This window comes from Pteropus medius, unplaced genomic scaffold (assembly GCF_902729225.1).
Source record: "Pteropus medius unplaced genomic scaffold, Ma_sr-lr_union100, whole genome shotgun sequence".
Taxonomy (NCBI): Eukaryota; Metazoa; Chordata; class Mammalia; order Chiroptera; family Pteropodidae; genus Pteropus; species Pteropus medius.
In genome coordinates, this window is record NW_024352785.1 from 15,099,609 (window position 1) to 15,243,787 (window position 144,179).

At 37.2% G+C, this 144,179-nt stretch overlaps 1 pseudogene; it reads left to right on the plus strand.

The window, feature by feature from the left end:
• The first annotated feature begins 91,194 nt into the window (after positions 1-91,194).
• LOC120591074 (uncharacterized) lies at positions 91,195-91,313 on the plus strand (annotated as a pseudogene).
• Positions 91,314-144,179: the final 52,866 nt, after the last annotated feature.

Genomic DNA, 144,179 nt, shown 5'->3' on the forward strand with positions numbered 1-144,179 from the left:
CTAGAATGGGGTCTACAAAGAAGAGATTCAAGGAATGCTCTCTCCCCTAGAGGCCCCAGTTTTATTCTTAGACTGTGTTTTTAAAGTTGAAAGGGCCTGGGCATTATGCGGATTTTATAAGCCAGAGACAGAGTTCTCAATTAAACATAGTAAAGAAAATTTCAAGAGTTCAAAAGAAAGAAATGCTATCTTCACTTAGAAAATTCTGGCAATTCGATTAATGCTAGCATTTTAGATACCACAGTACTAAGCAAAGAAAAGCAAACAATTTTTTTTAAAGTAAAACAGGAAAGCTGAGCAGATTCAGATGAGCCAAACTACAAGAAAATGCATTCTATGTTTAATGCTGTTGCTAGGACACTAAAAATGCAGGTCTTGAAATCATACATGTACAGTCCAAGTTCCTTATGAAATGGATAAGTTATGTTTGCTTGAAATTAATAGAAATGATGTTTTCTATACCACAAACTTAGTTTTGTACAGAATTTTTAAAATAAAGACACAAACTCTTATTTCTTTGTAGAGAGTAAGACATTTACATGTTAAAGAGTTTTTCCTTTGAGTAAGCAGAGCTTTGAGGCCCCTACCCCAACTGCCTCTCATTGGGCTAGTAAAATGAGTAAAGCTCTATCTGAATGCCTAATTACATGTGGCAGAACAGGAAACTCGGCTCCATTGTAAAAAACTATCACAACATCTGTCAGCATCTTTTAAAGACTGGCTTCTTTTATGTCACTAGAAGGACTTGTATTGCCAAAGTTCAACACATCAAATTAAAAATGTGTCTTAGGAAAGATAACAAAATACCAAAACTTCGCCACTTTGAACGGATTGAATTCTCATTATTTATTCTCATAAAACATTAGTATCAAGACTGTAACCCTAATAAGAAAGTTCTAGATGTGCATGATAGAGTTGGGAGTGGGCATGAGACTCTCAAAGGGTATCTTTGAATAAATTTTGAAAATTATTTTTTTTCTCAAAGTGAATATGTATAAGCAACATCCTGGATGGTCCAGAGAAGCAGAAATAACTATAAAGTAAATATTTAAATAATTCTCTGAAAAACTGCCTGATATAAAATAGGTTAAATGTTATTTCTTCAGATGCAACCTACATACTCAACATTGAGTTAAGTTGATATGGCAAAGCAAGAATAAGGAATTTCTTACGACAGGGTTATTTTCCTCCATAAAAATGGAGTTCATCCTGTCTTTTGTCCATAACTTTTATTTATTGATAAGTCTGTCTGTATGTCCTGTATCATATCTGGTATTATTTCCTTTTATTCTTTTACTAGACCATGGTTTTACAATACTTTTCAAGCACTTGATTCCAGTCTCCTAATGAGACTATAAGTTGTTGATCTTTGCGTCACTTCTCGTACAAGGCGGTTAGTAAATATCTACTAATGATTTTTTTTAATATCCTTATATCCATCTTTATTTTCTCATTTCTTCACCATTCTTCTTTTTCCTCCTCCTCCTCCTCCTCCTCCTCTTCTTTTTCCCTCTCCCCTTCCTTCCCTTGCTCTCTCTCCCCTTCCTCTTTGTTGTCATCTCCCCTCTCTTTTTTCCTCTCTTGTGTAAACCTTTAGTTCTCAAGATCTGTAAACCCTTTATATAGGTTCATCCTTGGAAGAAGCTGGCAAAGGAATTGCAGTAAATAGAAATGTGCTGGACCTATGTTTACAATGAAAAGGAAATCACCTCTCCCTGTTTGCCAGAGCATGTAAGTAGAACAAGCATCTTTCTATATGCCAATGTAGTCAACGAACTCTGATTGAGCCCATACCAAGAATGCAGTCCTGTGCTAGGCACTCTCCTTGGATAAAAAAAAAAGCCCCAGGCATGGGTATCAACCATAACGGAGGCGTACAAGGTTAGACAAGTCTACCAAACTCTGCATTAGGAGGGACTCGTGGGGAAAAGTATTCTAATTGATTTATAGCAGTAGTTCCCAAACTTTGCTGCGCATTAGAATCACCTGGGGGAGATTTTAAAAATCTGAAGCCCTAGTTGAGCCCAATAACAAACAAACCCAACTCTCTGGAATGGAACCCAGCATCAGTGTTGATAAAAACACCAGGATTCCAATATATTACCAAGTTTTAAAACTAGCATCTTGCTACTCAAATTGTGTTCGGGCACTGTCATCACTGGCATCAACTGGAAGTATATTATATTAGAACTGCAGAATCTTCTGGCATTCACCTTGGTCTCCATTTTTTAATTTTGGGATGCTGTGAACTGTCTATTGAGACAATATTTGAGAAGATGGTTTGACAAAAAAAGATCTTTACTCAAGAAGGTGGAAGAATGGTGTACCCCTAAACCTGGGGTATAGTATGGAGAAGATATTGAGTGTTTTAGGGAAGTGTCATTGGGAATATGACACTCATGTTTAATGTATGTGTGTCTATAGATTGAAAATCACATTCAATATTATTATTTTATATGTAGAAAATTTAAGAGTCATAATTATAGAAAGACTTCATTACTAGATAAGTAGAATACAGAGCAATAATTTTTTTAAAAAGCACGGGGTCATCACACTTTTATGGTCAGTTATAGTAGTGCTAGCTTTTCAGTTATTTCTCTAAATTTCCTAAAAATCTGTATTTTTAGAAGTCAGAAAGCTACTCATCTGGCAGTGGCATAACCAAGACAAAAGTACACCAAAGCAAACACTAAAACCCGCCCTCCAAATACCACTGCAGGGGCTCCCCATAATATGCCAGCAAGATACACGGCATAGTTTATGACCTCACTACATAGTACAATCCTGTATTATATACCATTATATTCCTTTGTTTACACACACACACACACACGCACAAGACACACACACACACACACACACACACACAGTGAATCCCTACCATGTGTACAGCTCTGTCTCAAGTGGTAAAAATGCAACTGTATATCTAAGGTAATAAATGCATAGTGATTTTGATGAGATGTGGAAAGTCTGAGTTAAACAGGATAAATTTACAAAGTAGTCTGCTGTGTTGTGTTCATATTTATATTTATATTTTATAACTCTATCTTTTCTTTCTATGGAACTGTTATTGCGGTTGTTCAGACAATTAGGAGGAAAGAAGGAAGAATTTAAATTCTGTTATTCATGATAGGCAGTGCTCAGGAGTCAGCTAAGTGTTCTCAGGTAAAGTTACTTTCCCTGATGTCCTTGATTAGAAATGGTCATGTGACTCGACTCTGGCTAATGAAAAGTCAGTAGAAATCAGAGTGGTGCTTTTAGAAAACTTTGTGGAGGAAGAAGCTTACCTAGTACTTATCTTTCACCCCTTGTGCTTTACCCTTCTTCCCCTTGGGGTAGAGCAGCACCTCTTATAGCCATGAGAAAAGTCGATATGCCAAAAAAGGAGGAGAAGGAAGGAGAACCTGTTTCCAGGAGCAGCTGCATAAACCCTGGACTGCCCCACATTTTAGTTAAGTAAGTAAAATGGGCTTTTTCATTGACTAAGTCACTGACATCTGGCTTCCGGCAATAGTAGCCAAATATAAAACTTAATTTATGTTTTCATGGTACAGAGTAGATATCCAGGTTATCGGGATAAAGCAACATTTCACAAATTGTATTCTACCCATTACTAGGTCTAGGAGATTTTTGGCTGTTCTCTGGGATTAAAGTATGTTTTGCTAATTCAGTAAAAAGTGCATACAAAATTCTATAATACATTGTGATGCACCTGCTTCAGAAAAAAAAGAACTCATTTCCTCCAGCTGCTGCCCAGGGCCCTCAGGCTTTAGCCTTCTCCAGGAATTGCCCTTGGCTAAAGAAAGCCACCTTGCCCAAATGCTCATCCCTTCCCAGGGCAGCCTGTATCCAGTGCCTGGTCAATGTGGGGCTATGCAGGCTCAGCTCCTTTCCCAATTTGAGTCAACTCCAACAAACGGTCCCAGCACCAGAGCCCAACTTCCTCTTCTGCCTTATCCTGCTCTTCCCTCCCTTCTCCTTCTGTAGGTGTTGATTCCAAGAGCCTTGTATATATAGTAAGTTTCCTGTGTCCTAATCTCAAGGTCAGAGTCTACTTGCCAGGGAACTCAGTCTGTAACAGCACATGAGCATGTTCAAGTCTTGAATCTGAGAGTACAAAAGAAACTTGTTTAATTGTGTTTGGTGCTTAAACTGATTTGTAAACGGGAGGAAAAATTTTCACATCTCCTAGAGTGGTTTCTCTTAATATGAGTGTGGGACCTGCTGGAATCAATTTTAGATCATTATACATGTATGGAATTTATTGTTATGATGAAGGCCCAGTGTTAGATCAAAATGTATGTGCCAGGGCAAAACTAGCCACATTTCAAGGAAATGCAGCCAAAATTATATTCTGTTTGAATACTTCATTTGTTTGCTAATAATGTCAAATTGGTACTTAATGTAGTAGCCCGTGGTCATAATTATTATAACATACCATTCCCGGGATCCTTCCATAGGCTGTGGGCCCAGATGTAATTCATCAACCTCATTTCACTGCTGATGGTTAAACTACATTCTAAGTCCCCAGAGAAAAGTCATCTCTGAACTATGGCATTTATCAAAAATCAATATAAGAAATAGCCATGTTGAAAAAAATTTCTCTCTATATTTTTTATAAAACTTATTGAAACCATCATATGATTAAGAAGCCAATGGCTCTATAAGGGGCCATAAAATAAATTCTTCTTAGATTTAGTGCTAGGAAAAAAAAATCTGCTTCTATAGAAAAACTGGCATTCTTCTTTTTATTAGATAATAAGAACCTTATATAACTTGTGCTTTCCTTTTTGTCTTGCCTGCCAGGGAAAGGTCAAAAGTAAAGTTTGCATTCACCCTCGGTAGCAATCTTTAGCTTAGTTTTTTTTTTCTTTTAGTATACCACTTTAACTCAATTCCACCCCTTCCTTTGTTCTTACTATTTATCCTTTTTTAATAGTTGTAACACATCTGTGTCTTCTATTATAAGCCACGCCTAGACCTTCTGAAAATAAGAATGCTTAAATACATATAAATGTTTCCATCATTTTTTCCCACCTTACCCTCCTACCTGCCCAGTCCTGCCCATTGTATTTAACTGATGTTGAAACCTACACCAATCCTGTGTGTAAGACGGTGCTGATTTTTTCTTCTATATTCTTTTTTTAATTTATTTTTAAGTATAGTTTATATACAATCATATAGGTTATATTAGTTTCAAGTGTACAATATAGTGATTCGACATTTTTATACCTTACAATGTGATCACCCCACTAATTCTAGTAATCATCCGTCGCCGTGTAAATTTATTACAGTATTAAAAGGCAATGCTGATTTCATGTGTAAGACAACTGTTACCTTCAAGTTGCTTGTTGTCTTTTTAAGATAGGAGAAATCACATACACACATATGTAAAATGCAAGATAAGGAACAATATGTGTGATGGGGGTTCAGGGGCAGTGTTGTCGAGAGGAGGGAGAAATCACTTTTGGTTTGGCTGAGGCCAGGCACGGACCCTTTACGTTTCACGTTCAATAGAGACAGACAGGTATAATGCTCAGATACAGTGATTGGCTACCTATGTCCCCATGTGATGCAGTTAAGTTTCAGAATGAGAATCGCGGATCTGAACACAGCACTACAGATCCACAGCCAAATGGCCTTACAGGTAGCTTGTCAAAGTCAGAGAATCATGGAAAATGCTCAATCAGCCTTAACCTGATAAAGCAGCATTTTCCAAACCACACACAAGTGGACAGAGATTCTAAAGAGAAGTCTCTATTTTATTCGGCTCATCTTCCTGCTCTAACCCAGATCCAGAGCCTTAGTCCTCGACCCTTAGAGCCTTTATTGTGACCACTTCTGTGTCAGCACCACGTATTCCTCCTTGTGGCAGCTGTAAAGTTACCTAGCCGAGCTCTCTTTAAAAACCTGCTGTGAGAAGGTCCTTTAGCTCTGTTGTGGCACTTGCCTCAAAGTCACACTTCCCCCAAGTTTTCTTAGCCAAGAACCGAGCACCACAGAGGTATTAGATCTAGGGTATATCTTCTATCTCGGAAGACTCTTCTAAGGGACAACTGTGGCATGGGACTCCCCTTAACCTAGCCAAAACTTTTTCCAAAGTGTACTGAGGTCTGAGGCTCTTCCTACCCTATTCTTCCTCCCCCCTCTCCTTTCACAGGTGTCAGCCCTGTATCACAGTGTGAAGCCCTGCCTATTCCTGCCCCCTCCCCCTTTATCCTTCATAGGCATGTCCCTCAATAAATCTCTTGTACATCTAACCCCACTTTGGTGGCTGCTGCTTCGGTGGCCTTAACTGACACAGTCCTTGAACTTTGTCCCCGTGCCCTCCTCCTCTTATTCTCCCACCCTCTTCAAGGTTCAGCCACCCCTAGAGTTAAGCATTTATTGTGGGACAGCCTTTTCTCTCTACTTCTTGTTCCCCTTCTAGGTAGGGTGGTCGGGTAGAGTGAGGATGGTGGTTAGGGTCCTGTGGGAGAGGTGGGTAGGGGTATTGGTCTTCTCCCCTCTTAGCAAAGATGAACTGAGTGCTAGTATGTATGTCACCTGTAACTTACACTAAAAGAGTCTTTATTTCCTTTTCCAACTTCAGTTATATCATAAATCTAAGGACCAGATCTTGGCTTAGTGGGTGAAAGGAGCTGGCCAGGCAGGGAGAGATAGTGTGTAACTGAGGAAAACTCACCCTACAATACAAGTAAAACTTGTTCTCTGAGTTCAAAGGAAAGAATGATCAATAAAAGGTGGAAGACAGCTTACATTTTATATTAAGCTTCCGCACTTTTTCTTTGTTTGTTGTCCCTTCCTCAAAAATTTTGCTGTTCACAAGGAACTCATACTTCCCTTTTCTCACTTTAGATTTCTCACATCATCCTTCTCTATATTTATGTTAATTTAGCACGAAGAACATGTCAGCAAATTAAAGTTATCTATCATTGTAGCATTTATTTCCCTTGCATTAATCTATGTTGAAAGAGATATACTTTTAAAAATAAACATATTTAAAATTTTCATAAACTTGCTACAGGCAGTAAATAGCAGGTACTAGGGAATAAATATTGTTAGAATGAAAAGTTACTAGTCATTATGTTATTGACAGTGGTTGCCTTTTTGGCCCACGTGTAGGATTTATTGTCACAGCCCATTTCTAAGACCTGTAAAGACCTCAAGGAGAAAGGAACCATTTTCTTTGTGGTGTGTCTGAAGGAATTCCTGGCATCGTGGCTGCCAGCCTCCAGGTTTATCTGGATCTGTACACACATCTGCTAGAAAAATCCTATGATGCCACATTCCCAGCAATGGCTGGATCATAACGATAAATCTCGAGCAGGAAGCAACTCATTCTTCAGCTTCAGAGTGATCAGAGGAGAATGCAAAGTCCTCCCTTCTGCTTGTAGGTACAAGAACAACATTCCTGTGAATTCCCACCTATTGATGCTTCCGAGACTTAGACTCCGACAACTAAGAAAAATCGCACCTCTGATTCTAGGACTATTTTGCTAGAATTTATCTTGGCCCTGTGGACACGTAAAAATAGTTCCTTTATTTGAATATCCTTCAGCCCCTCCCCCTGACATGTTTAAAAGGCTGAACTTCCCCTCTCATGCCAGTTTTGTTTTTTCCAGACACACCACACACCAGAAGGAGCACACGGCCTGCAATATACAAAATGTTCAGAACAGGGTTTCTTGATTGGCCACCTAATTGAGTAAATCTCTTTGCCTGGAGGAAACTAAGTTAAAATAATATTGAGGTCCATCCCTAAGCCCGCAAAAGAGAAGAAAATTAAAAACCAGGGTGAAAATTTCCTCTGTTGAGCAATGAGTATTGGAGAATGGCTATCCGATGAAGTTTCAAATGCGTATTAACATTTTCCTAAACACAAGTTCAGACCCCACAGTCTCCTAAATATTGCAGGTTTGGCTAACGTTAGTTTCTGAAGCATCACTCTGTTAGAAACCATCAGCAATGAAGTGACTCTAGCAACTCTGCTTGCCATTGTATCTTCTTATTGTAAGATAAGAGAGCCCTTTCTTCTCCTTTTTGATAATAAACACCTGGAAAAAAAGAGCACAGTATACTGGGCAGAGACCTGAGAGATCAGCTATCTCTCGATACTTCTAGAAGTAGTACCTCACTCCCTGCCAGATGGAGGAAAGCAGATACTTTATTTATTCAGCTTCCAGTAAATGAGGTTTCATCATCCCTCTCAGAACTTGTTTTTTAGGTTGGTACAACTGTTAATGCCAGGCGTTTCTTTCTCCAGGCCTGCTGTTTCTGTGGTCTTGCCTTCCCAGATACACTCCTACACAGACCGACCTGGTTGACCATGGCCAGTACTCAATCCGGTACAGATACAGAGAGAGGAGGGAAGAGTCAGCTCTAGAAATAAATAATAGTAAGAGTGAATGGATAGGATGAGTGTAAGAATTGGCACTTCACTTTTTAACCACGAAGGTACGAAAGTATATCCCGTCATAAAAAGTATACCATTTTTATTGGTATATATGTGGTTCAATAAGATGAGAACCACTTTAAAGCTAATAAGTTGCTCATATTCCCTTTGACCCATGGAATATATAATCATGAAGAACAGACATGTTGTTGGTGTATTTGTAATCATTCAATATTCAAGGCATCACACCAACAGCTGGCACTATCAGACCACTGGTGAGCGATATCCTTGAATAAATTTAGTAGAGTACATCTAAAATCTAGTTTAGGTATACTTCTCCTCCCTTCAGCCCCCACAAAAGTCTATTACATTGGAATAACCTGGTTTATTTTCATATTAGTGTGTGATATTTAATATGGCTAGTTAACATGGCTTACAGTATTTTCTGGGCATAAGTGTTTATGGGAAAAACTTTAGATTTATATGAGGTTTTGGACATGTGACTCATATAAACTGGAATAAGAGCATTGTTGCTAAAACCTAGGCTCACTTTGAAGCCTCATCGTACTGTTCTTGGGAAACCATTAAGCAAAATGCCCCGAAGGGTAGGAAAAATTGCACTGAGCAATAAAAAGTCAACAAACTGCAGAATTTGAACATCAAGAACTTTCATCTAAACATGCCCTTCTTTCACTTGGCAGGGGTTTGCTTTTTAAAAAGTAATAAACTCTAGCACTCTAGTTGACCTGGGATGTGTTTAAGAAATCAAACCCTAGAGCCAGAAGCATTATGACCTTCAGTGTGGACTCCCCAACTCAGAAAAACTATAGAATGAGAAATATAAACAGAAAAGGAGAACAGAAATATATGTCTCAATTATCTAGGTCCTGGATTTTTTTAAACAAGGGTACACAACAAAACTCTTGGCCAGAAGGAACCATCTTAAATCTGTTTAAACAGGTGTCCAGTACTCACTGTCTCATGAACAGCAAATGAATATAATCATAGCACAATATGAGAATGATATAAACAAGAAAAACCTATTCATAAGCCTGTATAGCCTTTATAAACCTGGAGCAGACACAGTTTGGTCTCAGAGCAGGTTTGCAATCAAGAAACAGCTTCCCACAGCCAAAAGTAATTTCGGAATAACTCAAAACCTTTACTTATGTTTCTTAAAAACCGTAAAGGAGATCCAAATTCAAAGACCATAACAATATTTATTAAAAACTCCTTGAGTCTTCTCCCCCTCCCCCTCACACTTGCTGCCAGTCCAGAGCATTTCAGTTCACAATTCCCCATAACTTCTTTCAACACATCATTCTCTTTTCTCTGCCTTTCCTCACTCTCTCTTTTCTGTATCACTCGATTATGTAGATTGGCTTTACCTTTCCTTTAGAAGAAAAGAATCCCTATTTATAGGAAGAAAATGAACTGGGAGATTCATCTGGCAATTAGAGGATTCTCTTTGGCTGGGTTGGGTAATAGATAGTGAACATTCCACATTAATAATCTGATCTCAACATAACTGTGTCATGAATTAAAAACTATGGAGAAAGCTATATTTTCAATATACCCTTAAAACTGAGGCCTGACAAATCAAAGAGAAAGTATGTAGATACATAATGTTTGCATAGTTCTAGAGATAATATTTGCCTAGAAAAACTCATGTTTATTAAAGCATAGAGAAAAAGATATCTGTTCCGTATCTCAAAAGAGTGCAGTTTCCTTTTGGAAGTATAAGTCTGATGAGTTATCAAATGAGGGTTTAGAATTCTGTAGAGAAGGAAGCAGAAAAAAGACAATCTAGAATGTCAGTTATGGACACTGGGAAATTTTCATGTCTGTGTGTAGAAACCATTTCAAACCATTGTCACATGGTTCAGACTGGTAAATCAGGGTTTGCCTATACATTGCCACCATTAGGTTTCTAGCCAGTTCTATGCTACCAAATCAGGGACTGTGAACCCAAATACCTGTAAGAGTCAATCTGTATCCTAATCAGGTGACACTGGCTGAGTGAGAACTATGGCAAAATGGAAAGGGCATGCTCTAGCTAAAGTAATTACTCCTTTCCCACTAATTCTTATTTAGAAATGCTGGATTCCCAATTTTCCAAGAGCCTGAAAATTCATAAGCTAGATATAACCCCCCCCCTCCATTTTAGATGTTGGCAGTTTAATATTTTTCATCACTATGAATGCTGGTCAGCTATGCCATGGGCTTGATGTGGCCTCCACAGGACACCTCTAAGCCTCCAAAAAAAAAAAAAAAAAAATTAAAAACGACCAAGAAGCAACAAATATAATATACTAATATTTGGCCTCTTTACCTAATTCAATGTGAATAATCTATAAAATTTTCTGCAAAACCCATCTACTAACAAATAAAAAGGCTTAGAGGAAATTAAATAAGTAGTAATTTTGCCAAATAAATTAACTCAACCAGGTAAAAAGAAATGTAGGCTTAGGCTCAAGAAGTCAATATGAAAACGAGAAACTGCCTTGAAGGAGGATGCCCTTACCTAAAATTTCCACTTATAGAATATCATCCAAAGAAAAAAATCTTGGTTACACAGAGATTACTATATGAAGATATTTATCACAACAATTTACAGCTGTGAAAAACTGGAAACAACCAAGTTATCCAACAATAGAAAACTAGTTTAAATAAATTTTGTGTGAAATATCCATAATATGCAAAACCATGCACTCATTAAAAATGATGCTGCAGAAAATTATTTAATGGAAAGATGTTCTTGATATTGTTGTCGTTAAGGAAAAAAGTAGGTAACATACAAATAAAGTATGATTCTATATGTTTCTTATATGTTTCCAGTTTTCTGTGTCTTTGGGTCAAAGAAAAAATTACAAAGGAAATTAGAAAATAGTTTAAAGTGAAAACACAATATATCAAAATTTGTGGGATGCAGCTAAAGTAGTGCTAAGTGGCAAACTTTTAGATCCTGATGCTTATGTTAGAAAAGAAGAAATATTTAAAATTAGTTATGTAAGTTTCAACATTAAGAAGCTATCTAAAAAATATAAACTGAATTTATGACTAAAAAAAACTCCAATCAAAAAAAACTCAGATCAAAATGGCTTCACTGGTGAACTCTATCAAACATTTAAAAAGGCAAGAGCACCAATCCTATCGAAACTCAGAAAACAGAGAAGGAATACTTCCTAACTCATTTACTACCCTGATATGAAAACCAAATAAACACATTAAAAAAACTTCAGATAAGCATTCTTTGTGAAAATAGAAGCCAAAAATCTTTAACAAAATTTTGGCAAACTGAAGCTGGCAAGACAAAGAAGAATAAATACATCACCACCTAGTAGAGTTTATTCTGGGAATGCAAGGTTGATTTTCACCATTTAAAAAACATTCAATGTAATGTATCACAATAAGATAATAAAAGAGAATAGCGTATGGTTATATTAATAAGTATAGTAAAAGCATTTGGTAAAACAATATCCATTTATGAATAAAAATGTTCAGCCAACAAGGAATAAAAGGAAACAATCTTAACATGATAAAAGGGCAACTTAGAAACGTCTACAGCTGATATTCTGCATAATGATGAAAGAATTACTGCCTCCCTGAGAGTAAGATTAGGAATAAGTCAAGGATGTCCACTTTATCACTGCAATCCAAATTGTAATGGAAGTCCCAGCCAGTATAATAAGGCAAGGAAAAGCTATAAAAGGCCTACAGATTGAGGAAAAAGTAGTAAAATTGACTTACAGGTGATATGACTACGTACATAGAAAATCCTAAGGAATATACAAAATAAGCTACTAAACCTGATAAGTGAATTTTGTAAGGTCTCAGGATACCAGGTTAATAAGCAAAACTAAATTGCATTTCCATATGTTAGCAGTGAATAATCAAAAAGTGAAATTTTAAAATAGTATCGAAAAACAGAGACTACTTAGGAAGAAATGTAACAAAACACATGTAAGGCTTACACTGAAAACTAAAAAATATTGCTGAGAGAAATTGAAAAAGACCTAAAAAACAAATACTTTTTGGATTGCAAAATTCAATATTGTTAAAATGTCAATTGTCCCAAATTCATCTGTAGCTTCGATACAATCCCAATCAAAATCTTTTTTTGATTTATTTTTTCAAGAAATTAGCATGCTGATTTTAAAATGCATATAGAAATTCAAAGGACATAGAAAAGCCAAAATAATTTTGGGAAAGAAGAAAAAATTTGGAAGATTTACGCTCCTTGAGTTCAAGATTTGCTACAAAACTACAGAAATCAAGACAGTTATATTGGTGTAAGGATAAATATATAGATCAATGGAGCAGAATAGAGTCCCAAAATAGACCCACACAGATATGGCCAATTGATTTTTGACAAAGTTCCCAAGGTAATTCAGTGGAGAAAGGATAGTATTTTCAAGAGCAGTCCTAGAACAATTGAGTATCTCTTTGGGTGTGATGGTGAATTTTATGTGTCAACTTGACTGGGCCACAGTGCCCCTGAGATCCAGAATTAAGGACAAAATCTTTTAATGGCAAAGTGAGAATGAGGGTCTATGACCTGGCTCTATGTCAAGGTGATTCTAAGGGATTCTTATTAACTTTTTTTAAATCACAGAGTATATTTTTCTGTAATCTGTGCCACAATACCATAAAAATTGTAGTGGTTATGAAATCCCTTTGTCTGAAAACCATTATTTGCTAGTTTGGTCTGATTAGAAAAATGTCAAAGATTATATCTCCAAACGTATGACTATCAGGATATACATGAGGCTCTTAGTATGTAGAGAGCCGTGCTCGCTCACCTAGGATCTCTGCCACCAAAGCTTCGTGCTTCACTTCCTTTAGTAATTTACAGGGACAGGTGTGTGTGTGTGTGTGTGTGTGTGTGTGTGTGTGGTAGTGCATGTGACTACCATCCTAATTCCATAAATTTCAGGTCCTAGAAGACTAGGTAAGACACTGGATCACTCTTTCAAACTGAAAATTTTCTTTAGGCCTTCTTCACCCTTTAATATAAATGTTTTCAATCAACTGGGCTACCATGAGAACTCAAGGGATTGGAACTCTAGATGAGTGAGAAACAAGACAAATCTCTGTGCAATGCTGTCCAGCCATCAGGGAGGGGAAAGATTTAGAAGGCAAATGGCAGCATGAAGAAATTCAATAGTAAGAGTGCAATAATGGGATGAAAAGTGGGCTCATAAAGAAAGAGGTGGGTTGGAATGTAAAATGCACGCTTGACCTTCTCTGCAACTGCCTGGGGCCCTGGTGACAGCTGTTAACTCTCAAACGTCTCTACACGTTTGCCAAAAAATACACTTTGGAAAGTATAGAGTCCACCTTCCATGATTTAACCCAGTTTCCACTACTGAAACACTAATTCTTTGTCTTTGTCATTCTCTTTAGTGGAAAAGAAAAAAAGGGAGACAAGCTCCTTACTTTCCCTCTGGTCAATATATTGACAGAATTCCCCTAGTCTAGGATCTCATAGGAATTCCAAAGGCATCCTATTTTGCTAACTTGATGACACTTCTAGGATTTTAAAGATTCAAAAAGTTTTAGGACTAGGGAAGATATTAGAAACTGTCTAGTCCCAACTCTTAATTTGAAGCATATAATCATTAGGCAAAAAATACATATTGTAAGGCCCCCACTATGAGCCAGCAATCGGAAAGAGCCAGAGACTTGCTCTAAAATACCACAATCTCTCTTGTTTACCCATGAATTTTTCTCAGTGTAGGACTGTAAGTTCTTTAGGTAACTACCTGCTATATTCCTTGTATTAAGTACTTCTGTTATTCCTAAGTTTACTTCTTTGGAGCTCTAGAGACACGATACTAGAGATAAAGTAGTATGTAAAAAACAACAAAAATCCTGTACCATGTAAGCTTATATTCTAGTGGAGAAAACAATCAGCAAAAATAAATACATATATACTATAACATCAGATAGTGATAATAAAAGAAGAAAAAGTTAAGATGATAATAATTGAGAGGCTGGTGACTTTCTTAAGTAGAATGGTTAGGAAAGGCCTCTTCGAGCTGGTGAAACTTGTGTAGATATCTAAATGAAGTGAGAAATAAACCAGGTAGAAACCTGGAACAGTATCCCAGACTGTTCCACTCTGAGGTGGAAATGAGCTTTGCACATTTGAGTGAAGAACAGCAAGAAAACACCTATAGCTAACATAGAGTGGAGAAGGCAGATGATAGGAGGCAAGGTCAGAGATAAAAAGGGGACAAATCATGCAGAGGTATAGGGTCTTGAAAGGAATATAGGAACAACTTAAGCGACGTTCCAAGGGCAGAGGTGTAATGTTTCCTGTTCTTACGACATCCCACAAAAGGGTTTTAAAGATAAGTAAGAATCACTCTAAGTTTCCGAAATCAAGGTCTATCTTTACTACATCATATAGTCCCAGTTATCATTTATTATAAAGTAGACCACCAGAGTAAGGCCAGATTAGGGGCAGGGTGAGTAATCCCCCAAATGAATAGAATGACTAATAAAATTTGAAAGGAAAGATACACATTGAGAGAGATAATTGGAATTATTTAAGCCCTTATTTGAGATATGATAGGGTCCTAATGAAATTATCTTCCTCATTTTCCTCAATAGGTTTTTTTATTAAAGGTATAGTGAATTTTATTTTCAAGTATCTGTAAAGAAGCCTCTAGAAAGCTAGTCACTCATGGGCAATTCCCAAATATTGAGCCCTCAAGGAACAGCCAGAGAGGAGCCCAGGGCAGCAGGCACTGGGACCCGCAGAGGCATCGCCCGGTCTGTCATCCGGAGCTGGGTCCTGTGGCAGGCCAGCTGAGCAGAACAAACTGGAAGCATACCACCTATTAACTCGAGTTGCTAACCAGATCACAGATGACACTGGTAAAAAAGAAATAGGTCCTGCCTTTCCCAAAGTTGATAACTTCATGGGGAACTATAAAAACCACTCCTCCCAGACACAGGCATGGACAGTGGACTAGTGATTACCAGAGGGAAGGCAGAGCAGGGGGAGGTAGGTAGGGGTAAAAAGGTCAACTATTTGGAGACGGAAAGAAATCTAACTGTGGGTGGTGAACACACAGTGCAATATATATATGACATACTGTTGAATCGTACACTTGAAACTTATTGGATTTTGTTGATCAGTGTCACCCTAATTTTATTATTAATTAATTAATTAATTAGATATATAGATAAATAAATAAAATGTAATGAAAAATATTTAAAAAAACAAAACAAAACAGTCCTCCCACAGGGCTTTCTGCCCAGCACAACTGCACCAATGTGCAGTTTACTGGGAATATGTTATTATTTTATTACCCGTAGTTCAAATAATATGTTTCCCAAGAAATTAGTCCAGAAAGAGGAAATTCCAAGACAATTACAAATAACTAAAAAGAAAAATAATTTTACATACTTTACATATAATCGTCTTAATTTGAGCACTAAACAGGTATACAATTTTATTAATAAAAAAAATCTCCGCTACTAAATAAAAGTTGAACAAATATACAAAGAATGTATCAGTTTGAAGGAATTCCCAAGTATTTACCTTGCACAGGGCCTCATATTGCTGGGTCCAGGCTTGCTGTCATTATCACACTTTTCTCAAATGTGCCAAGACCTAGGAATGTCTTCCTCTTGCTCTAAATGGAAATGAAGACTTGATCCCAGTTGATTCTAAAAACATATTTGGGCAAGAACCAATACTGCCGGCCAATAAGTAAATGAAAGATTTAGAGATGTTTTTCTTCATGTGGGAACTGTAACATTTAGGAATTCAGATGTGACTCTGAGAGTCCAGAAGAGGTAAACTTAGAACAATGTAAGGAATTACACTTACATGGCAGGTAGTGACTTAAAGAACTTACAACCCTACATTGAGAGGAATTCACAGCCACCAGCTTAGATGGGGTAAATAAGGACATGTCTCACTCCTCTGGTTGCCTTTAGGGAGGGCAGATGTGCCCCTTTCCTAGATGTGCCTTCGTCTCTGCATCAGACACAGAATGCCCATTACATAGGCAAATCCTATGTTTATGTTCTAAAAATACATGGTTTAAGACACTAAGAGGCAACCGTTTTTATTGTCCTACATTACCTTGATGTTTCAGGGAGCTCAGAAGAGAATTCTAGCAATTCAAATGAATTCATGTTTAGTAGAATATTGCCTGATGAATGTTTATCTCTTAGAAATATTTGTTCTTAGCTAAATCAAGGCCTCTGTTTCTACTCACTACTTGACATTTCATATGTCTCTCCATGTTTACCTCAACAAATTTTCTTTGAGTAACCCATGCCCTGGAATCTTTCCTAAATTCCTAAAGAATTATCTGTGCCCCTAGTTTGCCATTTAATATAGGCTCCTTCCTTCCTTCCTTCCTTCCTTCCTTCCTTCCTTCCTTCCTTCCTTCCTTCCTCTCTCTCTTTTCTTTCTCCCCTCCACCTTCCTACCTTCTGATTCCCCTTATTCTTCTAAAATTTATTAATCACTTACTCTGAGCACTGTTCTAATCTCTTTTCAGTCAGCTTCCTAATTTAATCTTCATAACAAGTCTATTATCTATTCTTTCCCATTTAGATTCTCTACTTCTTGGTTATAGAGAGTGCCTTATTCCTCTTTGGATCCTAGGTACCTAACACTCATACTCTTCCAAAGGTATACAACTTTGACCAAAATCTGTGTACAACTAAAGTATACACTTATGTTTGACATGTGGGTCACTCCAGTATAATTGAACAATTAATTTCTTAGTTCAATTAGGACTATGTCCTAAGTTTGTAACTATCATCATGCATGACAGGTCCTAGAGCAAACAAAGATTTTTCTAGATAAATAGATGATAGATAGATAGATAGATAGATAGATAGATAGATAGATAAATGAAATGAAAAGGAAAAAGAAAAAAAAGAAAGAGGGAGAGACAGAGAGACAGAAGGAAAAGAGGGAGGAGAGAAGAGAGGACTGACATGTTACCTCATACTTTTGATAAACTAGAAAACGTCTCCTTGTTCTGTGCCTCTCCCCCTCCTCTTCTTATAAATCAGCCAAGAGAAGAATATTAATTTCTTGAATCATGCTTTTCAAAGTAATTTCATAAAAATGTTTATATTCTCAGAATGAGAACGAGAAGAGTGTACGTGTGGGGCAGTGGAGGTAAGGGGAGAATGTTTCTTGAACCCTAATCAGTAACCCTAAAAGGCCATTTTTTCAAAATTATAACTTATTCTTCTTCACGAACCGTTGAAAAACCTTACTACTAGATCGGTTTGGATCTGTCCTAAGCCCTGAATCCCAAAGGCTGGGGATTCAAACCTTGGCTTCAGAAACCATCAGCGCCGTCCGTGCTCATAATGAGAAGTGAAGGAGGCTGTTCAAACCCCGGAGCTGGCAGTAACAAGGCCGATGTCTCTTCACGCTCCTGGGGCTGCTGATCCCATTCTACAGGAATGTTGAAGACAGCAGCTTTCCTGGAGAGAGACCCCAAACTATACTTTTAGGTAATGCAATCCAAGCCACGCTTCCTTACGTGGCCAGGGACAGAGCCAAGGAAATTTCTGTGAGTAACCCAGAGTTCCACAGTTCTTCTTGAATTCTTTAGCCACCAGAAATCAGGAATTACAATGACAAAAAATTATCTAAGAAAATTTACAGAGTACTGAAATGGTAATAATAGTTACCCTTTATCACATGCCACATGCCAGCAGCTAACCAAATTTACACTCTTCCAATTCTTAGAACAACCTTAGAGAACACTATATGGTCATATGAACAAGGATAGCGGGACTCAGAGGGGCTAAATAACTTACTGAGTGGCAGAACCAGGATTAGAGACCAGGCCTATCTTAGTGTTTCTCAACATAATGCAATTTTGCCCCTTCAGGGACATCTGATAATGTCTGGAGACTTTTTTGTTTGTCATAAGTAGAAGGCGTGCTACTGGCATCTAGTGGGTAGAGGTTAGGGATTCTGCTAAATGTCCTGTAGTGTCCAGGACAGCCTCTACCATGCAGAATTATTCAGCCCAAAATGTCAATGGTGCCCAAGATGAGAATAGCATCCACCACCCATCCCTTCTGGTCTATCTGAATCTAAGACTGACTTTGTTGCTTTGCAAAGTATCCAGCACCTAGATAGACAGGGAAACACAGAGAAGACTGTGAGGGAGATGTTGCTAGGAGCAAAAGAGGTTGAAGGCAAGTCGTTGGCTTGAGGTGGAGATTTCCATTCATTTGTAATGAAGAAATGGGGAGTGAGCCGGGAACAGAATTCAAGCCAATAAATTTCCCATCATTTAAATTAACCATCCCCTTTGTAAACTTATGAACACCACCAGTATGATAGAAGATACACAAGAGTCTGCCAGTAGATCTGGACAAAGCCAAGCATTCCAGTCCAGGGAACTTTTCACTCTGGCTGTCTTCTGACCATCGTCTGCCTGTCTTGAGATTGATAGAGGAACCAAGGCAGCCCATTAGGCCCACTTATCTCAGCACCCCTTGGCTGGCTGGGAATGAGTCCCGCCAATGTCTACTTCATCACTGTCCGAGCCTCTGGCTGTCAGCACCTGGAGCTGGGCCAGCAGGGGGCTGGGCGGGGTGGCTGGTACCAGACATCCAGGCCTATTCTTGTCCTCCCCCTACTAATAAATGGCTTTCCTGGCGCTGCCAACGCATGGATCATGGACTCCCTGTCAGCAGGACAGCCATTTTTCTATGCTTGATCAGAGCATGAAAAACAGAAGCTTTCTTGGATTGTAGTTTAGTGTAAATGCTCTCTCACACATTTTCTTCATCATTAACCAGTCGTAAATCAATCTACTAAGCAGCCTCTTTACCCCTTGGTGAAGCTTTCCTCAACCTTTTCCAGAACTGGCCTGTGCTGGAGGAATTGCACAGGGAATTCAATAAGAGCCAACATACCTTTCCCTCTGCCCCTAGTATAAGATATAGCTTTGTCCAGGCCCCCCGGTGCTGTCTTTCCCCAGCAGAGCACTCGCCTCCCTGTATCTAGTTGCTTCACCGAGCCCGCCTCTGCTGGCCTATGAGCTGGCCTGGGGCTCGGTTGCCCACAGTTGCACTTTCAACCCTCAGCAGTGGATCTGGTACTGATAAGTGGATCAGATTACGTTAGTTAGATAAGTGGGAGTGATGTCTGGGCAGATGTCCTTTACAGCAATTATCTTACTGCATTTTCACTTTTAGGAGTCTGGTCCCTCTACAGAACAGAAAGCTCCTTGAAGGCAGGGGCCATGTCTGTGCTCCTTTATATTTCGATGCCAGGTATGTAAATAGGAGCTGAAGTGGTTGAATGAGTGAACAGAATAAATTGAAGCAATTAATGAATCTAGGTTTGAGATTCTTATATTTTACTTCCAACATCAAAACAGTGTACCAGCTATTCCCCAAACTGTATATGTTTGTCAAAACTCATAGAACTCTTCTGTATGCAAAGCCCGGTGAATTTCGATGTAGGTAAATTAATTTTAAAAAATGAAAAAGAATATAAAAAATGAACCAGGAAAAGAAACTCCTTTTCTCTAAGATGTAATTGTGACTATTATAAAATTTATAATCAATTTTTACCCTTAAAAATGTTAGACAAAAAAAGATGCATGTTATTACAGAAGCAGCACTTCACTGTCATACACAAAGGAACATTTCATAACTGTCTGTGAAATCTGATTTCATATACAAGTTCTTGGTAAAAATGAGGCAGTTCAAGTTCCTTAAGGCAACATTCAGCTGCAGCTATGTCTTTGGAGAGTAAATGTTTTTTTAGCAGAATGTTACTCTATTAGATTTTTTAAATGATAAGTGTTAGGATTCCTGATTTTTTAAAATTAGTTTTGCCTGAGGGATTTATTTACCTCTTTCCCAACATATTACATCATAAAATAGCATGCATGAACTGACAGGAACAGACTTCTAGGGACATAGAGACTTAATATGGCACTATATTAACAGAATATTTTCAAAATTAAAACCCATAATTTTCAAAAAATCCCCAATTCTAGAATGACAAAAATGAATAATAAACAGGAGACCAGAGATCATGTCTTTGGTCCAGAGCAGCAAAACTGTCACGGTCCTTTCTCTTGCCATCTTCTATGACTCTTCTAGCTCGTGTCAAAATCACCTGTCTGTAAATTCTACTGGCACTTTCTGTTTATTTATATCTATTGAGACTGGGATCATCAGCCTGGGGCAGATTTTCTCTAGGCCACATGTAGAACAAATATAGAATGAGTTGTTGTGTGCGTGTTATTTTGTTTGACTTGAAGATTTTTAATTTGTTAACATTTCCAAAGTTGGCAAATTTCCAATACAAATCCAGTGTTCCAGCTTCCCTTGAGAAATCAGAAAGGTCTGCCAATGCCCAGACCACATCTGCATATGACTGGAGCCACGTGGTGGCTGCTTTCTGTGGAAGGAGCCTGTGCCCTCAGGTTTGTGTGTCTCCGTAATCATTTGTGGTACCTCACTGGCCTTTGCGGGCTTTAAATATGCAACCCCAGGCCCTAAGAAATGGCCAGGTATATGAAATATTGGTATAGACCCACTTGACATAGATAAACAGGCCAAGGTGATCTCTGAGAACTTACTAACCAATGTGGGACCAAAGAACTTGGTCGTGAGTATGGCTAAAGCTACAAAATAGAGGGAAGGCTCACTAGCTTAGAGAATCATGACATTTCTATGAAGGTTGCAGATGGCTGTAGGATTGTCTGGCTGACAGTGAACAAGGATTCCCCATGAGGAGGAAATGGCAATAGTTGTAATTAACGACATGCTGGTATGATCTGGGACCTACAGGCCATGGCCTCTGACAGCCTAAGCATGGCGATTTCCTTCCACAAAAGGACTAGGACCATATGGAAGTAGGGATCTCATAGGATTCAATGCATCAGGGGCTACAGGGTCTCATCAATGTCACTGCTACCTTCTGAGGCTGAGGTGGAGGCTCTGGCTTCAGAAACCCCCACAGAGACCTCATTTTGACCACCACTCATATCCTATCTTGTATTTGCTTTCAGTGCATATTTTATTTCTTCAATAAGAGAGTTACTGTCTGATAGACAAGTGAAATGCCTTACATTTCACTTCTTACCTTCTATGTCAAAGTACTGTGTGTGAGTCAAAGAGCTCATGCTCCTTCTTTGTTCTAAACTGAATCAGCAGACTGTCTTCAGTGCATAAGTAAGATCATAAAGTCGTAATGGTAAGAACTTCACTGGATCACATAATGGTCATCGTGGCCCCTGCTTTGCTGTCCATGACTGCCAGGCTGGAGAGTCCACAAAAAGAAGAGATCGCTTAAGATGCAAAAAACTGTCAGATAATAATGAGAGTGGTACTAGGTCTCACTTGATTACACTTGTGAATAGGTATTGCGTGGCTGCAATATGCTCCATGGGATTTTGAGGCTAAAAGACTTTCAGAGGGCAAGTCTTCTCTCTGAAAGCTGCGTAGTTTCAAATAACTCCTACTCAACTATCAAAAGAGATTTGTACCGACACTCAGACAAGATTCTGATAGAAATGAGCTCAAAGAACCCTGAAAAGGAAGCTTCTTCTGTTAGTGTAAACACTGGCTTACCAGCCTCGCTACTCATTAGCATACACCCTGCCTTCTAATTATGCCCTAATTTGTACTGTGCAAACATCTAACAATTCCTCCACCAACAGCTTTTCCAATTAGTAAGAAAATCAGTGGCAGATGTGAAATTCGTGGGATGCCGAATGTAAAATGTTAATTAATTTTAAAAACTTTGAAGCCTACTGAAAATCCTTTTCTGAGAAAACATCATATGATGTCCTCATTAACACAGACCCTGAAACAGCCTGTTTTCTGATCATGCTGCACTTTGAATCTGGTTCTCACCTTTTCTGAACTCTTCTCTGGATGGAAGTGATCTGGGGAATTTATTAACTCTTAAATCATTGCTTAATTTGATCTGTATTGGTTACGGTAACACTTTTGACCAAATATCTAACCATCCTGTCTGACTCTGGTCAAGGGCCTTAGGGCAATGGGAGAAAAGTCATAGAGTCTGTGGGTTTGTCACAGCAAATGCCGAGACCCTGGGCCTCGTCTGCAGGGCTTCATCTTATCTCACATTCCCAAAGCTCCCAAGACCTCTGGAGTTGCTCTTGAGGATTTGTGCACACACCCCTTTGTGCACACACCCCTTTGTGCAGCAGAATTGCCTCCAAAGATGGTGCAATGGGAGCAATCACTTTGCCTACAGGTTTAATAAGCCTCGTGTTTAAGGGAACAGCTGGGGACCAGCTGATCATTCCTCAGACCCACTTTTGTGGAAAAAGAAGCTACAAGGCCTAACAATGAAGACAGTCATTTTTACTCACCCCTACTACAAAATTGCTAGAAATAAATTCCTATCTTGGGCAATCGGAGCCTTTTCCTTGTGGCGCATAAAGTTCTGAGAGGCACAAAGGTGGTAGCTCTGCCTGCATTTTTCCCTCAGCAATCCCTGCTGTCACTCTGGGGGACAGCAGCTGGCTTTGGGCTGACATTGGCATTCTTTTCCTAGCTTGATTTCAGCCACTACCTCTTTCCGCCACCCAAGTTTAAAGGAAGGATCCTCACTGCTCGGGTATAAGAATTCTAACCAAACCAAAAGTCACTCTCTCAGTTGTGTTGTATACCCTCTTTCATTGTAGTCACTTTTGTTTTAATAAAATTTTGCTTTTTTAGGACCTAAAATTGTTTTTTCTGAGCTGAATCAGAAATAATGAAAATACTAATGCCGAATATGTTTCTCAGCATGTCCTAAACATTTAAAGCTATTTAAAACACTTGATATTGATTATTTAAGCTTTTCAACAACTCTGTGAAATGAGTGCTATTATTATTGCCATGTCACAGATGGGAAAACTAAAGCATAGAGACGTTAGTTGGCATGCCAGTAAGTGTGCTTGCTGTATTCCCCTCAAACTTCCATTCACCCAAGAGGCTCATCTCTGAGGGCTGGGTGACAGCCACTGCCTAACCCTAAGTTATTCCCAAATGGGCTCTGGGCTCGTACACATAGAACACCAGTGGCTCCCCTCTCAAGTCCCTTGCTATAAATATCAAGGCGTTTTTCTTCCTGGTGACCCCCACCCCACTCTGAGAGTTCCTTCATATCTTTTCACAAAAGACTCTTCCCCTTTACAGCTTCCCTCAGTGTTGGCTGTTGCCTTGGGTTCATGTGTGCAGGTTTCAAATCTCCAAGAGATGGCAGAGGACTTCTACACCCTGCGTAAGTGAAGGAGATTTCAAACAGAATGGGGACAGGTTTACGACCTTGAAGGGTGTCACAATGTACAAAAATACCTGGTGAGACTTAGATGTCCCTTCCTGTTATTATTCTGATTCTTGAAACCCAGTCAAGCTCCTCTGATTTCAAAAATACTGCTCTTAAGTTGCTTTATAGGTTGTACACCTTAGCAGATTTTGCATGAAGATTCAAAAAAAAACATTCTAACATCATGCAGGTGTGTAAAAGGCACTCCTAAGGCAGTGGTTCCCAGCCTTTGCTGCACATTACCATCATCTGGGAGCTTTTATGAAGCCTCAGTGTCAGGACACACCCCAGACCAGTTACATTAGAACCTCAGAGGGTGGAGCCCAGGTTTTGACATTTTTTTAAAGCTCTCCCAGCAATTTCAATATGCAGCTAATTCTGAAAACCACATATTGAAAGGAAAGCAGGTTTCCTTTTTGCTAACCCCATTGCTTCAGAATTTACCATTATCTCCCTTGATACTGATCTCAACCTTCTTCAGAAACTCAAAAGCTCAGCTTGGAGTGGAGGTGATAATATGTAACATAGTCTGAGGGCTTCCTCTGCACAGTGTTTACTAGATGCTTCCTGTGGATGCTCCCATTTACTAGCTGCCCCAAGAACTGAAGGGGATAGGGAGTGATTTACTCCCATTTTACAGAGGGGGAGACTAAGGCTCAGAAAAGCCAATTGTTGACACAAAGTCAAACAGCTAAAAAGTGGTGGAATCAAGATTTGACCCAAAGAGTCAAGCAGAATCTCCCTGAAAGAGACATTTCTAAATTCTTCTGGTGACCAGGATCTGGGGAATTTTTTTTATATTTTGTGTGTGCTTTGTATCTTCTAGGATCTGATTTGAAAATATGAGCTGTGAATTCCTGCAAGGAATTCCTTTCATAGCTAATGACTCCTTTGCAGATGTTGTTGGCGTGTTGGAAAAGCCATGTTTCCTAAGGACAAAAGTGTCTTCACGGATCCCAGAACTACAGCGGCTTGTGCTCTCTGCCAGGCACAGTGCCAGTGCTTATGGGCAGTATCTTGTTCACTCCTCACAACCACGTCTGGTTCATGCAGCTCACATCCTCCTTTTACAGATGAGGAAACGGGCACAGAGAGTTTCAGTAATGCTATGGCAGCTTCAGAGTAGGAAGCAGAGCTGGAATTCAAGCCCAGGCTGTCAGACCTGGGGACACTTGCCATTTACTCTATAATGACACGTTCACACCAACTAGAGATCCCATCGGAGTCTTGGAAGGGAAAGAGTTAGCATGTTTATCAATGGAGGCTTCGACTTGTCAGAAAAACAAGGACGGCCACAGCAGGTGCAGGAGTCCAGAGATAGTAAGAGTGGTCACCAGAGGGAGACAGAGCTTTAGATATCACAGGCTCTTCTCTTCCTGCAAGGAACTCAGCAAAGTGCAGAGCCTGGAGGAAAACAACCTGGGGTAGAACCCTTTGTTCTGGTTTAATTTCTTCTGCTGCTGATGCTTCCCCTTCCTCTACTTTGTCCTCCTCCTCACTCTTCCCCGCATTGTTCCTTGCTTGTTTCTAAATGATAAGAAGCAGCTTTACCAGTATGTACAATCCAAGGAGGTTGTTATGAGGCCAATCTCCTCCCTCTGCCCAGAGCCTCAGCACCTGAAGTCTGAGGAAAAACACTGCTTTCTGAGTTAAAGACACCGATATACAGAGTTTCCACAGCTCCTGTGCCAGATCTTGGGATTCTTGACAGAAACACAAAAGCAACACTAGATAATTTTTTTTTTTTTGAGGAAAGAAACTGAACATAGCCAAGGCAAAGGGGAGAATTAATCCGTAGGATATTTTGCCATAAAACTTCAAGCTGGATTTTAAATATCAAAACATTCTATATAAATAACATATGTGAAACTATACTTGTACCATCAGACATCTTTTTAAAAAATAACTGATTACATAATTTCTGAATTTTAGACTTTCTTAAAGCCTCTCATTAGAATATGTTCTACACAATGGGAGGGAAAAGTATTCTTAAAAATCAATAGAACGAAAATAGAATTTTCTCTTGTTTCACGATCTGATTGAAGAAGATATATAGCCTACGGACACTGAGCTCTTAGAGAGGAGAGACTTGATTTTATTAATCTAGACATCACCAATGCCTCTCACAGTGTGTTACTATGAGAATATTTATCGAATTGATTAATGAATGACAGATTTGTGATTACCTGGTTTCCTCAGCACAGAGCCCACACCCAGGAAGAAAGGCTGATCCCTGCCACGTCATGGGGTAGCCCATCTGAGAAGACAGGTTTGCGAGAGCAGGACTCAAACAAACACTACACTAAAGGACCAAGGCAGTAATTAGTTCATTAGTTCTTCCCCTCACGATGTTCTGCTTACCACTCGTCCTAGTCAGGGGTTATTTGGTTGAATATAGCAAAACCCCGGTCAACCTAGTCTAAGGTGGAAGGGGGAAATTATACTGGAAAAATTCAAAAATCTTTTGCAGAGGGGAGGGAGGTTAGGGAGCTGAAAGAAAGGGGTGAATTTTTAAAGAAGTACAAATGAGTAGTTGATAGATCATCACGGGGATGGGGAGTACGGCACAGGGAATGCAGTCAGCAGTAATGTAATGGCCATGTGTAGAGCCAGTGGGAAGGTAAAGTAATCGGGGGATTGTCTCATAAACCGTGTAAACGTCTAACCAATGTCCTGTATACTTCAAACTAATAATAATATAAAAAGCTAAAAAATAATCTTTTGCAGAATTCAAGGGAAGGAAGCATCAGGCCTTCTGGAAGGCCTGAAAATAAGGACAGCAAATGGTTAGGAACCAAAGCAACCTCAGTCTACCCCCCTGATTTTTACAGTCTTGCTAAATGGACTGTCATTATTCTTTCTGTACATCTGCTTCTCCCTTTTCTCTATATTAGATTTATCTGTTTCACTGTGTATGTGGAAAAATATCTGCCTCAAACAATTCCACATGTCCTCGGAACTCAAGGTCCTGGCTGTCCCTGTGCCTCAATTCCAGTTTCTCCACACACAGCATCTAGCCCATTTTCGGTCAAGCATTAACCTTTGATCTAGAAAGCTCTGGCCAAAGGTGTGAGATCACTTCCCCTACTCTCATTCAGCATGTACCATCCCGCCTTCCCAAGGACAGCCCATTAAGAAATGAGCCTTTCATCGGTAGATGCTGCTGGTCGATGGACCTGAAAGGTACCACAATTCACTCTGGTCTAGTCAACCTCAGTTAAAACGCTGAGGAAAGGGATCTGATCATTGTAAGGGTCTCCAGAGGAAGCTCCCGTATTTAAAATTGCACAGGTGTCTAAAAAATTCTTTCTCATAAACAGATGTTAATTTTGCAATGTGAAACTCCAATTGCACATAAACATGTTTGGCAACGTCTTGAGGCATGTGTCAAATTGCCCGTGGCTATATCTTTTGTGCATGTTTCAGTTTTGCAATATCCAGAATGTGTGATCACAAAATTTCAATTTTGGAATGCGTGCATTTCTTCTGAGAGTGAAAGTCTTGAGTGAGAAAGCAACAGTTGTAAAATACATAAAGTTGAAGGCAAAGGTGTGGTTCAAGCCAAACTCAATGGATCTTTGGCAGTGGTTCAGTGAAGTGGCTTCAGTTCCACCATGATGGTATACTCTCGGTTAATACTGAAGCATTTCTACACTTCACGTGGTTATGCCATAAACATCACAATGAACCCCAAAGAACTAGAGCACGTAGGAATCCTAATGCGTTATCATCACCCAGTTAGATGAACGTAAATACAAACAAATCCAATGACAATGACCTACTGAAAGTCTAACCCAGGTGCACTTTCTAAAGTCTTGCTCTGTTGTCCTATTTGATTCTCGGCATTCCATGAGTTAACGTCGTCTCCTGTTTATAGATAAAGAGTTGGGGGCCCCAGATGTTAAAAGACTTCTTAAGGGTCTGAGAGCTAGTAAGGGATGTAGTTACGACTCCAACCAGGCCTCTGCTCCTTGTTCAGTGTTCTTGCTACTATCCACAAATCTAATATGACCTTCCTGTTGTCCGATTGCTAAAACGTCAAGGCCCTCCTTAGCCCGAAGTAAAATTTAGTGCTAATGTAAAAAAATGCGAATCTTCATGAAAAACACTTATTTGGTGTTCTGGACTAATTCCTGTTGGAGAGAGGGGGCTCTGTCTATCAGCAGTTGAATTCTTTTCTGGCAGAGACAATGCTCCCCGTTAAAACAATACCTCATTTTCTTCGATGGCCAGAGGTGATCCTCTGAGCTCTAATCCCCTTCCTTTTCATCACCACCACCCACCAAGTGGACCACCAAACCCCAAAGCTGGCTCATCCCACCGATGAGATCTATGACTGCCCTAAGCTCCGAGGCACTAAACCAAGAGCTCAGGAAGGTGACAAGATGAAAGTGGTAGGAACTGTTTGGTTTTAGTTTTATTGTTGTTTTTGCTTCTTTGTTTTACTCTTTTCTCCAGTTCGATATCAGAAATTCTGTCCAGCCTCATGGTATGACGTGAAAAGCTTTCCATTTTTCTTTTTGCTCTGCCATAGTTTTTCAAAGGCGTATGTGATAAGATTTCTCATAAAACTATCAGGGCTCTGATGACAATGTTTTTTACTATTCCAAAATGACTTGTTGATTCACATTTACCTCTTAATTTTAATCTTTTATATATTTTAGATATATCCTCTAAGAACCTAGAGCTTTATATAAAAGGCTTCATGGTGAAAATATTTTTGCAGATTCATAGTTCAAAAAATAGAAAAGAGCACATGCCAAGTTGGGCTAGTTGGATTTAAAAGATAACTTTTGCTCCTATTAGGGGGTTTGTAGTTTAGAGAGGAAGAAGGACACTACAGATCAGTCAATGATACGGGAAAGTAATGGAGTTCTCTAAAGGAACAAATCTGTGTGACTACTGACAATGTATGTGTACGTATATCACAGAGTAGGAGCTGAAACTACAGATAAACAAATATTTATTATGAGCTTTGGTTTTCCGTAGTTATTAGATCATTGGATTTCCAAACAATTTTTATGACTCTAAAAGCAAGTTTTAAAGGTGCTCTAGGCAGCACGTCTGATTTAATTCTAGTCTCATTTGCTTCTTAACTCTTTAGATAAGCCTTAGCAATACTGCATTCACATTTAGCTAAGTAAATAAAATTTGCAGAAGTCCAGGTCACTTTATGTGAGAACTACTCACGAATGTCAGTGCTTCCTATTTTTGGTTTATTTATATGTTTATCTGCAGCACTTTTCCCTCCATAAACAGAGCTATTTGCATTGCTGCCATTTCAATATTTCTGGAGATATTTTTTGTTTTACCTCCAGCTGTTTATCAATGGTGCCTGCACTGGAGTAAACCCTTCTCTATAGTCCCATATAACTACTTAGCTCTAAAGTCTTAAACAACATTTATAACTCCTTTTCACCCGGTAGAATTTTTCAGGTAAACGGGAGGGATGATATCTCAATCCTTATTTTGCTTCAGATCCGTATTTTAGACCCAATTCATGGCTCTTCGCCCTGCTCGTCTGACTTTTATAAGAGCAAATGCCAATAGCCAGAATTGATAAAGTTATAATTCAAATTGTAGAAATTTCCTTAGAGAGAATCAGGAATTTCTCCAGGACTATTAAATTTTGATATTAACACTATGGAGACATCTGGTGTGACAACTGTGAACTCAACTGAAGGCTACTAAAGTCAGGGCCATGTGCACCTTCTGTACCTAGTGCCCCAACGGGCATGCAAAATACGTGTCAGTGTGTGCTGAATTTAATGTCCTCTTCAATTGCGTTTTAATTTATTTCAGAGCGGTGAATACTAGTAGAAAGGATTCTAAAGCATTTGTTTTACTATTTCAGCTGAAAATGCTTTGACTATTTCCTTGTTTTTTGGTCTCTATAGTGGTAAAACAACCTAGGCCTTTAGTCTGAGCTTACACTTATGGAGTCATTTCGTAATGCAAGCATTGCTGCTTTTAGTAAGCATTATATTCCCAAAGTATTTCTTTGAACCAAAATTTTATCTATGAGCTATTTATTAGTTCTCTAATACTGAACAACAAATTATTAGAAAGCTTAGTGACTTAAAAGAGCAAATATTATCGCACAGGTTCTATGAGTCAGGAATCCAGGCACAGCTCAGCTGGGTGGCTCGGCTCACTGTCTGCAACAGGCTGAAATTGAGCTGTTTCCTGAGGCTTTAACCATCTTGCAGTGTGACTGGGGGAGAGCCAGCTTCCAGACTCACTCAGGGGCCTCAGGTCCTTGCTGGCTGTTGGTTGAAGACATTAATTCCTTACCAAGCGAGACTCTCCACTGGGCGGCTGGCTTCCCTCAGAGGCAACAAGAGAATAAGAAAGTGCCCAAGACAGAGCTGTAGTCCTTTTGTAAACTAGTCTTAGAAGCGACATCTCCTTGCTTTTCTATTTGTTAGAATCAGTATATATATATACACGCACATATATAAGAGAATTATCTTCTCTTAATCAGAAGTGGAATCTTGTTTTGGAAGGTATTTAAATTTAACCCCATATGTGTGCACATATATATATACACGCATATATCATGTGCGTGTATATATATATGTATGTACACGTATGTGTGTGTACATACATATATATATATATATGCCTACACAACACACATAGGGGTTAAATTTAAATACCTTCCACAACAAGATTCCACTTCTGATTAAGAGAAAATAATTCCTATAGCTTCATCAGTCTGTTTCATTTCATCAAACACATTCTTGATAGACAGGTTTACATTTTCTGGAAGACTTTCTGCTTTGTGATATTTCTCAAGTTTGAAAATAAAATACTTCTGTGTACTGAAGGAAACAGGCAATCAATAACTTAAGTTTTTGTTCCTGGGAAAGCTAAACATGGCCTCCATGGTTGCTGGATAAGCAAACAATCTAGGTTATTTTCTCAAAGGCTAGTCAGTGGGTTTTTCAAATATATAATTATAAAACCTTCCTGGGCAATAACATAAGCTGTTCCAAGGAAGCATTTAATATTAATAACAACAATATTAATAACATTCCTGAATACAGAAGGCAGAATGAATGCTAGGATGGAGTTTATTCAAGGGCCTTCTCTTAAACAGATATCCCAAGTTCCAGTTCTCATGAGTCTTTAAGTCTTCTTCAGTGGAGGAGAGGTCAAATGATGGTCAAGAAATGGGATAATGTTCAAGATTGCTGTTAGATATTGATGCCCACCTATGACTATGCCAGGTGCACAGAAAGGCAGATGAGGAGTCAAGGAAGAAAAACACTACAGTGGTCTGGTGCTGTGGCCTGCACGCCTTTACCACCCCATTGGTTGGTTTTTCCCATGGCCTCCCACCTCTCTGACTCCCTGCCTTGCCCCTAACTCCAGCCACGCTCACCTGCTACTGCCCCAGAGTCCAAATGCATGTCAGCTTTAGAGCTTAGCATTTACTGATCTTTCTGTTTGGAACACTCTTCCCATGGGTATTCCCAGGGATTGTTGCCTAAGCTTCACTAAGGTCTCTTCCCAAATGCCATTTCTCAGAGAAGCCTTCCCTGTCGAAGAAGGAGGAGGAGGAGGAGGAGGAGGAAGGAAGGAAGGAAGAGGAAGGAAGAAGTAGGAGGAAGAAGGAGGAAGAAGGAGGAAGAAGAAGCTTTCCTTCTGTCAAAAATAGTACCCATCACTGTCTAGCTCTTACTCTGCTTTATTTTTCTTCACAGCACATAACTCCAGATATATTATATCCTACAACGTTACCATCTATCTCCTCCAACTAGATTGTGGGCCCTCTGAGAACAGGGAGTTTGCTGTTTCATTCACTGCTGAATCCCAAGAATATGAATCAGTGCCTGGTACATAGTAGCTACTCAATTTTTGTTGACTAAATGAGTGCATTGATTCACTGCTAGACACAGTGACCAACATTTTTCTATACATTATTTTCTATAACCCTCCCAAGAGCTGCCAGGTGAGATTCTGTTATCCTCGTTTTAGATGTAAAGAACTCATAGAAGTTAACACATTATCCAAGACTGCCTCGTGAATGGGTGACTGATGTGAATATAGGCCCAGAACTGCCTTAGTCTGTGCTTTTAACCAGTTGACCTCTTTAAATGAAATGATTGTACAAATACAGTCAGCCTTGAGGTCATAACAGAAACTCGTGTTGAATTGTATACATTACGGGGACTTTGGCTGGTCCCCACAGGTGAACACACCACCTAAATAAGACAGAAAACCACATCTGGGCCGGTATTGGCAGATTCTGTCAGTGCTGTAATTGAGTTCCTTTCGTCCCAGGAGCCCCATCTTCTCTCTTTTTCAGGAAGAGAGCTATCAAGGAAAAGTTTTGGCAAATTTTCTCTAATTTGAAAATAAAGGGCAGAAAAGCAAACTCTCTTGGTAATTGCAGGAGGATTGAAGGGAAGGATATTTAAAATAACAAGTTTGTTTCTGGTGCCAGGAGAAGGCTGATGAGTTCCAGCATTACACAGGGCAGGTGATTGGCTCTGGGAATGGAATGCCTGGCAATCCGATTCTCATTCCAAAAGCCTGACAGTGCCTAATCTCTAGAAGGAATTTAGGAGATTAGAGAGCTTGTGCTGGTCTTGGGAATGTAATGACTTTGTTTTGCTTCTTGTTCTGGCAATTCTTTATTACCTGCTTCCTGAGTGGCAGGCACCATGCAACGGCTCCTGAAAGCCTCAGTGAGAGAGGGAATGTGAATATCAATGTGTTCACCATTTAGAAACGCCAATGGTCACTCAAAATATTAGTAAGGACATATGTATTGCTCTCCAAACACTGTCTATTTGACCGCTGGAGTTAGATGCTGAGAGACCCTATGTCCTTCCCTGTAGAATGTATTCCTCACCATTCGATTACTTGGTGTATGTAGAAGCACAAAAGCCTAGGCTGGAGTGAAATGCGGTGGTGTATGCTCAGCTGGTTCTCCCACATGACGTCAGCAGCATTGGGACGATAGGGACTTCACCATAAACACGTCTCTTTGTATGTTCGCACTTCTTTCACTGTCTAATTCACCAGCACACCCAAAGTTTAAGGCATGGGTTACAGTCCTCACCCAGGTAGTGATTCTCAGTGAGGGGGTGGGGGAATAGTGAGAGCTTGCTAGAATCTTAGAGGAGCACTCTTGGAAAACCAGAGAAGCCCCCTCAAACTGGGTCTACCCTCACCTCTGGGCAGGGTCACAAGGTTTTCACTCTGGGCAGGGTCAACAAGGTTTTCAAGGACCAAGAATAACTTTCTAGTAAATGTAAATAGAAGACACGAGAACACAAGGGTGGCCATTTAAAAAAAAAAAAAGAAAGAAAAGAAAAAAGAAAAGGGAAATGGAGTGGGGCGGTAATCAAGGGCTGCTGAGATAGAAAGTCTGATCTCAAAGAAACCACCAACAATGAGTTAATGGCCAGATGGCCCCTTTCAGTTTTCCTAGGAGCCAGCAGAGAGCGCTGTTGTCATGCACATGTGATCCTTCATGGCCAGCCTAGCAAGGCTTCAAATGAGTCTTCCTGGAAAGGGATTTGATACAGAGAGGACGATTTAGGTTAAGGTAAAAAGCTCTAGATGCAGAACCGGGAGATTTAAGTTTCAACCCCAGCCTGGCCCCTTGGAAAGTCGCTCTTCATGAATCATTTTGGGGTCTATCAAATTAGGGGGTGGGCTGGACTAGTAAAAAATAACATTTTCTGTATCCTGAACACTTCCTGCATGCTAGGCCCTGTGCTGGACCCTTCCATCGGCAGGGATTCAGATCTTGCCTCTGCAGCACATTTAGTATTTGTGTGACTTGGGGCAAGTTATGTACTTAATCTCTTTCAACCTCAGTTTCCTATCTATAAATTAGAGATAACAAATCCTCATAGGATTATTCCGAGAATTAAATTAAGTCAATGTCTATAAAGCATTTAGCACAACACCTGACGTAGCTGTGTCCATAAACGGCAGTTCTCATCATTTACCAATTTCATTTCATCTTCACAGCACTTTTTTCTAGTATATAAGTGAGGAAACGGAGGCTCAGAGACTGTTCCATGTTTTGGATTATAATTTAGCCATGGAAATAACCCAGGTAGAAGTGGAGACAGACTGGCATTCACAAGCCATTTGAAGCTAAGCGAGCCTCTCCTAGGACCAGAACCAACTTACAATGTAAGGATGGTGGAGTTGGCTCTGAGCGCTGCAGTTTGGTATCAGCTGCTGTAAACTAGGCTCTTAGCAGCTTTCTCTTGTTTGGACCCACTTTCTTTCACCCTTCAAAGTATATGTTGAAACTAACTCTCTAAGACTAGCTACCTTTTATCTAAAGATCTCCAAAGGAGTGGTGTTAAATCGAGGGCTGTTGCATAAAGTCTGACAAAGCGCCACTCAGGAAGTTTCTGCTCCACCAGTGGGTTTGCCTAGCTTGGTAGATGGAAATTCGGCTATGGGCAGGGGCCTTCCCACTGCTGGATTGAGTCGTGCCTCACTTCCCCCCTTAGGTAGGAATAAGAAAAGCAATCGTTTCCGTCTGCTTCCATGTTCCAATCTCTGCGCTCAACATCCAGCACCCAATTATTTTCAATTCTCCCAACAACGCTGCGATGCTGTTATTTTTATCCCCATTTGACAGCTGAGGAAACAGATGCCTGAAAGTGTGGTGAGCCACGTAAGTAAAGGACTGAACTGGAGATCTGAACTCAGGATGGATGGACTCTGAAATCCACTGCCCTCCATCCTTCAATTGATCTTCCTGCCTTGACTTTAGAAATAGACTCTATTCTGCACCTCAGACTATCCACTTCTTTGGAAAGTCATTGGGTTGTATTTTGCTTCAGTTTGGTTTGGTTTTTGTCACCAACATTCATTCTCACCCTCCTATTATGCTTTCTTCTAGGAGAAGTCTGCCATACATTTTTTTATAGTCCCTTGCTCCAAAGTTCTAGACAAAATTCGCACTCTGGATGCAGGGGGATGAATTGAATTTGGAAAGTGGAAGTTCTTCTTCTCCCCCCACCCCCACAGTGGCGGCAGAGATGGGGGCTGCACGAGAAGAGTTTTTGCAGCAGCCTCCACGTTCCCCCACCTCAATGTTGAGGTGGGTCACTGAGGTTGGAAACAGATTTCTGCAGATCCCTGTCCTCTGGGTGGTGATGGCAGCTCTCTGATTCTGTACCACAGCTATGGCAGTGAATCTAGGAGCTAGTAGCAGGTGCCTTAGCCTTTCCAATAATTTTGTAAGCACCTAAATCTCTACTTGAAATACTTCGTTATTTCTAGTTTCCTGTCTGATCCCTGACCAGTATTATTCTTAGCTTCTTCTGCATGCTTCTTTTCTTTTAAGAACTTCTTAAATATATGTATAATCTTACATCTCAGACCCACCCTTCTTGTCTGCTTAAGACACTTCCTAGGATGGCCACTATATCTGTAACTTCAGTTATAATGTATCTGCCAATGATACCCAGACCCCTACTATGAGCTCCAGTACACATAGTCAAAAGTTCACTGGCCACGTTTCCTGTTCCAGGTACAATTGCTGTATAGCAAAACGACCATTTTATGATGCTCACAGAGTCTGTGGGTCAGGATTCAAAAAGGTCACAACATGGATAGCTAATCTGTAATGTACTATTAGGGAGTTCACCTGGGAAGATTCAACATTGGGTCAACTTGAAAGTTTGGACCTGGAATCATCCGGATATACCTTCACTCATACTTCTGGTGGTTGATGTTCCTATTGGCTGGGACCTTAGCTGGGCTGTTGGACAAACAACCTGCACAGGGCCTCTCCATGAAGTCTGTCCATATGGTGCCACTTTGGATATCTGCACAATATGGCAGCTGTGTTCCAAGAGTAAGCATCCCAAGAGAGGAAGGTAGAAATGCATGGAATCTTTACAATACAGCCTTAGAGTCATACAGCATAAATTTCATCATATTCTATTGGTCATGGTAGTCACAAAGGTCCACTCAGTTACAGGGGGGAAGGAACCTAATCTCTTAGTGGAGAACATCTCAAAGTCACATTGAAATAAGAGCATGCAGTATGTGACATAAAGTTGAGACTATTTCTGAAAAATATGATCTGAAAGTCAGCATGTTCAAAACCAAAATCATTGTCTTTCTTGCCTTCCAAATAGGCTCTCCCTTTCTTCTTTACCTCAGTGAGTGACATTATCCTTCAGTTGCTTAATCCAGAAACCAGGGAGTCAACCTAGAATTCTACCTTACTCCACCACACAACCCCTCATCTAAGCCCACTTAATTTGTTATCCAGTTCTTCTGATTTTGCCTTGTAAATGGATCGGTAACCTAGCTCCTCCTTTTGTCCCCATAGCCTCAGCTCAGGCCATCAGCCTAAGCCTCTGTTTCTCTCCTTGTTCTAGCTCCGCCCTCTCCAGCAACCCGCAGCCTCAAACTTATTCCCTGAGCTGCTGTCAGTCATTTTCTAAAATTCGAATCTGATCAAGCTACCCTTTTGCTGAAACCCTTCACTGGCTCCCCAGATTGCCTCATTTGCTGTGCTATCTACATCCACTCCTCCTCCACCTCCGCTCCCAAGGTGATCACTCTGGCAGACCCCTCTTTACTATTTCAAGGCTTTTCTGGATCCCCAAGCTCACCGAGGACCCTTCCATGGCTGCAGGGCCCTTCTGCATGGTGCTCCTTCTGCTCTCCTCGGTCCACTTTCTCCTTGTCCTGTAAGACTCAGCTAAGCAATTTCTTCCCCCACGATGTCTTCTCAGTGTCTCTTCCCCCAGACTGAGTAGATGGTTTTCTCTTTGTCCTTCCACTCATTGTTTTCTTTATATTTGGCTAAACCATTACCTTTCTTTGATTTTTGCTACCTTTCTATGCCGATCTCTGTGAGGAAATTATGTTATATGGAACTTTAACACTGGAAAGAACCTCAGCAATTATGTGATCTGACCCTCTTACCCACCTACTCCTCCTCCAATGCAAGCATGTCATAGTTCATACCCTCAACACCACAGAGCCTGATATATAGTACGTGTGCAGAATTGAATAAACATCCAAACTTTTACAGCCAAATTTGGATGTTATGATTGGAAACCATAATGATTGTCAACTTGGTGTGAGTAGAGAATCAGAAGTAGACAGTTTAAGAGCTTTCTCTTTGGACCTCTAGGAGGACATAGCTTTCTCTGCCAGGAATAAAGAAGAGAAGCAGATTTCTTTAGCTTTTAAAAGACCTTTAGTTTTCTTTTACTGATTTCTCCAATGAAAACATCATTCATGAGTGACTCAGGCATTTTCTGAATCCCCTTAACTTTTGTCTTTTCAATTTTGTTGTATTTGTGTCTTCTGCCTGAAATGAGAGAAAAAAAAAATCACAGGATTCATGGTATCGAATAAGTGACTTCAAACATCCGAACCAAATAAGATCTTATTTTCTCTCTTCTCTCCTCAACAGTATTTAATTCCATCTTATAATGTTGCTGACGGCAGTAGTTTATATGGTCTAAGAAAACTACAGCATATCTCCAATGTAAGTGTAAATGTTTTCATATTTTATGAACTAGCCATCCACATCCCTGATAAATAAAACTTTTATAAGCCTTTAAATTACATACCTACCTTTTTAATCTAAAAGATTTCTTGACAAAAATCAAAGTGTCTTATTAGCAAAGTGCTGCTTTTCTCCCCAGAACAAACAAGCGACTAAATGCTAAACTAGGAGGAAGATGGCAGTAATGTTTCCTTTCCTCTCCTATAGGGGACAAAAAAAAGGCAAAGATGGTCTCTGTTGCGACCACCAGCATTTATCAAGTTTGCCCGCTGTCACTACAGTGATGTATAGAGTTCTAAAAAGGAGAATCCCAGGAAATTGTTTAGATCACCTTTTCCAGTAGAAAGAAGTAAGGGGTGACATCGTTTGCTGTGGCGAGTTCCAACTATGTCTTGAATATAACTTATAGAAAAATATTTACTTCTCATGAGAAGGGAAGGAAAGGCCAAGAAGTGTTAACAGTGGCTTCTAAAAAATTATAAATAGTCTTTGTAATATAAAAATAACACAATTGTAGAAAAATCTAAAAAAATAATAACAAACAATAAAAATCTCCCACAATCCTACCATTCAGAGGTAATTATTGTTAATATATTAGTGCCTATCGTATCAGTGTCTCTCTGTGTTCTGCTCTCCAGCCCAATGTGTGTGCGTGTGTGTGTGTGTCCACATATTTGTGTGTCATCGTTAACAAAACATGATTCTACTCTATATACTGTTTTGCAACCTGAGTTCTGGCCTATCTTTTGTCAACAATTTTTTTACACATATTTAATAAAAGCATAGCATGTCATTATAAAAAGGTAGGAAATTTAACCAATTCTCTGTCATTGGATGGCAATGGCTTTTTAATGATAGAATTCTTAGCATCAGTGACTGGCCAAGAAGGAAGCTGCTTTGGGTGGGAGCTGGGAGGAGAGTGAAGAGCTTGGTGGTACAAAAGCCTGACCATTTCTACGCAAGGCGGGTTCCTCCAGTGAGCACTCTTTGTTCAGAGTTCTTGGCTGTGCGGGCAAAGAATTTTCAGATCAGCATCGCCTTCTGATGGCTCTCCTGTTTAATCCAGTGTCCTCCCTTTTCCTTTCACAGGTCTTACTATAAATAAATCTTTTGCTCTCCTAACTGCCTCAGCATCTATTTCTTTGAGAAACTATTGACGCATCCTCTCTTTTGAATCCCACGAGAGCTCTTATTCACAATTGGCCTAAGAATATGCCTGTCAAATAAAATCCAGAACACCCAGTTAAATCTGAATTTCAGATAAACAACAAATGATTTTTTCATATATGTTTTATGTCACATTGGGACATACGAAAGAATGTCATTTATTGTTTATCTGAAATTCAAATTTAACTGAAAATCCAGTATTTTTATTCGCTAAATCTAGGAACCTATTTCTGGAGTTATCTTTGTGCCTAGTTAACTTCTCTCATCAACTGGATCGTTAGGTTCTTGAGAGTACTAGCCCCAGGTCGTAGAAGCCTTTGTTTTCCTAAAGGCTCTTCAGGGAGCAGTACTCATTAACTGCGGGGTCCTTGAACAGTTTCCACAGGCCCAGAAACCTTCCAGAAAATGAAGGCAATGTGATACGTAATACAGAAAATTCACATGCGTACAATTGTTTAAAAATATCCCAGTATTCCTTGGTCCTCACAAAACTCTGTGAAGTAAGTGCCCCCTCGAAAAAAAAAAAAATCATTGCTCTTCCCACTTTACAGGTTAAAATTAGAAGACATGCACAAGGTCCTACATAGATGAACCAAGTATTTAAACCATGTTTTTAGGCATTGCAATCCTTCAGTCCTTTCTACAGAAATATAAAATATAAGTTTATACACAATTCATATAAATATAAAAAATACAATTTTTCTCAATTGAAAGATGCTCCCAAGTTAGCTTTTGTTTAGAAACAACCCCATCGTTAAAAGGAAATAACAGACAATAGGGTTCCTTTGTGTGGGACGCCCCCTGGGCCCTTCTACACTGAATGGAGGAAAATGGTGAGTGTTAGGGACTGAACGTTTGTGTACCCCCCAAATTCATATGGTGAAGCCCTAACCCCCAGTGTGATGATATTAGGGCATGGGGCCTTTCGGAAGCAATTTGGTTTAAATGAGGTCCTGAGGGTAGAGCCCCATGAAGGGTTTAGTTTCCTTATAAGGAGAGGAAGAGACAACAGATCTCTTTTTCTCTACCATGTGAAGATTCAGCAAGAAGATAGCTATCTGCGAGCTAGGAAATGTGCCCTCAGCAAGAACCAAATCTGCCAGCATCTTGATCTGGGACTTCCAGGCTCCAGATCTGTGAGGAAGAAAAAATGTCTATTATTTAAGCCACCCCAGTCTGGGGTCTTTTGTTACAGCAGCCTGAACCAAGACTATGAGTTTCTGATCGTCTCCAAGTCTTGATCATCACAGCATTATAGCAGGAAACCTCTGTAGGAAATAAAACAAAGATTAAACAACTAATTTTAAGTCGAGACGTGCTGATTGGGTTATTTTCCACAAGTCTACTTACAGGCCATCTCTGTCCCAGCATCACTGGGTTTTCTACCATTTATATTGCATTTTCCAGATGATGAAAAGAAGTCAGAAGAAGTAGTTCTGCTACCACCCCTGCTAGAGTTTCCATCATGCACCCTAGGACTTGGCCTGGTATAGTCCAGGTAGATTGTCTAACTCTGTTGTCAGCATTGTTATAGAAAAAAATAATTTCTTCCTTTCTTATAAATACAAATTACCCTATTAAACATAAAGCCAAGAGACAAAGCATACACTCATAAAACAAAGTGGGAAGTGACATTACAAAAGGATTTTTTGTTCAAAGCGCTCTCTTCTGAAAATTCTTCCAAAAATCCTTTGTCCTTGATACAAAACTCCTTAATACGGCATAAGGCCTTTAGAATCAGGGTTCTCTCCAGCCACTCCCATCTTCCAGTGCTCAGTAATCTGTGTTCAAATTGCACTCAATTACTGGCTTTTACTTTAGAAATGCCACAAACATTCATGCCTTTGCTCATGTTGTTTTCTATGTCTAGAATGCCCTTCTCTTCCTTTCCTTTGCTCCAGTGGGAACCATCCTGCTCACCCTTTAAACCCAGCTTGGTGTGCGTGTAGTAAAGAATTTAGCCTTGCCCAAAGAGAAGTTCTGGCCTTTGCTCTGGTTTCTGGGAGGCAGTCTCTGGGCCTTTGTAAGTGTCATACCTGGGGGTCTTAGGTCATGCCAGGTAGTCTAAGATCGTGATTTAGGGTGGGGGATGCCACACCAGATAGTATTTAGAGTGGGAACTGACCAGAAAGACCACCACTAGAAGGCAGAGTGTAGGCTTTGAGTGATACAATATCCCTTGACTTAGAAACTGAGATCAACCACATGAGCATTCGATCAATCATGCCTACATAATGGAGCCCCTGTCAAAACTCTGCCAAGGTTTGGATGAGCCTCCCTACTTGGCAATACTCCATGCCACACATCAATACTGTCACACATCAATGCCAGGAAAGTAAGCTTACCCACGACTCAGCAGGGAGAGAACAATGAGAACTCTGCATTTGGTACAACCCCAGACTCTGCCCTATGGGCTTGCTCTCTTGGCTGACCTTAATCTGTATCCTTTCCCCATAGTAAACTGCAACCATGAGTGTAACAGCTCTCAGTGAGTTCTGTGAGTCCTAGAGAATTATCAAGTCCTAGAGAATTATGAAGGTGATTTGTGGAACTAATGAACTTAGAATTGTTGTCGAAGTGAGGGTGATCTTGTGTGGATGGTGTTCTTTTAACTTGACAGTTGACTAGCTCTCACCTGACTCCTCCAAAATCCTCCTCAGGGGCCCCATTTCTTCACAGCTTATAATAACACTTAATACATTATAACAAGATTCATGCTTGTATTAGTTTCCTATTGCTGCTGTAACAAATTTAGTAGCTTAAAGCAACACACATTTATTATCTTACAGTTCTAGAAGTCAGAACTCCAAAATGGGTTTCACTGGCCTAAAATCAAGGTGTCAGCAGGGCTGTTTTTCTTTCAGAGGCTATAGAGGAAAATCTATTTCTTTGCCTTTTCCAGATTCTTTAGTTCATACCCCTTCTTCAGTCTTCTAAGCCAGCAGCATAGTATCTTTCAGTCTTTCTTCTATTCTGATAGTCCTGCCACCTTCTTATAAGGACTCTTGTGATTTCCGGTTACCCAGTTAATCCAAGACAGTTTTCCTATCTCAAAATCCTTAACTTAATCGCTTCTGCAAAGTCTCTTTTGCCGTGCAAGATTTACAGGTCCTGGGAATTAAGATGTGAATGTCTGGGGGTGAATGGGCATTATTCTACTTACTATAACACTTGATTTGTTTTACCCAAAATCCATCTCAGTTTTTAAAAATATCATATGCCCCTGACTTGAATTAAAGCGACTTAGAAGAATTATAACGATTTACTTAGGAATTATTGACAGGATCCCTTACTCTATTCATAAGGGCAGATATATTTACTGGTGTTAATAATTATAGAGTCACTGCGAAGATCAGTTGAGACAATTCATATGCTCCCTTAGAGTAGTTCCTAGTGCATAAAATCTGCACAAAGAATGTTAGTTTATTGTTGCTATTGTTATTGCTATTCTTCTGTTATTATTATATATATATGATATGTAATGATGGGGCAATGTATGATAAAAGTCAAAATATCTTCCTGAAAGAGAAAATAATCAAATGTTTATAGATTTTAAGAGGATACAAGAAACTCTAAGGGACTGTGAGAAGGGAAAATGACAATAAGTTGGAAGTATTTTATTCAGTTAAAAATCTCACCTTGGAATATTTGTCCACATCCAACGTGTATGGCTTATTCAGAGAGGTTTGAAACCAACACTGAAGGAAACAGAGGGTAGAGGCATGGAGAAGAACTTTCTCTGGTCCTTAATGGGTCTCAGGCTGAAGAAGAGCATCATGCCCCCTGCGCGTTGCCAGCAGATACAATCTCACAGAGCTTCATCAGAAGCTCACCCAGAACCACGAGTTACTGTCTACCTCGCTGGCTGTTCAAAGTCTAGGTGCAAAGTGAATGAGGATAATGATGTGAAAGTAAATACAACATGCTGGTAATTACTTCTAGGTTCTGCCCTTTCATAAAATCTAATAAAATTGGACTTTAAATGTCTATCTTCATAATGCAGCTGTGATATGTTTGTTCTGGTATTACTTTTTTGTCGGTCTTGGATTTAAAAAAGGTACATTTCATTGGAAAACAGTACATTTTTTATTTTAAGTGGAATAGAAAAAAATTGATTTTTTTTTTCTAAGCCCTAATTGCAAACATGTCAAATAACACGTCACATTTAAAGGCTGTCATGGGAGCCAAACAGTGTAATTGTATATGGACAGGGCTATCTAATTTAGCTGGCTGAGTATGATTTACTAGGATGTTTTGCTACTGGTTGCATTATTTAGATCTTTGATAATCTCCTTCTTTTCTCTAGTAATCTAAATCTGAAAATTTTTCACTTCTTTTGCATCAGGAGGTCATTTTTGTTAATCAAATTATCAGGATACAGTAGGGACTGAGACCTTCCCCCACCTCAACCCAACCTCCCCACAAAAAGGTGAAGAAAGGAGAGTCTCAGCAGGATAACAGTTTACAGAGCAGGGACTGGTGTAATGGGCCCAGAATCGATAGGCTAGTCAAGGCTTTCAGAGGTTTGTTTGCATATGTTTTGTGAAACTCTGTAATTGTTAGGAGTCATGACCATTTTTTTCCCCTCACAAAGCCTTTTTATGTCTTAATAATTTTTAATATAATATAAATTCAGGTCAAAGCACTAATTTGCCAAAATTAGATTGGATTGTAGCATTTTCAACACAGTTTGTTTTCAATAAGAATTGAGAATAAGCTATTTCTAAGTTGCTTCTATGTAGTAACTAGATAAGTTTTTAAACTAGATAAGTTTTTAAGCCTTCAAACTTGATTAGCGTGATGGGACACTATGTTTTATGGGTCTACTATCCTGTTAGGAGAACTCTAATCTTATCAAATAAAAATACCCTTTGCCATAGTTGAGGTGCTCATAAAATGTAATAATACTGATGACCGTGGGTTGGGACTTTTCACATGAGGCCATCTCTATCCCCTTCCATCAATTTCAGGCCTCAAGCCACACACAGGATAGGTGTGAACCTTCACATCAACAGACTGGAGAAAAAGTAGCAGCTTAGTCAAAGGCAAGCTGGTGCTTCATGGAAAGCTCTGGAAAAACATAAAGAATTGCATGATGATACATACTATAGCTACTAAAACTCTTTCTTCTTTATTTATGTAGTGAACTTTCTGCATAGAAATTGTCATGATATCATCAAATGTCTTCTCTTGAGTGATTCATAAACTAGAACCTAAGGTAGCTAGGTTTGTCATCATCTGCAACAAACTGAGAAGAGGCTTTCCCTCCCCACCCCATAGAGAGAAGAAAAATGGTTTCTGAAAGGAAATCCTTTAGAAAATTGGGTAATGTGGTTTTGGACGTCATATAGCTATCATACTCCTTGCTGAGACACTTTCTTTGGAAAATAGAGGGAGAGAGTCTAGTTCTACACCACTAGTAAGGCTATCAGTGCATGTGGCATTTGATGATAAGCAGCTCTTGAAAAGGAAGAAAAGTAAAATAGCTGGAACTACAACTAATTGAAAAAGTAGGTTAAAGCACTGAGTCAGAAACACTTAGACATATCTTCCTTAAATATATTTTTAACTTAAGACCTATAAATGTGCATGCATTTGCCCATCTTTTTATGTAACGATGTTCATTTACTCTGAGTGGGAATGTACCACTGCAATTCTTTGTTGACGTCATCTCTCAAATCAGAATACATCATTCGTATTTCTATTTCCAATTTCTTTAAAATACAGTGAAAACTTTCAGAATTGGTAATGTTCTCTTCATCGAGATCCATCTAAATTTGTACGAAATATTGTATTTTATAATTATCTCACCTATAAATTATTTGAAGGCAATTAAAAAAAAAAAACTTGCCAGACTGCAAGACTTGAGTGCTCTTCTATTCACGTCATTACTCAGGGTTGTTTACGCAGCAACTTTGGGAGTTGAGGGAACATCTCTCCTGGAACAAAGAGTAGGCTTGCTTACCCCCTGCTATAAAAGAGGTAGATTCACCAAGTCCAGTGTTCTCAGCTGAAATACAAACTGACTGAATGTGTAGCATCAGTCTGTACCTATCATGTTGAAAATTCCACTTGGAAGAAAGGGGAATTAATGCAAATATGTTGCTTGCTAGGCCATGAGTAATAATGTCCTTTGTCTCTAACCAAGGAGACTTGTGTTTTCTGCCAGCATCCATGAAGTAATAAAATGTTAATTTCTTAGCTTATAAGTAGGGTAAAAATCAAATATCAGACCTAATAACCCTCAGTAAGCATGCAGCTCAACTGATAGTTCTGGAAATGCACAAAAGTATTGGAACATAACCTGTTAACTACATGTTAACAGGTTAACTGGGCAATGGCCTTCAATAGAAATGTTGATTTTTCAGTAGAGAGAAGTACATGGTTATTCTGGTTAAGCTGGTTATGTGCAAGTCAGTTAAGACAGAACATACTATGTGAAAAAAGGCAAAATTTATCTACCTTTAATCAAAGTAAATGAGATAAAGCTGATTACATAATATAAATAATGACCATAATGAAAAGGGGTGATAACCACATAGTTGATACCTAAAATGAAAGTTAGTGTATAGAAAACAGTGGATATGCTCTTCTATTTTAGATTAGACACCTAGTAATAGATTATTCTTTATATTTTCCAGGACAGTTAGGCTGCCAATATGATTTCTAGGATTGTTAAGAATTCAGCCATGCCATGGTCATCTGCTTGGTTAAGTCTCAATTTGATTTCTATTAAATATCACACACAAACTTAGACTTTTAACAATGTGTATGCAGGAGCCAACCAATAACTCTCTTTCCACTTGAAATCACCAGTTTTCCATTGAATACAATTAGATTAAATGTGATGAATGTAAAAGATTTCTTTTCCCTTCTTCTCAACTATTTGTCACATTTTATGAGCATAAAAATATTTTCTCCTATTAAAAGTATCAATCTCTTTTAGATGTCATCAACACACCATTAAACTATTCACATTTAATTTGATTTTTATAATATCAAAATTATGAATTTTTATGTATTAATCACAAATGTCATATGTATGTATTGTAGAAAATGAAGACTATCCAGAACAATTTAAAAAAGGAAATTAGAATTATCAGTGATCTCCACTAAATAAAAGAGTCACTGCAACTTTGTTAGATATTTAGGTTATTTCCAATTTTTTTGCTATTATAAAAATAATGTTGTATATTAAGGTAACACTATAGCAGATAAACCCTTGAAATCTCCACGGATTTTACGCAGTAGAGCTTATTTATTGTTCATGTCCAGTCCAAACCAATATTCCTGATCACCAGGTCACTTTCCTTCAAATAGGAATCTGGAATACAGGATCCTTTCATATTATGGCTCCACCATCTTTAACATGGGCTTCCAAGGTCACTGTGGAAAGAAAAAGAACATAAACAATGACTAGTGAGACTAGAAATAACACATATCACATATCACTTCTGTTCACTTTCCATGGGATGGAACTTAATCAGAAGGCCACCTATAAATACAAGGAAGCACTTGAAACTTACTGGATTTCGTTAACCAACATCACCATAATAATAATAATAAAAAAAAAGAATAAATACAAGGAAAGCTTGGAAACGTGTTATCTGCGTGCTCTGGAAGATGAGGAAATGGGTTTCACGATTAGTTAATAGTGTCCGCTATGTATTACTTATAGATAAACCTTGTATGGTTTATCTAAAGTATAATTTGATGTTAACTGTGCTTAATATGTATTTCCTGGCTTGTTTCCTCTACTGTACCATGGTATCAATTCTCTCTCCATAGAATTTTCCATTTGCCACTTCCTAAAGGTAACCTGCCTTGGGTCCCCCACACTTTCTCAGTTGTTTACCGAATTGTTTATTGCATTTGCTTTTTTTTTTTTTTTTTTTGACTTTTTTTTTCTGGCTTCTCCTTGAATGATTATGTGTTTACTTAAATTATTTACAGAATGAATACTTTCCACCCATTTTACTGCATACTTTTCTTATTTTACTCAGTACTATGGAATTAACTTCCCTTCTGTATTTCTTCTTTAAAGTGATGGTTAACACTTAAAAATAATCCTGTTTTGAAATAGAAAATATGGTTCAGAGACTTAAACCAAATGATATATCAATTCAGGTTGGAGAATATTTTGATGTTTTAGTTTTGTTATAGTTCAGTTGTTTTAGAAAATATGTAGGTTTGGATTTAGCTCAGACTGGTTCACTGAGTTTTTTGTTTTTAATGGATTTGATTTATAGTTCTGTAAAAAGTTTAATATTGAATTTAAGTCAGAGAGGACACGTTCAGCAAAATAGTTGTTTGTTTCCAATTTTGATTCATGGGTCATTATGAGACCTTGGTGTTGTAGCTGTTTCCAGAGCCACAGCATGAAGCTTGTACCTCACCGTGGAATCTTCCTCCAAGGGGATAACAAATGCCGTTCACTCCCAGCAGATTGCAGCCACTCACAGTAGACCTGACACTATTACATACATCCTATGTGAAATACTGTTACATCAAAAAGTTGCATGTCAGGGGATTACTTGAGTTTTAAATTGACAGCATTTTCTTTTTATTTTTCTATACGTGGATAGAAGGTTTCCTACAATTTCAAAACTTAAAGGTTCACAGACTAAATTTAAAATTGATTTCTTCTTTCAGATTTATTTAACCATTTTATTTAGTAGGCTTCGCTTTCAGAATTATTGTCAACTTTCAGGAAACTCACCTGAAGGGCTGGTGCTCTAATCAATTCTATCTTTTCACTCTTATTTTAATGGCAAAATGTGGTGAAGGATTATCAAGTTATTGATTATAGTTGTGGTCATATTTTTCAAGCCTGGGAATGTTTTATACAAAACTACACTTAAAATATTGGTGGGGTTGTCATTGGGTATAACAATACTTAAGGTGAAGAAAGGGGGCAAATCCTCTCACTAGAAAAACTCTTTAAAAGCTGGATAAATAGTAAGGAGTGTGTTTAATACAACTAATTTATAGATAAATGTGGTGCCAAGCTAGAATACATTAACTAAAGCTTCAGGGTCTGTAGGTAAGATAATATATTGCTTTCATTAAAAAGCAATCTGCATGGACGATATCCACCACCACTGGAAACTCTGCAGCTGTCACCTTTATCAGGGGAACAAGAGCAAGCCACTACATTTTAATCACTGGAGTTTGTCAGGAACGAAAAACAGCCAGCTTCCCACAAATCAACAGACATGTATCCTGATAAGGGAAGTGCACTGGGAAAGGACAGCTACATACCACATGACACCACCTATTCTAGGGTGATCAAAGCCCAGTAATTGTTGAAGATAAATCTACTGAATTGGACTTTAGGATGAAACAGTTGTCTTTGAAAGAAGCAGACACATACTTATACGAATTATTCACAACTTAGAATATGGTTAGATCAGAGTGTATTTTGCCACGTGGGAAGGAATGGCAAAGCATGAGACATAGGCATCCTCACACTACACTTGTTCTGATAACTTGTTTCTGGCTATGTTATGCTTTGATTAAATTGAAAAGCTATCAGAAAGAAATTGGAATAAGAATCAGTCGGGACAAATATATCTGAGTAGAAACAAAAAACCTCGACAAATGAGACAGGAACGGGGAATATTTCTGACCTAGTCACACCTCTCATACTTGCACTTAGGGAAATAGAGAGACACTAGTCTGAGCCAACAGCTGTCTTTCTAATCCTGTTCCAGTTCAACTGAACGTAGGGTCTCTATAATAGATCTTCTTACTCAAGATGTCTTGAGAGAATCTCTGTGCTTTCAACATAAGAACTTCAAAAAAAAAAACTTTTCAAAAGATTATGAACAAAAACAATATGGTAGATCTGTATAAGTACTACATTTTTTTTTTAAAGAATTGAGGCATCATAATGAAAAAGCTGACTATGACATAGAAATGTGGAGATAACCAAACAAGGGTTAGAATTTACAAATAAGAGTGCCTCAAAATCAATGACATCGTAAAGACCACTGAAGTGCAGGAAAATCAGACAGAAGAGGATAAAACATGGTGGCGAAAGGAGACCATTTTCTCATAGGGAGGGAAACATGAGAGGAAACTGAACTCCAGCTTTGGAAGACATCGAGGGTCACAACAAAGGGATTGTGATCGATTTTCAACTCAAACAGGATTATAGTTTAAATTAGCCATTGAATGCTGGCTCTGCAAATATTAATAGAACAATCTGTTAATAATACAAAACAGTTTATTTCTTATCAAGGTAAGAGAAAACAGTAACTCCACAGACTTAAAAATTTTTTTAATTGGGGTGAAATTTGCATAACATAAAGTCAACTATTTTAAAGTGTACAATCTAGTAGTATTTAGTAAATTTACAATGTCGTGCAACCATCAACTCTATCTAGTTGCAAAGCATTTTCATCACTCTTTCCAAAGGAAATCCGATAACTATTAAGCAGTCACTCCCCATTCCCCCACCACCGCCCTAAATCATTTTGTATCTGGCTACTTGCACTTATCATCAGGCTTATTCACATTGTAGCATGTATCAGTACCTTGATCGTTATGGCTGCACAGTATTTTATTGTATCGATATACCACATTTTGTGTATCCATTCTTTTGTTGATAGACATTGGGTTTTCATTGTTTTATCCTTTGGCTGTTGTAAATACCACACATTTGAGGGAAGGGCGAGTTCTGATTGGAATTTGAAGTCTGGGTTCAATTATGGTCTTTCAAAGTCAGTACTTCAATAGGACTGGATAAGGATCATTGTATAATAGTTTAGGATTGATAGAAATGGCAAACATTTGAGGCAAAGGCTCAGATAGTCTTGGGATGTGAACTGCCTGCTGATGTTTTCAATTGAAGGATTGATGGATCTTTCAGGAAATTTCTATAATAAACAATCTCATTATTTACTTGGGCAAGAGACTCAAAATAGTAAAGTTATACTTTTGACGACGATAAAACAGTAAAATCAAGTTAATATAGAGGTGGAGATTAATATACAAGAGGTGGAGATTCATAACAAGGATGCATTGTATGGCAATATCGGGGGCAGAATTGCTTCTGAACCATTTCCATCATTAAATTCTATAAAGTAAGTTGACCGAGATCTATCCATATACGCGTCTAATAAATGGTAAAGTCCTTTGAGACAAGAACCATATCTGTCAGCCCTTAGTGTCAAAGCAGCATAGTAAATGATCTAGCATACACTAGCAGCTTCCTAAAATCTCTAAGAGTAATAATAATATGATATTCTCTCAGTGATGATTAAATAAGCATTAATCTCAAGATATGATATATTTCGCCAATAAAAATGAGCACCACTTTAAATATCGTAAATGCATTGCTTCATATCATCTATGCTCATGGGAAACTTTCCTATCATTTAATAAATAATGATCCTTTGCAGTTTGGTCATTACCCAATTTCTAAGAGGATATGAGAGAAATTAAAATGTCCTTTCAAGGTAGGAGCTGTAAAGACTTGGCAGCCAAGATAAGTATCCAATACCTGATGCTGCCTGATAACACGGAGCATATTTATAATGAGAGTTTCCTGTAATTAAAGAAAAACTAACTGTAAAGGAGTAGAAAAAAATATTTTATTCCTGATGCCTTTGGATCAATCAAAAAGAGTATTGCAAAAATAAAAGACTTGGCTATTTATTTTCAAACAGAAATAATCAAAGCAAATATTGAACTGCACAAGGGAAAGGATACTTTGGCTCCACAGAGTGTATATCTCTGAAATCCTTGTTAACTATTCTGAGCCATTAAGAGTACACCTCTCTACCTGCCTCTAAACACTACCCATTGAGGAAAAGAATAGAATTGCCTGGGCCACTTGTCTTTGAAAAACAGTTGCTTATTTTTGAAACAAAAAGAATTACCTTGGCTGAAAACAATGAATATTACTTCAGAGAGATTTTTTTAAGTGGATACTCTCTCTGTCCTCCTCTTACCCCATTTCGTCTCTTATTTGGTTTTCTCAATACTCCTCCATTTCTCCTGCTTTCTTTTGTCAAATATGATAAAAACTTTTCAAATACAGTGGGTACATTTTGTTTTACAGGGGATAAAAGGTATACAGCAATTAGTAAGATTCTTAGTCTGTATAAGGGGAATGACAATAACTAATATTGACTGTTCAAAATACACATATTATTGGGGGAATAACTTTAAGTTTGAACTTGATCTTTCCAGGTGAAAGTAAGTTTGTGTCATCTTAAGAGGGGAGGCAAAAGAATACTCCAGTCTCTAATACAGCTCACAGAGTATTTTAACAAACACAGTACAATGCACTATCTCTTGTTTACCCTGATTTTGATGTTAGAAACAGAGTAATCGGAGAGCATTACTGCATTTTCCTAGGAGTCCGGTCACTAGGATTCCATCTTTACTTTGCCACAAACTTTCTCAGTGGTCTTAGGCAAGCACTTTCGAAGCTTCAATTAATGAATTTGTAAAATGAGGAAAGTAGAGTTTATTACCTCTGAGGTCACTTCCAGTTCGAGATCTTCTTTAATATGTAATAATCCTCAGGGGTTATCTACAGGGATAACATTTTAGAAGTAAAGTGGCAGCAATCTTATAAGTAAAAGCAATGTAGAAAGCAAAACTAGATGACTCCATTCATTTTTTTAAAAAAGTTTTCTATTTTATGTAGCTCTCTGGGGATTGAAAGAGATTACATAAAACACATATCAGAACATAGCCCATGGCTTACTCTGATATGAAACCACAGAACTGTTTCATGACAATATTGACAGTCATGGAAAAATCTGAATTTTATCATTTCTAATCTAGCTCTTTGTCATCCAAAACCCTGTGTGTCTGCAGAGGTTGTGAGGTTTGAGTAATTGCTGGGTTATCTGGAATTCTTGGTTAATGAACCTACCCGGCACCCTGGATAATTATAGGAAAGCTATGGAAATTTAAAGGCAGGGGTGCATTTCATTCCCCAAGTATCCAGGCATTGATTCTTCTTTGACTGTGAATACAAAACTGCTAAATTAACTAGAGCCCCTTGAACAAGAACTATAATATTCTGATATGATTAAAATCTATGGTTGAAATAGTTCGGAAATATCTAAACCACTAATTAAGAGGAGAATTTTTCACTAATTTTCATTCTAATTCTCTAAATCATGAAATCCAGTGTCCTCGTTTGTGTTATTTTCATGATGAACTAAAACATTGCTTGCAAACTAGTATTTTGGAGTGAGCTGAATAACCCCAAACCTACTACCTACTAACTTGGTTAAGTAATAATCAAGTTATTTAACCTTTCTAAACATGGTTCAGTATCTAGCCTAAAAAAGACAATGAATATGTATGGAAGAAACACATGTTTTGTCCTTATGGTCATCACTGATAAATGGTTCTGGGCAGTATTTGGTCTCCACTGGGCCATTTTTGCTTTTTCTAGGCTTCTCTGTTTTCTATGTAGAAGACTCTTCTAAATATCATGAGAGTAGGAACTTTGCGCTTACTAGCACACCACTAGATATACTCACTATCTTAGGTTGCAGACTTATTTTTTAAACTACTCAACCAAATTGTGACCGAAGCTTTTATGGTTAAAGGAAAGAAAAGCTCCATCCAAACCCCATAGTAATCAAGGATTTATTTCCCATAATCATGCCCACTAAAAACATATGTGAGCTCTTGTGTGGTCCTATTTGCTCAATTTCAATCTTTTCATTGGTATTACAAATTAGGGATATTTTCTAGGATATGAAGAAATACTTTACTAAAGTTTAGGAAAGTCAATAAAGAAAAATTGTATACATAAACCTATATTTAAGAGCAGTGGTATATTCTGATATCCTGAATAGAATGAGAATTAAGGGGTTTTCTTTGACTATCATTTTCTCTTGGAATAAATATCTGTGTAATCCATCATCCAGAAAACTACTTAAATAACGTCACCAGTCGTCTGTTGGCCCAGGAAAGAAGCCACATTGTCTTTTCTTTTTTCTTCTACTTTTCAAGAGAGAATCTGAGTATTTCATGTTGATTGCTTGATTGGCTGCAAAGGGACTCTTTAAAAATACTAAAAAAAATCAGGAATCCAGTACAAATCAAACATAAGCTGTGATCCATCATGTGCTCAGGGCATTATGTGAGGTTTTTACTCAGAAAGATGTCATTAAAAGTTGCAGAAATTAATTGGTGCCATTGAATGTAATGGCCTTTCCTGCCATAGTTTCTCAAATGTAAAGAAAAATTATGGATAACGTAAATTCCTCGTGGGATTCTTATAGATGTCTGCTTTGTTCTGTTATTGTTTATTGCAAATGTTATTACTGTGATCTATGGCCCTATCATGCTTTGTCTGTACTGTGCCGCTATTCTGCGGCCCACAACAACGGAGGGCTTTACTCATAAGCTAAGGCTGTGTTTATTTGGAAATTCTTTGCTTTTATATATTCCAAAAGTGTCTCAAGGTGTTCATTTTGTGTGTTTAAATTTTTATACAAAAACAGATTTGTTCTGATTGATTAAATATTGACTTACACCATTTTTAGAACAACTCTGAATCTTATTTAAGTTCAGGGTTTGTGTTCTGCTTTCCCAAAAGGTTTGAATTCAGTGTAATAATGGCTATTACTTTGTGTGAATCAATGGATGGAGATCTGCAATCTTTCTCAATAACAACATTGGCTTAATTAGTAGTGGTTTAAGAAACTTGACTCTTAATTAAGGAGGAATTTTATATCTCTGAAAAAAAGTTTAAGAAAAAGGCAATTCTTTTTTGCATATTAAATGCTGTCTTACACTGCATAACCACTAAAGGTTAACCTTTTTGCTTCCAGATATTTTGAAGGCATTTGTGGATGAATCATTATTCCTTTCAGATTCAATGGTACAAAATTCTAGAAATTCATGAAAAAGGACAGAGTGTTCACTGGAAAATGTAATGAATTAAACTTAAAATTCTAGTTTCCTCATCTTTTTTTGTTGTGTTTTGTGAAATTTTAGAATATTTTTTGTCTAAACTGTTTGAGATATACCTTGAGAATTTTAATTAGTAGAAATCATGTCAAATATTGAAAAACATAAAATAAAAAGTTAAATTCAGAGTCAACATGGCTTCTTAGGTTCACACACTCTCTTAGCCCTGACATATAGAAATAGAAAGGAAAAGAAATAATAGCTTACTATAAAAATTATTCAAAACAAATTTTAGCATATATAAAAATAATAAAACTAAAGCTTTGGGGAAAAAAACCCAATATTTTGTTTGGGGCTGTTTAACGGTGTTTAAAACCCGATAAGTTCCATGGAATATTTGGGAAAAGGCTGGAAATACTGAATTACTTTGCATTTTGTTACTAAGAATATAAATAAATATAGATATAAAATGGTAATGACCAGTAAAAGAATGTGGATGCATTGTATAAATTTTAAACCAGCAAAGGAAAACAGAGAAATTTTGAAAAATTTTAACAATCCAATAAAATTCTGAAAAGCAGGATGGAGCAAATTTTAAAATGTAAACAGAAAACACAGTATTAGGTAGTGTGGATAGGTATAAATATATGACTGGTCACAAAAAGAAATTGGTATTGACTATTAAAAGACAACTTATTAAAGTATATATTTTTTAAATGCAGCTATACCTCAGTTAAGAGAAACAACTTGAAATAAATTTGTTTTTCAAAGTTTTGTGGGCTGACATGCTTACGAAAAGTGAGGCCAAGGTTACGTATTCTGAGAGAAAGTCTGTAGGTGACTCTCTCAGGCAAAGTTCAACCAGAGAAGCAAAACAGGTAGGAGATACATATTAAAAGATTTATGGCAAGGAGTTGGTTTACACAATTGTCAGGGCTTGCTAGGCAAGTCTGGAATCTACAGGGCAGGCCTTCTGGGCCATCAGGAAGACAGCTCGTTGGGCATGGGGAATTTCTTCCACTTCAGGAAAACCTCAGCTCTACTTTTGAGCTCCTTTAATTGGTTGAATCAGATCTACCCAGATTAACTAGGATAATCTTCCTTACAGTAAACTTATTGTGAACTTTAATCACATCTACACAATACCTTCAGAGTAATGCCTAGATTAGTGTGTCATTGAATAACTGAGATCAGTAGCCTACCCAACCTGATAAACCAAAAAGACTATCAGAGTGACTAAAATCTGACACTATTGGAGGTTAAAGCAGGTGTATCCTTGTCTATAAGTGGAAACCATTTCTCTCACTTTAGCCCCTGAATTGGATCTTATCCTTGTGCCCAGATATCAGTACCATAATCAGACTCTACTAAAACCTCCTTAGATGATAAGTCAACTGCAAACCCTCAGAGCACAAAGATTTGGTTTACCGGCATCTCCCTATCCTTGTGCATTATTGCTGTTAGTGGATGGTGACTAGGCAACTAACTCTAAGCCACATTCCTTGTGAACATTCTGTGTGTGCCACATCTCTTGAGATTACTGTGCCAGGGCAAGGTGACCATTTTTTCTGCAGGCTGTGATGAGGGGAGGAGATTTAATATCCCTATGGGAATAAAAAATGGACAAAAATATTTGAACAGCCAGTTTACCATAAAAGATGTACAGGTAGTAAATAAGGTCATGAAAAGTTGCTCACCATGATTAACCATCAGGAAAATGCAAGCTGGAACCACAAAAAGATATCACTACATTGTTAGAATGGTAAATGTTTAAAAAAATATTAAAAAGTCTTAGCTTATGCCACGTACTCTCCTAAGTATTTTGCAGGTATTATCTTATTTAATCCTCAAAAAAAGAAAATCCTATGAGATGGATACCATAATTTTTCCCATTTTACAGAGAGGATAATAAGTGCTGGAGCTGGGACTGAAATCGGGCAGCCTGATTTCTGATTGCCATACCTTTAACTATTCTGCCATCCTGCTTAAGACTCTCCCTTTTAAACTTTCCCCTCATACTTCTTTCCAGACTATTATGCATATACCCATACAAAAAGCATGACAGTATGCATTGGTGATATTGTGGTGAGCATAGCAGCCTTTCAAAAGGCATAAAACTCAGACTAGCTTTCCAATTTTTGTAGAAAGCTTAAGAATGATAATTATAGGCAAATTTTTAATGGTTTTCTTTATCTTCCTACAGATAGATTATTTTTCCTTTAAACTTTCTTAGAATAAATCTCTATATCATGAATGACAGTCTTTGCATTTCAGAGTTTAAAGAAATGTTCTGTGTTCATTTGGGAATATACTACATTCATGGGTCTAAAAATCTTATCTTTTCTAGAGAATGGTTTTCTTAAATGGCAGCACAGGGTGAAGAAACTCTCTCGGTTTTAGCCCGATAAGAAATAAACATTCTCAACTATTTCCCTGTTAAATGAGCAGAAAATAAATGATCTTTCTTTTTCTACTAACTTGAGACTACTAAGAAGGTACAAATTTTAGGAAAGTAGCTATTGGGGATAAAATAAGATATAAACGTTACTGACTATTAGAAAGATTTTGTCTGACTATCACATCTTGATAGGGCGGAAAAAAACATATGAAAACTTGAAACCAAGATTGGAGTTTGAAGTGATAACATCTAAATGATGTAGAGAATAAACTAATATGGTGGTCTATATTCCAGGTTAGTTTTACTCATAAAGCAGCTAAAATTGATGATGCTAAGCTTTTAAATAGCTTTTCAAATAAACACATGTTATTTCATAGTAGTCCATGTAATCCTAAAGAGTATCCTTCTCTTAGGTGCTGCCTTCCCAGTGGACACCTGTGAGTGTCCTTATGAATAGAAATCCACACACACAAAATAATGCCATTTTCCCCTCCATAAAGAAAAGGCTCTTAGAACACATTAAACACATTTTGACTCTTCTGGCTGAAACTAAAGTGAAGGGATTACAAGTTAGCCAACTGCGAAATCAGCCCTTTTTGTAAGTATTGAATTTCTGCAAGAACCGAACATAAACCTCATGTGATTCCTTAGGCTCTTCTCCAACATTGCCCGTTAGCTACTGGACTTTCAAGAATAAATGTCTCCTGGGTATGGCTGAGTTGGATTTGCTATATCTGAGTCTCTAGGCTTGGTGTGTGTCCCAAGGCAAACTAGAAAATCAACCCTCGTGTGTAGGAGAAGCATACCTATTGCCAAAATAAGCACCCCATGCCTTCCTATTCGCCAGGTCAGGAGCCTTCTATGCCTGGCTGCTGCTGCTCAGACTTCTGATACCCAGCCTTTCCCATCTCAGAAGAGAAGGAACAGACTGCAGCATGGGCTCTATACATTTTCATTTCCCTTTTTGTCTCTTCTTTACTGCCTCATTTTTCTAACTATCTGCAGTAAAACTTTCTTTCTAAAATAATATCAGTCATTCTTCAGAATTAGTAATTTCACAAGTTTTATCTGTCCACTGCAGCAATGTAGATCAAGTTCACATCTCCCCAAACGCTTGAAGGGATGCTCAAATTTGGTATCTTTCTGGTGCCATTCTATGTCATATGGATAAAATGATCAACTGCACCTTCAAAGAAGAGTGAGCTTCCAACTGCCCACCTACTCTTGCATATTATAATTTTAAGTTAAAACATTTTAGACGTCTGTCTATAAATCTTGAAGATAAATTTTGGAATATTTTTAAAAGCATTTAATCCATGTTATCTAAAACTAAGGTTTATAGCTCAGTCATGCATCCAGTAAAGATTCATACATCTTAATAGTGCTTTTTCTGGACATACGTAATTTAACAGAAATGTTTGTGAAAATTTCAGATCTCTAGATCTGCTTGGAAGTCTGGAAGATCTAGTAAAAATGGGCATGCGTTCCGTCATGATAAGTGTCCACTAGAGCTGAGCCGTGACTGCCTTTGGCATGTTCTCCATAGTTCCTCATAGTCTCCCAAGAGAAAGTATGAATTTTTGCTGCCTTTTATCATCTTATGACTTGACTTTCTATAAGTTGCCTGGCCCCTGTAGGCATTTGAGTTTGCAATGTTTGGCTATAATCATTCATGTCCAGATGGAACCAAGCCTCATTAGATAAGTTCAGTAAGGGAATTCTTATCTGGCTTTGTGAACATTAAGAATCAAACCATTGCTGCCCATCACCAAACAGTATCTGCCCTATTTCACATAGTGATGTGGAAAAACTTAGACAAGTTCTTGAATTCAAGACTATGAAAATTAAGAAAATAAAAGATGTGTGGAGAATGACTTACTGAGTTATAAGAGCAATGTACTTACCAATGTGTACAATAAGTATTAAAACATTTTTTGGGTTCTGGACAAATTTGAGAATTGTTTCCACAAAAAATGCACATTTCTACAATAACATCACAAAATTTTCAAACAATTTTAAAGGTGCCTGGTCACCCTGAGGCTATCCAAAAGACCCTGAGGTCCACAGGTCTCAGGTGTGGACTCCATGCTCTAAAAAGTTTCAGTGGTGCTGATGTCAGATTCCCTTCTCTTCCCACTAAAGAAGCTGCAAACAAACCTTTACCTAGTGTGACTACTAGATAGTTCTGGGTTAGCCTGATTCAATCCAGATCCTCTTCTGTGTCCAAGGTTTGGTCTCTCCCTGCCTTTTCTTTCATACTATTCATCTTGCTTGTGCACTTAGTCAAGGCATAGTCTCAGCACTTCCAGGGTTTATCCACAGAAGGCTAAGCCTGCACGCTGCAAATGCAGCTGTGCCAGGATGCTGCCAAGCTCCAGCAGTCCCATCTGCAGGCTGTGTCCACCATCTCTCACTGTGGGATGAGAGTTCCTCCACAGGCCAACATGAAGAGAGATTTTATAATCTCCACTTGGAACCAAAGCCAGGGATAGCTCTGTGGACATCATCGCACTTCCCGAGTGAGGCTACAGACATTCCCTTAGTAGCAGCAGCTCAAACGTGGCTGCTGAATTACTCTCCACTCAGTGTCCATCTGGGTTACACACAGAAAGCCTTAGATAGGTGCTTCCTAAGCGCAGCTGCTTAGCCTATCGGTTTCCATGAAATGCATCAACACTAGACTGGTTCGAGGCTTTGAAATTTCATTATGATATATCCATTGGTACCATGTTGAATCTTATGTCCACACCTTTCCTACCAACAGGTGTCCCAGTCCCTTCTCATTCTGGTGTCTGAATTTTAGCATGGTGGCTAGACAGATAGGCTATGAGATACTAGAAAAAAATGATACAAATAAAATAATTCTTAAAATTTTTGACAACATATTTTTCCCTTAAGCCTTTTCCTTCAGAAAACTGCTGCCAAGCAATTCCGTATAAAGTGAATTGCAGAGAACAGTCATGAAAAGAGCTCAGGGGAAAAAGGAAATTTATTTCTCTCTCTCTCTTTTAATGTAGCTTCTCCCGTTTTCCCTATATCATCAAGTCTTTAATCTTTAGCGTTATAACCTCTTGCCGTGAGAGAGAGTTGATGTAGCTTCTGTTTGATGATGATTCCTTTTGAAGGATCATGCCCAATATCGTGGTTTCTTCAAGGGCTTGAGATTACTTGTGCTTTTTGATGTTTTACCTCTCACAGGCCTGATAAGCAGATAGATGACCATGATAAATTGGTATCATGTGAAAGTGATAAGAATTCAGAGGTTTTGCATGAGTTATGTCCTGACTCATACAGACGTGAAGATTTTCTTATCTTTCCTCTTTAATTTCTTAATTACGAAAAAAAAAAAACCTTTCTATCTAAACAGAGTTCACAAAACACTTTGTGACTGTTGTCTAATACCAAATACTTTGCTCTAAGATCCTTTTTTTTTGTTCAAGTTTTTTGGTTGTTTTGTTCATTTTGTTGTTGATGATAGGAGTTTTAATAAAAGATAACATTCCCTACTAAATATTGAAGTTCTTTTCCTTCAATAGAAACTCTTTGTTACTGAAGTAACAACAAACAAAAATTTCCATAATGTCATATGTAAAGATCTCAGGCTCCTCCATCCCTTTCTCTCTGAAACCCAGCCTATTGCATAGTGTGTTCATTGCCTTGCTGCCAGTCCTCAGCTTATATACAAATGTGAATTCTAACTCAGATCCCTCCTCTCATGCTTCCCTCCTGCTTGAGCTTGCAGAAGGAAAGGGTTCACATCCATGTTTACTCACCATTATTCTCAGATAGAAAATGCTCCTCTGCCACCAGGATATTGGAAGAGAAAAATTGAAGACAGGAGCACGGTCAGTTGTGCACAGTTTCTGTGCCTCCAAGTGTCACACTGTTCCTTCATCCTTTCTTTCTTCTGGCTGCTGATTGCCAAAATCGTACTCCCTGATGTTCTTTCTTTTGTGAAAGGTCTTCCCATCTCTTTGGTTGAAATTATTCATTTCCTTCTCTATCCTTCAAAGCATCATGCTTTAGCAATGGGGCAAAGAAGAGCCTGGATACTGGCATCTTCAGATCTGGTTAAAATTTTGGCTCTGCCATTTATTAGCTATGTGATCTTGGGCATATTACTTAACCTCTCTCAAATCTAATTTTCTCATCTGTACATGAAGATGGTAACAATTATGTATAGCACTGCTACAATGAGTACATGGGATCAGATACATCCAAGTGCCCATGACAATGCCTGGCACATAGTAGCACTTGATCAACGATCGCTCCTCAGCAAACACCGCGTTGGCAGGGACGTGCCTCTCCCTGCAACGAAGTCTCATGAAGGAGAGATATGTAACACTTCAACACGTATGTTAAACTGGCCACTTAAATTATAAAGTATAAGAAAACCACAGGTCTGTGTGATTCTTGTCTGTACAAATTACACATTTTGTTCTCTTTTGAGTTAGAAAAATAGAAAGAGGCAAGCACATGTACAATTTGACTGTCACCTGAATTACCTAACCTCAACCTGGATATGTTATTTAAGATACACTAACGAAGAGAAATTTCATATCCAGGTAATCTATTCTCTCACAATATTTAGCTACCAATAACCTGTGGTTATCCCCTTGATTTCTTCAACTTTGCACTATAGCTGATCATTTGCACGTTCATCTCATCCACTAGAATGTGAGCTTCCTGAGGTCATGTAGTGATCTTCTCTGTTTTCTCCTAAGCTCCTAGCACAGTGATTCATACACAGTGGTTAATTAATTACTCTACTACTCCTCTAAAAAAGAAGACTCAAAGCAAGCATGGTACTTGTCCAAGTTCAAGTATGCTGGCATAGAAGAGACTCTTCTAACCAGGACTGAGCTTTGACATTTCAAGGCTTCTGTTTCTTAAATGTGCTTCTCTGGTTTGCTTCCTCTTTATTCCACCCTAGGAGTGGGTCTAGAGAGTCTAGAGTCAGTCTTCCTTATTTTGTAGGACCTAAGTCCTTGTCCCAACTGTACTTGATTTCCCTTATGACCTTAAGAAAGTCCTTTATCTTTTCTAAAACACTGCATCTCTGTGATAGCCATTTTAAAAATGGTTTCTAAGATTCTTTAGTTCTAACACTTCACGACAAGCATGAAAATCCATCTTACAGGTCTGAGGGATGCTACTAAACTTGGCCTGTCAAGGGCCCCTCACCTGAATCTCCCAAGGAGTCACATCAGACACCTCCATGATGGGCAGCCAGTGAGTGGTGGGACTCCTCAGACCACAAAGGGCTTTAGAGACTTTCTCCTTATGCAAGTAAGAGTGACAGAGGCTGCTGCAGTCTACTAATTTCTACTCCACTGTTGTTGACAAGGCCACCCAGCTTGTCTTTGGCATCACTTAACAGCTCAGATTCAGTCTTCTCTGATGGATCCGGAGAGAAGTTAAAGAAGTCAGGCTTGTTCCATGTAAAGAGAAAAAAAATATTAAAAAACTTTATTCATCACCACTCTGGTTTGACATGTTTTCTAACATGGAAATGATATTCTGTGACTAGTCAATTAAAACACAGACTTAATACAGACCAATTTCCCTTTATCCCTTAGTCCCGCTAAATGAAATGTAATGTAGCCAGAACCTAGCCCAGTTTTTGGCACATAGTGCGCCCATTGCCATTGAAAAAAAGAACACACACTCTTAACCCCATTCTCATCACCTTAAAGCTTACATGCTTCAAAGTCTTCTTCATATGCCTACAGATTTTGTCTCCATCTTAAACTGGATTCTTTATTATCCCTATAAAAGTCATTTTTCAACATAGCCCTTTCCTGTGCAGAATAGTGCTAAATTTTTTCCTGTTAAAAGTTTAGACCTTTTGCTTTTATGTTGAACAGGTCCTTAACTGTGTGAGTAAAAATACTGCATGCAATTCTTGGTTCTAATTTGGAAATAAGACATGTGTTCAAAGACAATAAGAAAAAGAAGTACTGAGGTAGGAGTGGAGATGAGAAACCTGTATATAAATGGTAACTTTAGAAATGCAAAAAGAGGGCACTTTGCACCATAATTATTCAGATTTCTTTTGTCTCCTTTCAAACCAAGATTTGTTTACTAGAGGCATTACAATTTAGTGAGACAAATTAGACTAAACTTTTTTATCTCGGGTGGTTTGCACATGTACTGATTGAACTAGTATTTCTTCCAAAGATTGCCTGGGAAGATAAATGAACAGAAGGAGCAATTAGGGTAAGGAAAAACTAAAGATTGGCTGACATGATTTAAGTTTACCACTAAGGCAGTTTGTCATTTTGTCTCTATAATCTCTATCAGAATTGACTAAAACAGTAAACATAAATCATTATACTAATTTATTTCGCTACACTGTGGTCTGGGAAAAGAAGATTTCATTTTTTCCTGAGAGACTAGGGATTCAGGCAATGACTTTGAACTTACTTTCATTTATATATTGAGGGAAATGAGAGAATCAAAGATGAGCACCTCAGGTTCCTTAAAATTGTATTTTTGGTGGCAAGCCAAATTATTTTCACTGCACTACGCCAAAGTAACTATGGATTGTGCATTAAAAGCAGCTCATAATTGATTGCATTTTTTTAAAAAAGCAAAACTTAATTCTTAAGGTAGAGATGTAATCAAAAGTACTGGCAAAAGTGATTTTTCAAATACTTGTTAATAAGTCTTTAAGTTTTTTCTCTGAAGAATCGTCTGTGACCAGGGAGTCAGAATACCATATGAACTGGGAGTTTTTATGAAAGATCAACACTCTTGATAATTAGGACTGCATTTATGCTCTCTGATGAGTCAGCAATTCAAAACAAAAACACCATCAACAGGCCCTTGGACATATGACCAACTGGCTATTTTAACAAAATGAGGCCATTGATTAACCTAGGGGAGTAGGGTATTATTTCTGGATTTTTTCTTTTTTTTTTTTTAGGTTGAAATTTTAAAGATAAGTCTAATTGTAAACCTGTTACTGATGAATAGTTACTTCTGAAATTTTCACATAGTTTCTGATATTTTTCAGATATTTTCATGCGTCTGTATACTTATACATGTATATATATATATAGACATACATGTATATTTCCACCTATAAATATGAAATTAAGATTGTTATTAGGAATATGAGTATCATAATTTCTTTAGAGTTTTAAAGAATTTTGAAGATATAAGCAATTCTCACAAATTTACTACGCAAATATTTTATTGAGCATCCTCTCCATCAAACCCTTTGTATGACGGGAATAGTCAAATGAGTTTTAAAATTTTAAGCTTCTTGTCCTCAGGGGAATTATAATCTAGGATAGAGAGTAAATTGTAAACATAAATGCCTATAATATAAGACAGACTCTCAAGTGCCCTTAGGCTGGATATTAACAGGCTGCCGGAGGCGGGATGGAGGTCCCACTTGACTGCATTAATTGGGGGAAATTCTACCAATGGAGTATCAACTGAAGTGGGTCTCACAGGATGGGTAAGATTCTAGCAGCTCTTCCAAGGCAAAAGTGAAAGTAGGAATAATGGTACAGGGAGATGAAAAGTTTGAGACTTCTGGGGAATAAAGAGGAGCACTAGCTATGCCAGCACTCAAAAGATTTATCATTCCTGGGAGCTAGCAGGAGCATGAGGGTAAGATTTATTGAGATTGGATGAGAATTCCTACCTAATTTAACCAGTTCATATTGGTGATGAGGGTGTGGCTATAAGATTTATTTTGGAAAAAGTGGGATTATTGCTTAAATATAAAAAACACACACAAATAATTTTGATAACCACCGAGTTTGACATTGGAGAATATTAACTCTGGAAACAATGTTGGGCCACACTTGTAAAGAGTCTTGAATGCCAATCTAAAAAGGAGCAACTGCATATTTTTATATAAGGAAGCGAGAAATTTAAACTGCTTTAAAAAGATCAATCTAGCAACAGGGCTTTAAATTAAAGTAGATAGTAATCTATTCGCAGTAGCCTTGAAAAAGAGCTTCTAAACTAGAATGATGAGCACAGGAAATAAAATAGTAAATAGATACAAGATATATTGTGTGTATAGAATCAAGACCAAGTTACACAATAAGGCCGAGACAAATCACACACCAGAAGAGGGCTGCCATGATTACTAGAAACACAAGTTCAGGTAAAGACAAAGATTTGGGGATGATAACAAATTCACTTTGGAACACCGAACTCCAGGCACTATTACAGCACCAGGATAGAGATGTCTAACAGAAAATAAAAAATATTAGACAGAGATAGGGTATATAAAATATGAGATTGGTCACTTTTGTGCTTGTTGAATTTATTTAAGATCTGCCTCTTTCTATAAGGAAGAGAAAAAAGGAACTAATATTGTGAGTTTTAATTTATTACCTACATCGTGCTGAACACTTTTCCTGGTTTCTCTTTTAATTGTGAAAACAATCCACCAACATGTATTATTAGCCACATTTTACAGCGAGAGCATTACTCAGTGGCAGATGTGAAGCAGTTGCTTACAAAGAAATTTTTAGATCATCTGTTACAAAGGTGAATAGCAGCAAATGAAGATACTATGGGGAAAAGTGTAGATGGACAATGACTCAGAGTTAAGCAAAAATTGGGGGAAAGATATAAAAGTAGGGACGAATTATAAATAAGAAGGGGCGGCCAACACTTTGGTGTACTATAGAGAGGTTAAGAAACAAAATCTAAGAAATTGCCATTGTAGTTGGTCTATAAGGATTTATTAATGACTTTTGAGAGAGAAGTTTGCTTATAATAGTGAGAACGGAAGCCAGATTACAAGCAGCTTAGTGAGACAGGAAGAAAAAATTAGACTTAGCTACTGTGTAATAGCCTTCCAAATGTCTAACACAAAAGAGCCATCATTTCAAGAGAGTCTCAGGGTTAAGAAAAGAAATATTTGTTGTTTGTTTTGCTTTTTGTTGGTTTGTCTGTTTGTTTTCTCTTATCAAAAGAAGGCCTTAGCATGTTTTTATTCAGTAAACAAAGCAGCAGAGAATGAGAACTCAAAGATCAGAGCAAATCAGTCTTTCAGAGTAAGAGCACATCTTCCTCTGAAAGCAAAAAACAAGGATCTCTGATGACATAATAGGCAGGAAAGCCATTGAGGTATACAGGAAGAACAATTCCTGATCAAGAGAACCTGCGGTGGCGGGAATGTCATACATTAATATCACCTCTCTGGGTTACTATAAGATAGATAGTATAAAAACCAAAAATTGTAAGCCTCAAATATTTTGATTCAGCCTGTGTTAAAATTGTATGTAAAACTATATTCCCCAAGCCACTGCAGTATTTAATAGTCAACTTTGGGATATTTAAATCTTTTAACAATACAAAACACTGGTCTAGCCATTAACCTATTATATAAATATCAGACCTCAGGTTGGTGACTATTTATAAATCAGTTACCACGAAAGCATAAAGGTTAAAGATTATTAGCCAGGTGAGAAGAATATCCTATTTAAGTTAGATTTAAACATATTCTGTATTTTGTCACCAAAGGAACCTCAAATATGGGCTTCAGTTAGTCTGTTTCTGAGCAAAATTTCTGCTTTTTATAACTAGGAAGAGTTAATCTTATTTACTATGGAAAGTAACCTTAAATTCGGACTTTATGCTATCCTTGGAGGCATGAAATTATATTAATGAGCTACATGTTTTGTAGGAGGTTGTATTTGTTTTAATGTACTTCTACTAGGAAATTCAATTTAGTTATCTAAGCTTTAATAGACCCTTTAATGCCATGATGATTATTTCATTACATCCTCACTCATTTCATTCTATAAATTTACCGACATAAGAGACACAAACTCGTTGTGTGTTTAGCTTTTCATTACATATCCTTTAAAAAAATTTTGTGACTCAGATAAATTCATTTTTGTAGCATAACACAAAGCTTGTTTCTTTAACAATAGTCAACACCTTCTTTATTCAATACTGTGTGCTGTGAGAGATGAAAAGCAGAATGACTCTCACCCGGGGTGGGAACGACCCAAGGCAGAAACAAATAGAAGTAGTTTAAAAATTTGGAAGTAAGCATTGTTTATTGCTCTGTATTTATAGCTCTTGAATATGCTTATTAAAAATATATCAGATATTATAATGAGTTTGATAGAGCACACATTTGGCTAAATACCATTTTTCACCCTTACCATGGTGGTAAATAATAATAATAAAAAAATCCTTTAGAAATGCTACAATTAAAATTATAAAATGAAAAAGCCTGCAGAAAAATTAAAAGTTGACTCCAATATTAGTGAAAAATATTCATTAAAAAAGTTACACAATTCACATGGGTTATACACAAACATACAGATGCATACAAATACTCTTTTTCCCCCTCTTTTTTTTTAAGTAACATTTTCCATGGCAGTTCTCAGCCTTTTTTTCATTTTCCTGGAATGTCTGCTTTTCACACCCTAAAGAGGGAAGGCCTGCAGGGGAAGGGAGGTGCAACACATCAGATTCTATGAGCTAGAGAGAGAAGTTTTGCTGAGGAAAACTTATCTGATGCCAAATTAGTAGTGTCAGAATGCCCTACAAATTGCAGTGTAGAGGGCTGGCCCCATATCATCAGCCATCAGATGATCACTTCACACAGCCTTTCTTTGCCGTGAACTGTAACACATAAGTCTCTCTAGAAGCCCTCATATCTATGAGCAGGAATGTGACAATTGTGAGGATGAGTAGCCAGTCCAAGGGCCAAGATGTGGAATTCTAGTTTCAACTCTGGCCCTGTCATATCATGTAATTAGATCCCCAGTACCCATTGCCCAAATCACACTGACCTCCTATCTAATGAATTCTACTTATACCTAAGATTAACATAGGTTGGGGATATGAGCCTATAGATCAAAAACGTAGTTAACCCATATTCTAGGCCTAATTCTTATGGCACCAAATACCTATTGCTTATTACATCAGCAAGACCAAATACTGCACATACTGAACGGTATAAGACAGTGACTCTTCACTTATGGAAATGGTTCTGAAACGTTATTTCTAGTATGTGGTAGATAAATTAGAGACAAATAAAACTTTTCAGATTTTTGAGTTCCAAATGATTTCATGTGAGACTCTGAAATAGGTAATAATTTGACAGGTTTCCGTGGTCTTGATTTTTCTATCTACCCAGACACCAATAAGGGCACATTACAAGAGTAATGCTAAACGTTGTTAAGAACTGAAACTTTCCAAACTATAAGAAATTCTGGTGTATGGTAGTAATCAAATAATCCCTACAGGTCTTTACTCCAAATCTTAAAATTCTGTAACTAATTCTCACTCATTAATTTCCTGTTTTGGCTTAATGAACCTGTTACCAAGGACTTCCTGTTAAGTTTTATTTTCAAAGTCTGCGCTCAGCTTTCGTTTTCACAGAATAAACGTCTTCCTTTATTACTAGTAAGCAAAGCCTCTAAATTTTAATTATATTTGTCCTAATCTTACCCTATCAACCCTCTGGCTATGTACACATTTCCCAATTAGCCAATAAAACAACAAACCAAACCCTGTGAGAATCTGACAAAGCCAAAGATCCTAGTTCTAGGAAAACACACACACACGCACGCACGCACGCACGCATGCACGGATGTGCGCACACTTCGGTATTTATTATAGCCATATAACAGAATAGCTCTGAGCTCAGGCTTTGGAGATTTGAATTTTAAGCTCCATCCTTCACAAGTTATAATGTCATTATTTGCTCAATTGGGATATTAAACTCGTAAGAATCTGTATGTGCCCATGAGTTGGGTATATTTTTTATAAGATCTTTTGGATTACATTTGTCTCAGTAAGAGTGTATTTTAGAGTCAAAAAAATCCTCATAAATAAGACCTAATCCTGGAGTGGGAAAGGAGGATAGAGGTATTTTTATGTGTAAGTTTGTTATGAATGTTTTGCTAAATAATTTCTTTGTGATTTTTCTTTAAGTTCAGTATAATTTTTCTATATAATTCTAGCCAAATTTTTAGAAATATCTATCAATCTGTATCTAGACACTGATTGTCTCTAATGAGGGATGGAATTATCAGTTGCCTAATTGAATCAACCCCTGAATGTTATGAAGATTGTTATCCATCCTTGGCTAGGGAAATTAGCAACACGTCACCGTCTGCACAACGTATTATTCTAAAATATGTTTATGCCATAGAATTCTCTTTATTTTTCTGCTTGACTTGTGTTCTTTGCCTATATATGTACCTATACACTCAGTATCTTAAAGTTTGGATGAATCTGAATTTTTGATAATTCTCTTTCAAACATAGTTTAGATCATAATCAAATAAATACGGTTCTAAGAACAAACTCACTAAAACAAAAACATTATCGAGTCTCAGATAATGTCCAAGCTAAGGTGACTTCATTATTTCAATTTCAGTCTTTACCCAAATTGTGTTCTCTACGGCAGTGATTTTCAACCTTGTAGTTGCAACTCTGACACACCTGAGGGATATGACAACATGCCAAAATCACAGCAGTGACTCTCATCTGGCTGGAAGATGCTGGAGGAGAAAAGAGGAACCACATCGAGAATCAATACTCTGCAGTAAAATGATATTTTCTTGTGGTCCATATCATGTTTTAAGAAGGAACGTAAGGTATTGGCTAATCATGAAAGGAATTTCATTCTATCGCTATGCCAAAAACAGAAATAAGGCCTCAGTTACAGTAGGTCATAATATATATGTGGAAAGGAGCTAAAAGTGTTTTTTTCAAAAAAAAATTGTGGTTTATATATCAGAAAGCTTAGTTGATTAATCTTAACCTAAGACTACACCATGTCTTTATAATTAATATTAAGTGATTTATTGGAGTCCATAGATAGGACTCTGTTTCCAAGTAAGTCACAGCTTACAGAGTTTGTAAATAAGCTTATAAACAAACCTTTTGAACAGAAGTAAGGATTGAGCCATCCATATGTAGAAGTACCTTTCCTGGGAGCTGATATGTAAATTTGTACCTGGAAAAACTAGGTAGTCTTCCAATCCAATCCAATCTCTGAAACTAGATTATAATTTACTCACTCAGTTATTTGGTAACATGAAGAGATGATAAATGGGTACTGAAGAGGAAGAATTGATCAGTTTTTTCCTCCATCTTGGCTACTGGAAAGCTCAGGGTCAAATTTATAACCCACCTCTGTCAAGCGTACAGTATTTTACAGACCTGTGTTTTCTATGCAAACATCAAATTATCCCCCCCTCCTTTTTTTTTCTTCTTGGATCCCATTTTCATTCTAAAATTTAAAAATCTTATCATAGTTTATTATATTATCACAAACAATTTTAAACGACATATTTCAGTGTTAAGCATCTGTGCTATCTGGCTCTGTAAGAGGAGTGTTTTCTAAAGAGCAGCAATGAGTGTTACTGTAAGGTGATTCTCCAAGTAGCTGACGCTGTTTACATCCCTGAAAGACCTGAGCACTCTAGATTCTCCAAGCTTGATTCCAATGGCATTACCATTACACAACTACCTACCTGGCATCTATTTCTAAGTAGCTTTTAGGCACTAATTTACCTTTCCCTTTAAGAAAATTTGTGCTGACTGGTGAACATGAGTATTCCGGTATGTTTGGCCTAATTTTTTAATAAAGTTTAAAGTTCACATATCAGTCTATTAATTGGTCTCTTCTGAGTTTGGATCGCGTGAGTCAGTCCTCTAAAACCTTATCAATTTGGGGATCTGGTAGAATTTTGTTGCTGATCCACTGAAGCCTTTGTTAGGCACACACAGCCCTGCCCTCTGTGGGGCTCCCAGAGCAGACAGAGAATCACTCTTCTGCTCCATTCCACTTGAAGAGAAGAAAAACTTTGTCGCATCTTTACATTGACCATTAACGCATGCTGAAATGCCATTAAACTCGAATGTTTCTCAGCACAAAATCGACTACTATGCCATTGGTGAGGAAAGTGGTAGGACTCATCCAAGACACCAAAAACACAAAGCAGCTCTGTTTTTGTCAGATATCTACCAAAGTACTCAATCTCTGACATTTTCTTTCCTTATTTATTTTAAGATCTTCTTGACCAATCTATCAGATGCCTCTGAGTAATAAGTTTGTTTATTTGTTTCTTCATCTAACAAGCATTCATTGAGCACCTACTATGTGCTAAATGCTATGCTAGGTGTTAGATCCTGTTTTATGGAACAAAAATAGAGATGTTTTTAAAGTATATAAATAAATGTGTTCTTAGGAATTGTGATAAGAATCATGAGAAAAAAACTAATAGGATGCTGAAGTAGAAAATAACAAGGAGGAGAGCTAGTGTGAGGTTGTGGAGCCAGAGCACAGCCACCTCCCCAACAGATGCCTTTTAACTGGGTGAACACATGTGCCTGTTTGATTGGGACAGTCCTGGTTAATGCCAGTTGTCCCAGCACAATTATTAATAGAACCTCCTTTCCCACAGAAAGTATCCTGGTTAAGATTATAAATTATATGATCACACTAATTTTAAACAAATGGAAACTTAGTAAACTGCTAGGTCCTATAAGGAATAATGACTCCTAAGTACTTTGGAAAACATCCTGAGGTGAAGATAAGCATTAGTAGTGTAATGGGCTGAGATTAACTTCATTCCTGGCTTGATTTCAGGGAAAAATCGCAGCTTCAAACATAATGTATTTAAGGACATGAAATCAATGTTGAGTGAAGAGAAATGAAGAAGGGGCTCTTCAGTAAATAAAACTTGAATCTTTTTCAACACTGTGAAGACAGAATTAGCAGAAAAGATAAACCCTAGGCCTTCAGCATAATGGAAACCTGGAAACTTTTTATATGAAAGCAGATAACGAAATGTAGTCATAAAACATGTAAACTGAAGGAACCTTGGAAATCAGCTCGTATAGATCCCTTATCTTAGAGAAAATGATGCCACAGGACATAATGAATGGCACACTTGGAGGCCCAGAATCACTGTATTGTATAATAAAAGCAAAGGCTACGGACACAGGCCACTTGTGTCCTTAGGCACATCACTTATTTTCTCTGCACCACGGTTCCTTTAAATGGAATCCCGGAATCAAAATATCCTCCCTACTCTCTTCCAGGGTTGTTATGAGGATTAAAGTCATATAGGCTACAAAGGGCTTTGCAGATTCGGTTGCTGTTAGTCACATAGTCGTTAGCTGAGCCCATGTTCTAAGCAAAGAGGTTTCGGCTGTCATGAAATGTGGCAAGAAACTTCCACATCCTTTCAAGCCGAATAAAGGTAACCCTGATTTGGGTTTTGCAGCTCTCACGTTCCTCCCCTCTCTGATCCCCCCAAATTCACCAAATCAAATACAAATAAAAGATACTAATCCTCAATTAACAAAAAATGAGGGTTTTACATACACTCTGGTTTGGGCGGAGGAGGCCATGTCTATAAAAGCTTCCATGCACCACGGATACCCAAATGTCTTTCCTTTTACGATTAGATTACTACTAACCTAAACAGCTCTTCAACAGTTATTCAGAAACCACTAAACACATTCATAACAAGGAATATAAAGCTGAGAGTGAAATCTGAGCTTGTAAAATGACCATGGTTATTCAGAATAAATAGTCCACCGTGGGGACCGTAAATGGCAGCATTAAAATGGCAAGAACTGGCGTCTTGAAAAGTTCTCCTACACAGATGTGCCAGTGTTTTTTCCAAGCTGGACAAAATATTCTTTTTTTTAATGTATTACTTTTTATTTTTATTATGGTGACATTGGTTAACGAAATCCAATAAATTTCAAGTGTGCAATTCAACAGTAAGTCATATCTATATCGCATTGCATGTTCACCACCCAGAGTTAGATTTCTTTCTGTCCCCGTATATTTGACCCCTTTTACAGGGGCAAAATATTCTTGAATAAATACAAGAAATCTGTTAAAACTTTTGTAAGAAATTAAGTTAATCTGGTGAACATATCGAATAAGTTCAAGAAAGCTAGGCCACAGAGACAAAAATGTATAAGGACAAAAAGAAGAGTTTATCTCTTGCTCAGAAAGGAATCCAAGCAGGTGCTCCTGGTTGCAGGGGAGTGGGGCATTCTTCTGCCGACGGTGGCTTAGAGACTCCCTGCGGTGGCTCTGCCTTCCTCTAGGCTTCACCATCAGTTGTATCCAACCTATCCAGTCCGTGAAAAGGGAAAAAGATGGGAGGAAACACAGGTTCTTTTTTAAAAACCATAGCCCAGATTCCATCTGGGATTCCATTTGAAGGAACGAACCATGGTGCAGAGAAACTGATGTGCCTAAGGACACAAGTGGCCTGTGTCCATCACCTTTGTTTTTTGTATTCTACAATACAGTGATTCTCATGGCCCGGAAACAGCACAGCATGTCTCATACAACTCCAAAAGTGTCTGGGAAAGGGGTTTTAGTTGGGAAGAAAAGAGTATGAATTTTGATAAACAGCTAGCATTCTCCACTACAGATAAGATTTCTAGTTACATAGATGTCATGCCAGGACCAACAGTAGAGAGGAAGTAGGGCTAAGAAAGGAAATAGGCTATGAAATGACCCATCTTCCATTTGCAGCTTTCCCTACCCTGCATTGTGCCTGACAGAGTCTGGAGGTCCTTATAAAGCCGACAAAACATAAACGAGGACAGACAGTTACTACTCTGTGGCAAAGCCTTTACGTCTAATGCTTTGCTAAACAGTAAAAGGAATCTGGCCTCCCGATAGCACTTAAAAAAAAAAAAAGGCTTTGGACAGAATATGGTCAGATTCATTCCTTGTACCCTGGAATCCACCAGCTTCCTAGAATTTTTCATTTGAAAACTTTTAAACACCTTGGCAATGATTCTCAGTGAGCACAATTTTCAACCACAGAAAGTTTTAGGAACTCTAGACATTGAGACCTTTCAGCTCAAAACCAATTTAAGTCGCACTCCTACTTCTCTCATCATTCTGGAAGGTGACCCCTGAGTAGCCACAAACTGCTTTGAAAGTGGAGAAGCCACTGGGAAAGAAGAAAGTAGGCTTGGCTGTGGGGCCTGATGTTTCATGGAAAGGCGATACCTCAGGAAATTGTGAAACCACCCACCGTTAAGTCGACGGTGTGAAGAAGGAGAATATGATCTAAAAATATAAGATTCTGGCAGAAAGTTACTGTTCGCTACCATTTGTGTCTCTGATTGTTTATCTGCCCGTTTTTCTCTTTCTCAAATGAGGGAGAAATTGCATTCCTAGATTTAATCTTTCCTTAGATGAGTAACAGCAGAGTTATCAGTTTGATCAAATTATATTTTTAAGGGAATTTTCAAGAGAGTTAATATAGTCATGTACCGTGGACTTTAAGCAGAACAATAACGGAAGGGAAGCCTGAGGACTTTTTAGGATAGAACATGGTAGGCTGAGGGGATATCAATGGACTGGCTATTTTTTGTTGGATTCAGTGAGGTGCCAGCCTTAACTCTTCCCCTGTAGGGGAAATCAGATGCAGAAATAGGCCTCAAACATTTTTATCAGAATAATTTCTGGTAAAGCTAGACTGGGAAACACAGCTTGGATCTATAGCCAGAGTGAGGTTGCTTAATACTACACAAACCCTGATTCTGACTGACTTGCCCGTCCACTTGTAAGGTGGCTGATCTGACAGGGAGTGCCCAAGAGCACCCTGGAAGGGTTTGGAAGGGAGGGGAGGAAGGGGATGTGAGTATATGAAGAGGAAGAGCAGACATGTGAGAGGCTGAGAGCTGGGAAATGACAGATGACCTGAGAGACTTGCAGTCAACTGTGGAAACAGAGATCAGAGGCAGAATGGATTTGGTCCTGATTTTGACAAAAATTAGGGCTTTACACACAGGCTTGAGAGAGTCCAGCTGAGTTCAGGCAGGAGGCACATTAGCTCTGGCTGGTTTTGAGTCCCACGTTGAGGGGGGTAAGTATTAGTCAACAGCAGGGAGCAATTAACCAGGAGTGTGCGATTTTCACTGAGGGCCATGGGATTGGCAGCAGCTTCTGGCTGGGCTGTGTTGGGCTTCTTCATGGTTAGCAGTGTTAAAGAAAAATTATTTGTGACACTGGTTAGAAAACGGTAAGGCCAACTTTATTCAGAGGACGTATCACAGTAAAGTGTTAAGGACCAGTACACTTACTTAGGACAGAGATTGGGCTCAAATTCAAACACAAGGAGAAGTGGGCATTTATAGTCAAAGAGCAGGATGGGAGTCAGGGAATGATAGAACACTTTCCAGGTGTGATTAATTCAGTAACCTAATCAGATTTTTAAACCTTGAAATAACCCAAACTCCACCGGCCTCATTCTTAATAAACTACCTCACCACTTACGTCTCAGAGAATAGAGGCTATCTGGTTAAGAATTTCCTCAAACTCCTACCCAGATACTATGTATTTGTCTATAGTTGAATTCAGATAGATTATCTGGATCTCTTTTGGTATATTGCTGAAGAATCAACTTAGAAACAAAGCAAAAATTTATAATTCTGATTATATTATACGGAGCCACATACAAACGCATAGCAACTTGCACACATATAATTATTAGGTTCTTATACCAGAGACCGATGCCACCAACCCATCCTCTATACTGTCACCAGGATGATCTTACTAAAATACAAATCTGAACATGTCATTTTTGTGATTTAAAGGCATCAAGTACTGTGTCTTGGTTCAAGAATCCCACTGCTGCAGGAGCCCACTGCTCCCTACCTCTCCAGTGTTACCCTCCCCCCACCCCCAACACACAGCCTTCCCTTTGCCATGCTCAATTACTTTGCTTCCTGGAATGTCATGCATTTTATGCTTCTGCATTTTCCACATGCCGATTCTTCAGCCTGTAAGTTTTCTTCCTGTCAAGACTTTACTTGGTTTAAGTTTTCTCTCTAAGAAATATTTGAGTAAGATGACCCTTCTCAATAATCCCATATCCTTTTATATATACCTCTTTCCTTGCTTCTATCCCATTATATATTTAGTCTTCATTTACTAACTTATCTCACAGGGCATTACACGGTATTAGGTGGACACAATGCATTTTGAGTAGGAACTACATGAAATAACATGTGCTCAAAATATGAGTTAAGAATGTATTATTGACTACAAATTTACAACTTAGCTTCATAGATCTTAAAAATTTAAGAATACATCTAATTTTTGTTTAGTTATCCTTTATAATACTAAGAAAATTCACAATCTAAATTGATCTTTTGCTGATTATTTTTGTTCATTGAAGCAATCCTTTTATATAGCTTTGATAAGAACCAACAGTTATGAGCACCTAAGTCGGGCACCCTGTTAAGTGCTATCTATATATGCCTCGCTTAATTCTCAAAACTACCCTTAGAGTTCTCATTTTAAAGATGAAAAACTTAGTACAGGTGCCCTGCAATTTATCTAGTTGATAAATGTGGGTTTTACATATCCTGTTTGTTTTAAATAGTTTCCACTTGAATTCCAGCTGAAGAACTAAAATTTAATATCTGAAACACATCACATCTTTGGATAAAAATATAAATAGCTTGATCTAGTAATTCAACTTTTGTTTACTTCTTCCATTTTCACTATTTCTATTTGCTTCAATAAGCCTCTGGTGTCATTTCTCCTAAGTCACCAGTCCCTCTTGAATCTTTCTTTCCTTTGTTTTATTAAGAGTCTCAAAGCTTAGACTCACTGAACAGCAATTGGACCTATGGTGCTATCCAGATCACTCAAAAGGTATATCCCTGCCTGGTAGATTTTCGATTGAAATAAAATAAGATGACATGAAAGTGGAGAGAAGATGAATGGCTTGAGCTGATGGGCAGCATTTGGAATTGGGTTTTGTTTTCTTCGAGAACTGCGGTGTCATTTTTCTTCTTCTTATCCTGTCTCTGCTGATTCTGTCCAGGGGATGTCTTTTAATGTGAAAAATTGAGTAATAGCTTCATAAAAAGAAGTTCTGAGAAAATGCCCCCTGGATCTCAACTTAGCCTCAATTCACATAACCTGATCCCACAGAGTAACGGGCTTTTTTTTTAAATTCAATTAGGCCTCAATTAGGACCCAGGAAATCAGTTTCTAGACTAAATGGGAGTAAGTAGCAGGCAGGAAACACAAAGACACATGGTCTTGGACGTCTTTGGATCAGTTGTTTCTTCTTTCAAGAGTTCCGGTAAGGTAAATTCTAAGTTTTTGTAATATACACTTAAGCTGTAAATCAGAAGCTTCCAGTGTCTTTTTGCTAGGCCTTGAAATTGGACACAAGTGAGGTTATAGCATGCACACACATTAACCAAAAGCTAAAAGAAACTAAAACAGGTACAGATTTTTAAAACCCAATAAAATCCAAGTGCTACCATAATTATTTTGCAGACATTAAATGGTAGGGTGCATAAGGTAAAATTACAAGATAAACACTGCAACACCAAGCTTTTTTTTTACTCTCTTGCCCCCAGCCTTATTTCCCAGCACAGTGACCAATTACAAGCTCCAGCTGCCTCCTCTCAGGTAGGGCTTAGCTGGCACAACCTGGCTGATGATCAAAGTTATATGTGGAACTACATATTTTGATTCCTTGTTTAGGAAAATCTAGATTTTTGAAAAGTTCCACATATGGTACATCCTACTGGCAAAAACAAACAAACAAATATAGAAACAACAACAACAACAAAACGAAGAACCTGCAGAAAGTTCTCTCTTCCACTGACCCCTACTCTCAACATTAAAACAAGATTCCAGGCCCCTGAGCACGTCTAGAACTGGCAGGAGTCTCTTTTACTGAGGATTTTTAGCACTTTCTGATGCTTTCTGATACTCAATTTGCCTTGTGAATTAAGGCAAATTGAGTAAATCTGGTTCCCCAACCTGCATCATGGGAAGGAGCATTGGCATCACCTGCGTTATCAGTAACTTGCTAGAAGTGCAGAACCTTGGGCTCTACCCACTACTGACTGATTCAGGGTCTGCATTTTAACAAGATCCCCACAGTATTTGTAGGCACATTAAAGTTTGAGCAGCTCTGCTCTCTCTCTCCATCCTTGATAGCCTCTAAGCTGATTTTTATAAGTCAATCCTCGCCGTGTTCCTCTGGGATAGCATCTTTACATGAAAATCTGTACAATTCTGAATCCCTCCAGCATCAGGTCTTGCCCAATTCCTCTACCATGGAAAGGAGGCTTGACCTGAAAGCTGAGCTGTTGCTTTGGGCCCTGCCATCTGCCTGTAGAAATCCCTGACGCCATCGTAGATGGACCGCCTCCAAACTGTCTCCAGTAGGGTCATTTAGAGCTGTGTTCTTGGCCTTGCAGAAGGAACATGCTATAAACTGGCAGATGATTTTTGAGAATAGCCATTTGTCTAAAGTTCCATCTGTGAACTGCTCTCTCTTTTATGAAGTGAAGAATGATCTCATGTCATTCAAGAAATGTATGAAAATTGAAAACAGTTGTCACCGTGCTTTGCAGCTCATAGTCCAATGCTAACCAGTAATTAGTCTATCCATATTTGTAATATACAGAGAACTATAAGATCAAAAATTATTAATGTTAACACTATGTCAAAATTCCAAATGAATAATATAGTTAACCAGCATTTTCCTATAAGAATTACTTAAATAATACCATTTAATCTATGAAAGAGTAAAGTACAGGTCCTTTAAACACTGGAAATACTGATAGAGGGTAAATATTAAAACACTGAAATTTGATGTGTTAAAAGTTGTCTGACTATGACTTTGTGATTACATAGTCAGCTCAAATCCAAGTTTAATAAAAAGGATTATCCGCCTGTCAATCAAATATTAACTGAGAACTTACTATGTTCTGGTTGCCATACTTACGGGGAATGATGATTTTCCACTCAGCATTTATTTGAAAGCTAATTGCCAGGTATCGTGCACTTGGGATATAAAGATGACTAAGGCCTTGTTCCTGCCCTCAGAGAGTTTACAACCTACAGGAATAAGGCACAAAACTAAAGGTGACGAAAGTTCTACAGAGCATTTAAGGGCTATAGGAATGCTCTTGGGAAAGAGGATTGATTCTGTCTTAGGAAGGCTACCATTTCACAGAGGTAGTACTTAAAGGATGTTCCAGGCAGAGGGAGCAGAAACGAAAGGATGACACAGCATATCGCATTCACACACCTATGGAAAATTTAATATGCTTGGAGTTTAGTGTTATGAGGAGAGGTGGGCAGATGGCATTGGAATGGGAGGAAGGTGCTAAACTGTGCACATTAATGGTTTTTTACTTTTTTTCCTGTGGATGAATGAAACATCCATCAGGGAAAAGTATTCATTTCTTAGTTAAGCCTATAGATAAATTCACTTGATTCTCAAAACAACTCTATGGGATAAGTATTATCCCAATTTTCAGGAGAGGAAACAAGTTCAATGTTTCACAGCTAACAAGTAGCAGAGTCTGGATTCAAACATAGATCTGTTTGACCACACCGTCTATTTAAAAGATTAAAATATAATCCCTGATGCCCTATGGCGAATAGACAGTGGTATGCTAGAGCAAGCCTCACAGCCTCCAAGAGTCAATTGCTAAATTTCCAGGAATTTTGCAAGCCCTTTGTTTCATTCTTGAAGTCAGCCATGGCAAAAGTACTTATGCCATGGAAACTGGCAAATGCTACAGTTCAGGATTTCTTTCTCTCATTAAGCATTTAACAGCATACTATTGAAAACAGATAATAGACAAGCAAAAGAACCTAGGAGACCAGTGAAGAAGCTTTGGTAGTTTTCTAGGAAAGAGATGATGGTAGCTTGAGCCAGCAAGTTAGCTATGTGGAAATACGCTATGTGTACTGATTAAGCTCTATTCTTGAGATAGTGATACAAGAGGAGGTGAAGGATCAAATGTGGGGATGAAGGATGGCCTTCAAGATGACTTGAACAATGATAGATGGCATGTCACTTACCAAGAAGGGGAAGAGTGAATGAGGAGCAGGGTATTTTGGTAGGGATGGTGGTGGGGGGTTGTCTGGAGCAAGGGTTCATGATTGGTTTGGAATGCTCATTAAATATGCAAGTGGATAATTATAATAAAAGTAAAGTAGGGTTTTGTTTTTTGTGGGAGAAGCAGAAGGATATAATTGCAAATGGAAACACAGAAGGTGTCTGGAATGATGGTAATGCTTGGAGTGGCCTGTATATGGTTACATTGGATGTTTACTTCATGATAATTCATTAAACTACACATTTATATTTTAATAATAATAATAATCTCTGATATTAATAAATTAACAAGATAACTGGAGATCCAGGGCTATCATAGCAAATGGAAATTAACCAAGCCCCACACCCACCATAGGACGTGGATGATAAGAGCAAGAGGAGATCAGAGGTCGCAGGAAGCACTGGGAATCTTTATGGTCTGAAGCAACCCAAGAGGTCTACATGGCATGTGGGGCTGAAGCTGGAAAGTGAGGACAGCCTGAGAAAACTAAATAAATTTCAAGACAGCTAAATCCCTCCAGCTGACCATGCTGCCCCAGCTAGTTTAATCTATGAATTTGCAGCCCCCTAACCCGCTTCCCTCCCTGTTATGTTCTCTTATTTCATACAAACTCCCTCTCTCCTAAACAGAAAATGGAGAGGGAAACGCGGCTTCCTCTCTTTTAAAATTTTCTTTCTCCCACAGCCTCTCTGGAGAGAGAAACTGTTCCTTGTCTTCTCCTATGCATACTACCAAAGAAGAAGGAATCTTCTCTATAATACCACCAGAGAACTCTTGCAAGCAGAGTCCTCTTTGTTTTTGATATGATAAAGGGGAAACAAAGGAATCTAAAATACCATCCCAATTCTGGCTTATATGGTTATTCTTCCTGCTATAAATTTCTATTGTGCATGTCAGGTGCTGACATTTCTACTAGCTTTCTTTCTGTAACCAAATATTAATTTTCCTCTAGGCAGATAAATTCCGCAGGTAGATTAGGGCAAAGTTAATGTGCTCAAAGAGGTAACAGAGATAGCATATTAATAATAAAATATTGACTCCCCCCCCCAAGTACACATAATTTATGGTGTCTTTAAGAAATCTTTTAGGATCATGGAAAAATGTTGAGATGCCAGAATGACATAAATTTACTTAAACATGTGATTTTTATCCAAATTCCAGTTACTCCTTCCCTGAGATAGAGCTGCAAATGTAGGAGTATTTGCAAATGTCATGTCTTCTCATTACAATGACAACATCCCCATGGTCACCATATATACTCAGTCACTCTTTCTTTCTTAATATAGTAGGTGGTACTGCCCATTTACCTCAGCCCAAATTTTATATAGCCTTACTCTGCAAATCCATAGTGTTAAAAGACTACACGCACACGCACACACACGCACACGCACACATATGCATATATATATATATATACGCACACATATATATCCATATCCATTAATTCTCCATCTATGTGTAAATCCATCAAGAAATATTCTTTTTTTTATCTAGCTCATTGTCTCATTGATGGATTTGAATGATTTTCACTCATGAGCTGTTAATTAAAATTTCTGGCTCATTTATTTGTAAGACTTCCTACTTAAATAGTCCCTTTGCCAAATCTGTACCTGTTTAATTTATTTAGGAACAAAAGCCTATATGTTCATTTCCTGCTCTGCTGCCAAAATGAGCCTCCTGGAGTTTTTAAAAATGTGAGTCTCTACGTAGTGACAACACAAAGGCAGAACATAAAAAAGAGAGAAGGGTTCTGCTTCTCCTAGCTCATTATTAAAACTGTCGGCACCAAAGATAGTCCAGACGTGGGTTTTATGTCAGCCTATGGGGATTTTGCATGTGCATGTGCACAAGGTGATAAGTGCAAAAAAGTACAAAGTTGGAAATTGAACGTTGAAAGGGGAAAAAATATGCATCCAACAAAATTTACAGATGTTAGGAGACGTGTCATAACTTTCACCCACATTGCAGGCAGTGGCACAGCTTCACACGCTAGGTAAATGGTGCCCAGCACTGTGAAGCATTAGGTTTTTAGAAGTGAAGTTAAACTGATAAATTAGACCTCATTTATTGAACAGCAGTTAGAGCCGATTGCCTAGGGAGTCGTTTGACACCTTTGAAGACCCTGCTAACTTAATTGGTGATAGTTTGGGGGCTGAAGGAAACATTTAAGCCAGGAGCAGCAGGACACCGTGCTGCATGAAAATGGAGAAGACAAGCATTCTCTCTGACAAGGGGAGTCATATATAGATTTTTGTGTCCATTGTTTTCGCTTATTTGTGTGTGTGCTTTACTCAGTCAATCAAATATAATTGACACCACTGGGTTCTGTTGTTTTGTAGATGACAGGAGCTAATGCAAGGGAAAAAAGCTGGAAGTAAACTTCCCCCTGAAAGGCTGTGAAAAGGTTTTTCCACAAGGCGGGTGACATTTTTTGCTCAATTGTATTAATTGATGTAGTGACAAGACACTTGGAAAGATGATGGATACTGATCACTACACCCTTTTTAAGGTTGGGTTGTACATTGCTATTAGCATAAGCACTTGTTTGTGCAAGGAATGAACAGCAGCCAGATAGAACAAAAGAAATAAGGTGCAAGCAGCTTACCTGCAATATGCACCTGACAGAGGAAGAGCATCAGGTTGGCTGCGTAAGGGTGCCAAGGCATTGGAGGTGGGTATTTAGTCAAAGACAGGTTCCCAGTTTAGAACTTAACATCTACTGCCCTAGACCTGGAGTCTTTGAAGAGGTTCTGCCCCAGTTTTTAAATTATTTGCTCAGAGCAGCGAAGGATTCCAAGAGTTTTCTTAAAGTCCTAAGTGTTTAAGTGCCAGGACAGAAAACTGAGGTGACCCTCCCAGCATTGGGGCATCCTGATACAAGCACTGCCAAATTATCCAGGCTAAGGGAGCTATAGGCTTTAGGATGCTCATTTCTCAGAGTCAGTGACAGTGGCAATGATGCGTTAGAGGAAGCCACATGGCTTAGCAAGACAGTGCCAGGGCTGAAATGACTGACTACTCATTAGTAGAGCTATTCAAGGAAATCTTGAATACCTAAAAGGAGAGGATATAGAGGAAAAAATCCTTTTGTTTTTTAATCTGCAGAAGTCTACCTGAAGTTTGCAAGAGTATAAGGTTCATTTGAGATACCTGGAATTGTGCAATATCATGTTGCATCTTCCTTGAATCAAATCTCTGGTGTGTAAATCACCTTTACTTGTTTGAATGTATCCTTAATTCACAGTGCAAATGTATTTTCAGTCACTCTAGGAAGACTCCTTTAATTAAAACATTTAATTTTATTACTTGATGGAGTTTATTCATTAAGTGCTTTCCATAATTTCTATTGTTTGGCATTTAAATTTTGAATTGCATCATTCAATATTATGAAATTTATACGGAAGGCTGGGATATGGATTAAAGGAAAATGTCCATTATTCAAATCCTTCAGGGAAAGATCAGTAGCTAATGCACAGTTCAAGGAGAGAGGAGGCCCAGACTCCACTTTCATTCCACAAATATTTCAAGAAAGCATTTTATAAATCTCATCAGAGAGTTTCCAAAAATATATCCTGAGCAAAAAGTGAAACTCAGTTTTCCAGTTACCTTTACTATTTTTCAGGCATCAGTATATAGTCATGGCAAATATATAGGAGAACTCTCTAGAAGGTTTAGTCACAGTGGGTATCTCGTGCTCTTTCTCAGAGAAAATGCTTGATTTATTTATTCATATAGCCATTCATTTATTCAACACATATTTATTGAGCACCTGCTATGTGCCAGGCACTGAAGTTGTAACAATGAGAGAAAAAAAAATGGCATCTCTGCCTTCCTAGATCACTCAGTCTAATATGAGACAGGTATTAATCTGATAATAAACGTTAATAAATTTAAAATGTATTAAGTGCTCTGAATGAGTGGTAAATGGTACTGTGAGAGTTTATAACTCATGGTTCAAGGAAGTAGAAGCTGAGCTGAGATCTGAAAAACTAAGTTACTTACACTTGAAGGGAGGGATGGGCAGGGAAGAAGGGGAGAACGTTTCAGTCATACCCATGGCAAGAGGGATGAATGTAATTCTAGGAACTCAAGCCAGTGTGGCTGACATACAGAGGTGGGCTATGGGTGGGACAGGCAGGGACTAGACCAAACTTTGACAAACAGCTTTAAAATTTAGACATCACATAGCTATATTACCTTCCTCCACCAAAATTACCTTCTTATTAACCTTTTGCTATTTTTGTTTTTGAGATCTCAGACTAGTGGTAACAGGTTGTCAGAATAACAGCAAAAGTCTGGAGGCTGCTTTTTGCACAGATTCTTAAAATCACCTGCTGTAGCCAAGAGTCAGAGCAAGAAAAAGGGGTAGAAGGAGCTGTGCGAGCTCTCTGTGGCTAGGAGAATCCTAGGTAGCAGCGTTTCTCAGCAATCCCTGATTATATCTGAAACGAAGTGAACCCTTATCATTAGGCAACATGGACTCTCTGCGTTAACTTCAGTTTGGAAAATGATTCAGATTATTTGATGAGGAGAAAATTTGCCAGAGTGGTGGGATTATGCTGCAATAACATGGAGCCATCTTGGTTTGTATTCTTAATACCATTAGAGAATAAAATACTTTTTTAAAAAAATGTAAAGGGTTAGATTTTTCTCTAGAAGCCTTGCTACCAAGATGCTACTAGAGAGAATCTGTTGGCAGAGGAACAGCCTTGGCCATCACTGATTGCTGGCACCTTGGCCATGGCAACAGCAGGGACAGAAGAATGAATGCAGTGGACAGTCCCAGTACCTTACAAAAAAGTTGCTTGTTAGCACCAGTGGCCCTTCGCCCTCTTTTATCTCTGAATTCCTGTAGAAAAGCAAAACATAAAGACATAAAAGTCATCTACGATTTACTATTAGGTCCTGAGAAAACTGCACATAAATGTAATCCTCATGGTAGAGACGCTTCTGTCACAGTGAACCGTGTCTACCTTGGAGAGAGTGCACTGCACCTGTTCGAGCCATCAAGCAGCCTCCAACTGGAGAGTACAGAACTGACAGTTCACAAGTCTACCTGATAAGACATTTCAGAAGAGTGAATGATCAGAAAACACTATCAACAGAGGTTAAATCTACAATCCAGCTTTGGCAGAAAAACACATGGTTTCACATATAATTAGTCAAGTTTCAGTTGTTCTACAAATTCACACCCTACCTTACATGCCACTAAGGTGTTCTCCTGAAGTCACTCATTTCCAGGGAAGCCTGTCTTATCACTGTCCACTACCTACACTATGTTCTCGTTCCCATCTCCACACCTTTAGGTGTGTTTTTCCTCTGCCTGGAATGGCTACACCCACCCACCCTCCTGCTTAGTTAGATTCTGCACGGACATTAAGGGCCACCTTAAATCCTTTTGCTCCTTGGTATATCCTTTTACTACGCCAGCTCACTCTAATTACATTCTACTTTCTAGTCAGAATTTCTGTTTAGTAATTGTTCATTTGATATACCCAACAAGATTGTAAGTGTAACAGAGTACACATGAGTAGTGATTAGTTATTTATTCCTGCTAACAAACCACCCCCCAAATTTAGTGGCTTAAACAACAATCATTTACCTTTGTTCAGAAGTCTGCATGCAGGTCAAGAGTATGGTTCTGCTGAATGGGCCAGGCATGGGTGATCTTAGCTGGGCTCATAACAGTCAGCTGAGGATTAGGTACATGAATCTAGTGATCTTGGCTGGGCTCTCATACCTCTATGGCCTTGGAAAACCTGGCTGACTGGACTTTGGCTTGCGAAGGCTCTGAACGTCTAGCGGGGCTGGAGGGCTTGTTTACCTGGTGAAGGCAGGGAGACTAAGGGAGCAAGGCCTAGGCTTGGTTTGAACACTGTCACTTCATTCTATTAGCCACATATGTGCACACATACTTATACAAGGTGGGCATAAATAATAAATAAATATAACAATAAGGCAGTTACACCAATTCTGAACTTCCCTCATGTATGGCTAAGGGAAATGCTGTGGGTCTCCTTCTGTCTCTAACTTGTATCCAGGTTATCTGCCAGTGTTTCTGTGTTTCAGGCCAGTCCATGGCACACTGATTTATCCTGAGCCACATCGGAAAGGTCATTTCTTTATAATAACCAAAAATTTTATACCTCTATGTAATTAATCAAAGTTCAAACTCTATTATGAGGTCTTCATCTAATTAGCTATGACTCTTCACTGCTGCTGTAAAAATCTGTGCTAACGCCAAAAGAAAAAAGGAAAAAAATCAGAAGTGTAGCTCCTCTCAGGTTCTGCAGATATGCCTGCCCCTGGTCCCTGCATGTGCCCAAATCCATCCAATTACCTGATTTCCTCATAGTTTTTTCCTTTTAATAAATATTTCTAGTCTGAGAGCTGCCCCAAGGCCCTCTACCCATAGTTTCTTATGTGGTACATACTTTGTCCTTCAAATGCCAACTTGTCACTTCCCCCCTTTCCAGCACCATGGCTAAAATTGCTTACATGTTATTTTTTCATTAAGAAGTTATGCAGCAAAATCCCCAACAAAATATTAACTACATGTATTAAAAGAATGTAAGGCGGCGAGTATGGGAGCTGATAACATGTGGCGCCTCACTGCACATCCGGATAGCATTGTAAACTCAAAACTCTACAAACCTACCTCATTTCCTATTTCAGTGTGTATAATCTATGGAATAAATCACACACACACATTGAGAAGGTAGAATAAAGGCAGAATGCCACATACACCCGGGAGTCCTGCTTTGTCTACCAGCTGTTGGTATGTAAGTCCCACGTATTGCTTTCATTGACTGCAGGGTTGAGGAAGGGTGATTTTTTTTGTCAGAAGAAAAGAAAATGACCCCAAACTATACCTTTCTATGCAACACATACAGTAGAATTAACATTCTAATTTAAAACATAACTGTTTAACATGTTTTAGCTATGGGTGGGGATAAAAACAAACAACAAACAAACAAAACCCTCCATTTTCCTTCCCAGTGAAGGTGCCCAAACATTGCCTTCTTTATTACCTTTTTCCAGAGTGAAACTATAGCTGTGAAAATGTACTGTGACTATCCGCTGACAATATTCTCACAGCCAAGAGTGGAATTTCTCAGAGCAGATATGAGAATAAGAGTCTTGGAAATAACTTATTTGAAAATATGAAAGTAGTCCAGAATATGAGATCACTCTTGGCAGCCTAAAAAAAGAAAGAGAATTGACTATTGTGCTCATAATGCACAAAACCATGATCAGCTTTCCAAGCGCTCAACTGAAGGTCGCAGGAAGAAATCAGACACAGAGGAATTTAAAAAGCAAAAAAGGAAGAAAAGAAAACCCTGTTCTATCCCCTGCCTCTGGCCTGTCCTGATACCCACAGGAGAAGGAACAGTAGATTGTACTGAAGCAAAGTATTTTCACTGCCAATAAATAATTCTGGAGAACGATGAGTTAGGAAGGGTCGACTGAGTTGAGGGATAGAGATTATCTGTGGATTTTAAGTGTCTGTTCCACTCTTGTTCCACTTTATCGTAAATAATTATTAAGTGACAAGAAAGTTTTGAAAAAGTATCTAGAAGAGTGAACAAGGAGAGTTGGCAGACTTATAAGATGACTTTTCTTGATTTATGAAATTGTTTGAAAACCAGGTATGGTCTTATACTTAACATGGTGTGAATATCCAACACAGCTATTACAATCTGATAATAAAATTATAGAATGTCTCTCTCTCTTCTCTATAACTAATGTAGGCTTTACTTACAAGAAAAAAAAAACTATCAGTTTTTGATAGGAACCTGGCTTCCATTCAGGGCAGAGAGCCCAGGAACAGAGCATCTAGGTCTGAGCTGCTTATATTATGTAAGGAAATTCACAGAAGAATATGCATTGAGTCTCTGGGAACTGAGACCAAACTAAGGGTTTTTAGACTTACTTGTGCATTTAAATCTTTATAAGATTCAAGAAAAAGATTTGCTTTCTCTTTTGTAAGTCCATGGGAGAAAGAGACCAATTTGGAAGTTGGGAAATGTGGATCCCATTGTGCTTCTGACGCCATGAGCTTGCCAAGTAAACCCAATGTTGCTGGGCCTTCGATGTGTGTGTGTGTGTGTGTGTGTGTGTGTGTGTGTGTGTGTGTGTGCACCTGCCTATCTTGCCTTACTTACTGGGAAATAAATAATAGAAATAAAATCCTTTGGCCCTTTGAAAAGCAAGATGCCATGGAAGAAAGACTTTTTAGATATTTTCCTCTGCTGCAGTGGGCTTAGATCTGGGAGATAGAGGCAAAAACCTCCGATCCCCTTGGTTGTATGTTCACTCATATTCACTACCCAAGGCTTCCCATTCTGATTGTTCCCCTTGGTCAGAAAATGCAGAGTGCAAATGTGTGTTCTTGCACGCAGGAAAAATAAACATCCAGGAGCTTCAGAAACACACATGAGGAGCCTTCAGGTTACAGAGCAACGGCCTTAAGTAATAGCCCACAATGTTTACATGATTCACTACGGGTTTTGACACTCTTCACAAATCAAGTCTGATTGGGTTTCTCATCGAAGCGATCTGACAGCCTAACCAAGATGCCTCCTGGGGCTGCTCCCTGCCCCACGTAGCCTTTTTTTCTTAGTAATAGATAGAAATGAGCTCAGAAAACAGTGGGTTTGGAAGTGGTAGTATCCAAACTTAGTTTTCTTTTTTATTTATTGTCATGCAATTGCTTCTTTAACCCACTGTATTGATCCTGAGTAGGAGGTAGAGGGGGTTGGATGGAAGAGGAGCATTGCTCAGTCAGTCATCTGTGGTTTGGTCCGGAGGGAAAGAAATAAATAGTCCCAACCTAGAAGAAGCGGGGGAGGGGAAAAAACCCAGAAGATTGACTGGTTTGCAAGGTATCCCAGTGGATTCCCGCCTACACCAGAGCATCATTTAAGCCTATGTTCTTTCATCTACCTTGTTTGCAGTAAATAGCTGCCCATTATATCAGGTCAGGCAAGTGCTGGGGCGTCACAGCTCAGTGGCCGTGATCTGCCCGCAGAGCAGCAAGAAAGTTCCCCCAGAGAGCAACTGCGTGTGTCAAGTTCTGGAGCCATCAAGGTTCTAAGCGACAGCTTATCTTGAGGGTTTAAAACATGCAAGCTGTCTCTGCCTGCTTCTCTCTCCTCCCCCACCCCCCACCACTCTTGCTCTTCTCCCATCCCCTCCCCATTATCCCTCACCTCCCACCCTCTAGTCTTTTTTCTTCTTGACAATCTGCTTGAAAGAAGACAGATGCTGGAACAGTTTTCCTAAAGTCGGCTCTAATTCCATAAGGTGCAATCCACCAAACGCAGCTCTGTCCATCTTTTGAAAAGGCTAAGATCCTGAGGCAGTCCCATTTATTATTTGCCTTGACACTAACACAAATATTTTCAGGTGGGTTAGAGTCTGTCACTTTACTATCCTTATGTTCTTTGCCCTCAATAAATAAGACACATTAAACTTCTTAAAGGCAAACAAAGAACTGTATCCTGGGTACCATTTGTCCTGCGGTTGCCATGTGTAATTGAACATTTTATAGCACTCTAATGCCATGTCAGGTTCTTAATGTGACATGTGTTCCTCTCGAACATTATCAGGGGCTAAGAACATCACAGAATCTTCCTTGGATTCGTGTGTATGAGAAATAAGATTTATCCCGTGCACTTTGCTGAATCATTTATGAGTTGCCTTATCTCACACAGGCAATTTTATAACTCGTAAATGGCCCCTCTGGTCTGCTGCCTGGATTTTGTTTACTGTAAAATCCCAAAATAGTATGACTATTTTCAAGATAGCAAGCTAAATTTTGCTGCAGTGTAGAATTACCCTGTACCTGTCCTTTACTTTGCCATTTATTGGTCCCAGATATGAAGCTTGGAACCTGCTGGGGGTGGGAGGGTTACTAATGCGTAGCATTTGAGGACATAGGGTCCCATAGTGTAAGGGTAACGGCCAGTATCTGTGAGACCTCATAAAGCAATTACAATGTTAAGCAATTACCTATAGAGAACGTGCCCGGGTCAGAGCTGAACAGAATAGAACTTCTTGCTGCTCATGTTCCAGCAAAAGTCAGCCTTGTCTGAGGAAGACGCACACTCCGAACCAACATAGAAAAAGTACAAGACGTTGGTTAAACCACTAAGGGATTAACTATGTTTTAAAAAGAGGGGAAAAATACATGAATACTAAACATAAGTAATAAAAGAAGAATCGTGGGCAGTTGTGTCACTTTCAAAGAGAGAACACGTCATGAAGTAGATAGATGAGCACTGAGTCCTAAATCCAGAGAGAGCTTGCTCCTTGGGTTACTAAGTCCTTCCGGTAGATAAAGTCCTCGGCTCTGTACAGAAGTCTTGAGAGTGGCCAGTCAGACAGCATAATTCCATTCCAGCACAGACATGGACAAATAATTTAAACACATTTCAGAGAAAGCTTAGACACACCAGCACCATAGTGTAATATTTTCCCCAGAGTACTATGAGTTTTTCTATGTATTTCTGGAAATAAATGCAACTTAATATTTATTTCTGATGTCTATTTACTTCAAGGTGACCGCCTTAACTTTCAAAAGCTCCATGTAACATAGAAAATGTATGAGAGAGTCTTTGCTTTGAATCAAAAGCATATATATATTTGATTTTTTTCACATACCTTTAAAATTTAATTATAAATCAAACATTGGAAAGAATTTTTAAAATGTTTTTCATGAGGCAGTGCAACACAGTGAATTGGATCTGGATTTCATAACTGTCTCTGCAATTTTCCTCTTAAATTTCACTTTACTCATCTGTAAAATGGAAAAAATGAGATTTATGTTGTAATCCTGTTATAAAGATTAAATATGAAGTGTCTAACCCAGAACCTAGAATAATCCTAGGCACTAAATAAATGCCTCCTGTTATTTGTGGTTTTATTATTATTAGATTCATGTAAGTTTGAACTGTGAAATCCTAGAAAAGACTGTGTATAAAATTTGGAATTTTATCACTGTCTTTTTCTTTAACTTTCCATCATAGATCATGGTAGTGGCAGGGTAAGGGTGAGTCAGGCGAGTACATTCATTTATTATTTCCACAAATATGTATCGCGTTCCTACCAAGTACAAGCATTATAAGAAATGACTAGAGAAATGGCAAATACTCCAGCTAAACAGTCTTGAGAGTTAGAGTTACAACTGAAAACTCAGTCCTCGAGTTCGTAGGGAACTCCTGATAGCTTTTCAAGGGGGTGGGAAAGTTCTGGATCCTATCTATCTATAGTGCACCCCTCATGGAAAATCCGCTAAATCTAATGATTCAGACTTTTTGGTCCAAACACTTACTCCATTTCTATAGACTTCTTTAATTTCCACCAATACCATCTTAACGTAAAAACAATATTGTATCTATTATTAATTGAATTCATCATAAAAGAAGGCCGACAGACCCATTCTTATCTCTCCATCTTTTCCAGTCATTGTAGAAACATCTGTTATTAAAATATTTTTGCAGATGGGCAATTCATATCATGCCTGTAATAAATCTTTCCATTTTCCTCAGGATGCAAATGTGAGAAACATCAAAGAAATTCAATTATAAAAACCTATTTTCATTCAGTTAAGAACAGGAAAATTTATTATGGGTTGCTGTTTGCCATGTTTCACATGGGCATAAATGGATTCAATTTCGATCAAGGTATCAACTCTATCCTAATAGGTTTTGACTGAACTAAACACAAGCCTCATGGCTTGAGAAGATGTAGTTTTACAAAAACGCTTAGAGAGTGAAGATTTTATAAAAATAAGTTAGATACCTAGGCACACTTAGGATTTGGTTCTGGACATATTTTTTTAAGCAGAGTACAGATGAGGTAGGACAATTATGATTTTGATGGGTAAATTTGGTCCCACTTAACAAGCTAGTCCTACCTAAGAAAGAAGAATTAGGAGATGCTCACCGCTTCCCTCCTGGACACCCATTTGTTTCTCAAAGAATTCTCCATGGTTTCTCTGCCTCATGCTGCTGTGTGAGGGATACTGAGATTGTGCAAGCACCTATATATTTAGTGGCCTTGACTTTTGAGTAATATCCTAGTTTACATATGAGACAGCCATATAGCCTTTCCCTACAAGGCTTCCTTCCTCTGCTCACTTATTACAGGAAGCAGCATGATAGAGTTGTACTTTTTCTTAAAAGCAGCCACAAGATCTGAACAAAGTGTAAAAGTGAAGCTGCTCCAAATAAAATACAAAGCAGGTTACCACAGCACCCCTGTATCCCAGGTGGCAAAGTACGTATCATGCTGGAGAGGGCATGTTGATACAGCCTCTTGTAAAATAATTTGGCTTTACTTTCACATCATTCAAACTCTGCACGTCTCAGGTGTATACCCAATTTCATTTCTGGGTATATACCACAGAAACATTGTTGCCTATTTGCACACAAAGAACTATACAAGTATCTTAGCAGTACTGTTTGTAATGACAAAAACCGAAAGCACTCTAAGGGTCTAAGAGGAGAGCAAATAAATAAATCATAGTATTTTCACACAATGGATTATTACAAAGCAGTGAAACTGAATAAATAGTACCTTCATGCAATAACAATATTAAAAATTAAATAGTATATAGTCTACAGCCATGCCACTCTGAACGAGCTTGATCCCATCTGATCCCGGAAGCTAAGCAGAGTCGGGCCTGGTTAGCACTTGGATGGGAGACCACCTAGGAAGACCAGGTGCTGTAGCCATAAAAAATAAAATAAGGGATTGTAAGCTGACAAGGTCCTTGCAAACTGTGAGGTCAACCAAGGATTGCCTTGCCAAAAAAAAAAAAAGAATAAATAAATAAATAGGATATAAAGCTCAAAATTATGCAAAAACAAAATCTAAGATAGTATTTACCTCTAGGAGTTGGTGTAGGTGCGAGGAGGAGTACCTAAGTAGAAATTACAGTATTAGTAATTTTCATGGTCTTCAATTGAGTAGTGGGTGTGCTAGTGATTATTCTATTACTATGTCTCAGGATCTACATCTATTCTTTTGTGTATATAAAATATCATATGATAAAAAATTCCATTAAAAAAAATATTACCTAAAACAAAAGGTCAGTGGACTTCAAACCAAACTACATATACATAAACTTCATCCTGACAGATAATATCTGAACACCTGACAATAGAGAGATACACAAGTAGATATGATTAGGATACAAACACACTATTTCAGAGTTTATCTGCAAGCCTTGCTTTAAATTTGCTAATGTTATTTATAGGTCTTTTTCACATATATCATAGCTCATGAATGAATTTCTAAGGGTCACATTTACTTGATAAAGTTTCTAGAAACTCTCTAAAATGGTCATGCTTAACATAGCAAATGCAATTGTGCATATTCCCATTTGGTATCTCAGTAGCAGGTCCTTCTTCCTCCTAAAAGATTTCATAGAGCTTTGCATACAGACTCACAGACTGAGGAAGTATTCATAATAACAATCCTACAGTAATAAATTCCCATTTATTATTTTTTGAACCTGGGAGAAAAGAGTTATTCAAAGTCATGAAGAATTGTAATAATGAATGTATCTCCATTTCTTATATGTGTAGTTGACATGTATAAACATTAAAAAGTTTAAAATATGGGAAAAGAAATATGGATTAGCAATTCTTATTTTGTAGCTGATGTCATAGTGGAAAATGTTTTATCCCTTTAGTCGGAAACATCAGCAATTGTTTTCGTTACATCAAAAAAAATGCCAAAATGGAAAGGAAATGTTAAAGTCAAAATTCTGAAAAAGATCTTAAGAATCCTGATGGACCCCTATTATTGCAACTGTAGTTATTTTTACCCAGAGATTAGGAAATGCCATTATGAGAGAAATTATTGGTTGTAAAACCATGACAAAATATGTTGACCTAATGGCTATTCTTCAAAGGTAAGTCAAAATGTTCTACGAGCTTCTCTTATTGATTGTTGTTCCCACGTGCACCTCTGGGAACAGAACAGCAAAGAAATGTTTTGATCGGAGAGAGAGTGACCTTTTCTATAGAAGCATTTTAATGCTGTGATATGCTGAAATAACTAACTGAAAGGATAACAAAGGGGGAAAAAAACCTTATTATTTTGTAACCCATGGGGAAATGAGCATTTTTATACTTTTCTGCAAAATCAGGGCTCAGGTAAAAATCTTGAGGCTATCTTAGCAATGCTGAGTTCTTGATTGGAATAAGGTTTAATGTCATTACATAACCAATGAAGGAGCGCACACCAGTACTCAAGAACCCATAAGTGTATTTCTCTGTGGATGTAGAGAAGAGGAAGACACCTATGGGAACAGTCATGAGAGCTGCCATCTCAGATGTGCCTGCCATTGTGTTCTGTACTTGCATCTACATTATCACACTCCTCACACCAGCACTGTCAAGTAGCCATTGTTATCTCATCTTAGAACTGAGGACACTGAATAATTACAACAGAATACTAAGTAATTTGTCCAAGATCACACAATGAATGTGTGGCAGAGTCTGATTGGATGCCATAAGCAGGATTTTCCACAATGAGATTACAGATGTATGATCAAAGACTCTGTGGTTTACCTTATAGAAGAATTGCCAAATTTGAAGTATATCTAATATGAATAATTACTGAGTAGCTCTGTAAGAAAATAACCAGTTTCTACATCGAGCCATTTTCAATGATAAAAACAAAAGAAAAGACATGGTTATTCTATCAGCATTTTTCTGCTTGAATTCAGCATTTTGGTCTAAACCTCACTTTATTTTTCCCTGTGTAGGGATTTTATCTTAGGATAAGAAGCATTTCTGATGTTAGCAGTTTTCTCTATTTATCAACAATTTCATTCAATAGATCTATATATTTTTTAAAAAATCAGATGGGAGGACAAAAATATGGCAAATAGCTCCAGAAAAACAAAATATTTAGTTTATAATGAAATAATCTGTCTCTTTGAGCCTGCTATCTTCATGAGTGATTCACTGATACTAGCTGTTTGGTGTTGACAGTCAGCAGGAAACATGAGAGAGCATGCAATCAAAGACGTGTTGTTCTAATTGTCCCAATTAAAGAACATCTAAAAGTTATCATTCTTAAGAAAAGAATTTCAAATCCACAGATATTAAGAAATGGTTTGGGAATTCAAATAACTGGTTAGACCTACAGAAATGAATTAGAAAGAAGATGCTATGTACCTGAAAGATAGCAAATAAATATTTCTCACAGTTCTTCAAATATGTCTAATCAAAGAACCAAGTATTAGTACATCATAGGGGCAAAGAGCATAGATTCTGGAGCCAGAATCCCTGAGTTCAAATCTCAGCTATACTGTTTCTAATTTATATGATCTTGGGTAATTCTTGAAACTTTTATGCCTCAGTTTTCTCATCTGTAAAATGGGAAAATAATACTCCCTATCTCTAGTTTTATTGTGAAGCTATATAATTTAATTCATATATAGCCCTTATATGAGTGTTGGGCCCATAGTAAGTTCTGTAGACATGTTCTGCTATCATTAATAGTATATTAAAACATGCTATATTTAGAGAAAGAGAGCTATGAAATGAATTTTTCAGCAATGTGGCAACTGCAAAGATATATATATACAAAGCTTTTATCCCATCTTGGTTTGATAAAGGTATACAGGGTCAATAATTAAGCAAAACATAAAATGAAGTTTGTCTTAAGCATTTCACTTTTATGCCTTTCTACTTTTTCTATATCCCTACCGTATTTTCAAAGCCTATTGTTTTCTGAAACCTCATAGTAACATGTTCATTCACCTATTCGACTACTATTTATTGAGTACTTACTATGTGTAAAGTATGTTCTACATACAGGAGACAATAGTGACTAAGGTAATAAAATCTTTACTCTCCTGGAAATTAATTCTAAATGTATATGATGGGAGGGAGAGAAATATGTTAATAAATAAACCAGGAAGACGGTCATAGATTGTGGCAAGTTTTAGGATGAAATGACAGAACGAAAAGCAAGGGAGGTCTGGCTAGACTACTATAGTTGGCACGCATCAATCTCTCTGAGTAAGTCATATGTAAATTGAAATCTGAAGGAAGACACAGACATTCAAACACCTAGGGAAGCACCAAGTGCCAAGGCTCTGGGGCAAGAAATAGCTTGTGCTTTGAGGAACCACAAACACACTTCAGTGGGACTCAGTGCAAGATGAGGCTGGATAGAGAGACATGACATTTCTCTCAGGTCTGTGCAGTCCAGGGTCAAGAGTTGGTTATGAATTTTACTCTAAATGCAGTAAGAAGCCTTTGGAAGGCTTTATGTGGGGAGGTGATGCAATGAGTTATTTTTTTAAATACTATTTTTGCTGATCTGTGAAGAATAAGTGAATAACTAAATTCTTTTTAAGTCTGAATGAGTTTCAGTATAAACATTACCACTTCTAGGCATTTACACTTAATCAATGACAAATACAGTTATATACATATATATGACTGTTGCTTTGAATACTTACAACAAACCTATGAAGTAAATACTATTGCTCCTATTTTTATAAATAAAGAGACCAAGGCTAAGAGATGTTAAGTAAGTTGGCCAAAGTCACATAGCTTTTAACAAGAAGAATCAAGGGTCACATCCAGGCAGTCTGTCCTCAAAGGATGTATTCTTACTCCAATTTCTTTTAAAATTATGATGCTTTATACCTAATTATATGACATTATTATTATTAAATAATAATGTCATATAGAAGTAGAAAACCAAGAGGAAATATCAAAAAGATATAATAGTTTTCATTATATAGTACATCTTATTCAACTTTGCATCATATTTTCTTACTATAGTACTTGTTGAATTTATTGCCCATGTACTATATTTATGACACATCAAAAAAGCTTGTCCCAAAGATAGTCAAAGATGATTTTCTAGACTCTAGACTAGAGAAAGCAATACCTAAACTTAAAAAGTGAAAAGAATGGAGCTGTGGTGCATCACAACCACAAGGATCACACTGCTAAACACAGTGGGTCTCAGGGTCTTCATTGTATAGAAATAAATATGCCTATTGGGGTCTTCTCATTCTTTGGGGAACTTGACTTCAGTTTACTCTTAAAAATAAATAAACAAGTGATAGATAATGTCTGTCAGTTTCATAGTCTTGATAAGATCTAGTTCATGTTGGTTTCTGAATTAAAGGAGGCCTGCATTTTAGAATCATATTCTATTTGGCCCTATAGTGGCACCATGATAAAATCAAGTCTTTCCAGATTACTGATCACTATTTTTTAAAGTCTCAGCACATATTAATATAATAAATCTAGCTACCATAGCAGATAAGATTACATCCTGGCAAGAGTCTTTTTTTGTTGTTATAATTATTATTATTTACCAAAATGGCAGAATTTTTTCTAAAGGTTTCTGTTTTTGTAGACCTTTGGAGACATAAGAGATTTGTACCTGTATGCTTAAAGAACTCCCATTTTTTTTCTATCCTCAAGAAAATAAGTGTGTACTGTGTTGATGCTAGATATTTTCTAAATATCTAGCAGAATCAGTCTTTTGGCTATTGTATTGCTTTTAAGAAGCTCATTGCATCTGGATTTCTTAGGCAGCCAAATAGAACTAGTACGTGGGAAAACAATCTTTGAAAAATTATAAAGGTCTACGAATTGCATTTTAAAGTGCCAAAATCCAGGTGCCAAAAATACTTACTAAAACAATTACTGTGCCAAAAATACACACAAATTAAATTTAAGTTGCAGAGTAACTCAGCAAGACACTTAAAGTAGAGTTTCCAGTGGCTCATGGGTCTCAGATAACAGGCAGGCAGTAATGTGAGATTAGACATATTTTCTTTTTAACTTTTCTGCTCAACATGGCTCTTTTATGAGTCCAGTAATATGTATTTGAGGCTCTAAAAACGGTGGTGATAATGAAATGAGAAAATAAAGTATGTGGGAACTGTATTGGCTTGTCTTCTACAAGGATGGTCCACAAGACCAGCATGGATAGAAGATGTATATACACTATCTTTCAGGAGCTCCACAATAGCATGACTATTATTGCCACCTAAGCCACAAAAGACTAGCCTTGACTTAAGCATATGCCCAACGTTCACAGCCTTTCCCTGAAAGCCCTCACCCTGGCTCAGGTCTGCCCCTGCTGTCGTGCACCTAAAGTAGCAGGAAGACAGTCAAACAGATAATAGCGACACTCTTAAAGTTGGTGGCAGTTGACAAAAATTTCTTAAACATAAATCCCTGCCATTATTCTCAGCTCTAGATGATTAAGAGATTTCTAGTGAACTGTAAAAGTTTCTAGATGAAGAAAAAAATTTAACCTTTTGAACTTGATCACCAACTCAAGATTTTAAATTCTTGAGTGGTTTTAGAGCCGGCATCTTGTACCCGAGGTCCAAAGTCCTTAGATCTATATATGGTCTCAAGTGAGTCTATGAACTTCTACAAACATAAGAAAAATTGTGTGAACACACACACACACACACACACACACACACACACGTGCAATTTTCAGGAGATTCTCAAATGAATATATACTCAAAAAAAAAAAATTAAGACCTATGGATCTCTAGTCTCTGGCATAATTCATCTTCTTTGAGAATCATGAAAGATCTTTGAGTAATCATCTGCCACACTATGCACGGAGAATTCTTTACATTCAGATAATTCCCAAAAGTTGAGGTAAAAAGCTGTATTAACCCCAGAAGCATAGAGATCTATACCTGAAATATAACAACATATCAGGAATCACTGGGCTAATTTCTGTGGCACTTCCACTGCTATTAGGAATAAAATAGGGGAAAAAATGAACACTCTGAATTTTGCATCTGGCTTCTACCAGCCTACGATGGGTAGAACATTGGTGTGAAGCAGCCATCCCCCAAACCATCTTTACAGAGCCAACAGAGCTACCTTCCTAAAATATCTAATAAAATAATATACCTTTCTTGAAACCTTGTAATCATGGTTCTCTAACATCTATAATGAGAAGTTTAATCATGTTTTAAGATGATCCATGGTCTGTTCCTGCCATATCTTTAGCTTAATCACCCGCCACTTCCACTCTGGCACCCAGTGCTCCAGCCAAATCAAAATATCTGATGCCTTGATGGTTCCATGCTCTGTGATCATATACATAGAAGCTTTTCTCAAAAGTCCGTACACCTCACAAACTCCCTCTCATCCTTTGAGACCCAGTTTAAAGTGGTTTACTTAAACTTTCCTCATAGAGTGACCCATTTTCTCCCTTGTCCCTCAACTTTTATCAGTCCCTATTAGCTCTTATAACACTGCAGAGGTAGGTATATATATCTACCTCTCTTATTAGACTGTCAGTTCCTTGAGTTCAGAAACTCTATTGGTCTCCATTGTCTGATGCTTCATAGGCAACTAACAAATATTTGGCGAATTGAGTATTCTTCGAGTCTAGGCAAACAAGACCTAGGCCAAAGGGTCAAGTAGAAATGAATGGTGGTTCAAGTGAGTGCCACAGGTCATAATTTCAACCTCTGATTCTAGAAAAGGATGTCTGCATTCCACCCTAACTGTATAAGCCCCTAGGATGGGATGATGAGCATGGAATAGAAAGGAGTCAGGACACTTGTGTGGGCATTTACACCAAGAAGAAATAGTATCTTCCTGGTGACCTGCAGGTACAATACCTGGACTTCAGAAAACTTCCTTTAGTGTACTTGTTAAGGGCATGGTCCTTGTCTAATTCACTGACTTACATTGTCCCCTCTCTTGCCCATCTTAGCAAGCATGGTTTAGACTCCAACACAGTTCGAGTGCTAGAAGGAGAGATAGGAAAAGGAAGCACAAAAGTTCTTTCTTGTCTGTCCCATTTTGAGGTGGCTTCCTATTCTCTGCAGATCTGCCTAGCATGCATTTAAGGATGACCTTTACTCTCTTGAGCACTTTCACATCTTCTTCTGAGGCCCCGTGGAGGGCATGCTACTGTACTGCTGGGCTGCAGAGCCTGCATTTTCCTCCAGCTGTGGTATTTCAGTTATGTGTTTCCATTTAACACCTAATTATAGAAAGAACCTTAGCTTGCTGTGAGAAATGAATAAGATAGTCCAGGTAAAGCACTTAGCATGGTATTTATTAAATTCTTTAAGACTAACTATATTATTATCACTGGTAATATGAAGATTGTTACTTTGAAATATAGATTTGTTTAAGCACCTGTCCTTTTTAGCTTTGTTTGTTACATATTTTCATTTCCTTTAGAGAAGTATACCTTTCTGGTATACACGAAAGAATAACATTTACTAACTTAAAAGGGACACTTCCATTTCCAACTTTCAGTTGTCAATTTAGAAATGATTTGACGTTAATGATCCTTTTACATTTTCCTTCCAATTCGCTGACGTGAAATAAATCAAATTCCTATTCCGATTCAAGTTCCCATTGGAGGTGGTGGTTCTTCATTTCACATTTATCTACCTCATGAAGGGTCCAAAACTCTTCTTTTGATGTGAAAATTCCTTTCTTCTGATTAGTGTCTATGTTAACATTTGCAAGCACCCAAGTAACTGAGAGGAGATGGTATTCATTTCACTTACATATATAGTGAGACCTCATTTAGTCTGACTGAAAAATTCAGAATTTAGCCTAAATTGATATTTGTGTATAAGACAATATGTTCTAGTAGAAGAGAGGAAATGGACTTTGTGTCAGTATAACTTCCTCACTAAAAGAACATAGAAAATTTGCATAGAGTAGAACGGAAAGCATTTTTTTTTAATATAAATATCTGAAGTTGAATAAAAAGGGAAATCTAGTATATTAGTAATGAAAACAGAACACAGTGATTTTAACTGACACTTTAGAGGCCTAGGGAGGATAGGAGACTGGAAGAGGACCCTAGTGGAACCTGTCACTTGAAAGCTCAGGAAAGAAGCTAGATTTTTAATAACCGCAAAAGACCAGCATGAACAGTGAGCAGTCCATGTAAAGCAGATAACTGGTAATGAGATCCCCACTCTTGGCAAATGTACTTGGAACAGTACTAATATTGACCATAGGCTGGCCAATTAAATAAGGCTTAATGAATTTCAAAATATTTAAATCTTAATATGACAAAATATTTAAATCTTAAAGAGTTATCTTAATATGACAGAAATGAGGTAGAAATCTATAAACAAAAATATGCAAACTATGGCATTCTCGTAATTTTCAATAATAAGAAAAATAACATCTAAATTACCAGTGAGGCAAAGAAGAAATCACAAGAGAAATTTAAAAATGTTTTTAAATGAATGGTAATAAAATACTACATCTCAAAACATGTTGATACAGCTAACATGTTGCTTATAGAGGAATTCATAGCCTTTAACTTAGAATATTAAAAATATCAGAAAAGAAGAAAAGCTAAAAATCAAATAGCTATAGATTCACCTCAAAAAGTTAGAAAAGAGCAGGAACTTAAATCCAAAAATGGGAAAAGGAAAGAAGGACAGAAGGGAAGAAAAAAGGAAAGAAGGAGGAAAATAAATAAATAAAACAAATATACACAGAGGGAAAAAAACAAAAACAGAAAACAAATCTAAGTTAAAGCCAAAGAAACACAAAATTGAAAAAAAAAAATCTGTCAAAACTATCAAGTAAAAAAAGAGACAAATAAAAAATAAACAATATCAAGGAAGAAAAGAGGGACACTATTACAGTTCTTGCATATATTTTAAAAGTTATAAGTAGATAACATCCCTTCATGTAATGTGGTGAGACAGTTGTTTCACTTCTTTGGTCTTCCTCTCTCAAACACAAAACCCCAGTTTAACCATGAGAAAACTTTAGAAAACCCAAATTGAAGGATATTCTATAAAATTTCTGACCAGTGCTCCTCAAAATGGTCAAGGTCATCACAAACAAAGAAAGTCTAAGAAAGTAAAATATGATAACTAAATATAATGTGATACTCTGGAAGAGGTCCTAGAACAGATTTTTTTTAAGCATATGGAAAAACTAATGAAAGAAAAAAATAAAGTAGGGAGTTTAGTTAATAATTTATCAATATTGTTTCATTAGTTGTGATAAATGTACCATAATACTGTTAGATGTTAACAATAGGGGAAATGGAGTGAGATATCATAGGAATTCTTTGTACTACCTTTGTAACTTTTTTAAAATCTAAAACTATTCTAAAATAAAAATTCTGTTTAAAAAAAATTATAAGAGAATATAATGAATAATATAATGCCAAAAATTATAGTTTAGATGAAATGGATTAATTTCTAAAAAGTACAACTTACACAAACTGACATATGGAGAAATAGAATATATAAAGTCATAATTATTTTAAAAATTGATTTTTAATTTAAAATCTTCCTACTGAAACCTTGGGCCACAGAACATCATTGGTAAATTATACCAAATATTTAAGAAATAATGCCATTCTTATAAAGAAGAGGTGGTACATACATACAGTGGAATATTATTCAGCCATAAAAAGAATGAAATCTTGTCATCTGCAACAACATGGATGAACCTAGAGGGTATTGTGCTGAGTGAAGTAAATCAGAGAAAGACAAATGCCATATGATTTCAGTTATATGTGGAATCTAAAGAAAAAAATAAACCAAACAGAAACAATCTCGTAGATACAGAAAACATTTTTATGGTTGTTAGATGCGAGGGGAGTTAGGGGGATGGGTGAAAAAGGTAAAAAGATTAAGAAGTATAAATTGATAGTTACAAAATAGTCATGGGGATGTGAAGTACAGCAAAGGAAATATAGTCAATAATATTATAATAACTATGTATAGCACCAGGTGGGTACTAGGCAAATTGGAGGGATTACTTTGTAAATTATAGAAATGTCTAACCACTATGCTGAACATCTGCAACTAATATTAAATAATATTGAATGTCAGATCTAATTAAAAAATAAAATTTTTTAAAAAAATTTTAAAGAAGTACAAATTGGTAGTTACAAAATAGTCATGGGGATGTAAATTATAGCACAAGAAATATAGTTGATAATATTGTAGTAACTATGTATGGTGTCGGATACTGATATATGGGGTAATCACTTCATGAGTTATAGAAATGTCTAATCACTATATTGTACACTTGAAACTAATGTTGTATATCAACTGTAATTTAAAAAATTATTTAAAAAAAATAATGTCTTTCTTACACAAACTCTTCCAGAAAATTAAAATAGAGGGAATGCTTTCTAATATCTTTTCATTCTTGTAAAACTTGACAAGAACATTACAAGAAAGGATAATTGCAGGCCCATCCCACTAATAATACAGACATAAAAAATTTTAAAGAAAATATTAGCAAACTGAATCCAGTGATTTATGAAAAGGTTAATGCAATACAACATAACCAAGTTGAGTTTATTTCAGAAACACAAAGTTGGTTTACAATTTGAAAATCAGTCTGTGTAATTCATCACATTAATAGGTGAAAGGAAATAAATATTATAAGCATCTCAATAGATGCAGAAAATCCCATTTATGGAGAAAATTATTAGCAAACTAGAAGAGAAAGCTTCCTTAATTTGATGTAATTGTGAATATAGAGAAAGAAATCTATACATAAAAAGATTAGCATTAATAAATAAGTTTACAAGGTCACTAGATATAAGATCAATATATGAAATGCAATTTTATTTCCATAGACCAGGAATAAGAAGTAAATTTTTTTTTTAATTTTTAAGATACCAATATATATAATAGCATCTAAAATTCCTAAATAGACAAATCAAAAGATATATAAATCCCACACACAGAAAGCTTAAAAATATTATTGAAGGAAATTGAAGAAAACCTCGTGAAGCTATCTGGAATTAATTTAGCATGGGGTAGGAGGTAAAGATTTAATTTAAGTTTTTCTTCCAATTAGTGAAGCAACAGTTTCAGCACATAATCTGAATATGCTTTTACTGTTTTTGAAATGTCATCTTTCTCATACACTAAAATCTTATTTATTCTTTGGGCTATTTCTGGGTTTATTCCACTGCCTAGTCTAAAATTGTACTTATACTAATTTAAGTGTGATAACTTCATGATATATCTCATTCCCCAGTAAAACAATTCCATCATTGCTGCATTTTTTAATTCTTCGGCCATTGCTAAGTGCTTACTTTCTGAAATGAGTTTTAGAATTTCCGTGTTGGTTCTCCCTCAAAATGTCAATAAGAATTTTTACTAAAATTGTGAAAAAACAAAAACAAAACAAAAACCTAGTTTTTTGTTGGTTAACAAGATGAAGGGAGGAATTGAGGCTTGTTGATGATGTTGAATCTTTCCACCCAGTAATATACAGTATAACTCACTGTTCTTGGTAGCTCTGTGTGTCTTGGTAAAACATAAACTTGAAATTGCTAAATCTTTCTTTGTAATAAGAATGTTTCCTAATTCATGCAGGAATTTGTTTTAGAGCATCCAAAGTATAAATCACAGCTCTATCCCTTTCTAGCTGTGTAACCATGGACCATAGAATTAATCTCTTTGAGCTTCAGTTTCCTCACAGAAAATCCTTTTCATAGGATTTCTCTGAGACTTGAAAGAGGCTATGAAGTACTTAGCACCTTGCCTAGCACGTGCTTCACATTCAGATTATACTAGTTGTTCTTGTTGCTGTTCTTACAATTATTCTCTATAGCACCTGATCCAACTTGTTTTACATGAAGACATTCAATAAATATTTGTTGAGTAAATGTGTAAACATATGTTTTGACCAGTGACATTTTAAATAAGGAACGAATTAAAATTCTCTCCAATCCACTTGCGATTATATTGGAAATAGTGCAGGAAGTAAACTGTGTACTTTCTTGATAGCCTCATAGGAAAATCTACCACCGTTCAGTCTAATCTCCTTTCCCAGTAAGGTTTTCAGTCACCTAAGTGGGGCTTAGGGCAGATAGTAAATTCCCAGCTTAAGAAGGAGTGTAAGAAGTCCCCTTGCTTTTCCTAGAAACAAACTTCCACAAAGAAAGCTAGAGGAAACATCTTATTGGGACTATTTTGGGAAAAACAACAACAACAATTCACTGATTTCAAAAAATGACCAACACTTGTCAGGAGAGACTCATTTATTTTTGTCTAGATGCTAGTGGTTAAGAGTTACCTGTCCCCATACGTACAGAAATTTCAGATACTGAAAAATAGATGGAGAGCATCTGAAGAGGTTCAAGTAACGTAAATGTGGTGAGGAACATGTGGCTTTGGTGGTCCTGATTCCCTCATCTCCTCCAAATGAGCACACTTCTTGCACTGTGAGTGAACAAAGAATGGTATCTTCAGATTAGGTGTGAAGTAGTAACAGCAGCAGCAACACAAAGCCCTCAGGTTCATTCCGTATTCAAGGTGGGCTGCTGTAGAACAATTTGTTTCGCAACCAAAAGTTGACAGAACAAATCCAAAACATTTCTGTGTACATGTTTACATGTGCAGCGATTGGCATCGGCGGTGGGTCTGAAGGTGTGCCTGAAGTCCCTTATGCTTTTTGTAACATTTTCAAATTCATTGCTGTCTTCCAGATGACAGGAAATTCAGGTCTGCCTTCCTCCTGGGAGATCTTTATTCACAGACAAGTCAAAAACCCTTGACAAAAGGCAACCAAGGGAACTTGTTGACCTTTTAGCTGTCTGGCTAACATCAGTACAAGTATTGTTCCCTGATAAAACAAGAAATTCAATTTAAAGGGAAATTTAGAAGGCATTTGAGGCACTCTCATTTTATTTTGCCACTAGGCTGTCTTTCAAACTGAAACAAATGTAAATAAACAAGAGCTGCATTCTCATTCCACAGATTCAATAACAAATATCTGGTCTCAAGCTTGATGTAAATGAGACATTGTCTGTCTCCTTATTTATCTTTCCCTTCAGCTATTTGTTTAATTTTTTTCTCACCCTTTCCCTTATACACACACACACACAATTATTAAGAGGTTAAAATTTTACTTTTTTGGCTAGATCATTTGTTTTCTTTTCCCCATATAATTTGTTACATCTTGAAAAGCTATATCCTTTTATAAATGGAAAAAAAAAGAACAGAAAAAATCACATCCCAACAATGCACTCTCAAACAACAATTCCATGCATGTTATATCCAAAGTGAAGATATTCAAGTGAAGAGCTTGCTAATCTTCTAATTATTTATTTCATTTGTAATAATTTTTACTTTGACAGACATTGTGTAATAAAAATTTTTTTCTGTTGGAGTTGATGGAACATTCATTCACCAAATAATTATTGTCAGGCACTGTGCTAGCAGTATAAAGTCAAGTAAGACAGAGGGTCTACCTTCAGGAAAGAAGAGCCTGAAGGAGACCAAGGCAGGCCAGACCTGGAAGTTCACCAAAGTGCATGAATTGCCTTCATAGCTATGAAAGGAAACTGCCCTACGTGAAACACTCACAAAGTATTCTATTTCTGCTTAATAGCATCTCATATTCCCATAATTTCTACAGAGAACTCACATTTTATCTACTCCAGCTAAACTCAGCACTTTTGAGTAATATAATTGTTCAATGTGCTATTGTGGGTGCCTTGGAAGATGGTGGAAGAGGAGAAGAAAGAAGACTTTTAGATCTATCAAATCTTGTCTTATTAAAGCAAGTTTGAAGTGCTTACATGACATAGTACAGGAAAGCATAAAATGGGAGGCAGTCTGAGAATCTCTTAAAGTCTATAGAATTATCAGTTACTAAAAGGTATGTGCTCTTGGTGTCTGCACTAAAAGATTTCTACCTTCTTAGGAGCAAAAAAATATTGGGGAGGAGAGGGAAACTTCCCTTATCTTCTTCCTTTTACCTTTGTACTTTCCATTCCCTCATGTCTTGTCTACTAGGATATAATCATTTATCATAGTTTCTAATAACAACCAGAAAGTCTTAGAAATACACAATGGTAACAGCTAGGCTACGAAACAAAAAAAAAAAAAATTTTTTTTTTTTTTTGGTTTGGTCCTCTCAGTGAACCCAATTCCTTAAACTCGGGAAAATTCATACAAGGAATGGGTACATATCACCCTATTTGACTACATTCCAACTCACCCACTAAGAGCCTAACTCCAGTCCAATGCATTCACCCAAAGAAACATAATCTGGGAATGACTGAGATGAACAGCATGGGCCAGATGGAAAGTTGGCTCTTGTAGAATTTTGCCCCTGAATGACTCCTGCAGCTGGCAGCCAGGCTCTCAGAATCAGCTGGTGCCACCACAAGATGGGAAAGGAGAAACTGAGCAAAAGTACCCATGCATTACTATTCACACATTTCAGTCCCTGATAAAAATCTAATTCCAAAAAGCCAACCCACAGTCATTGCAAAATTCTAGAATTTCTAAGCATAATTCTCAAGGGCTCACAGTGTTGTGCTTAGGATGTTTACATAGTGCCCGAGTCATATGACTTGCAGCTCAGGTTTCCTTTCATACACGCTCAGCCTACAGCCTGCAGCAGTAATTGTGGCATGCCTTTGGCGTGGCCAGATCATGAGGCCAGACACCAGGCTGAGCAAAGACTCAGACCTGCTGTGCTGTTGACACTGGTGGCTTTCAATTTGTTTTTATCTTGACCCAGTAAGAAATACTTTACATTACAATCCAGTACACATGCATGTGTGCACACATACACACACACACACACACACACACACACAATCATAAAACTAAAAGAAAAAATTCACAAAAAATAATTATTATACTTATAACGTTCACTGTACACCAATTTTTCCGTTTTGTACTATTCGATTTTTTAATTTCAAAAAATTTTGAAATTTTGACACTCTACGTTGATTTCAAGACCCAATGGTTCATCATCTGTGGTTTAAAAAATAATCCTGATATCTACCCACCCACCTTCCAACATGCATGCATGTGCGTGCGTGCACACACACACACACACACACACACACACACACACACACATATACAACCTTAGCTTGTTCAGTACAGTTTTGAATCTGCTCATAGATACTAAGTCCATGGAATTGTGTGAAGCTATGTAGTACAAATAATAAAATGCCTATGACATGTGAAACTTTATATGCCCATGTAGAAGTAGACCAGGATGCTCAGTAGAATTTAAGATCCTTTTAATGAGAGATGCCTGGACAGTATCATGAAAAGAGTAGAAAATCACTTCTAGCTCTCAATGCTGTCTACCCATAGCTTGAAAGGAAGAGAATGTAGTGGTGGTAAAGTTTGCAGCTAAACGAGGTACTTTGTGAGGGTAACAAAGAGTAGGAATCATGTCTCATCCATCTTTGTATCTCCTGAGAATAGCAGTTGCTCAATAAATGTTTATTGAGTGAGTTGGTGGATGGACGGACAGATGATAATGGATAGACGAACAGATACATGGATGGATGACATCGAAAAGTCCTTTCTATGTTCTTTAGAAACATAGAAAAGCTAAAGATTGTATCTCACTAGGGAGAAAGTTGCCTCTTAGGAAAAGCATTTTGTTTAATTTTAATTACGTGGACTTCTTTGTGACAACTCCCTACTTAGAGTAGGATGGACAGGACTACAGAAGTATATTCATTTGTTTAACAAGTACAGCTGCCCCACCATACATATGCTTAGCCTTGTGCTAGTAAAATGCCTGCTCTAAGCCCTTGATAACTACTTGAAATGGATCAAAGAATCAGTCATGTGCAATCCATACGTGAGATCCACATCCAAGCAGACTGTAGAACACACTACTTGATCCACCCTGCACCTCGTTCATCACTCAAATTCACCCACCACCCACAGCAGAAGTTTGCTCATTAATCTTGTCCATAGACAAGACAACTTTTATTTGAAGACATCAATATCACAATGGGATTCAACTTTAAGGAGATTTCTTCCTTTCACCTTCTCCCAAAACCTTTTAAACATCTCCCAGCATTGGATAATTATTATATCTAGATTTCAAATAGGGATACACAGTTTATAAAAGGCAGTCATATAATCTCAATTAATCCTCCTAACAGTTCTGTGAGGTAAGAGGGATTTCACAAGTCCAGGGTAACCTTGTCCTCCTCTTGTCTGTCTTGTCTCTAATCCCATTCATTCATTCTGGTGAAGTACCGCTTTGTTCCCTGTGCTGCTCCAGGCTGGTTAGTATTAGTAGATTGCAGGATAATCTCAATGTTGGCCAGCTTCTGGCATCAACCAGAACTTATTCCTGACAGCATTCTATAAATTATAAGCCTGTTAATTCAATTTCTCTTACCATTCATATGGCTATGATCCCATTTTTTAATCTAGTCAAATTGTATTGGTCATGTCTAATCTAAAGTACTAAAATATGGTGCCAAGTGAATACTATTGAGCAATGATACAATTCCCATGGGTTTTTATTCTTCTAGGAGAACATATAAAAAAAGGAATATTAACACACTTATTTTGTTGAGTATTTATTTCATAAGAGAGAGAGCAAGAGATTAAGAGAGATTTGTGTAAAAAGCTGAGCAAAGACTCAGACCTGCTGTGCTGTTGACACTGGTGGCTTCCCCCTCAGAGGAAGGAAAGGGGCAAGAAGTGTGGAAGAAAAGACTAAAAACAGGCCTGTCAAATTCCACTGGGCCATCAAGAGAGGCAGTTAAATGCTGGTGAATAGAATTCTTTCTTCCTACACAAAATGCCCTGGTACTGACCCTATCCTGACTGAAGTTTAATATACTCTATATCTACCTATTCTGGGAGACATTTCTACCGCTTTTGAACTGAGTCAACTTGAGCCAAAAACTTTAGATATAGTGATTTTGAATTGATTAGGATAGTGTTTGAAGAGGTCATGCCCTGAACAGACTTGTCATCACCCACTGGGCGTTGACTCCCTTGTCTGATGTTGGGCTCTCATAGTCCTAGTGTGGAGGTGGCACTCTTTTGCTGTGGCCATTGGAGTAATTTATAGATGGATCGTCAACCTGTAATGGTCACATTTAACAACCTGCTTCATACTCAGTTCATTGCCTTGTAGCTGAAAGTGGGAATTGTCCCTTGAGATAGTACACTAGAAAAGAATAAAATGTGTGGTCTTATAGCTGATTTAAAAAATAAAAAAGCCGAAATGCCCTTTTAGAACTATTTGTTTGGCTTTAATAGCCTTTTCTAAACTCTGCATTCTGTAGAGACAGTAGGGAAAGAGAAAAGTCTAGTCACCTATTGTTATTTGATCAGCTACTCTACATTTCCCTAACAGTTGGCTCCATTGACTTAAGACCCTCCTATAGTGAAGAAGCCAGATTGTATTCCTGATGCCCTAATGAATTTCATGCAGACAAAACTCTGTCCACATTCTCAATAATGTAAATACTCTATCCATCCCATTGCACTGCCTGTCAGGAGCGGGGCTTACACATTTGTTTAAGACTCTGAGGTGGATTTACCATGAAGCAAATGACACCTAAACTTTAGTACCTCGAGGCCTTAGACTTACTTTTTATTCATAGTTCTGTAGTATTTTACTTAAAAAAGGCCCCAGAATTTTGTCAACTTCAGGTTCCACAGAACCTGGATCCACGTATGGCAAGAACAAGGTCACTGGAGCAAAGGGGTGAATAGTTTTGCCACCAATAAGCCACAGAGCCCATAAATGATGTTCACCTTTCAGAGATATGTATTTACATAGAGGCTGAAAGAGACTGAATATTCAAAGTTTCTGCTACGTTTGTGATTCTGTGGCCTGAAGAGCCTTCCCCATTGGTTCTACTCAACTGTGGATGAACCCGAATCCAGAAACCCTCTCTGGAAGAGGACAGCCAAAGAAATTTACAGGGAAGATGGAAATTTCTCACATTTTCATGTGAGATCCCAAAAGATATACTTCTTCCATTATTACTACCCTTTCGTTTTCTAACATCATGGTAAGTACAAGATGAATACTCAAACTGGCTACTAAAATTCTGAGTAATTTAAGAAAGCTGACCTTGAAGGGACAATGTCTTCAAAGGTAGTATCATTTAACTAACATTTTTTTCTTTTAGTTGTGAAGTGCGAAAGTGCCAGGTTTTTTGTTTTTGTTCTTGTTGTTTTTTTTTTTAAGAGAAGGCCAATTATCAGTAGTAGCTTATTAAATTTGAAAACAGCATAATCAACTGCAGATTTTTTAAAATATGGCTGCAAGTTCCTGTCTATCTTCAGATACATAAAATAAGCAAATAGTGCTTTGATTTTTAAAGTAGGTGTGTTCACTTCGAATTAAAAGTCTGTGAGATCCAGGGAGACCTTCAAATTATTTTAAAGACCCCCTTGTATAAAATTTGCAGTACACTTGAAATATGCCTCTGTCAACAGCTGCCCTCTGATGATGCTCGGGTTCCAATGTGTGCCTCTCCAGCAGTCTGTGCAACCATGGCTGCCAGGTGGCATCAGCGTCCTCACAGCGTCCTCCTCCTGTCTGCCATGAGGGAATAAAGCCGCATCACCCTAGGAAGCTTCCATTGGTGGCTCAGAAGAAATCTGTCTGCAGAGACGAGATGGCAAGCGTACTCGAAAATGTGAATTATTACTGTCATCAGCACACTGCTTCCCCCTGGTATTGCACCTTTGACATTGAAAGAGTTTGCTCATACCTAGTTACAATATTTGTAATTTGCCTTGGCCTTGCCAAAGTAGAGAGATTCATAGCTAGTTTGCTGTGGCTTTGTAGGAAGCAGAAAATATGTCTTTATAAACTTAATGAAAAGGAAATTAGCAAACCGATATTCAAATAACTCGCCTTAAAATTTTTGCAATTACGAATATATTATTTATGTTAAGAAAGTATCATCAGAAATAACTTTTCTAACTGAACAGAGGCTAAAATTTAAAAATATATACATACCAAATATCTTTACTGCTTCAAAGAAAAGTAAGAATCCTTGGTTTAATGCTAAGCAAAGAAGAACGAATTAGAAAGGAAAACGCCAAGAGCATCTGTAAACTTGGGCCTGCATCTTCTGTACTCCAGGAACAGTTGTGGCAATTGTGCTGATAAAAGAGAATTTTTGAATGTAAGTCATTTGTGCCGATATGGCTCTGGCATATATAGCTGTGGGTGCATTGGCGACTACAAAATCAACCGCTTGTAAAAAAAACAATTTTTTTACCTTCAGAAGATCCTCAAAAGTTTTCCATCAACCTTTCACTATTAACTAATCCACATCTGACTTTTTTCTTCTTAGACCACTGGAAAGACATTGAGGAGATCCTTGATCAATTTATATTCCAACACCGTATGACATTAAGGAAGATATGTTCGGTCACTTCAAAAATTACTTCTTAAGCAACTGACTTACTTATACTATTATGGTAAGAATGTATAAAGAAGATTAAAATAACATTTCTACCTACAGAAGTGTTATCTTGAAAATCAACTTGCTCTCTACCCACAATATATGGCCATTAGGGAAATGGTAGCAAAAACAGTTCTTTGGAAGAAAATTTAAATAGCCATATCATAAAGTCATTTTTCTACCATTGGTTCTGCATCAACTCTCCCCAAAACAGCATTATTTTATTTTTCTTAAATATTTGATTTATTTAAGCTGAGATATTTTTTATTTTTTACATGGAGAAGGAACTTTTAACATAGGCAGGATAATACAGAATTAGTTATGTCCAAGGCTATGCTTTATTATAGTTTTCAGATCTCTCACAATCTTCAACATATACAGGAGACGACTCATATAATGGTTTTTCTCTCCGGGACTGGGACTGAGGGGACCTGTGCAAAATTTAAGGAGACAGGCCCTCTCAGGGTCATGGGCGTACACTTCAACTCTGCCCCGTGTGCCTTACTTATCTCACCCTAGTTCTGGCTCTGTTGTTCCCAGTTTCAAAGTAGTAACAGCCAGTCTGTTAAATCCACATTCGTAGCTGTTACTTGGTCTAATCACAAATGTCTGGCCATATTTGCTTCCTAACTCTTCACCCAGGTGAAAGATAATGATAATCTGTGGCTCTTTATTTTTCTTGTTCTTTTTAATTCATTTTATTTTATTTTTACTGTTTTTTAAAATAATCTTTTATTTTCACAGTTGACATATAATATTATGTTAGTTTCGGGTATACAACATAGTGATTAGATAGATACCTATATAGCCTACAAAGTGATCACTCTGATAAATCTAGTACCCATCTGACACCATAAGTAGTTATCACAATATTATTGACTATATTCCCTATGCTGTACTTTACTTCCTCGTGACTATTTTGTAATTGCCATTTTGTACTTCATAACTGGTGACTCTTTTCAAATTCTAATTTCAGACTAATAATTATACAAATATTTTTATTTAACATAAATAGGAAACTCATGCCATTTTATTAAGACAAATTCCTTTTTAGTTTTGTGTGGAAAATACCTCAGGTGTAAAGTCTTGTATAATTCTGTTTTCCCAGTGACTTAGAGAAACAGGTGGTTTACATAAAAACAGAAACTTTCACAGGATTAATTATCACTTTTTCTCATCATTGATCGTGATTGAAACAAATTATAATACCATGACTTTTAAAGCCCTCCACACTTTTATAAATTTTCATTGATCATTTTCATGCCTTAGTTCTAATGCTGCAGCATGCTTTTTAGGCTTGTCTCTACCACTAAATTAGCTCAGACAAGTGACAATCCTTCCGCAGTTTGTGTTATCTGAATTAGAGATGAGTTATGGAAAGATAAAAATTTTTGCTGTAACAAGATGTTACGTAACATTGAGAGCATTTAGAAAGTAACAATCAATATATTGTGTTGGATTTCAATAATACATATCAAATGATGGTTTGGAAGTGTATTGGTTAGATCATTTTGTAAAGTCCTAGAAGGGACCTCTAGAGATTGCTTATATCGCATGCCATCACTGCTTTTTAATCAAAGCATAGGGTCCAGTCAGGGATACAAGCATAAATGATGATTTCTTTGTGTTGTTCATATATTAGTAAAGGATCGTATGGAGAGAAATATTTAGAAGTTAGTTTCTGAAGCATTTCAAAAAGACTAAACAGGAGAGCGAGTGGGCTGTTTTCCCAAGGGAAGAACTCAGAACTGCACTTCACAAGAGCGAGCCTGACAACCTCAAGCGAGGCTTGTCTATCTCTAGTTTCTGGATATGTCTGAGTCTCAATCATCTGTCCTTTCTGCAGAATCCACCTAGCTCACTTCTCCTTCCACCACATTGTATCCTTCCTGAGCACGTTCAGTGAATGCTGCTAGAATACCAGCGTGTAGCGTTCATTCTGCATCAGCTGTGGCTTGAGTGGTTATAGGCTTAAAGAAATTGTCAAGAGTTACAACCAGAATTCCAGGCTTGCAGGTGGAAGAAAAGAGGCATCTCCATGTTCACAGGGTTGTCTTTAATGCTCCTCACACCTCCCAGCCGGCAGAAAGACCAGTCAGCATAGTCTCTATTCCTGACTCCCAGCCCTTGCCTTGGGTAGAAGCTTCTGGAAGTTCCCCCTACTGGAAGTTCCCCCTACAGAAGCACAGGCTTTCTGGAGGCCCTGATGGAACCTAAACTGCAGAGAGCTCTATCAGTCAGAGGGATGAACAAGCCCTGATAGCAAATCCAGAAGAAACCTCACCACCTTTTCTTTTTCCGAAGACCTTTTCAAACCCTTCTCTAGTCACTGAGTAGACAGCAGTAAATTAGAGCTGCGGGCTCAGAATTTGGAAGGCTCCGCAGGCAGAGCAGGCTGAGTGATTGTTTTCTGTAACCCTCCCACCTGCCCAGGAGTCATACATAATGGAGAAGGAGGTAAATAAGAATTGAACACCTGAAGTCTCTTTTTTCTTCTGTCCTTTCATTACACCACTATTTTATTTATGACTCCCCAAAGAGAAGAAACTTCCCTTACATGCCATTGCTTTTGTAAATTGTTAAAAAATCGTGAAAATGAAATACTTCACAGCAGGTTTTTCTCTATTGCCTCTTTCCTGCTGTACTGACCCCTTTAAAATGATGGTTTGCCCACCCGAGCTCCCCTCTCCACAGCCACCCTATTCCCGCCATGTAGAAACAGCCTTAGTTTCACTGTATCTCATTTACCGAAGGAGATCAAATGCATCTTACATCCACCCCGAACTTGGTGTGATGTTCACTAGTACTGTCAAGGTTTTGCATTATATGCTATTGCTTTGTGTCTCAGGGGCTATGTTTCGGGCAGACAGTCCACATTCTTCGTTTTGTGTTTGCATGAGAATTGAGTGAGCAACTACACAGTGTGAATAGTGAATAGCAGAAACGCAAACAGCTCAGGTTTGGTTTGGTTTTAAATACTATTGTTCTCAATGGCTTGGGTGGAGGGGGGATGATGAGGAAATGTTTATCTGAACTGCCTGTGCAGTCTCTCAAGGTTTCACATTTCTTTGCCCTAATAGATAAAATTTGATAAAAGGGCTCTCTGATTCTGAATCTTTTTGGAAGTTTCTAGCATTTGAGTTTCTTCTCTAAACAAAACTTCAGGACATTTTTTAGATCATTTACCCCCACCACCAGGAAATTTAAAAGAATGAGGACACAGTTTCTTCTGCCATGTTATCATCCAGGCAGAGGGAGTTTCTTTAAATAGAAAGGGTTTGGAGTGTGAATAACAAGTTAGATGATGTCAAGGAAGAGACTGACATGATACTGAAATGATGAAAGCTTCGTGTAATCATTCTTAACAGATTTAGAGGAGGGGGCATAATGCAGTGGGAAATTAAATCTGCTGCACATGACAGGCAGGATTCTCTTTCTGATTTAAGGTTACCAAATGTTCTGACTTTCTACCTTTGAGATTTTTTAGTATGTACCACTTCATCAAAGCAGAATAAAGCAAGCTTGAGGAAGAAATAAAGCCTAAGATAGAGGACAAGATACACTGGAATGGCATTAGGGATATGTTTATTCATGGTAAAGAAATGCAAGGAACTCAGAGTCAGAAAAATTATGTTTCTTTCACATTCGCTCACTGAATTCCCTCAAACTCTATAGTCTGCCTGCATGAAACCCTGGAGTATATTGTCCCCTGGGTGAGTTTCAGCCCTGTGTGCCCTCATAGTATGTATACTGGATTTTTTCCCATAGGTACTCTATTTTATACTATACATTACTGTGTATATTACATATATGTATATTACATTGTACTATATTTATAGCACAGGCACATAGAATTGTATACCAAATTTGCATTCTGTATGGGCAAGCTAAGAGATTTTAAGAGTACTTTTGGCTCTATTCAATTCACACTTTACAAATTAACCCCCATGTATGATCACTGCAGTGATTACACTGTTTTGATTAAGTTTAGGTGCCTTAGCTCAGGCAAATCACAGCTGCAGTAACTGAAAGACCCTGCAGGTACATTCATGCAAAGTCTGTCAGAGATTTTTGAGGAATCACAGAAAATGAGATGCCAAAAGAGTAGGAAGTAGAAAAAAGGACCAATTTTCTAAAGGAGGATAAAGATATATTCCAGATAGTAAAAACTATAAAACTCATTTGAAACTTATCTCCAACAACAAAGCACAATTTTAGGATATTTAAATAATTTGAAAGCACTTAGGAAATTATTGCAACTAGCCAGCATAGTTGTACTAACAATAATTTATAATAAGCAAAACCAATTTTATTTTTCAATCATACTATTCTCCTGTTTCTAAGAAAAAAGCCATAAAGACAATATATCTTGATGTTGTGATATTCTGGGAAAATGAAGATTAATATTAATGTATGAATTTGCATCAAATTAGAGAGAGCTTTCAGTAGAGTCCTCTACTAATTTACCTTTATTTCTATCCTGTTCAATATTTTTCTTTAATATCTTGGAAGAAAATTGTAGAATAATTATACCTTGTTTGTAGATTACAAAAAAATCTAGACAGGAGAGCAAATTGAGACAACTGATATTACAAAAAAATCCTCAACAAACTGAATTTGAAGAGCAAATCTATCAAAACTTCATTTAATAAAGAAAAATGTAAAGATCGTCACTAAGGTGCAAAATTTAACTTTGCATGCACAGAATTAGGCAGATCTGTCTTAAACACAAATCTGGTGGAAAGAACTGGACTTTTCATTGATTGAAAGTGTTACATGAGCCATGTGTGTGATGTATCTGCTAAGAAAGCAATTGCAATCTTTGGTTACATTTCCAGTCCTTAAGGAAAAGGAAGATTTTCTCCCCACTGAGCTCCATACTAGTTGCCACATGTGGAGTATTGTATCGACTTCAGGGGGACACTTCTTAAATCTAATCCATCTTCAATATGACAGCCTTTCAAATATTTGAAGACAGCTTTCAAGCTGCCTTCTCCAAACTAAATATCCCTCTTCTTAGGAGAACAAGGTGTTGTGTCACCAGGACGATTCCTTGTTAACAACAGTGCTCTCTACACATTTGTCAACAACTCTGTAAATGTGTCACACAGGATTAGACAGAATGTTCCAGAAGTACCCTCACCTGCCCTCTGCAAATTATTTTTATATTAATTAAGTCTAATTTTACACCGAAGCCACCTCAGACTTAATTTACACTAAGAGTACCACACATTTCAGCAACAATAAATAAAAAGGGATACTGCCCACCCAGTGAACATATGCCCCTGAGTAAACATGAGATGAGAAATATGAACCTGGACACTCATGGGTCATAAATTTAATATTTAATATAAAATAAAAGTGGATCTTCTAATCAATAATGTCTCAAGTCAGAGAAATATGATCTTACCGACTTACAGACTTAATCCATACATTCATTGATGATAAAACTTCCATGGTTCCTTAGAAAAATTGATGGATGTGAACCAGCTGGTTAGTATTTTCCCTTGATAGATGTGAAGGGAAATATAAAACAAGCACACATTTGAGGTCTGCACAGAACAATAAAAAAGCCTTGTGCGTGGTCGTTAACAGGCGAATACAATCAACTGAGATAGCCTAATTCAATTAAGCAATTCAATGAAGGAAACTTGGTGTACCTGGAAGCATTTGAAAGTACCCAAATTGTCATCATCATCATCATCTCTATCTCAATCTCAGTAAATGTCAATAGATTAAATTCTCTTGTTAAATCACAGAGACTCTCGGATTTAGTGAAATACAAAACCAACATGGATAGATCTTAAATATGTAGTGATAACTAAAAGTCAGTTGCAAAAAGAATAAAACACTACTGTAAATTTTTAAAACTCACAAAACAATTCTGTACGTAATGTATAAATACATTCATATGTACTAGAAATAAACATGATCGCACATCTTCAAGATGGTGGTTGCCTCTGGGAGAGTGGAAATGGGATTTGAGAAGAGTATAAAAAAAACTATCTGTAGGTTCTACAGAACCTATCTAAAGTAGGTTCTTTCATGGTTATCACCTGTTATGTCAGGTGAGGCCCATCTAGATGACTACCTGTCCTGTACCGGGATTCAAAACAAATTCTACAAGTCACCTGGAACAGGTTAAGAAATGAGTTTAACTAAGCAAAGAGAAAACTCGCCATTCACAGGCATACCTTGTTTTACTTGACTTCGCTTCATTGTGCTTCACAGGTGTTGTATTGTTCAGAAATTGAAGGCAAGTCTCCCTGCCAGCAAAAAAGATTATGTTTCACTTTATAGTGACACTTGCTTTACTACGGTGGTCTGGAATGGAACCTGCAATATCTCTGAGATATGTCTGTACGGATAACCAGGATCAGCAAGAGAAGACTCAGTGCCTCCTTCATCTCTCCACCATCCCACAGAGAGGTGAGCCTATGGGCTAGTGAAGGGAATTTGCCCTCCTATTTTTCTGCTGTTTTGTAGGGCAAGGCAAGAAAGCTGCCTTGTAGGTGGGGGAATATACAGGCTACCTGGTGCCAGGAGGTCAGGATTTTGGATATCAGTTGTTTAAAGAGTTATCTGGGAAAATCAATTCCCCTTCACTTGAGGCTCATGGGTCCCATGGAAATTCGCTGAACCCCTGCCAGAGTAAGAGACCACCAGTGCCATGGGAAGCTGAGCTTGGGAGGAGCCCCTGCAACAAGGAGATGGGGAGGCCCCTAGTCTCAACAGGACTGTTGCCCAAGCAACCTAGACTGAGTTCCCAAATCCCTTCCAAGAAGCATACACCAATGCGCCATGGTATCTGTAATGTTTTATTTCTTAAGAAAAAAAAGGAGAGGAGGGAATCTGGAACAAAGACCACAAAATAGCAACAGTTGTTAAGCCGAAGTGGCATGTACCTGAGTGTTTGTTACACACTTCTTCACTATGTTTGCAAGAAGAGATAGAAAGTAATATACAAAGCCCTGCTTTCTCATCTTTCAATTTCACTGCTTCCTTAAACTGTAATCACTGCTAAGATTTTGGTGTTTTTCCAGGTTATAGTTTTCTATGGATTAAAATACGTACACATACAAATATTGACTTTGTGTATTTGGTGGAAGAGCATTGTTCCTTCTGTTGAGAGTTTTGATGTTAAGGCTTTCTCTCTTATTTTTACTTCGAGTTCTGGAGATTCTGAATTGCTTTATATTGTGTTGGCTTTGTTCACCTTTGTGACTGTAGTAGACTGGGAATTAGTCTCTCGTAACATAAATACAACAGAATAAAAAGCCAAAGTCTAAGGAAAAGCCAATGTAAAAAGAAATTTTTCTTGAAGATTGCTGGATATTCGATCCCTTCATTATTATATCATTCATTAGAAGTTAAACATATCCCTAAAAGGTTTTATTTTTAATTCCACATAGAATCTAGTTTTGATCAAACATAAGAAAGTAGGTCTTTTGATGAAACTGCTTACTGTGCTTAATTTTGACTTTAATCTTTACGAAAAGCAGTGAGTGTTTTGAGTGTGAGCTCATTCTCGCAGGCACTCTCTCCTGATGCTAATATCTCTTAATCTTCTGGTTCTTTTTGCTTCCTTAAACACTAAGAACAAGAAAAGGCATCTTTCCTCCTTGGTTGAAGCACTAATTCACAGTCTTTTTGCTATGACTTTCCAACCAGTCCTAGAATGTCTCCCTTTCTCTCCATTATAGAAAGATAAAATAAAATTCATCATTTTACACCTATTAAAAGTAATTTTTATTTATATCACAACCCCAAACTTTCAAATTATTTTTTGAAGGAATCTCCCCTGGCCATCCCCTTCCCTTAGAAAGGCCACTGTTTGATCTAGTTACGTTTTTATTTTTATATGGAAAACATTTTAAGCAGCTCCAGTTGCTGATTTTAGAAAGAATAAAAACAGAAATCCAAGCACTTGGCGGAAACCCTTGGACCTGAGCAGCAAGCCACTGATATATTCCTGCTGCTGAAGTAATTTGTTTTGTTTTATGAACTTGTACAAGCAACTCTTTCTTTTTCACAGCAAAATAGTTGCTAAAGGGAGAAAAGACCAGCGTGTGGGGGAACGGGTAGGGGAGCACATATCCTATTCTTTAATCAACTTTTAGAATATGTCTTATGTCAGTATCTAAATTACATAGAGCAGGCTGACACTCTTTCGTTGTTGTTGCTCAAGCTCTATCCTGGAAGTGGGTATGAAATAATCCTTTTGCTTTTATTTCTGGATTGGCTTTGATGAGTTAGATATTAAATATGACTGGTTCAAATGTCATGTATTAATGCAGGGCCTCAGTGTCAGCATTTAGATGGAGAATAATTGGATTCATATCTGTGTTATGTGTTGAAATCGCTGGGTCAGTTCTAGGTCTCCTGCTGTAAATTCTTCACTGCAGGCACAAGTAAAAGGAATGTGACAGATTTAATACCTAGAATAAGTTATTAACTGCAAGGATGCATAAAACAGTGGCACTGCTGAGCAGAGAACATTACACTGCTCATAATTCTGCAAGTGAAAAATTAAAGTGTTTCTTTTATATCAGTGAAATATTTTTCTTCATTAACTCTCTCGCTTTACTCAAGTTCTTTATGTCTGATCTAATGTAGAACAATCACTTTTATTTGGCCATTTAACTCACAAATGTTTAAATTCGAATACTCAGGTGTGAGATATTTGATAAGAGAAGGGAGTTGTTTATAATGTTTCACTTTGCAAAAGGTCAAGTGGCTACTGTTGACTGCAACCACGCATCTTCCTGAGAATATCTAGGCCAAACCCCACTAGAAAGACTTCGTGAAATATCATTTTTTGGCGTAGCCTTTCTCTCGTGGCCAAACAGGGGGAGAACTGAAATCTAGCCCCACCAATTAATTAGAAAATTATTAGAAGAAAAAAAGGGGTGGGAAATGGAAAGAAAACCCAAGAGTCTAGGAGGAAAAGGTGTTTTTCACGCCTTCCTGCATCTTCAGCGGGGGCTGATGCTGGAGGATAGCTTGAATTTTTTCAGTGGCAGAATGTCAGCAGTGACTTTCCTGTGTCTATATTGCCAGTCCATACCCATCCCAGGAAAATTCTCCATTTTTATAGTACATTTGTCATACAAGCCCAGGTGAGCAGAGAAATTCAATGGCACAATTAGATTCCCTGCATCATTCACTTATTTTATTTTATTGGTTTCAAGTATCCAGTGCCATTCACTTTTTAGTTAAACATTGACTGAATGCCCCCACTAGAACAAACCAGTCCCTGTTAATAAAGTACATGACTATAAGTTTGCAAGAGTTTCTCAAACTTTAGTTATTCAATACCATCGTCTCTATTTAGCACATATTTATCTGGGCACTGTTTTAAGCACTTTATAAATTTTAGCCCATTTAATTCTCATAACAGCCCGGTGCCCTCTTTTGTCACAGATGAAGAGGCTCAGAGAAAATAAGTAACTTGTCCCAGGTGCTTCAGGGATACTGCAAATATTCTATTTTATTTATAAGCTAACTACTCCATGTCATATCCACATGTCATACATATATTATCTATCTACTTATTTTCTTTAAATAATTCACTTTTGCTATTTAAATAAAAACTTATCACTGCCATAAGTGGAAAATAAACAGTACTGTGAATTTAATGTGTTAATTATATTCTCATATATATATGAATACGAATACATATGCCACTTCATACTTATTAGTGTGGGTATAATTTTAAAAATGTAAAATAACAAGTGTTGGTGAGGATAGTGAAAAATTGGAACTCTCATATATGGGAATATAAAAGGGTGTGACCACTGTGGAAAACAGTTTGGCAATTCTTCAAAAAGTTAAATATAGAGTTGTCATAAGACCAAGCAATCCCACTGCTAGATATATTCCCTAAAAGACTTGAAAATAAGGACTCAAATACATATACATGGATGTTCATAACACCACGATTCATAACAGCTAAAAATTGGAAACAACCCAAATGTCCATTAACTCATGAATGGGTAAATGAAAGTGGTACATCCACACAATGGAATATTATTTGGCCATTCAAAAAATCAAATAATGGCACACAATGTGAAATGAGTGAATCTTGAAAAATATTATGCTACTTGAATGATACCAGATACAAAAGGCCATATATTGTACTATTCAATTCGTAAGAAATATCCAAAATAGGTAAATCTAGAGATAAAAAGTAAATCAGTGATTTTCAGGGGGCTGGGGGAAGAGGAGGATGGGCAATGACTGTTTAATGCCTATGGGATTTCTTTTTGGGATAATGAAAATGTTTTGGAATGAGATAGGAGTATACTAAAAATCATTGAATTGCATACTTTTAAAGGGTCTCTGATGATATGTGAATTACATCTCAATAAAGTTGTAATTTAAAAAAAAGAATAAAAATTCTAAAAGTGCTTCAGGGATATATCAGATGTTTTATTTTATTTATAAGGCCATTGCTTTTCTTTGCAAATAAGGATTCCTTTTTCTATGCCATTGAAACAAAACTCAAGGAAAAATGGGTTATGATAGTAGAAATAAATATATGGATATAGATATACACATACATATATACGCATTACATTTTAAAAGATGGGTTTGTATTCTATCTAAAATAATTTCCTATATTCTACTAGAGGTAAAGGTGCCATAGTTTGGGGAATGCTGATGAATATTGTAGTGGTTAAGCGCACATACCAACAAAGCCGAGTCTGAATCACACTTCTAACACTTACTGTGTGAAGTGGGAAAGTTCCTTAATGTCTGTAGCCCTCGCTTTCTTCATCTTTAAAATGGGGATATCAGTTCCTGGTAGGGACAGTATCAAGAAAGCCAGAGCACATTAATTTAAGAGAGTAACATGTTTGGCCCCCTGCTCTATGCTAGCAGGCAATATGCTAGAAACATTATGTGTAATTTTATTAAATTCTCACAGAAACCTCATGAGATCCAATTAAATATAATAACCACATGGATAGTCCTCACTATGTATAATTCTACTAAGTACTATTGAAAACTTAATGCCTTCCAGTCTCACACCCACTCAAGGAATCATTGATTCAGAATCATCACCTTCTCCAAACTCCTTAAATTCAGATTCTATTATCTTACAGACCATACTTTGTTTTTAAGGTTTTAAAACATCAATTTATGATCAAATGAAAAACATTGTATCATTATCCTAACCTCTCATAAAAGCTGTAAGAAAAATTATTTATATTTTATTTATATTTTACATTTTACCAGTTGCTAGTGTCTTGTATATTCCGTCAAAAGGTTTGTATGTATCTTAAGTGCCGAAAGAATTTGCCCCCAAATCTATAAAATTTTCCAAAAAAGGAAAAAAAAAATAGAGAAGTCATTACTCAACTTTTAATTGACTCTGGGGTCTTGGTGTACCCTATTGGCGTCTGAGAGGCCCACTCATGTACAATAGCATTCATTAACTAAAAATAAATGTCAAATGTGTGGATTCAGTGACAATAATAATAAACAAATGCCAAATTACTGAAATATATTATACTCTTGCACCAGCAATCGAAATAAGCTTGGAATCTTGAAAAGTCCATGTGGCAATAAAAGTATGGCCCCCAACTAAATCAGAAATGCTAGTGTGAAAACCCTTTTTCTTTTAAAGAGTCTATATAATATGTCCTAGAGTAATAATTAAATACTAAACATACTATTACTTCTATCTCTTGGTCTTGTATGTGATTGAATGCTTAGGAACTTACCTCACAGGGAGATGCTATGTCGACCAGTCAACTTTGCAAAGCAGTCAAGGTTACTAAAACAGGCTATGTTTATAAGACAAGGTCAAAAAGAATTTAAACAACTCCTAGTGCATCTGAGTTAATCCCTAGTTTAGTTTTTTTCAAAAGTTCCCTGCCTGTCCTTAATTATTTCTATTCAACTCACCCTTTACACATACAGAGCCAAGAAAGGAGAATTGGACCCATGGGTTTTACATTTTCATTAAAAGCCAGAGGTAACATATAACCAATTTGAATTGTGGGTGGCAGCTCACTTCATGATTTCTTCAGAGGAAATTTGACTGAACACATGGAGTTGGGCTGTGCAACCAGATCACTATTTGCTTTGCAAGTGTGTGGGTGTAAATGGTATTTGGCAAGAATTCACCAAAACTTCTTACATTGGCCCACAGCTGAATTTATTGTCCTTTCTGCTACCTTTAAGTTACCAAAATAAAAAGGTCAGATTCATGACATTTAAAAAATAGTGTAAATGTGAGTTCTGTTAGCAATAACTACTTGTAACAAACTTCCATTTTTATTATCCACATTAGGGCTATTTTATTTTCTATAGGCCATACATTCTATGAGCTCAATAAATGCTCCCTGATAATGCTGAGCCATAATATATGTATATCTGTGAATACACGTGAATATATACAAATTACCAAGTTGTTAAACATCTGTATATGTTTCTACATAAGTATTACTTTTCACAAGACCTAAAATGTAAAGATATATATATATACACATATATACAGAAATTCTAAATTATAATCAAGTTGGAAAAATATAAAATGTGTGTATCTTATAGTAAACACACTACAGGAGAAAAAGACATTCTTCTAGCTCAAGCATTAAATAATGTCTAAACACTTAGAAAATGTTATCTGCTTACAATTACAAAATATTGAATACATTTGTTATTCAACCTAAATAAGCTCTCCCATATTTCATTAATGATCTTAGATTTGTTTTCTGTAAATTGAATCACGAAAAACAATAACAACAGACAGGCTCTCTGAGAAACTTTAGTCAAAGTTTTTTAATTAGAGATTTAAAAAATTATGACAAAATAAAAATATATATATAAGTAAAGATACTGGGAAAATGTTGTGACATATGACAAATTAAAAGTAATGAATATATCAAGAATGATTTAAAATCTGTAAGAGAAAGATAAATATCTCAAGAGAAATGAGGGCAAAGACCATGAGCAGGCAAGTGACAAAAGAAAATAAGTAGCCACTCAACATGTAAAAAGATGTTCAACATTACTTGTAACCAAAATAAAACTGATTTTAAAGAGAAGTTTTTTGGGTTCTTGTTATCTAGAAGAGTCCCAAGTATTTAAAAACCGGTGATACCAAATATTGTTAATTTGTCTCAGTACAAGCATACCCATACCTTTCTGGAGAGCAATATGGCAATATTGTATCAAAGATGTAAATATGCCTATCCTCTGATGCCACAATTCCAATTCCAGGAATAAATCCTAAAGAAATAATCAGATGAAAGAGCAAAAAATACACATACACATAGCATACAATTATAAACATATACATGTGTATATGCATATTTCTATATGTATGTGGTGGCATTGCATATAAAGTTCCAAAAAACTTGAAATAAGCCAAATATCTAAACAGGAGAAATTAAATCATTTATTATGATGTTCTCTTACAATGAAATAAGCAACTATTAAATAATAATGTAGAATTATATTTATTAATAGGAAAATTTCAAGGTATATTATTAAGTGAGAAACCAAGTTTTAAAAACAGTCTTTGTCCCATTTTTTTTTGCAATAAATGTGCCTAACAAAATCTGGACTTACGTTAAAATAAGAACATTTTTATCTTTGAGCAATAAGATTTTGTATGATTTTTTTCTATATTTCTGTATACTTTAACTTTTCCGCAGTGTGTTTATTATGCTTACAATTAGAAAAATATTTCCACTTTATCTTTTTTACATTCTCTTGCCCAATTTGAAGAATAGCTAACAACATGACTGTACAAGTCAAGCTATCTAACGCTGAACCTCCCAATTACCACTTGACACCTTAACAGTTCCCTTCTCTCTATTTGGGAACATTCAATTTCTAAATTACGATTTCTGACTTTCCTTTGATCTGTGGAACACAAGAAATCAATTGGAGTGATAGAATAGTGCAGGTATTTTTGTTTCTTTTCCTTCCCCAAGACTTCCAGCACAGTTCTGCTAGAAATACACATGGTATTTATTCAATGCATATTGTTTCAGTTGCCATGTCACAAGGACCCTGGAAACTTTCCAGAGCTGTACATGGTACCAGACAGTATCCATTTAAGGGCTAAGTTGTGTTATCTAAAAGAATGGAATAAACGATACTTCTCTGAGGTTTCTTCTAGATCTAATTAATGCAAAATGGAGTTAAACTATGATACATAGGAGGGAGGGATTTCTTTCACTTGAAAATGACATAATTGCTAAAAAGAAAAGTCATCGGACTGATAAGACAGTTATTTTTCTACATTATTTAACAATTGTGAAGCATGAAAATGAATTCAGGGGGCATTTTCTAAGAACTTATTATATTTGGTATAGGACTTGAGGAGTTTGAGTGCAGAGAAGCCTTAAAGACCTTTTTCTTGTCACTCAGTGAGAAGCTGTCAGGAGCTCACTAACAGGCAAGAAGGAAGGCTGTGGTTTTAGTTTGTGTAGGAGGTGGCAAGAGCAGTGGCATGTTCATCTTGTAAATTATGCCCTCGGACCTTTTAACATAATAAATACAAAAAATTGTATCATTCATTCATTACTGTCCAACTTTTAAAATATCATTCAGGTCCTTAGAAATACTGGATTATATTGCTAATTCTTGGCACTGGCTCATCTTTGACCAGATTGCAGAGTTTTGATATCCTTATCTATATTAAAATAATATACAATCCTTAAAGAATTTAGTGTAGACTGCTAGACTGAACCCTAAATCGTGGGATGTCATTTGAGGATCTGTTTTATTTATTACTTTGTTCTTTATTGTTTTTCTTTCCTTTTTCCATGTTGTTGCAAATGGTAAGATTTCATTTTTTATGGTTGGGTGATATTCCATTGTATATTTGTACTATAAGCTCTTTAACCAATCATCTATCGATGGACACTTAACATTGCTTCCATATCTTGGCTCTTGTGAATAGCGCTGTCGTGAACATAGGGATGCATAGATCTTTATGAACTAGTGTTTTGGTTTTCTTTGGATTAATACCCAGAAGTGCAATTGCTGGGTCAAAAGGTAATTCTATTTTTAATTTTTGAGGAATGAAACTGTTTTTCATAATGGCAATACCAATTTGTAATCCCACCAGCAGCGTATGAGGGTTCCCTTTTCTCCACATCCTCACCAACACTTGTTGCTTTTCGATATTACTATGTTCTTTAGTTGGAGGAGTTCTTTATTTTCACACAAAATTTTGTTTTTCTGACTTGAAAGTGATACCTGCTGATTGAAGAATTGTGACAATCCATAAAGGAATAAAAATAAAAATGAAAATAACTCATTTTATACCACTCTCAAGTAACATTAACATTTTGGTACATTTCCTAGAGCCAAGAGGTTAAGAATGCAAGCTGTGGAACTGGACTGCCTGGGTTCAAATCCCAGATCTATCAGTTGCTAGTTTTGTGATCCTGAGCAAGTGACTTACTATCTCTGTGCTTCAGTTTCTCAAAGAAGGGGGAGGGTATAAGAGAAGGCACCTTAACAAGTGTTTACGAGAATTAAATAGGTTAATGCATATGAAGTACTTAGAAAAATGTGTGGCACATTGTCTCAGGTTAACAACCTTTAGCTATTATTTTCCTTTTTTAAATTTATATATTAAACATGGAATCTAAACATACAGAATCATACTGTTTGGTATTCTGTTTTTCCACTTAACAGTGTATCTTGAGCATCTTTACCTTTTCCTTTTATTTAATGAATATCTTTCCATATCAATTAATATAGAGCTATACGATCACTTTTAATCACCAATAACATTCAATTGTATAAATGTACCAAATTATTTAACCAATCAAAGGAAACAGTTCTAAAGGATCTCTCCTTCCACAAGTAACATCATTGTGAAAGTCCAAATAAAGTCATGAAACCAAAAAAGTAAAAATATAGCCTACTACTAAAGCTTTAAAGTTTTTTACTAGCTCCAAAAACTAATGTCAAAAGAAGAAAAAGAACAAGGAGGAGGAGATGGCCCACACTGATCACACACAAAAAAATTAAAAATAAAAAGAAACACTAATGTTCCAACCTTATAATGCTCCTGATTGTTTATGGTCCAGAAATGATCTTAAAGGCTATTCAAAATATTTTAGGTTAGTTTTGGCTGGTTTGACCACCTATAAGATCTTTCGTCAGATTGTTTCAGAAAGTAAACAATCAAGTAACTGATTATCAGCGTTATATGAAAAATAAATGAGAGCAGCTATTTATAAACTAAATTTTAATAAGAAGAGGACCAAATCAGAACTAACTTCAGACACCTGTGTTATAAAATATAGAGACTATTTCAGTACATATTTCTATACAGACCCTTTCTTGTTATGGGGCATTATAAAATTTATGGCCTTATAGACATTTTTATTGCTGTTTTATAGTATTTACAATGCTAATGTTTTAAAAAAAAATCATCTGCCTAATCTTATCACCCAGGTTTGTGTTTATGGTTATATCAAATTTCAAGGCCAACTTTCCAAGTTTTAGAGCCACCAATTTGTAGTCTGGTATATATGGCTAGCAATATCATTGCAACAATCTTAAATACCAGTCCAAAATCTCTCAACTCCAGAAATATTTCAAATCTCTTTTTCACTAGTTCTCCCCATACGTATCAGTCCTTATAGAGAGCCATGATGCATCTGACAGCATTGTTAATCCATATTGGGGAGGGATGATCAACTTAAATAAATAAATATATTATTATTGTATTATTTTTTATTATTATTTTCATTTTCTCTTGGCCCAGTTCAAATTCTTCAAAATCATGGATTTGTGCTGAATTTGAACATTTTCTGTATATGAAGTTAATTTGAGCTACCTGTAGCTCGGTACTTTGGACTTGGCCAAGCTCATTCACATTCTAGATTGATTATAATGAACACATATTTTCAAAGCTAGAATTTAGTTTCTGACCATGGAATGAACAACCTTAATCAAGAGACATCAAATACTCAACTTTGGCCTCATTTTTATATAATAACCAGTGATTTCTAAATTAGCCATGACAGCGAATCGCCTGGGAAACTTTTAATGCAGATTCTCAGACCCCACCTCAAACCTATTGAATGAGAAACTTCAGCAACAGAGACCAAAATTTGTATTTCTAACACCTTCTCCAAGAAATGCTAATGCAGACCACAGACACCTGTCTCTGGACTAAAATTGGGAAGCCGCTTCTCTGCCTTAGTTTGACAGTATATTCATTTAACCAAGTATTGATAAACACTAATGGATAGATCTGTAGTAATACAAAAAAAGTAGAGGACACAATCTCTTTACTCAAGCTTCCTGAGCCAGCGTTTCTCAAAATATAGTCCATAAGATATTTATAGGTATTTCATGAGAAAAGCGATTCATGATCAAATAAATGTGGCAAACTCTAGGTTAAACAAATTTAATGTATTTCTTCACTTCAGAATTTCTTAAGGCCTTTAATATGTTATGACTTTCCAAGAAGAAGTCAAATTTCTTTGTACATTGAATTCTTTTTTTTTATAGAGCATGTCTTAGAACTAGTGTTCCAAAGAATACAGTTTTGAAAATGCTAAACTAAATTGTCAATTTCTTAAAAACAATAACCATGACTCTTTACATTTTTTAACCCCTCATAGTACCTAAAACAAGAGTTAACACATGGAAGGTTAGTTCATTTAATGAATTCTCACAGTCTAAATGGTAGGTTTATCATCCAAGATGATAAAGATTGCAAGTGCCCACAGAGTAAATCTGTCATTGATTCTATTATTTATTTGTATTTCATGTTTCTTTTTGGAGTCCTTGCTCATACTGGTGTCACCAGTAAAGCAATATCTTCCTTCTGAATTGCCAATCCATTTGTCTTCTACCTATATACAAAAATCAGGCTTCATCGATACTAATACTTATGCTAAGAAGGAAGTTGTGGCTGTGGAGTGACGTCAGAACTGTGGAGGCAGAAACACTGTAGGAGCCAAGGAATTTAGCATGCCTAAGGAGCTGAGAATGGTACATACATGCACCAACCTTCCTAACAGAGCAGATCAGAGCTTGTACAGAACATAAGAACACCAAGGAGGAGAATAATCACAACCCCAAAAAAAGGAGCTGACAAGTCCTGTGGCTAATTCTAGCATATGTACCTTGTTGGGCAACATCCACCAGACTGTGATGGAGGAAACCATTATACAGCATGGAAAAGTGAACTTGGCATATAAAGGATGAGAGGAAAATCAAAATAACCATTTCTGTCATCAATTCGCCTTTTCCAAGACTGAAGGAAAGTTGCTTGATATTTTTGGTTTGTTTGATTCTAAACTGCATGAAAATGCTTCCATTTCACTGGAGGAGGACCAGCTGAAGTAAAAAAAAAAAAGAAAGAAAAGAAAAAGAAAGAAAGAAAGAAAGAAATGGCTAAGAACAGTGGCTTTATATCTTATCTTTTAATACAGGAAAGAAAAGAAAGAAATACCATATCAGTGGTTTGAAACCAAATTGTTTTTCATAATCTGCATCATGCTTTGATGAAATGGGGGTGGCTTTCATGATGTCATCCACATGGTTTAAATAAACAGTGTACTAAGGTTAACAAGCTGCAATTGTAACAGAACTGGCAGGGAATTTATAGTTGAGCTAATTTGATCAATTACTTTTAGTTCCAGAGGTCTCTAGATGAGACAGAAGCCAGTATACACATGTTGGCAGATGAAAAATCAGTTTGGTCAACACATACCCTGATGGTAATGAACATTCTTTCAAACTTCATTTTTCATCCCCAACAGGGGAGAATCCCACTAATGCCAGTCACTGCTATTCAAAAGCAGCCAAAAAGATAACTGTAAATATTTTGAGGAGTCAGAAACTTGCATTCCATGGAGTAAACTAAGACTAGTCTGTTGGCTCTTCCATTGGGCCTTTAAATGTTGTATTTTAAGTTTTCCTTTCATTGTTTTCCTATTAAAAATTAATTGGAACTAGAATTAACTATTTAAAGTTTTTAGTCACCATGCCCTCTTTAAAAGCTACTTTTTGATTATAAATATTACGCAATTAGATGAAGATAGTAAGGTTTCATATACATGTAGTATATGAATGAGCGGAGCAATGAGCTTTAGATACATGAGTTGGTTTTATCAGCTTTATAATATATTAAGTTCAAAGAAGTGTGGTTTTTGGTATATAAATGGAAGAAATGGGTGATTTTTAAAAAGCTATTTAAATTCCACAGGTGCCCACCATATACAAGACATTAGCTTGGTGTATAGGGTGCAAAGTTGTGTAAGTCATTGTCTACAAGAGGTGACGACAGGTAACACCAGTAACTACAACACGAGGTAGACATGCCACAAAGAGGCGTAAAAAGATCTCTAGAGGAATCAAAAGATGGCAAAACTTCATCTGGTGATAGAAATCAAGAAAAAATTCTTGGAGAGCTTTCATTTGAGATATTCAGGCCAAGACATAGGCATTTGAGCATAAGGAATAAGTCATAGGTAGCATGGAGAAAAGAAATGAGTTATGTCTGGAGAATTCTAAGAAATTGCTTTCGACTTGCCCAGAGAAATTGTGTATGTAAATGGGGGAAATAAGGATAGAAAGGTCAGTTGGGATCATGTTAGAAAGACTTTGAATTCCATGAAATTTGAAGTTGGGCAAAATAGTGTAGGGAGTTATTGAAAGTTTTTGAGAAGAATATATTAGAATCAGAAAAATTAATCTAGAAACAGTAGCAAGATACTATTAGAATTGGGAGAGCCCAGAAGTTGGGAAAGTCAGAAACTTATTACAGTAAGTCTAGTTGAAAAGTGATGAGAGTCTGAATCGGGTGCTGGCAGTGGGAACTGAAATGAAAAACAAGAGGTATTGTGCTAGACTTGACTGCTGGTTGTGTGTAGTAATAGACTGGAGACTTGAAAAGGCAGATTTTAATCATAGATAGATAAAAATGATGCCAACACTAGTGATACAAAAAAATTAGAAACTAGGGTTGTTTTGCTGGGCTTAGTTACATTTAGAATTTGGACACTCAAACCCCCAAATTCACAGAGCTTAGAAAATTTAGTTGAGGGAGATAAAGGGGGAATTTGGGAATCAGCTAATGCGAAATGGAGTCCCCTCCAGCAAGAATTTGACATTCTCATTCAACAGATATTTAATGAACTCTTAATATGTGCCAAGCACAGTACTAGGCAAGGTTAGGAAAACAACCAGATGAAACAGGCCTTACAGAGTTTAGAATCTAGTAGTTTCTCACTCTGGTTCTATCACTTATTTGCTGCACAATTTAGAGCAATTGACAACATTTCTGGAATACTTCACCTGTTTATATCCTGATAATATTGTAATGTGTGTGTTTAACCACTTAAGTGGTGGTAGATTTTTAGGTGTAACATTGTTTAGGATCATGGGAGAGTTAATAGGAAATACTATTATGAATAATCATAAGGGCTAGTGGAGGCAAGAAATGGGGTGAAAGCCAAATTCCCAGTTGGAGTGGAGGAACACAGCACATAGGAAATGTTTTGGAGAGGTCTCTGAGGTTAGAAGCGAAGCCAAAACCTTCCACTTGTGCGTCACTTTCCAATAGTGCGAGCCAGTAGTGGTTCTGAAGCACTCCCACGCCGAGTTTAAGCACTGGATTCAGAAGCCAGAAGAATTATATGTAAATTTCTGAAAAGGGACCCTGTACAATAGGAGATAGTAGAGAAGTATGATGATCGTAAGAGTCTTCTTACAGTGCTAGTGTTTAGTCATTGAACGGATACTTACTGAGAGCCTGCTACGTGCTCAGTGCAGCTTGCCGAATGTACAGTGGTGAGCAAAACAGACATGATCCCTGACATCATAAAGTTTGTAGGCTAGCGAGGAAGGCAGATATAAATCATATCGCCACTGAACTAATAGGTGCTATAAAAAAACTGGTACACAGTTCAATGAGAGCCTCTGATGGGAAACCTTTCGTTTAGGTTGAAAGATCAAGAGGGCTGCTCCAAGGAAATAACATTTAAACAAACAAGGAACTGAGCCGGCCTTCAACAAAGGCCTTTATTGGAGTCGAGGGATGAGGTGGTAGACTGCTACTCAGACCTATCCCTATTCTTGACCACTAGAGTATAAGTGTCCATTTGCAGAATCCAGAAAGAACAAAATATCAAACGGTCCCAAAACACCAAAGCTAAATTCAGTGACTGCAATACAGAAAGAACTAGAAATCATTCAAAGTCTAGCCAAAATTATTAGAGAGGCACTATTGCAGTGGTAAAAGCCACAGTCTGGGGTCAAACCCCATGTGACTTGAGGCACATTACTGAGTCTCTATAATCCTCAGTTTCCTCTTCTGTAAAATGAAAACAATAAGAGTACACATCTCTACACTTCTTGAGAGAATTAAAATCATCCGCAAAACTCATAGCACAGTTTCCAGCACTATCCGTTAATAAATGTTAGTGATTATCATCATCTTGATAAGAATTTTTTTCTTGAGATATCGACATTTCATAAAATTCACCTTTTTAAAATAGTGTATTCACAAAGTTGTACAACCATCACCACTAATTCCAGAACATTTTCATCACCCCAAAAGGAAATCCCGTACCCAATAGCAATCATTTGCCATTCTACTTTTCCCCAGCCTGCGGCAACCACTAATCTACTTTGTATCTCTATGGATTTGCCTGTTATACATAATATAAATGGAATCATACATTATGTGGCCTTTTGTGTCTGGCTTCTTTTGCTTAGCATAATATTTTCAGGGTTCATTCATGTTATTAGCAAGTATCAGTACTTTTTCCTTTTTTATGGCTGTATAATATTCTATTGTGTGGATATATCACATACATTTTGTTTATCAATTCATCAGATAATAGACATTTGGGCTGTTTATATTTTTTTACTATGATGAATAATACTGCTATGAACATTAGTGTACAACATTTTGTGTAGACATATGTTTCCAATTCTCTTGAATGTATACCTAAAAGTAGAATTGCTGGATCACATGTTTAGGTTTAACTTTTTAGAGAACTGCCAAACTCTTTCTCAAAACTGTTGCACCATTTTACATTCCCACCATAATGCATGCGTGTTCCAATTTCTTCACATCTCACCAACACTTGTTATTATGTCTTTTTTAGTTTAGCATCTTAGTGTAAAGTGCTATCTCATTGTGCTTTTGATTTGCATTTCTCTAATGACTAATGTTTAATGTTTTTTGACAAGCTTGGCCATTTGTGTATCTTCTTAGGAGAAATATTCACATCATCGCCCATTGGTTAATTGGGTTATTTGTCCTATTGTTGAATTTGGATAAACATTTGATTAAAAAATTTTGTTCACTCCCACTGATCCTGGAAAAAAACATCAACTCTTCAAGAAGGAACAGGCCATTGTTGCTTGTTATTTGCTTTAGTAAATAACAGATGCTTCAGAATTTGGCGGCATGGAGTTTCTTTCATGGCTACCAGATGAGCAGGGCAGACGTGCTCTCCGAACTCTCATCTCTTTTTTTCCAAATCCTGGCTCTCCTCCCTCTCTGTGTTGAAACATTAGTGTCCTCTGGCCTACCTTGAGCACTCTCATTTCAATCTCACAGTTCCATCTTGAGACGTTTCATATATAGGTGTAGTCCAGAGGGACAGGAAACTGGAAGGTTACCTATCTTGTGACCGCCTTCCAAGCACAGGGCCTGGGAGATGGTAAAAGTAAAAACAAACACCTTCCCTTCTCTGATCTATTTAACTCTGAACCTTGTCATTGCTGAGGCTAGCAGAGGCAATGTGGGGGGAAGTGGCATGGGAGAACCTAACAACTAGTGACAGAAAGTCAGTTCTACCTCCTTAGAAACTCTATGGCCTGAGACAAATTACTTACCTTCTTCAGAGTTTAATTTTCATCACCTGCAAAGTAAGAGGATATTTTGCAGCTAAGTTTCGTTTTTCTCTACCTATCTTAGAAGAATTTCGTAAATATAAAATGAGCTGATATATGTAAAAGTGCCTTGTAAAATGATAATTAATGAAAGTATTATTACCCAGTAATGAGAACTCAACTTCTATTACAGCATCACAGTTATAGTCGAATAAGCTACAGAAAAGCAAATCTCTTTATACAACACTTCCGGATAACTTCTGCAATATACATTTATACATGGAGTGTAGTTTTTCATTCGGGGTATTGTTTTATTCTGTAAGTCATTGTTTGCAAAGGTTTTATTTGAAAATGAGCTAACAAGATAAATCCCCTACGGTCAACTCATTCACACACCGGTGTGTAAAATAGAAGCTACTGATTTCTCCACACAGATATTTTATCTCCAAACTAAATTAAACATTTAATATTATTAACTTCAAGTCAGAATTTGAACTAGAATTATTATGTAGTTTATTTTGAGTACCTACAAAGTCCCAAGTAGGTTGCTAAGCATTATTTCATTTAATCCTACCAACATTCAAACAAGAAAATAACCATTATTCTCCCTATTTTCCAGATGAGAAAACAGACTTAATAAAATCAAAGTCACCCATAATTGGAGACTAAGCTGGGACTGGAAATTTAGTCCATTTAACCTCAGTCAGATCTTACCCTCTTAAACCAGTGTTTATGATATACCAGAGAGAAAAAGAATTCTGAAGAATTAGAGGGTGATTCTTCTGTATTCATTGTGTTATTTATTTTTGCAGTTCATTAAAGGATTATGTTGGGCAGAATTCACAAAAGGAAAAAAAAGAATTGAGGATAATTGATTTATAAATGAGGGTTGATTCTCATTTGAGGTTTAGTTAAGAAAAGAGGGAAATTTTACTGAGTCAGAATTGTGAAATAAAAGTATGAATTATTAAAGGGAGTTGCAGTATCTACTTTTCTAAAGGGCACTAAGCAGAGTAAATCTCATCTTCTATAGCTTCTGCTAACCCTAATTAGGAAACTAGAGTCCAAAGGGTGAATAAAACTAGTTAAATTACAGTCACTATAAGAATGGTATAGCATATAAGTGTTTATAAAGAAAAAATTCAAATACTAAAAAGAACAAAGAAAAAAACTAAAAATCACTTAAAAGCCACTAATGTTACTAAAAGGGCAAAAAGTAACTTTTAGAAGTTACTTTGAAAAGCCTGCTATTACCCAGTGTTTTTTACATCTGTAGATATAATACTTTTAAACTAAATACTCATATATTCACTTTTAATCAGGTTGTTTAAAATATACCATGGGCGTTTGTTTTGTGTAAAGATGTACATACGAATTAATATAGGAATTATTATGGATAAATATATATTTATATTGATATAGGTATATGATTTTAAATGGTTCTCAGCAGTAAGGATGAAAATTTCATAATGAAAATATTTATTGCATACAAATCACCAATTTAAAATAAAACCCAGCAGTGTTTTTTTAATTAAAGCTTTGCTCTGTTTCTCTTACCTTTTTCACGTCCAATGCTAGAGAAAGCATAGATTCTAACGTAAACAATGTGAACCTCTAGTGAGCTTGAACCTCTAGTGAGCTACCTATTTCTCTTTTCTAGTTAGACTACTAGTTTGCCCAGCAAGCTATAAAGATGATTTTTCAGAAATCCTGCCAGCTCAATACTTCTTTTGTATCAAATGTAGTTTCTTATTTTCACTCCACTTGGAGAGCTACGTTTGAAATACCGTTGGAATATTCTGACTTGCAGCATTGTTTGATGCTCTCAGGAGCCTATTAAACATAATCACATAGTAATGTATATACTATGGAAGTGGTTGAATAATTTGAGTAGTCCCAACAAACCAAATGCTTCAGAGAAGAAGAGCTGAGTTCTATCAGTTCTTCTAAACAGGACTAGACCAACTTTGTATGCAAAAGTGCAGGTACCACATGACTAATTATCAATGAGGAGTGGTTCAAGGGTAAAAGACATTTTCCTAGATGGTTTTCACATACAAAATATGTACTTTGGGACACACACACACATAAATATACACATGCCTGAAGGACTTGCATGAGGGATAAATTTATTCTAAAGTTTTCCATTTTAATGACCCTTCCAGATATTTCACTGTGGAAAGCAAAGTCTAAAGCCAAATTTTACATGGACATCTTATTCCCTAAATACATTTTAATAAAATAAAGTTGATGCTAATGAAAGCACAGATTTAAACCTAATACTTGAAGATAGTCATAATAAAATAAGTCACAAATTATTTTAAGAAAATATTTGACCTATGTTTTCTCTATAATTTGGTTTACTCTTCATTTGGATAGAAGTAGGGGGAGACTATGCTACATCAATAGTATGTTAAGCACATGTTCACTTGGCTTCCTAGAATAAGGATAATTAAGAACTTTTCAGTAGAAAGATACTATTTTTATAGTATCTTTTTCCTTCTTCCTCCAAGACATGTCTCATAGGTATTATAGTTCTTGGTTTCCAATTTGCTCATTTGAAATAAATGATGCTTGAATTCAGATAATTATTTAGAGGTACTCAAAACATTTATTTAAAAAGCTTATAGTTAACAAACCAAACTTTGTCATCACAAACTTTAATCAGGATAAATGAAATAACAAATGCCTTTGAAAAGGCTAAAAGACACATAGACCTAAAAAACTTGGCTCTGTGCTTAATAACTTACTTGGTTTTGATGCTTCATGAGGGAGTGGAAAGAAAACTGGGCTAGAAACCAGCAGACCTAGATTCTTATCCTGGTTTCACTACCAATTAGCTCAGTAGACTCAAGAAAGCCATTCATCCTTTCTAAGCCTCTATTTCTTCATTTATTAGAAAGAAAAAAAAATAGATGATAGTACCTGTTTTCCTTTCCTCTCTAAGAATGACACTTCATAACCAACAAACCATTAATCCCAAATCCTGAATCTTCTTCCAGAGCCCCTTTACCACTGGCCTTAAATAAAGTCTGGATGTCCAATGAGAACACATCTCATAGACTAGTGCTCCTCCAATCTTACACTAAAAAAAAATCTTTTGAGGTGTGTAGTATTTGATTTTGAGTAAAATGATAAATTTATGCACAAATTTATCATTCCAGACATCTGCCCAGTTCACATCATTTCTTATGTTTCACAAAGGTATTTGAAATTCCACATGTCCAAAATTCAACTCATGATCCCCTTCCACCCAAAGTAGATATTCCATAGCATCCATTTTCCCAATTAAAAAAAAACAAAAACAAACAAAAAAAAACTATCTTTCTCTGTCACTTCACGTATCCAATCCATTACCAAAATTCATCAAATTTACCTCTTAAATGTCTTACAAAAAAAATTTAATTTTCATGCTATCCACCGCAAACACTCTAGACCAAATTTCTATTTCTCTTTTGGACTACTGAATAGATCTCTTTTCCTCTAATTCCTCTCCTAAAACATCTAAATGGGTTTCTATTAAGCCTAGGATAAAAACTGAAGTCCTTAACTTGAAAGGCTCTGTGGAATGCACCCCTTACCTATCTCTCCGACCTCACAGCTATCACACTCCCAATCACTGTCCACTCTATGGTCACACCGACTTCCTTTTATTTTATAGACTTAAATAAGACCTATGTGTTTATTCATAAAAGGAGACAATTACCATAAAAAAGACCAATTATATATGGTTCAAAATTCTAACAAGAGGCCATTCTCGCAGGGAAAAGGGATGGTCATTGGTTAAGTACAAAAATGTAGAGAAAAGAAACCAGATCAGCACCACACAGCTACTCTGATACTCCACACTAAAGTTGCTGAGACACTATCCAAAGAGAAAAGTTATGTTTGTGTCAAGTCTCAAAGCTTAGTTGTCACTGGCTGTGTACTGCTTCAAGTCTACTCTCTCTGGGCCAAGTATAATAAAGACTTTTGACTGTGAAAAGATTAGAGCATAATTTTTGCATTTTTCCCCTCTCATTTTGAAAATTCTTTTGTATATCTTAAGTACCAGAGAGATCGCAAGGCACATGAGAAAGCACAGAATGTGAAGGGAGGGAATTGCTTAAGCTTAGATAGGCAAATCATTACATTTTGCCGCTTACTTATTTCTGCAGTATTTCATAATATGAACCACAATTTACACACCACTACCATTAGAAACTTCAGTACCTGTTATATAACACAAAATTAGCTAATACCAGTATTTTTCTTGAGTGATAAAAATTAGGAAAATTCTTAATTTTATTTCAAGTATTTCTATAATTAACACGAATTCATATATTTTTTTAATAAATTAAAGAGGCAGCATTTCGTGCTCATCAAGTTGTAGTCCTCTCCAAGTCTGATGCTCTTAAAGTTCTTGGAGGCAGCGTTTTCTATAGAATCTAATTTTATAGCAATTGCATGTCTTTCCAACTGTCTGCTCAAGAAAGAGTAGAGGTTTCTTCATTTGTTAGTGGCAGTATTTAGAAGACGCGTATTTGATTAGTTACTTCTTCAACTTCGATTTATGACACTTTTTAGTGGTTGAGTTGGAGCTCTTTGTTTTAGAATATTGACATCTTCTGTTGGATCCTTATTCCTAGTGAAAAGTGTTTTGCTGTCTGTTTGGTTTTAGCAGATGGCCCTACTTGCAAGCTTGTGGGAATGGGTTGTTTCTTATCTTCCAATATCCAAACCTTCAGTCCTTAATTGTTTTCACAGGGAAGAGGTTTGTCTGAATTCCAGGGGCCTCTCACCATAATCTCTGTCTCTGTTTCTATTCATTTGATTTTGTCCATCTATGTTTATGCCCTTCTCTTTCCAGCATTGGCATAGTTTGGGTCAAAATAGTTTTAAAATAATTTCCTGCCAGGTGGATACTAGGCTTATCAGGGAAGATCACTTTGTAAATTATATAAATGTCTAACCATTATGCTGTACACCTGAAAGTAATATAAAATAATATCAAATGTCAACTGTAATTGAAAAATAAAAAATTTTAAACTGCAGTACCCATTTGCATTATAAATATAAACTATATAAATTTAGATTGAAACTAGATGTGAGACAGAACTACAAACCTAAAGAAAGATTTATTCAGTCTACATAAACAATGTCAGAAATCTTTCTAACACTGTCAGATAATCAGTATGTCACAGCTTTCCCCCATGAGGGGAAACAAAATCTAATGATCATTGACTCTACCTGAAAACAGCCAAAATCACATCAACAGATGGGTGACTGTCAATTAGCCATTTGTTAACCAGTGTGCATGTCTTGGCAGCTTTCATGCAACCTCAACAACATGAAGGAGGGAAAACATGAGCAAGAATGAAGGGATGAGTTCTCCTGAATCTCATTTTTAATTTCTCATGACAATTTGCATTCTCAATAGAAAAATAATTTGATGGGAAAATAATAAGAGAAAGAGGCTCTTATTCAGCATAAATGGGGGCCCTTTCTCCAAGACCATTCCACATTGTTATGTTTCTCAGAAAAGTTATCTTTTTTATTTTAGACGCTAATGTCAGAAATAGCAAAGGAAGAGATTAGAGCTCTAAGTAACTATAATTATTAAAATTATTAACATATTATTAATTTATAATCAAATTTATTCAGTGTTTTTCTTCTAATAGCATTGATTTTCATGCCAGTCTACTCATTAGAACATTGCCAGCTGTTAATGTTCAAGGGAAAATCTGAAGATTTTAAAAACTATCTCCAAGACAGAAATTCATAAACTTTAGACCAAAATATATAAGAATCACCAGGATACTTCTTAAAAATGCAGATTTCAAGGCATGTCTCCATAAATTTTAATTTAATAGGACTGAGGTATGGTTAAGGAATATGAGTTTTAATAAGTACCCCAGAGGATTTATCTGCAGAGCACACTTTAAGAAAACTGTCATGAAAGAAAGAAATCCTGATTACTCTTGTTCTTAAAATGTGTTAGTTTAAGAAAATTAAAACCTTAGCTCCAAAATTGTGGTGAAAAATCAAAATACAACATTTTACTATCCTCTAATTTTTGATATGACCTATTACCAGGACATGCCAGTCTAGGTAGATTCTATATGAAGTGTTTCTTAAACATTAGTGTTCATAATAATCCCCTGGGGATTGTTAAAATGTTGATTCTGATTCAGTGGGTCTGGCACAGAGCCCTTGGTTCTGAAGTTCTAACAAGCTCCCGGGTAATGTAAATGCTACTTGACCACAGGCCATATGTTGAGTAGCGAGGTTCTAGACTGGTACTCAAACTTCAGCATGCATCAGAGTCACTTGGAAGGCTAGTCAAAGCACAAATTGCTGCTCCTACCTAAGTTTCTGATTCATATGACCACAGAGGCAGAGACTGGACTGATGTGGCTTCAGGTAAAGAAATGCAGCAGCTACCAGAAGCTCCAAGAGACAAAAAAATGATTTTCCCCTAGAGTCTGCCCTGGAACCCTGTTCTACTAACACCTTGAGTCTAGAGTGGTGCCCGAGAATTTGCATGTCTAACAAATTCATAGGTGATAATGATGCTGCTGATTTCAAGACCACGCTTTGTACGTTGCTGTTCTAGGCCATATTCTTTGGGGGCGGGTGCAGGGTTATTATTATTGAGAAATTAGTATCTTTCAGAACTTAGATTCTCACTTTTCTCAAACTCTTTGGAGACTTCTGGGAAACATCAAGCTTTCAGAACTTAGATTTTCTCTTCTCAAACTTGTTGGAGAGTTCTGGCAAACAGTAAAAACATGGTATCTCCACAAATCCTAGAGAAGATTACAATCACTATCTTCTATTATTTCCCTTCTCTGGTCTTTCTTGGGAACAGGACATGAACAGTAAAGGGCAATGCAGGTCTTCAATTTAAAACATAAATAAGGACTCATTTTAGGCAAAGATAAGAAGAGTTCATGTACTTGGAATTTATAGCTTATTTTACCTTAGTACAAAGCTTGGAAATGATGTTATTTTTCTCTAAAATCTATAGCCTATTGATAGGTAACCACTGTCAGACAAAACTCTCTCTAGAGAGACACTCAAAGGAAGCACTATCTCCTTTATGAGATTCCAATTAGTCCTTTTGGCCAGAAAGTCCTTTATGATGGAGCACGCTAGCTTCTGTATGGGGCTCGAGCTAGTCTCCATCATGACATGACTAAGCAATGCATAGAGGGGTACCTGAAATGCCCACATTTTTTATTCCTTTGAGTTAAAGAATTAACGGTCTTGTTAAAAAGTAGTTTATCCTGCAAGGCTAACCTATGTACATTACTAATCATCATCGTGGCTTGAGTGCATTCATGTAGTCAACAAATATTGACTGTCGTGTGTCAAACACAGGTCCAGGTACTGGAGATAATGTAGTCAATAAAAGTGATAAGATCTCAGCTCACATGAAACTTATACTGAAAGTGGGGAGGGAGCTAGTAAATGTATAAGATAATAAGGCCATTTCAGAGAGTAGTAAATGACTTGGAGAAAATAAAGCAGTGTGAGATGATATAGAAAGGACTGCTTTTTTTACATTTGGGTAGTCAGGGAAAGTTTCTCTGAAAAGTTAATTAGCTAACATATTGATGACAAAAACAAAACAAAACAAAAAACGAAAACCTAATCATTGTTTTCATCAAATTATATAGCCATGGTGACTTATTATTTTAATGTGTGGTTAGAGTATAGGAGGCTATTTTTGATGAAGAAGAAACAGAGAAATCAGGAAAGTCTAAAGAATCGAGTGCTGCTTAGGAAACAGGACCGGTGGGCGTGAGGGGTGCTCTAAAGACATCGAGTTGCCAGAAACTACGTGAGTTTTTCAGGATGGGTTATATTCTGAGCCATACCTCTCAATTATTATTAAAATTCATGCATTAAAAATAGTCAACCTCCAGTCTGGTGATGTTCTAACCCCAGTTGAGTCATTGCAGTGGTGAAATACTTAATTATTTTCAGATTTGAGCAGCTGTGAGGCCCAGCCCTAGAGGCACACGCTTCAAAGACTTGGCAGTTGTTCTCAATCTTTCCATTTCTGAAGCAACAAAGAACAGCACTGAACTGTTGCCAGACTAGACAACATGGTCAATCAAAGTTTACTAAGGACCCCCACTGGGCAGACTCACATCGGAGGTTCTTAGGTGAATTCAAAGGAACAGTGTATGGTATCCTAATGCCCCAGCCCAAACCACGCCCAGCATCCCATTCCCTCTTCCACCCCCCTCACTGCCCTCCTCCAATTTCTTCCCATCATTCATTTGGATGGATTCGACTTTAAAGGCAGGTAGCATTTCCTACTCATTCAAGAACAATAGTTGGTTCACATCTTGCTGATTAGTTTGTCATTCTTAAAGTTTACCTTAGCGTCAAAAGGTATGATACTAGATGCTCTGAAGGGCTTCCAATCATAGGTGAAGAAAACAGGAAGTGCATGGGTGGCAATCGCAGATCACAGCATTGGCTTTGGTTAAATGTATGAGGAGAGGACATTTTTGATGAGTCCCTCTTCCATCTGCCTTCCTCTATTATTCTTCATCCCTCTTTCATAGGCTTCCTGAGCTCCCTTCTGGGGATACCCATATTTATATTTGTCCTCCATTACATCATTCCAAAGTTCTGAAACTTTTCTCATTCTCTTTTCCGCATTGCAACCTACTGTTCTCTTTCCCATTTCTTCACATTCTCATTAGGTAACTGATTAATTTGAAAACTTAATTCTAGAACAGTGCTACTCAAAGTGCGATGCCCCTACCAGCAGCATCAGAATAACATGGGGACTGATAAAAATGTAATTCTCTGCCCATCCTCAACCTAATTAATTATGAGAGAGGGAGGTAGTAATCTGTGTCTTTGTAAACTCTTCACATGATTTTTATACGTACTTAAGACTGAGAAACACTGTTGTGGGGTCTAAATAAGAGATAATGTATTATTGTCACTTCCAGATGTCATGTATCTACTTTTTAAAGGGGCCTTTGAAGTCACATTCTAAAACCATGGCTATGTAAAAATTAGAGGGAAGGTGTCTGTTATGTACCACAAACCATCCTACATAGCAGCTGCTGGCACTCACCACCCTGGGGACAGCACTGATTGCAGGGAGGCTAGTTTCAGACGAGGACCTCTGAATGTACACTCAAAAGCCATCAGAGCATCTTGCCTGAAGCTTCTGACAGGTAGATTAGAATACCGTGGCACCGTGCCACAGATCTAATGTTCAGAAGGGGAGAAAAAGTGCTCTTAAAACATCCTCCCTCATGATGTGAATGGCCCGCCTGTAATCACACATCATTTATTGAATGTGAAAGGAGGTCTGATATGGGCAAGGTGTGATGACCTGGCAATTTATTTTACTTCTGGGTGTCACAAACATGTTTCTTTGGGCTCAGTGGGGTCAAAGAGCTTAAAATGTTATCTAGAATAAGACAAACATGTAATTTTCCTCTTGCTTTATTCTTCTATTTTTTTCTTAATGATTAATTAAGAGACATTCCTCTACTTAAGAAATTTGAGATGAGGTTGTACTAACCATTATGGGCATTCATAAAAGCGAACATCCACAAAGTTAAGCTTGCATGGGAATCCACAGGCCAGAATTTCCAGCTGAGAAGGAATTTTTACCAAACCTTACATATCCCCCAAATCTTTTCTGTACAGTGACATCCTCCCAAGCATAAATTTTCCATCAGGACTCAGGCTTCTCTGTAAAAGTCTTTTAGAGTTGATGTGTCTTCTGGCTGGCAGCATTTGAAAGTCAAGCAAACAAGCCTTCCAGGGCTCACATTGAGTTAAGAAAACATTTTCTGCCTGACATTTAAGGCCAAATTAAGGACCAAAGTCTTCATTCTTTTGCTCAAAACTAGGTTTACGTCTCCACAGGCAATGTGAAATGGAGTGTGTAGAAATGATCTCATGAAATAAATTAATTTAGACAGGATTCCTGGTTTGTTCATACCCCACAGAGTGTGTGTGTGTGTGTGTGTGTGTGTGTGTGTGTGTGTGTGTGTGTGTATATGAGTGCACGGCCACATGCATGAATGTTTAACAGCAGGTTAGGGAAACAGTGACACTGAAGAGATGAAGAAAAAGGGCTCTGAGCCAGCAGTAAGATTAGACTTTTCCTCTAGGCTCTACCAGGTACAAATCGTGTGACCTTGACCAAGACTGCCTGAGCCTTTGTTTTCTCAACTGTTAGATGATTTTATGAGACCCATTTGACTACTTCCTAGGGTTATGAGGAACAGAAAGATAATTAACAAGAATATTCCATATTGATAAATCAATGTTCAATGTTACTGTCATTAAATGTCCCCTCGGATATTTGCACCCAATTCTATGGAGGCACATGGTCATTTTCCTGGGTACATGCTGACATACTTTGGCTTCTACCTTCCATGAACTCCCACCAGGACCTTAGAGCCACATTTACCAACACCAGAAGAACTTGCTATCTCAGTAATGACCCCAATTGTAGCTGCCTCCAGAACAAGATATCAGAATAGGAAATTGAATCTAAGCTT